The sequence below is a fragment of the Mauremys mutica genome, chromosome 1 (assembly GCF_020497125.1).
Source record: "Mauremys mutica isolate MM-2020 ecotype Southern chromosome 1, ASM2049712v1, whole genome shotgun sequence".
In the NCBI taxonomy this organism is placed as follows: domain Eukaryota; kingdom Metazoa; phylum Chordata; order Testudines; family Geoemydidae; genus Mauremys; species Mauremys mutica.
The window spans coordinates 104,162,789-104,284,684 of NC_059072.1; the positions used below are offsets into that span (position 1 = coordinate 104,162,789).

Below are 121,896 nucleotides of genomic sequence, written 5' to 3' on the forward strand. Positions count from 1 at the left end.
GGATGTTCTAGGCAGCTTACAGTTCTTAATACACAGGCTGAGTTCCCTTCTCAGTCTGGGACCAGTCGCCCCAGTTCAAAGTCTTTGTCTTCCAAACAATCTTCCAGGTGTCGGGATGGGGGAGGAGAAAGGCCAAATGATGATGTAACTGACCCTCATTTATACTTTCTCTCCAGGTGCTAGAAAGATCCATGCCGTGATGTGGAGGTTAGGTAGCCCATTGTGTACATGCTCTTTCTGAGGAGACTCTGGGATAGTGGATTCTTCTTGATGGATCATCAATGCCTGTCTAGCCAAACTAGATGTAAATCTGTCTTGTCAGTCGCTCCTTTGTTGCCACTGGAAGGTTAGCTGTGGGCATTTCCCACTTACCACATATGTCAGTAACAAATATGTATCAATACCTCATAACTTCACATACAATGACAGTACCGATAATCCAACAGGATAGTAACGTTCAACAGAGCAAGACTTTTTAAATGATACCTCACAAGGCATGCATTGTACAAAACATATCATATCACTGTGGTGAACATGGAGGCTCCAGAGTGCTATTTTGATATACAGAGTGTCATAGGGGGTGCCTGGGAAGGTGGGATCCGGGGCTGCTGCCCCCAACCCAGCAGGAGGAGACAAGCACTGAGTACCCAGAGGCAACAACTCAGCAACACTGAGCATCCCCAGTGTACACCCTCCCCTCAGCTCATGCTGCTTCGGGGACAGAGACTTGGCCAGCTCTGGCAAGGGTGCGGGGTCTGGGGGGGATCTGGGAGTTATGACTCTTGGGTTCTTGCCCCAGCTCTGGGAGGGGAGTAGGATGTAGGGATTTGTGGGAATGTATTGCTAACTTGGTGGATGGGAGTGTGGGAAGCTAAGGCATGTAGGCTTCAAGGACGGGCTAATTAGGCTGTGAGCTGTGTAGTGAGATGCTGGCCTTGGCTGGTTCTCACTGCTAGTAGGCCGTAAACAGGATAATAAATCAGAAGGTTGTACAGGATGACAATTATCCAATGAAGTTATAGCTGTGCCTATGTGTATTTTATTAACCAATTAGCAATTGCTTGATTGCTTGCCTTAATTGTATAAAAGATGTATGCTGGAGAGAAATAAACGACTTTGCTACCAATCACATTGATTGTTGGGCTCTGTCCATGCCCGCACGAGACGCACTGAGATGCAACAAATGGTGACCCCAACGTGATTCGAATCGAATGATGATAGTGTTGGTGACCTGAGGCCAGAGGAGAGCGGCTATAAGTCGCGGCGGAGAGCGGCTATAAGTCGCGGCGGGGAGTGCTGGAGAAGCCCCCAGGCATCCGAAAGGAGAGGCGCACTTGAGCCCAGAGGAGAGCGGCTAACATGGGAACCGCTGCATCAGCGGAAGAAAAGATAATACAGAAGCTTTATTTGCACATTATGAACCAACAGGGGGAAAGAATCTCCCCTGCTGCACTACCTCATTTATTAAGGAAAGAGGGGGAGCTAGGGAGGCTCCTCCTGACCGCCCTTCGGGCACAGGACGAGGAGGTGCTCCGCTGGAAGCGAGCCCTGGACGGGAAGACGTTGGAGTGCACGGCGCAGGCAGAGGCTCGTGCTGTGGCCCCAGAGGTTGTTCGGATCTACAAGCAAGTAAGTTGTTTTGGCAGGAGCCTGGAGAAGGCGTCCTACGCTGGCTGGTCTGAGCCTGGGACAGTGCCGGAAAAACCGTTATGCTTCTCCGGTATGAGCAGCAACAGCTGGGTGTTTTGACACAGGATTCATAGATTAAAAGAAGCCAAGCAGGGAAGGAAAAAGAACAGAATGAGTTAACCGAAGAAATCTTTCTGGCTCCAGTCAAGGACACGCCGCACAGCTAAGACTTGGTGGACAGCCAAGGAATAGGGGGGCTTGACTGGGCCCAAAAAGCTAATGAGAGCTGAAAAATCCTACCAGGCACTAACGGAATGTGTTAGCTGTTTCTTCTCACAGGTATGGAAGAGCTGCCCAAAGATCCTAGCAGCCCTGCCACTTTTTGGAACCAGAAGACTGACTGCTTGGACCCATGATTTTTACTGCAAAAAGACCCCTTCACATCAGGAGAATTCTGCTACTGATGATTGGCCTATTTTTTTTTAGCTCCATTGTGCTTTTAAACAGCAGGAAAAAAGGACAAGGTGACGTGCTGGTTAACCTCTCCCTTGTCCGCTGCAGCCCCCATTGGGTTATCGGATTTTTTTTTTTTTTAAAGAAGCAAAACCATTACAGGATGATGTCCTGGTAATTTTCCCCGTAGAAGCTGAACCACGACGGTGGTGGAAAAGAAGAAAAAACACTCACATTACTGATATTGCCAAAGTCCAGAAATTTCTGACTAAAAGGACATTGAGAACTGACCCTGGTGAAGAAGTAAAGAATTGTACACTGGCAGGAAGAAATTTGGGACTCCTGCTGAGAAATGTGATATTAATTGGATTTTGGGATTTATTCTACAGGCTGCGCCCTGTGTTTTGGAAAAAAATTTTTTTTGTATGTATTGCCCTCCCTAATTTGGATTGTAAATGATATTGCTTGTTGTTTTTAAAGTTTGAGAAAACTCAGCCAAAAGTTTGTTGAGTATTCTCAAAGGGGGGAGGAGTTGGTGTTACTAGGCATAAATCTAGGTAACTCGGGAGAATGGCTTTGGGCCTGTGTGACCCAAAGTACCTTTATGTAAAGTGCTTTTGTTAGCCTTACCTGATTTTTGTAATTTCTTGTGTTATGTGCTGATTATTGGCAGTTGCAAGGCTGTTTGATACTAGATGTAGCCAATATTAAATGAGATAGGCGGAAAGTAGATGTTGTAATTAAAGTTATATGCATGAGAATGTAGCCCCCACGGTGGGAAAGTACAGATCATTGTTCATAGAAGAATATCAGAAGGGTGGGGGCTAGTTAAGAAGTACACCCTCCTAGCTAAATTGGTAGTGAAATAAGTTTGTACCCATGGAAGGAACAGTTTAGCAAGAGGAAAAAAGGATCGGGCCCAGGCGGGCAGGCAACAGACAAAGAAATTGGAAAGCAGGTTGGAAACTTTTGAGGGTGTAGTGGAAAGAAAAGGTAATTAAGCACAAGCTTGGGAATTTCAAATATTCAGGAGGATATTTGGAATGGTGATTTAAGTTGAGAAAGGTAGTTGTTGGAGAACAAGCGAGTAATTTAAGGCACAGTAAAAAGTTAACTTTGTAGTTGCTGGAGGAAACAGCAGTTGAATTTTGTAAAGATGTTAAAGAGAAAAGTTTTTTGGTGTTTTTGAAATGTTTGTAAATGAATTTAGGCAAAGAAATTAGTTTGCAATTATTTGGCTATAAACAATTTTGTTGCATTAGCTGAAGAATGTATATAGTGCTATGTAATTGAAATTGTATTAGGCTTAAGGGCATATAAGTGGTGATGCTTTCCTTCAGTGTTTAAAAGCAGAAGTTAAAAGTAAGAAACTTTAAGCTGTGAATAGCTTTGAATTCAGAAGCAAGCCAGGATGCAACTGTATTAATGTAAATGATTTAACTGATGAAGTAATTCCCGTTTTGCCTGAAATTAATAAGGGTATTTGTATATTTTACGTAATGATTGATTGCCCAGTAGGGGTAGATTTGTTTTTGTTTTTTAGATATTAAAGAAAATTGATGCTAGCTGCATAGCATTTAATGTACCATGCATTTACTAATAGAGTACACTTTATGTTTTGTGTTCTATGTTTTGTCTTGTGGTGTTTGTTTTGTGGCCAGAATTGTTGTTGTATTATTTTTAATGAAGATTTAAAATGTGGTTACATGGTGTGTTTTCTCTATTCCCCCCCACCACCGCAGTGTCAGTTTGATCACCTGACATATGAGGGATAAATTGGTAACAGAAATTTGTCACAGTTTGGTGAGCAATAGAGAATGGGGGAACCCTGCAGAATTTACACCATCTATCTGTTTTACCCTTGTTATTTTATGTTTGTTTTGTTTGGTGCTGTTGGTGTTATATGTTAAGAATTGCATGGTTATAGGTGAGCCCTATAGAATAAGGAAATACTGTTTGGTTTTGTTCTGTTTTGTTTAACCGGTTACTGTTGTTTTTTTGCTCTGTTCATTTGGGCGTTAGGTGTGTGGGCGGAACTGAACTTCTCGTTCGTAATTCCTCGGAGTGGAAGCCATGTGTGCGATGAAGCTCTGAGGTTGTCCTGAGATTTTGCTGTCCCGCCCCCTGTGACGGACAATGTACTAGAAGTGGAAAAATTTGGCTTAAATTGCAGTTTTCTCTGCTTTCTGTGTAATTTTTCTTTTTTGTTTAAGCGCCAGCAGACGAATGGGAATGCTGGTGCTTGTATTGCTAGATTAGCTTAAGGTTATGCTGCTGCTGTTGTACCGGAGCGCTTGAGAAAATGAGGGGAGGAATGTAGGAGGCTAGGGAACCACGGAAGATATTGTTACGGTTTATTTAGGCAGCTGGTGTTTTTATTTGCCTTTTAGTTTTGGCTTGTAATAGATTGTAGTAATGTGATGCTATGAGCTGGGAATGTATTGCTAATGCCTTCCCTTTTTTTTTTTTTGATTTTGAGAAAAGGGGGGAGATGTGGGAATGTATTGCTAACTTGGCGGATGGGAGTGTGGGAAGCTAAGGCATGTAGGCTTCAAGGACGGGCTAATTAGGCTGTGAGCTGTGTAGTGAGATGCTGGCCTTGGCTGGTTCTCACTGCTAGTAGGCCGTAAACAGGATAATAAATCAGAAGGTTGTACAGGATGACAATTATCCAATGAAGTTATAGCTGTGCCTATGTGTATTTTATTAACCAATTAGCAATTGCTTGATTGCTTGCCTTAATTGTATAAAAGATGTATGCTGGAGAGAAATAAACGACTTTGCTACCAATCACATTGATTGTTGGGCTCTGTCCATGCCCGCACGAGACGCACTGAGATGCAACAGGGATTAGCGTGGGGGGGAGGTGATATTTTGAGATCACAGCACAAGGTGCATTTGCAAGGTTACGTTACTACACACACAGCACTCACAGCAGGGTGTCAAAAACACATTGGCTGGCACAACACAACACACATTTCTGTGGGTCATTTTAAAAACCATCTTTGAAAGCCTTTCTGAGCTGTATAGCTTCCCATTGAGCTCTTATTATAGCCTTGGTATCTGGCTGCTCAAAATCAGTAGCCAGCCGATCCCCCTTCACAACGGCGGAAACTTCTCTCCCTTTGCTCCACAGATATTATGATGCACACAGCAGGCAGCCATAACCATGGGGATATTTTTTTCACTAAGGTCTAACCTAGTGAATAAACTGCACCAGTGCCCTTTGAGATGGCCAAAGGCACATTCAACAGTCATTCTGCCCTGTTCAGCCTATTGTTGAAGTGCCCCCTGTTGCTGTCCAGGTGTCCAGCTTCATGAGCCCCGGGAGTAAAGGGTAGCCTGGGTCTCCCAGGCTGACTATGGGCATTTCAACATCTCCAATGGTGATTTTGTGGTCTGGAAACAAAGTCCCTGCCTGCAGCTTTCTGCACAGGAATGTGTTTTTAATGATGCACGTGTCATGCACCTTCCTGCATTGGTGTCGGTAAAACATCCCTGGTGATACACCAGTGCTTGCAACACCTTAGAAAAGTAGCCCTTTCTGTTTGTGTTCTCTGTGGCAAGGTGGGCTGGGACCAAGATAGGGATGTGCATGTCATCTACGACCCCACCGCAGTTAGGGAACGCCATTGCAGCAAAACCATCCAATAGCTCCTGCACATTGCCCAGAGTCACAGTCCTTCTTAGCCCTAATGTCCCTGCATGAGATCACAGCAACGCCCATGGTGAATTTCCCAACTCCAAATTGATTCCCGACTGATCAGTAGTAGTCAGGCATTTCAAGCTGCCACACAGCAATTGCCACTCACTTCTCCAATGTCAACACAGCTCTTATTCCAGTCTCGCTGCGCTGCAGGGCTAGGGAGCTCTGCACAAAGTTCTAGGAAAGTGGCCTTGTGCATACAAATGTTTTGCAGCCACTGTTCATCATCCCATACCTGCATAATGCTGTGATCCCACCAGTCACTGCTTGTTTCTCGGGACTAGAACCGGTGCTCCACCATGTTCAGCTGCTCCACGACTGCCAGCAGCAACTGGGTTTTTTTTTCTTTCCATGGCTTCCAGCAGGGCTATATAAAAGGAATTGCCATATTCTTCCTGGCAGCTACTCTGGTAGCTGTGGCACTATTGCAGGATCAGGCGCATGGTGTTCACAACACTCACCACAATAGTGCAAAGCTGTGCCAAATCCATGCTTCTCTACAGGTGGCGGACATGTGGGTGATGTTAGGCTTTTGAAAACAGGCATGAAATATTATGGGCTGTAGCTGAAATAAGGGGAGGGAGAAAACTGCATCATGGGTTATTCACACCATGTTCCCAGTCATCCCTGCAAGAATGTTTTGCCCCCATGGGGCATTGCAAACCCTTCTCATAACACCTTGCACTTAGATGGTGATGAGTTGCACTGTGGGATAGCTACCCACAGTGCACTGCTCTCTGGGTCAATGCAAACACTGCTACTGAGGAAGCACTCCACCAGCACAAGTCACATAGTCACAACTGACTCAGGGCCAGTGCAAGGATGTTTCACGCCCTAGGCGAAACTTCCACCTTGCATCCTCCCCAATCCCTGAGCCCCTGCCCTGAGGCACACCCTGTCCGCAGCAGCTCCCCCCCATCTGCCCTGAGGGTCCCGCCCTGCGGCAGCTCCCCACCCCTCACCTTCCACCCTGAGGCACCCCCCATCGCCCCAGCTCACCCCTGCTTCGCCTCCACCCTGAGCACGCCGTGGCTGCTTCACTTCTCCTGCCTCCCAGGCTTGTGGTGCCAATCAGCTTAGGCACCGCAAGCCTGGGAGGCAGGAGAAGTGAAGCAGCCACGGCGTGCTCGGGGAGAAGGCGGGGCAGGGGTGAGCTGGGGCGGGGAGTTCCCCTGCGCGACCCCCCCCTTACTTGCTGCAGGCGGCCCTCCCCGTGCCCCCCTGCCCCAGCTCCCTCCGCCTAAATGCCGGCGGCGACTGGAGAGGCCGAAGATCCGGCCGCCACAGTCACTACCGAAGAAAATGGCGCCCCCCAAATCCTAGCACCCTAGGCGACCGCCTAGGTCGCCTAAATGGTTGCACCGGCTCTGAACTGACTTACTGTGGTGGCTGCATGTCAACTTAAGTCGATTGAATTGTGTAGCGTAGACATGCCCCATGTCATTTAGGCCCTGAGGTTGTGCTCTGTAGGAGTAGTGTGGTTCCATGCAGGACATCCTCCACCCCAGCTCCAACTCCAATCAAGCAGGGTGGTGGGTAATGGGCTCGGTTAGTGCAGTGGTTAGGGTGCTGTCCTGAGACTTGAGAAACCCAGGTATATAGAGTCTACTATAGAGACGTCCTGTATGACCTTACATAAGTTACTTGGTCTCTGTCTGTGCCTCAGTTCCCCATCTGTAAAACAGGGACAATACTATTTCACTACCTCACAGGGACATTGTGAGGATAAACACGTTAAAGATTGGAAGGGGGCCATATAAATGTCATAGTGCTCACAGCTTCCACATTTGCATACGCCTAATAGCCTGGAATTCCCACCTCTAACAGGGGTGGAACAGTACTATAATTCTAATACATAGACTGCACCAAAGGGACTGTACTTGCAACCCCTTATTCAGGTGGTCAAGTTAATCTCCCCTAGCCCTTGCTCGGTGCCCATCCAAAGACCATTAACTTAGGCTTTCTGTAAAGGGATGAATCTCACTGTATAGCATAGAGGGACTCGTGATAGTTGGACATTAATTTTGTCCGTTTGGAATGGCTATTTTGACTGTTCTTTATTGGTCAGGTTTTGAAAACAATTTTGAGTAATTTTATCTTCTTTCCTTTTAATGTCCAGGGGTTGTTTAATGACAGAATGGAGCCATATAAATGAAGGCAATTTAAAATCACTTGCTTTTACACAAAATAACTCATTTTAAAATCAGATTGAGGCTTTGTAAAACTATTTAAAATTTGTGCTATTGCCATTTTAGATTCAATTTATAATGAATTAAATTATAAAAGCTTTTTTAAAAGTATGCTGCTGATGGTAAAGGAACACTGAATTTTACAAAAACACTATAAGGCAAAAGACAGTGAAAATTAAGGTCCAGATCCAGCAAACAAGCAGGTACATCACTTTACTCACAGGAATAGTTCCACTGACTATTTAGACTTTCAATAAAGTTGATGAATATTTTATATACATGGGCCAAAACTTTCAAAAGGAGCAGCCTAATCTTAAAATCCTAAGCCCATATGTAGGCACCTAAGGGAGGGATTTTCAAAAGCAGCTAAGTGATTGAGAAGCACAAGAGCCCATTGACTTCAAATTGCAAATGCTGATGGAGCAGTAGAGCCTGATCAACCATTTCAGCTTTCTTGACTCATGGAAGTTCAATCTACTGGAGGGTGATATTGGTTGCAAATATATCATGGGCTCTTTATCAGTTTTGTGGCTGATCATATGTTGTTTTCACAGTAAAGATACTGATGAGACCTTGCACTTGTCTTTCACAATACAGAAGAGCTTTCTAAGCATGAGACTTCATAGTAGATTAAAAAAAAATCTATATAAAAGCTGAAATTCTACTAACAATTAGGAATCGAATTGAAGGACTGTAAATTCAGCAAACTAGGGAAATGTGGTCTAGATTAAATTATTATGAAGTGGGTGCACAACTGGTTGAAAGACTGTACTCAGAGTACTTATCAGTGGTTCATAGTCAAACTGGGAAGAAATATCTAATAGTATCGCAAGGGTCAGTCCTCTGAATAGCAAGGAATATAATTTTTAGAACCAGTTTATCAGAGTCCCCATAGTGAAGGTTCTGGATTCAACATCTGAGACTCCATAGGAGCACTCATAGGAGGTAGAGGAGTCAATCTTATGACAAAGAGGAGGAAGCCCCTTTAGATTCCCTTTTTGACGCTTTTCCCAACCATTTATAAGCCTTAATATTCCTAAGAGGGGAGCCTGAGGAGGACAGGGACAACTTGGCAGGGGACTTTTGGTGGGTAATGGTGGGTTTATCGCCTGGGCTTTGGGATAGAAAAGGGCAGGAGGGAGGGGTCAATGAATGTGGAGCAATAGCAACTGGATCCCTCCTGGTAAAATCCCTGGGAGGGGAGAGCAAGCTAAAATGGGTTGCGTTGGGTTGGGTTGATCTTTTATTGTAACTGAAAGTAATTGTGCCTGAAAAATCTGCCCCTTTTATTACAAGAAATAATGGAAGCTCTTGGTAAGGAATCGGGGTACAGATTAAAGTGCTGTAAATCAGAGATACTATACCTTGTTTCCAAAAGATATTTGAATCATGACAAATGCCCACTGAAAAAACAGTAGATAACTTAATTAGCTAGTTAGGCATTAATGTATCAGGGGAACTGTTTAAATTAAATATTGATCAAATAATAACAATTATTTACAATTACTTAGACAGACATTACCATCATTGACATTTATTGGTAAAATTCAAGTATTTAAAGCGAATGTCCTCCTGCCCAGGGTCCTGTATCCTTTTTCTATGAATCCTTTTATACACCCAAAAATGTCTTCAAGAAATTTTTAAAAGTTATCTGAAGATGCCTATGGTCAAATTAGAAACCAAGAATCCAAATGGAATGGCTGGAATGTCCCACTGGGATGGGAGGCCTAGTGCTACCAGATTTTAAGATATATTATAAAGTGGCACAAATCAGCCTGCTAGTGGAATGGATCTCTGCTGGAAAGAATCCATCGTGGATATAGACAGAAAGAAACTGATAAACCCAATCTCATTTAATTGCGTGCTAGATCCAGAATCTAAAATTCTGGCACCCATAAAACATAACCTTTTACCTAAAAATGCACTTACTAACTAGGCATATTGGAGGCACTTGACTGAAGAAATATTGGAGATCACCATAATTATCAAAAATAAGAAATAGTGTTTTCATACCCATGCTGAATAAGAAATTATTTAGATGTTGGGGCAATTATCACTGTGATAAGTGGAAGAATTTCTTGAGATGGACAACCCTTAAAAGAAATAGATGAAAGTGATACACCTCTACCCCACTATAACGTGACCCGATATAACACAGGTTCGCATATTGCGCGGTAGCAGCGGCGCTCCAGCGGCGCTTTAAAGGGTCCGGGGCTCTGGCTGTTGCGGGGAGCCCTGGGCCCTTGAAATCACCGCTGGACCCCTGCCACCCCTACCCCGGGGTTGCTGCAGCAGGGCTCCACCGGTGATTTAAAGGGCCTGGGGCTCCCTGGAGCAGCTGGAGCCCAGAGCTCTTCAAATCACCCCTGGAGCCCTGCTGCCCCGACCCCAAAATAACGGGGTTTCAGCTATAACGCGGTAGGGATTTTTGGCTCCCCATGACCGCATTATAGCAGGGTAGAGGTGTATATGAAAAAATGCACAATACAAGTTGATACAGATTACTTACTTTATTGAAAATCACTTTCAGAGAAGAAGCAGGGTGACCATATTTTTCCAAAGAGAAAATGGGTCACCCCAAGGGCTGGCTCAAGGCCCCCCTCCCTCCCCAGGCAGGGACAGCCCAAGCCTGCCCTTCCTCCTACCCGCATGGGCTGGTCCGAGGCCCCTCTTTCTCCCCCACACGTGGGGCTGGCCTAAGGTCTGCCTCCCCCATGCCATGTATGGGGCTGGCCCAAGGCCCACTACTGCCTGCCTGCGCAGGGCCAGCCTGAGCCACTCTCCCGAGTCCTCCGTCCAATGCGGGACTGGCATTGCCGCTTCCCCCCTGCACTTTCCTCTGCACCCTACACTTTTTAGGCAAAACTGTCCATTTGTCCAGTTTGCCAAAAAAGTCAGGACGCCTGGGACAGGGCTTAGAAAAGGGAGTGTCCCAGCCAAAACGGGATGTAGGGTCACCCTAAGCAGAAGGGAACCAACAAAGCATTAGAAAATTTCATACAATGGTTGATGGCCTCTTGAGGTCCCTTCCAGCTCTATCCTTTCTATGATTCTGTGATGAAATAATGAATTTAGCACACAATCTTTCAATGAAGTAAAAACTAAAGCAATGCAAACCATAATCTCATTACTAAATATAAGTTATATGGTGAATTTACATCTCCCACAAGGGAATGTGCAAGGAAATCCAGTTTTATGTTATTTTTAATTGATTTGAAATGAAATGTTTCAGGTGAATTCAAGAAAATGAAACATTCCAGTTCAGATTTGACACCCCCCCCAAAAAAAGAAAATATATCATTTTGATTTCCCCAACAGAAAAAGAGTGGTGGGTTTTTTTTTTTGGTTGGTCTGTTCTTTGTCTAAACTGACATTTTCCCATGGCCGATTTTGATTTTGCATTTTCTGATGGAGAATTCCAGACCAGCTCTATCTTAGAATTTGTGGAGCTAAAGAGTATTAAAAAAATCTGAAATTCAATAACAAAAGAAAACCACAACCAAAAATAAATATAAATGCCACAGTTTAGGAACACAAAATTGCTGTTCATTACAGAATCACACAATCTGACTCTTCTATATATTGTATTATATATTCTGGATAAATCCAATGTTTCTTAAAGATGACAAAAATAGAGACATCAGATACATTATTCACATACTTGTCACAAATCTATTTGGATTGTTAGCTTTGGCAGAAGGATGAAGATAGCTGGAGTCTCCAGAAGCAATGTCTCCCACCAGAACTCTAGCTACCAGCATGAGCTCGAATTTGGAGTCAGCCTGACAATAGCGACTGGAATAACTGACATCTCTGGCAAAATAAATTCCTAGGAATAACAAAACCCTACAAAACAATTAAGAATTAAACCACTCTTATTTTAGATGCTAGTGCAACATTAAGGTTAAGAAACCAACCTCTCAGAGGTTAGGGAACTTCCATTAGAGAAAAAGCAACAAAGAGTCTTTATAGATTAACAGATGTACCGGAATTCACCCACGAAAGCTCACACTCCAATACATCTGTTAGTCTATAAGGTGCCACAGGACTCCTTGTTGTTTTTTACAGATCCAGACTAACACGGCTACCCCTCTGATACTTGACTCCATTAGATAAGGTTGCCCTGACAATACTTCAGCTAATTTGCACATCATAAATTTTATGGTATATCTTATCAATAATACAATAAGCTTGTTAAGGAAAATAAAAAAAGCAAATAATTATTTCCAATGTGGCCAAGTTAGCATTGTCAGAGGTACCTTAACAAGGGTAGAATGACTAGGATACCTGGCAAATGGCCCATAATTTTGCTCGGTCCAAGGGCAAGCAATTATTATTTTAAGATATTGTAGCTCAAGAAACAGCAAAGAACATTATAAGCTATTAGTAAGTTAGAAAGCGTAGGTGATAGCATGCATACTGTCAGACTGACTTCTCCCTTCTTGTCTCCCCCTTCCTGTTCTATGAGCCCTGTTCTTTAATCATCTTGAGGGCTGGTCCTGGTGCTTCTTGGGAGCAGTGTTGGGGTGGGTGGCTTGTGTGTAGGCAAGAAGTGCTAGTGAGTGATCCTGCCGAACTTGCTACTTTGACCTAATTGGTAGGACCACTATTGAGAAAAGTTTACTCGTACAGAAACGTAAGTACAGGTTTGCAAAGTGTTTCCTAGCCCTGACATGACACACAACATTGAACCTATCAGCATGAGTGTCCTCATTTTTATTTTTTACATGTTTTATTACTAGCTGTTAATTACATAAGATTCCAATAATTTAATAAAAATCTTAATTTGTGCCTCAGTTGCAATTCACCCTTCCAGAACAGTGTGAGATGCTGCTGCTGTCATCAAAAGCAGTTCCTACTTCCACATTCAAGAACTACCACCACAGTCCTATTGGGTTTTAAATGTCCAATATATTCTGCGCTAACTTCATTAGGCAGTTGTAGCTTCTTTTGACCATGAAAACTAGAAAAGTTTACAAAGTCATAATAGGAGAGGTGAATTGAGGTACCTGAACAGAGGAGAAGAGAACTGTGGGTCAAGGGGTGCATGATGGAGCTTTCTAGAGAAAGTGGGACATTTCAGTTTCTGGCTGATTTTCATGGAAACTGCTGATTTGACAGGAAAATGGCTGTTCCTTCATTAGCTCTCTGAAAACTATATTAAAAAGAGGGAATGTCAGTGAGATTTTTTTTTCTGGCTATATTGTAGATTAGAGTGAGAAGATCTTTACAACAGCAAAGAACAAAATTATCAGACACAGATACACATGATATGCTGGAGAAGAATCAGCACAACTTTTGTGAAGTAAAATCATGCCTCACTAATCTATCAGAATTCTTTGAGGGTATCAACATACATGTTTGCAAGGGGGGCGGGGGAGGTGCTGTCCTTCAGAAACCCTCCTCAGAAAGCTGAAGGAAAATATTGTTGGGTGAAGCAGTTTTAAGGAGAAAACCCTTGAGGCCAAACAAACAACTGGAGACATTTAGTTTAAGAAAATCTTTCAGAACCTCGTGAAAGCTCTGCTACAAAGGGAGCCCTGCAGGAGTGCAAGTAGAGTGGTACGCTCCAGTACCGCAGTACCGGCAAGAGATTTTTGGCAGGTACGAGGTACTGGAAAGACTTGTAGAGGCTAGCCCTCCCCTCCCCCTCCCCAGATGGGGAGGTTGTAGCTGCACTCTGCTTGTTAAAGGAGTAGAACACAGCTAGGGAGAGCATTAATTCTTTATATGGGTTTGACAGCACAATACATACGCTAACAAACTTAAACAAAGACTTTGTTTAAATTTGTTAGCATATGTATTGTGCTGTTAAGTTGGTCAGGAGTCCTCAAGAGGGGAGGGGTTGGGTGGACGGAAGGTGTTTAAACAGTGGTTTTGATTTCTGCTCCAGACTCTGGACTATGAACACCCAAGGGACTGAGGACTTTAAGGTAGTCTGAAGCCTTCATATTTCCTTGATCCTTTGCAGATGGACTTATGAGTTGGATATGGTAAAAAGACCATTCTAGCCTCATTGACTGCTGATTTCTTCCTTGCAATGGACAAAGATCAGATGTCTGCTGACTTTCTCACACGAGTCAGCAGCCTTTGATACCTGTGGCATAAGCAACATAGCCCTTGCCTGAGTGGTTTTGTTCTTTACTCTCCAAATGTCAAAGCCTGTTCCCATTTAACTCAATAGCAAAACTTCTTTTGATTTCAATGGGAACAGAATTTGGCAACAAGAAATCAGAGAATGCGATGTTGATCAATTGCTTATCTGTGCAGAGACAGTTCTCACGCACATTCTGCCAGGCTGATTTTGATTGCCCATCCTGTATGTCATGCTGAGGAAAATAATAAAAAAATTTGGGCTGCAGTTTTATCAAGATGCACCTGGCACACACAAGTTCTATGCCTCTTTTCTATTAAACCCAAATGGCACAGCATCTTTGCTTTCCTAGTGCCTGGCGGACAGCAATACTTAGGCCTTGTCTACACTGCCACTTTACAGCACTGAAACTTTCTTGCTCAGGGGTGTGAAAAAAAAAACACCCCCCCACCCCACCCCGAGCGATGCAAGTTTCAGAGCTGTATAGTGGAAGTGTAGACAGTGCACCAGCACTGGAAGCTGCACTCCCAACACTGGTAGCTACTCCCCTCGGGGGAGGGGGGCGGTTTAACAGCCATGTTAAAGCGCTACCACGGCATCGGGAGACATAAGGGAGGCACTGATAGTGTGTTAAGGGAAAGCGGGGTGATTGTCCTTCCTATCCTTTCATTTCAGAAGTTTTCAGTTTGGGGTGCTGCTGGATCCTCAATGACACCTGGAAGTACAGGTGGCACCAGGGGCCCAAAGCATCATTTTACAACTGCATCTGTTTAACAGATGCAGTTATAAAATTTTAGACAAGTAAGGGGAGTGTCGGACGGGATGGGGAGAGCGTGGGGGGCCGGGCTGGGTGGGGAGGAATCACATGGAAGGTCATGTGAGGTCACATCCCCCCCCTCCTCCTTGTGTCCCTCCCATGAGTGCAATACCAGCAAGAAATGATTTCTATGTGCACCACTGGAGCCCCACCATGGGTGCACACTTGGAGGCAGAGAGTTCTGGGCGGAGTTCTGCGTGAGGGTCAGGGCAAAGGTCAGGCTCCAAGCAAAGATCTAGTCTGCTTCCAGTCACCAAGGAGATGGGGAACACCCCACTGTGGAGGCTGCCTGACGTGGAGGGGACTGAGAGTGAGGTAAAGTGCAACTAGCCTATTCCATACCCCCCCAGTGCACCCCTCCCCCCTCAAATCCTAAGATCTGTGTGAATCTCTCTTTTTCTGTCTGGTACAAGACTGCTATACACAAGACATTTTCATGTTCAAACTGTGTTAGGAAAAGTCACATGCGGAAATTATGGTATTTTTTCATTTATGGCCTCTAGTCTCACTTCTAGTTCCAGTGAGCCAGGACAAACCATCTTAACCACACAATTCAATTATGAAAAAGTTCTATACGTCTTCAAACTGCAGAGTTCGATAAACCATTTAAACTGTTTCTCTCACACACACGATTACATGAACCCACGTGAAACCAAACAGGCAAGGGGTTGCAAAGCTTTAGTAAAATCCCTCACAGATCAATAGACCTGATAAAGGGAGCCAGAGCTACACATTCATAAAATAGGAAATGTAATCTTTATACATCACAGTTTATATTTAGCACTCAGGAGACATTCATCATTTGTAAAAAGCAACAAAGAGTCCTGTGGCACTGTATAGACTAACAGATGTATTGGAGCATGAGCTTTCGTGGGTGAATACCCACTTTGTCAGATGCAGGTGACATCATTCATCATTTGGTGACTCACATTAACAATTATCAACACATATGGAGGGAACATATGGAGCCTCCAGCATTTATTTTGACCACGCACATAAAAATAAAAATTAAAATAAAATAAAATTATATTTCCAACCACTGAAAAATTTGCCAAAGGGATGGGTTCTGAATCCTCTGTAATCTGTAGATCTTAGAGTCTCATTGTCTTCCAAAAAAAGTCTCTGTTTTTTGCATATTCACTGAGTGTATCACTGATCTGCACGAATTAAAAATTATAAAACACAACAGAAATCATATGTGTCAAAAAATTTGTTTGAATTAATAGAACACCCAACCTCATCATATCAGACAGAGTGCCACTCTGCAAAGGTAGGATCTGAATTCAAAGTTTCCCCAAGTTTGTGGGGGAGATGGAGTCAGATAAGAGATTATGGTTTGGAGATGAACCAAATGTGAAGTTTGGATCTGGGAAAGTTTGGATCCTTAGTCAGGTGTTTTCAGATCCAGGAGTTTGTTTTAAACCCATCACTACATAGGCCAAGTACAATAGTTGCGATAGTTTTGTTAAGAAGCTACTTACCAGTAACTATGGTTCTTTGACAGTTGCCTCTTTACATTGACATTCATGGGTGTTGCCCCAGTACTTCATAGATTTCAAGCCCAGAAGGGACCATTATGATCATCTAGTCTGACCTCCTGTATAACACAGTCTGTAGAACAATTCCAAAATAATTTCTAGCGCAGCTCTTTTAGAAAAATATATCCAGTCTTGATTTTAAAATGGTCAGTGATGGAGACTTCACCACAACCCTTGGTAAATTCCAGCCATTGGATCATGTTACACCGTTTCTCTGCTAGATTGAAGAGCACATTATTAAATATTTGTTCCTAAGGTAGATATTTATAGACTATCACTCCTTAGCCTTCTCTTTGTTAAAATAAATATATTGAGCTCCTTGAGTCTAGTTCTATAAAGCATGTTTTCTAATCCTTAAATCATTTTCACGGCTTTTCTCTGAACTCCCTCCAATTTTTCAACATCTTTCTTGAATTGTGGGCACCAGAACTGGACACAGTATTCCAGCAGCTGTCACACCAGTGCCAAATACAGAGGTGAAATAACCTCTCCATTCCTACTCGAGATTCCCCTGTTTATGCATCCCAAAATTTCATTAGATCTTTTGGCCACAGCGTCACATTGGGAGCTCACGTTCAGCTGATTATCCACCACCCCCAAATCTTTTTCAGAGTCATTGCTTCCCAGGAGTGAGTCCCCCATCCTGTAAGTATAGTCTACATTCTTTGTTCCTATACATATATGTTTACATTTAGCCATGTAAAAATGCATGTTTGTTTGCTCCCAGTTTACCAAATTGCTCTGAATCAGTGACCTGTCCTTTTCATTATTTACCGCTCCCCTAATTTTTATGTTGTCATCTGCAAACTATCAGTGACGATTTTATGTTTCCTTCCAGGTCATTGATAAAAATGTTAAATAGCACAGGGCCAAGAGCCAATTCCTGCAGGACTTCACTGGAAACACACCCCCTTGATGATGATTCTCCATTTACAAGTACTTTTTGAGACCAGTTAGCCAGTTTTTAATCAATTTAATGTGTGCCACATTATTCTTATATTGGTCTAGATTTTTAATCAAATGTTATGTGGTACCAAGTCAAAAGCCTTACAGAAGTCTAAGTATGTTACATCAAACACATTACCTTTATCAGCCAAACTTGTAATCCCATCTAAAAAAGATATCCAGTTAGTTTGACAGGATCTATTTCCCATAAATTCATGTTGATTTGTATTAATTACTTTATCCTCCTCTAATTCTTTATTCATGGAGTGGCTAACATGGGACTCAATTATCTTGCATGGGATCGATGTCAGGCTGATCAGCCTAAGATTACCTGGGTCATCCCATTTACCCATTTTAAAAATTGGCACAACATTAGCTTTCTTCCAGTCTTCTGGAACTTCCCCAGTACTCCAAGACGTATTGAAAATCAACATTCACGGTCCAGCAAGCTCGTCACCCAGCTCTTTTAAAGCTCTTGGATGCTGATTTAAAACTGTCTAATTTAGTAGTTTCTGGTTAACATACAGAAACAGAAGTATTTGTTGAACACTTTTGCCACTTCTACATTATTATTGATAATTCTACCATTTCCTCCTAGCCAAGGAGAGTGGGGCATGTTAGCCATAGTGCACGTTCACCATGTTCAGAAAAGTACTGGCCTCCCTGAATGAAAAATTGTGTGAGATTAAAACATAGAATTTCCATAAGCTACAAAGAAAAACAAATATGAAAGGACACGGGAGAAGGCAAAATATTTTTTGAATGCAGCAAACAGAACTGGGGCTCTACATAGTGGGGGTGTCATAGAAAAATCACCTAGAAATATCCCTAACAAGTTTTTTTGGCCTTACTAATGAAACCCTGAGGGAAGACTAAGAACATAGCATATGGGTACATTTTGGAGGACTGAATGAATACCCGTGTGACATCTAAAGTGCTCTGTCTCCAAAAACAGACAGCTGCAGAGGGAGCTGCCTGGCTCAAAGTGTTGTAAGATCATTTCTTTCCCATATTCAATCCATTGGCTGGTGTCATCCAACCAACATCAGTATACACTATTGTCATGATCGAATACATGTGCTGAGTGACAGATACCAAAGTGGTGCAGAAGTACAGGTAATCTTCTGGTGGCTTCCTAAACACGAGTATTAAGAACAAAAAATTCAGAGTTAATATTCAGAACTAGAGCTAGATCTATCTCTGCTTTAAACTTTAAGAGACTGGTCAGTTGCCTGGGGATTAATTTCTAAGATTTTTAGAGAAACCACTGTTTGGTGGGTAAGGGCATGGCCGCTGCTGAAGGATCAGGATCGTCTGTGCCACTGGGAGGCAGCACCAGATCAGAGTTTCTGCACTGAGTGAATCCAACTTCCCTCTTCCTCCTGTGCAAGAAACCAAATCCCCACTGTAAACTATCACACTAATGCATGACCAACTTGAGTATGCAGCAGCCAAACACGCTCATGCTATTAGGCAAATGTGTTCCTGCCTTGCCCATCCCAAGTTATGACTCCAAGCAATTAATATTCTTTCCCTTTTTCTTACTACTTTAGTACATTGCAATCTCTTGTTTAACACTCTCAAGAGAGATGCTTTCTAGTTATAGTATACATTTATAATTGGCTTTGTATTTAGAGGATATTATTTTATTATCTACTACTGTGTCTAATAAAATTCCAAGAATGATTTTCAAGACTGGTCCCTAGTATCCAATGAACAACAAGGAGAGAAACCTTTCAATGTTATAGACCTTAAAATATTCTAATCTAAATTACAGGATAAAAATTGAAGTGCAAAAATATTCCAGTCTGATTAATTCTGTGAACAAAAAGACTTATAGAATGATTAAATATTTTTTTTAGTTTCATGAGTTGACAAAATTCACTATTTCAATTCTTTTTTCCTTATTGTTTCTACTGTATCTGTGTCTGCATGTTCCACTCCTCAGAAGAGTTAATCTAGGCAGACCATAACACATACATTTTACTAACTCAGATGAATTCCCGTGACCAAATGTTAATTAGCCTTGACATTTGATTTTTGGCTCTCAGGCTAACCTCCAGATCTTCTCCCTTCCAGGCACCAGACTGGAACATTTCCTATGAGCTTCCATTCTTTTAGCAGAGCCAGCAGCTGTTATCTCCCAGGACAGCTACTAACCCCATGGAGTCATTAGTTACACACTCCATGCATTTCTCATACTAAAATAAAATATCGATATATAATTCCTACATTTCACAGGAGCCTTCCACTGGAGTTGAAAGTGATTTTACCTATTTGACAGTCTCCTCTCCCTCTTCTGGATTTTTAGATTCCCCATCTTCAGATACCTCCTCTTCAAGCCAATAAAAAGCTGTTTTCAGTAATTATAGTATCAGCTTCAATTTCAGTGCCATTTAAGTTTTGCCAAAGTATCTAGTCAATGTGCTGCTTCATTATCTCCCCCTGAACCACTAGCATTTGGGTCACTGGGCCTGATGTTAGCCTGAGAATACATTTCTCATGTCCCTTTTTCACAGAGAGCAACTGACTTTAAATTCAAAGGGTTAATTTATAAAAGGCTCAGTAGTGCTCCAAGCAGTACCCTCCCTTCATGATCAGATCACTCAATGAGAGTCTGTTCTGATGAGACCTTCCACAGAGCTGGAGCTTCTATGGACACTAACAAAAGGGAACTCTCTCTTTTTGCTTTGTGCAGAATCCCCTAAATCCAATGCCATTATATGCTTCATAAATGAAAGTGTTATTTTTCTAATGCTTCCAGACTATGTACTCAAACTAATGCCATTTAAGAAATAAAAGACTATAGACATTCCCTAGAGAGGAAAAAAGGCAAAAGGATAGCCTACTTGGGAAAGTGAGGCTGGATTATACTTTAAGAAGAGAGTTTTAGACATATGAGAAAAATCTAGAGTAGACCACTTAGTGCAGAGCAAGGAGATGAAGGGCTGTGTTCTCCTCCATGGCTCAGCCCAGCAATGTTTGCTCTGCTAAAGGCCTCATGACACGGTGTAACATGGCAGGTATCCTGACCTAAGATCCCTCCCAAACAGCTTTGGACACCTTGTGGTTTGTTCTCACCTCTGTGAGTATTATTTGTTACCATCACCATCTGGTGCACTGCAGCAAGTCTATTTGCAGTTTTTTCTAATCCTCAGCCCTTTCTCCAGGGAGAGGGTGAGCTCTCACCACCCTAAGACCTTTCTTCCTCTAGGCTGTACTAACCTTCCCCACTATGTACTTCCTTCCTGTGCTTTTAACTAGCATCCCTAGCTGGGAAGAGGGTGTGGGGGGAATAATTAGCTCACCAAACCCCAGTCCACTTAAGCAATTAAGTACTTTCTTCCTCCACCAGGCCTTTCCTGGTAGAACTAATTAATGCTTAAGTGAGCAGAGTGGCTCTTGGCACTCTGTCACACCTGGGGAAATTTAGATAAACCTGAGTTCTAATGTTTGTTACGGAGCATCTGAAATATGTAGTTACACACCAATTACAGCCTCCCAGTCCCTGAGCCTGCAAACGCATCCATACATGCTTAGCTTTACTACCATGAGTAGCCCCATTGAGATCATTACTCTAGATTGTAAAGTTAACCACGTGCATGTGTGTTTGTAGGATCAGGGCCTAAGGATCCATTCTTGTAATTTATACACCCCTGCATCTTACCTGAGTAGCTCCACTGAATGCAATAGGGCTGAGCAATTATGCACACATGTGAGCAATTATGCACAGGTGTAACTTTACTTGCAGGGTTGGGCTCTAAGGTCCCAGTACTACAACTGTATTCACACAAGCAGACTCCTGTGCCCACATTGATCCGTTTTCAGGACCAGGAACTAGTGAAATTGGCAAACGCTGGAATAAGAGTTGTCTAGGATCAGATTTAATGTGTGAGTGTACTGGGTTTGGAGCAGTGATGTTTGCAGGTTTATTTTTGGACACTGATATTTTGGCTATTACATAAAGTGAGGTGCAGAGACTTTTTAAAAAATTAATCATACATTTTATCAATTAAAAAAATCAGTTTTCCTAAGTTCTCCTTTCCCTCCTGGTTACACGGAAAGTGCCAACTCCTGTTCATAGCTGCCAAGTGGGGATAGGTCTGTGTGTTATATTTTGTACACATTAGTTAATAAGCTATTTGCATCTGAACATAAAATTCAGCTTATGGGCAATAGATGCTACTCCTAACAGCAGCAGAACATGGAACTTCACAAAATTTGGTTGCTAAGAGTCTGGTTACATGGACAACTTTAATTCTGGCATTTCCTAAAGTTGAAGTAATCTAAATAATATTGCATTTAATTTAACTTATCATTGGACTTCCCTATTTAAAAAAAAAAACCCTCTGCATTATTAACTATAACTTTTTTTTTTCTTAAAGAGCATCAGAAGTACATAGTTTAGGGAACCATCCTGCATTGTCAAGGAGATAGAATAGGTCTTTTTCCATCTCTAGCCTCAGATGGAGACCAAAAGAAGGCTTCTGTTATGAAAAGATTAAAAATAGAGTTCAGAAAGGGAATAGTCCTTCAGCCTTCGCAAGGGCATAACTGTACTATTATGAATCCAAACGCTGGAAAAAAGTAGGCATGTGATTCAGACATTAATAAGAAGGATATTAAAGAGGTATACTTGCATCAAGCCAGTGTCAGTGTTAATTATGGGTTTTTACACCCTTCCTCACCATTTATGTCTTATACCTTCTGTAACCCCCCAAGGAGATTACCAAGATTCCTGGGGCTCTGTCTGCTGACAGTTCGGGGGTGAGGCACGCTGTCCCTGGCAGGGCCTGCTCCAGCTGTTTTGTCGCCCCAAGCGGCGAAGTAAAAAAAACAACCCGTCACCAAATTGCCGCAGAAGACTGAAGCGGAGTGATTGAGCTGCTACCGAAGAGGATGAAAGGGACTGAAGGGTCCGCTGCCGAATTGCCGCCACGGAGCCAAACATGCTGCCTCACTAACGGAGAGCGTGCTGCCCCTTACTTATTGGCCGCTCCAGGCACCTGCTTCCTTTGCTGGTGCCTGGAGCTGGCCCTGGTCCCTGGTAGGGAGGGGGAGCCGAGGCAAACTCGGAGTCTGCCCAGCAAACAATAGAGAGTGAGATGCCCCTCCCAGGGAGTTCAGGAAAGGGGAGAAGCCATTTTTGAGTCAGTCTGGAGCCAGCCAAGGCAAGGGCTGGACTGGCTGTGTGGGGAGCTAGTAAAAGTCCCAGGCCTGCATGCAGGGTTTCCCCTGAGAACTGGCCTCTAGGGACCTGAAAGCAAGATCCCTCAGCTGGGCTTTTTCCTCTCCACTGATGATTCCCAGTTTGTAGAGTTGCTGGGAAACTCCCCCAGCCAGGCTGAGTTTGCCCCATCAGCTCCCTAGGTGAGACCAGTCACCACATGGTCAGCTCTGCTCTGGCTGCTAGTTCTGGGCTGCTGCCTGCTGTGTGTGTGTCTGGGTACTGGGCTAGGAGACGACAGTTTGGATTTTAGTACAGTAGCGTAATCTGCACCTTGAGCCCTGCACCCCTTTGTGGTGAGGGGAAATCCTGGGACCGAAGCAGCCTGATTCCTGCCTGAAAAGGATCCCTGCCAGCAGAGATCAGCCCTCTGCAGTGACCAATGAGTCCAGCGTCATCTCTGAACCTGAGGATCATTCACGGAGTTTGTGAGTGCACCATCTGTTAGTCAGTCAGTTAGGGAATTTGTTTTGGGGACCCCCTACTCCCTGAACTGTGTCCTCAAGCCAGGGAGTAAGGGTTTGGGGATTTTATAACCTGCTGCATATTAAACTTGTGGAGGGATTTACCACCTTCTCCTACTTGTGAGTCCTTCGGGCTGTACTGAACCCAGTCAGCCACGCAGCTAAACCATCACAGAGAAGAATTTTGTGGTCATAGGTCATCAAGGGCCCCAACAAAGTACATGTATCAACGGGACACTAATCTTACATTTGCTACATCAAGTCACATGACTGGGGAAAGTCACAGGTATTAGCAGTGTGGGCACCAGTGACCCTAACAATAGTATCAGAGGGGTAGCCGTGTTAGTCTGGATCTGTAAAAAGCAACAATGAGTCCTGTGGCACCTTAAAGACTAACAGGTGTATTGGAGCATAAACTTTTGTGGGTGAATACCCACTTCGTCAGACGCATGTAATGGAAATTTCCAGAGGCAGGTATAAATATGCAGGCAAGAATCAGTCTAGAGATAACGAAGTTAGTTCAATCAGGGAGGGTGAGGCCCTCTTCTAGCAGTTGAGGTGTGAACACCAAGGGAGGAGAAACTGCTTTTGTAGTTGGCTAGCCATTCACAGTCTTTGTTTAATCCTGAGCTGATGGTGTCAAATTTGCAAATGAACTGAAGCTCAGCAGTTTCTCTTTGAAGTCTGGTCCTGAAGTTTTTTTGCTGTAAGATGGCTACCTTTACATCTGCTATTGTGTGGCCAGGAAGGTTGAAGTGTTCTCCTACAGGTTTTTGTATATTGCCATTCCTAATATCTGACTTGTGTCCATTTATCCTTTTATGTAGGGACTGTCCCGTATGGCCGATGTACATAGCTGAGGGCCATTGCTGGCACATGATGGCGTATATAACATTGGTGGATGTAGATCCCTGATGATGCGTTGGAGAGGTTTAAGCTGAGAACTGTAGGTGATGGCCAGTGGAGTTCTGTTGGTTTCTTTCTTGGGCTTGTCTTGTTGCAGGAGGCTTCTGGGTACACGTCTGGCTCTGTTGATTTGTTTCCTTATTTTCCTCATGCGGGTATCGTAGTTTAGAGAATGCTTGGTGAAGATCTTGTAGGTGTTGGTCTCTGTCTGAGGTTGAAGCAAATGTGGTTGTACCTCAGTGCTTAGCTGTAGACGATGAATCGTGTGGTGTGTCCGGGGTGGAAGCTGGAGGCATGAAGGTAGGCATAGCGGTCGGTGGGTTTTCAGTATAGGGTGGTGTTAACGTGACCATCACTTATTTGTACTGTGGTGTCTAGGAAGTGGACCTCCTGTGTAGATTGGTCCAGGCTGAGGTTGGTGGGGAGGAAGCTGTTGAAATCGTGGTGGAATTCTTCCAGAGTCTCCTTCCCATTCTTCCAGATGATGAAGATGCCGTCAACGTAGCGTAGGTAGAGAAGGGGCATGAGTGGACGAGAGCTGAGGAAGCGTTGTTCCAGGTCAGCCATAAAAATGTTGGCATAGTGTGGGGCCATGCGGGTACCCATGGTGGTGCCACTGGTCTGGAGGTACCGGTATATATTGTCACCAAATTTGAAATAATTGTGCGTGAGGATAAAGTCACAGAGCTCAGCAACAAATTATGCTGTGTCATCATCAGGGATACTGTTCCTGACAGCTTGTATTCCATCTGTGTGTGGGATGTTTGTGTAGAGAGCCTCCACATCCATGGTGGCTAGGATGGTGTTCTCTGGAAGATCACCAATGCATTGTAGTTTTCGCAGGAAATCAGTGGTGTCACAGAGATAGCTGGGAGTGCTGGTGGCATAGGGTCTGAGTAGATTGTCCACATATCCGGATAGTCCTTCAGTGAGAGTACCAATTCCAGAGATGATGGGGCATCCAGGTTTTCCAGGTTTGTGGATCTTGGGTAGTAGATAGAATAACCCCAGTTGGGGCTCTAAGGGTGTGTTAATTTGTTCCTGTGTTAGTGTAGGGAGTGTCCTGAGTAGATGGTGCAGTTTCTTAGTGTATTCCTCAGTGGGATCTGTTTTACCCTGTTATGTTATATTTGTCTCCTGTTTAATATAATTATTGTGTTGAATATATTGTATGTGTTTGTGTTATATCTTGGAAGTCTCCAACTATCTGGCAAGTAAGTGGGGATTATCCTGTGGTTAAAATTTTCCTCCCAAGCTGCCCTGGTGACTCTGCCAGAAAGGAGCGAGGGGGGTGGAGGCAAAACCAAATAAATTGATAGGAAAAAATAAAGAAGACCTGCTGAGTGGGTGGCGGGATCCAGAAGAACCCAGACCTGTCCATCAAAACCTGTAAGCAAATTGGCATTAAAGAAGATAACCGAGTGGAGAAGGGACGCTACATGTTCCACATGAGGTTTTTTTCACAATTGAAAAAGGTGCTCCTTTACTCCAGTTTTACACATTTCTGTGGCGGTAAATACTATATTGCTGATGCTAGTATGACAATGATTTATAAATTTGTTCAAACTTTCTAAGTTACAGTACTTAAGAATACTGTAAAGGACACTTCATATACAGTGGATTCTGCTTAATAGCAACCTGTCTGTTGACAACTTTTTGTTTAACAGCACTTGGCTGGGAACCAATCCTGTCCCATTGACTTTAATGTTAGTGGGGTTTAGATATTGCTAATGGCATGCCACCTATTAACATTTTTTTTTGTAAGAGAGGCTCCAGCAGCACTGCAGCAGGCAGTAACAAACCCCTAACCTATGTCTGAGTTATTGAAGTCCTCAAATCGTGGTTTAAAGACCTCAAGGTACAGAGAATCCTCCAGCAAGTGACCCGTGCCCCACACTGCAGAGGAAGGTGAAAACCCCCCAGGGCCTGTGCCAATCTGCCTTGGAGGAAAATTCCTTTCCAACCCCAAATATGGTGATCAGCTAAACCCTGAGTATGTGGGCAAGACTCACCAGCCAGCACCCAGGAAAGAATTCTCTGTAGTAACTCAGATCCCACCCCATTTAACATCCCATCGAGTATATTTACTGTTAATAGTCAAAGATCCATTAATTGCCAAAATTAGGCTTTCCCAACATACCCTCCCCTCCATAAACTTATCAAGCTTAGTCTTGGAGCCAGATATGTCTTTTGCCCCCACTGCTCCCCTTGGAAGGCTGTTCCAGAACTTCACTCCTCTGATGGTTAGAAACCATCTAATTTCAAGTCTAAACTTCCTGATGGCCAGTTTAGATCCATTTGTTCTTGTGTCCACATTGGTACTGAGCTTAAATAATTCCTCTTCCTCCCTGGTATTTATTCCTCTGATATATTTAGAGAGAACAATCATATCTCCCCTCAGCCTTCTTTTGGTTAGGCTAAACAAGCCAAGCTCTTTGAGTCTCCTTTCATAAGACAGGTTTTCCATTCCTTGGATCATCCTACTAGCCCTTCTCTGCACTTGTTCCAGTTTGAATTCATCCTTCTTAAACATGGGAGACTAGAACTGCACACAGTATTCCAAATGAGGTCTCACCAGTGCCTTGTAGAACGGTACTAACACCTCCTTGTCTCGACTGGAAATACCTCGCCTGATGCATCCCAAGAGCGCATTAAGCTTTTTTAACGGCCATATTACATTGGCGGCTCATAGTCATCCTGTGCTCAACCAATACTCCGAGGTCCTTCTCCTCCTCTGTTACTTCCAACTGATGCATCCCCAATTTATAACCAAAATTCTTGTTATTAATCTCTAAATGCATGACCTGGCACTTTTCACTATCACTCCAGTTTACAAGGTCATCCAGATCTTCCTGTATGATATCCCGGTCCTTCTCTGTATTGGCAATACGTCCCAGCTTTGTGTCATCTGCAAACTTTATTAGCACATTCCCACTTTTTGTGCCCAGGTCAGTAATAAAAAGATTAAATAAGACAGGTCCCAAAACCGATCCCTGAGGAACTCCACTAGTAACCTCCCTCCAGACTGACAGTTCACCTTTCAGTATGATCCGTTGTAATCTCCCCTTTAACCAGTTCCTTATCCACCTTTCAATTTTCAAATTGGAAAAGATGGGGATCAATATAACTAATAATTCCCCATGTGGAACCGTATCAAATGCCTTACTGAAATCAAGGTAAATTGGATCCACTGCATTTCCTTTGTCTAAAAGATCTGTTACCTTCTCAAAATTAATCTTTCAGTAAGAGAATATTGAAACAGTATCAAATCAGGAGTCCCATGAGACCTTAGTCTATATACTTCTGTAAAGGAAAATTTAGATTTGATCATTTTAGAGTTATTCATGCAAATTGTAGTGTGTGTTTAGCTACCCTTTGACAAATAACTCTTTGCTAGACAGCTGAACTTCTCCCTATACAAGAGAGGATTGTGCAGTCTGTGGACACATTTCTCTATACGATACCTTCTCTGGAGATTAAGAGTGAAGATTTCAAGGAAACGACAATTCTGCTTCTATCCTTCAGACATGATCACCCCAAATATGACAATTCCAACGTTGTCTTTTGCAAGTCCCTCAGTCCAAGGAGATACTGACCAACTTTTAATGATTGTTTCTGGCTATCATAGTGTAATATAAAGCCACTCCGGTATTATGATCCTTGTTCCAGAGTACAGAATGTGCCTTAAACATTTGCTCAGGGGATGCTGCAAGTTCTATACTTTGTGTTTTTTCTTATGGGTAAATCCAGGCCTAGCCCCTGGAGTAAGGAGAGCAGAGACAACCCGTTGTGGGAAATAGCTGATGAAGGATTTCATCTGAAAGCAGAGATACTGGACTGTGGCATGCAGTGCTACATGTACGCCAGTAGATGCCAGCTGGAGTTGGGTGCTAATAGGTGCTAGTCTCGAGGGGGCAGGGAACAGCAATACTTCTCCAAAGTGCAGGATGTGAAAATGGGGCCTGACTAAACTGAGGCCTCTGCACCTCTTCCAGCACTCCTATGCATTATGGGAAACAGGCTCCCTTCTTCTCCAGACCCCAGCTCCTGTCCCTTTAGTGCAGGAGTAACCCTTAGAGTTCTGTATTTTTAATATATAGACAGTTAATATACCAAAGTGCCAATAATCCATAATGGGACTAGCTACTTCTGTTTTGTTGCATTTCAAAAACTGTTTCATAACACACAGAGACAGTAGTTCCAATAAATATATTTTAAAATAGGAAATATGTAAAATCATTTGACTGTCTCAGTGTAGGAAAGTGATATTGCTGTCCATTACAAGATCACACAGCTGTACCCTTCTGCATATTCTATTATATATTCTGGGTAAATCTGGTGCTTCTCAAAGATGACAAAAATGGAGGGATTCACTGGGCTGTCCACACAGCTGTCATAAAAGTTGTTCGAATTGTTAGGTCTGGGTGGAGGGCGAAGGTAGTCATTGCTTCCTTGAACAAAGTCTCCAACTAGCACTCGAGCTACGATCATGGTCTTGGAACTGGAGCCAGTCTGACAATATTGATGGGAATAACAAGCATCTCTGGCAAAGTAGCTTCCTAAGAACAAGAAAAAGCCAAGATAAGAATTATTTCTGTAGACTTTATTTTATGCTTGTATCTATTACTGCCATAACAGTTGATGCTCTAGCTTATAGCATTTCAACAAGTGCCCTTAACACTGTATGTACCTCCAGGTAACTATAGATATCTCCTAAATCATACTCATACATTATGTTTATTATGAATAAGGTCAATATCTAATCATGCTTTTTAAGACACCCTCGATCACCCATAGTCAGTAAGTTAGTTAACTAACTAGTGCAACTATTTTGGCTTTTTAATGCGTGTTTTACTTCAAGAACTGCATCCTGCGCCTAGTCAAGTCAGCACTGGGGCTTGTCTACACATTGAAGTTGAACCACTTTAACTATACTAGTATAGTTAAACCAGCCCCAGCCCCTAGCATGGTTGCACTTAGAGGTACAACAGTACCTTATTCCAATATAGCTTATTTCTGTACTAGAAGAGGAACAAACTGTACCAGTATAAGATACTAGTAAACTGTGTCAATCAGGGATGTGACTTTTTCCCCCTCAAATACCAGTAGAACTCCTAGTATGGATGCATGTAAATAGGTATAATACTATCTTATATAACTGTGTCCACACTAAGGGCTGGGCTGGTATTTTGGAAATGAAGTCACACCCCTGACTGACATAGTTATGCCACTAAATCTGTGTAGACCAGACCTTAGCTGGTCAGGAAGTAGTTCTCTCCCCTCTGGGAAAACCTTTTGCTTTTCAGATTAAAAACAAACAAACAAAAAGCAAAACTTTGGCACGGCCCATACTTAAAAATGTGTGCTGGCACATCTGTGTTGGTCAGAGGTGTGAAAAAAAAACAAAACAACCAACCCCCATCTCGTAACATAGCTATGCTGACAAAATCATCAGTGTAGATGCAACTGTGCTGACAGAAGAGTGTTTCTGTTGGCATCGCTAACCTTGCACAGGGAGGTGGTGTTCCAGCAGAAAAACTGTCCGTGGATGGTGTGTCTACACTAAAGGTGCACAGCTACATTGGCAGAGTCAACATAGGCTCTATTAGCATAGACATAGCCTCAGAGAAAAGAAGTCGCTTTCTGCAAAAAGTTCTCATTTTGTCAAAACCCCAATTTTCCATAGAGAAAAAGCAAAAATTTTTGACCAGCCCCAGTCAATATCCAAGTTCCTATTGACTACAATAGGAGAAGGAGGCAGCCTTTTCAACAGCCTCTAAAGCAATGTTTCTCAACTGTTTTGATACCAAGGACTGGCTTGCTGCCTTCCTAAACTGTATCAGGGAGATCTCAGGGATTGGCGCCGGTCCACAGACCATTCATTGAGAAACACTGCTCTAAAGCACATGGTTGCCTCAAGAGTGTTTGTCAAACTTCTATTTCTTTGGATTTAAGAAAAAGAGCTTCTGCAAGAGAGTTCTCAATCCATTTTTTTTTTTACAAGCTAGCAGATAGTAGTCGGCTACAAATTCTGCAGTTAATGTTCCAACAATGGAATCTTGAGACATCATGAACCATGAAGACAAAGCTAGAGTTTTTAAGTGATGCACAATAAAAACCTAGTAATAATGTTAAACTTAAATGATGGATTCAAATCAGAAGTTTCCAACAGATAAGGTTGCTCTGAAATTATACAGAACCAGACAAGCCCTTCTGTGGTTAACTATTCACTGAACCCCTACCTGAAAAAGAGGATCCTTTCAATATTTCTAAATACCAACACAAAAAACTAGTCAAACAGACCAAAAGTGTTGCTAGAAAGCAAGCACACATTCTACATGCCCTTTGATATGCCTGACTATCTTCCATTAATATTAGAACACAATCCCGTTAAAATCAGTGAGAGTTTTCAAACTGAGCAAAATAGCACAATTGAGTTCAGAAGGATAGAACAGATCTTTTAAATTTGAAACCATGTTGCTCTGCACTCAGAGTAATAATTTACACCTGTAAAAAGTAGATGTAAAATGCCAGTTCAGTAGCCTTTGCGCTCACTCTGCATTGGTGTAAGTGGCCGCTAAAGATGCAAGGCAACAGAGAATCAGGCCCAGTCTGTAGGAAGTTGACTTCTGCAATATTAATTTGAGTCCGTTTCATTACATTCCAGGAATAGAGAGAGAGAGTTCATGGTATATGTACACACACTACCTCTATACCTTTTCCATAGCATGTTCCATGGGTCCCACAGATTCTCCAGTCAAAGTTCTGCCCGCAGATGGCATGCAGATGGGATGTACTTGTTCCATGGAATAAGAGCCTCTCATCCACATCTCTTCCTCTGTTTGTCTTCCACATCTGCTCCTTTTGCCTAGTGATAGAAATGTGTCAGCGGAAAGCAAAAAACCCCAAAACATTTATGCTAGGGCAAAACGAGGTTTTCAATCTTCCTCTCTGCTTCAACCATATTCCAGTTAAACCTTAAACTTAGAAAGTGGAACAAAAGAAACACTGAAGGGTAAGTGGGTTTACCTTGGTTTTCCTCTTCCCACGTTATCCAATAGATCCCTTATGCTACGTGTTATGGCTCTACCTACCAGAAAGCAAGGAGGCCACCAGTCAAGACAATATAAGGCAAGGAGGCTGCCAGTTCCACTTCAGTCTAGAAACTTCTAAAGCAAGAACAGAAGTATGAGAACACATTGAGTACAAGGAAGAAACGCCACCACAGAAGAACGAACCTCAAGAGGATATAGGAGAGACCACGACACAGAAGTGCTGGTAAGAGCTCTTGTTGTAAGTCTCCTCATCCTTTGCCCTAGCTTCCTTATACTAAAGATATGTAGCAATAAGCTAAGAAGGGAGAGTTTCTTTAAAACCAGCGTGTGTGAGTACATGCATGCGCTCACACATAAGCATACCATTACAGTGCAATTAAGATCCCCCATGTCAGGTATTTTGAGGAAGGGTTTAAGCCCACTTGAGGCATTCCAGTCCTCTAAATCGATCTCCTATTTTGAACTAAGAAGTACAGCAATAAAGTAAAAAGGCCTGCAGGACTTCCTGACAAATGAAACAACCCATGGCACAACAGGAGTCAGAGCAACTTCTTAATACCAGATTTCTAGCTTTTTAAGTTTCCTAACGGAGGAGGGAAGGAATGCCACCACTGGTACCCTGACTGAACTAGTTACAGTGCCATTTGAAACCAGAATAGCAAATTCAGGTCAGAACTCTCTTTCTGAACCCAAGACTTCATCTCACACACATTAGAGGAACGGTAACAGGGAACCCTCTCAGCTGAATACAGCTTCTGTTCAGCTATGGCATATAGCACGGCACCCATAGATCAACCTTTCTCAGCTCTGCTACTAATGCCAATCCTCCTGGTATCCATTCAGTTCAGCTTCAGGGATACAGGATTCAATTAATAAAGAATTAGAGGAGGATAATATAACTAATGCAAACCAACACAGGTTTATGGAAAATAAATCCTGTCAAACTAGATAGATTTTTTTTTGAATGAAATTACAAAAGTTTGCTGATTAAAAAGTAAAGCATTGTGTAATAAATTTTTGTAAGGCATATTGCACAACATTTTGATTAAAAAACTAGAATGATACAAAACTAACATGGGAGATACTACATGGATTAAAAGCTGACTAACTGGGAGGTCTCAAAATGTAATTGTAAAACAGGGAATCATCAAGTAGGTGTATTTCTAGTGGGATCTCTCAAGGAAACTGATCACAGCCCTTTGCTAGTTAACATTTTTATCAGTGATCTGGAAGAAAACAACATTATTTCTGATAAAGTTTGCAAATTAAGTTTGGGGGAGTGCTAAATGATGAAGATGACTGATACAGAGCACTGATACAGAGCAATCTGGATAACAGGGTGAGCTGGGCGCAAGCAAACAATGTGCATTTTAATTCAGCTAAATGTAAATGAATACATCTAGGAACAAAGAATGTAGGCCATACTTACAGAATGGGGACTCCATCCTGGGAAGCAGTGACTATGAAAAAGATTTGGGAGTCATGATGGACAATCAGCTAAACAGGAGTTCAAAGCTCAATGACATGGCCAAAAAAGTTAATGCAATCTTTGGCTGAATAAACCAGGGAATCGCCAATAGAGTAGAGAAGTTATGTTGCCTCTATCTGGCGTTGGAGTGACCACTGCTGGAAGACTGTATCCACTTCTGGTGTCCAGAATTCAAAAAGGATGTGGATTAATTGGAGGGGGTTCAGAGAAGAGCCACAAGAATGATTAAAAGATTAGAAAACATGCCCTTATAATGATAGGTTCAAGGAGCTCAGTCTACTTAATTTCCCACGAGAAGCTTAATGGGTGACTTGACTTTACTACAATCTATGAGTACCAACATGGGGGAGGGAGGAAAATTGATAATCAGCTCTTCAATCTAGTGGAGAAAGGTATTACAGGATCCAACGGCTGGAAGTCAAAGCTAGACAAATTCAGACTGGAGACGGGGTGTAAATTTAACGAGAAAAGTGTTTAGCCTTTGGAACACTTTAGCAAGTGTTGTGGTGGATTTTCCATCGCTGGTCATATTTAGATCAAGATTGGATTTTTTTTTAAAAACAAGATATGCTCTAGTTCAAATGGGAATTATTTTGGGGGGGTCCTATCACCTGAAGTTCTACAGAATGTCAGACTAGAGGATCACAGTGGTCCCTCCTGGCTAAAAAGTCCCTTTAGCTTGGTGTGGCGCATATTAAAGGAACAGTTGTATCACACATGCACAGCTTCACACTAGTAAAGATCCTTCCTTTTTGTTAGTTACACTATGGTAGCTCCGAAAATGCACTAGTCAACATGCATACACATGCAGGAAGACAGTTCCAGTCCCGAAGAAGTTCTAATACCCCACTCTATGGGTAAGTCTACACTGCAGCACTATGTTGGTGCAGCTGCACCGATGCAACTCTGCTGCTGAAGAGTGTCTGGTGGAGAAGCGCTATGCCGATGGGAAAAGCATAAGCTATGTTGGCAGGAGAGTGTCTCCCGCTGACATAGCGCCAGGGTGGACAGCATGAAACTTCTGTTGCTTGGTGGAGGAGGGAGGTCCACACCTAATATACATTGCTCAGGGATCGACTTAAGCAGTAGTCGAGACCTGCCCTATATCTTCTTTGAGTGGCAATCAAATGAGTGAGGAAAGTATAACGGTCTCACTTTAGTTATCTTCAAACTTTTCATATGGCACATCAAGGATTGCTGGGATTTTTTCCACATGACTTGCTAGCTAGAAACACAATAGCCTCTCTTTTTGTAGTTCTTCTCATTCTCCATCCAGCTATTTGAAATCCTAACTTTCCTGCTTTCGTCTAGCTTTTTCCACCTGAGGTGGTCGCTTCTGGAATTCTAACAAGTACTGATGAACGGGTACAATGCCATCTTAACTAAGTTCTCAGGTCCAATGAGCCAAGAAACTTGTCCCTGGAATGATAGTATAACATGCAATATTTCAGGAAGATGGGTTCATTCTGGTGCGGGAGATGAGAGAATTAAAGAGAAAAAAAAATCAAGGTTATAGGGGAAGCAAGCAAGCTACAGCCACTCCATCACACAAACACACTCACTTCTTACAGGGATAGGGACAATAGACTAAAGGGCAAAGTGTGGCCTTGCTCCCATAGAGGAACACTGTTGCACACATGCTTTTGCAGTTGTGCTTTCTACACCCTCAATCGCCCTTCCCCAAGAGCTGCAGGTTACCAGCTTCTGTTCTCCAAATCTTCATTTTTTTCCTAATATAACTGTCACATCTGCTTTAATGTTCATGTGTAGGTTAATAAGCAGATCAAGAGCCTCTGAAGCACTAGTGCAAACCTCGACTGCATCAAATCTTCCTTGAAAGCTCTGCAATTTCAGATTAGTGCTTTCTACAAAGATTTTCACATTATCCAACTCTGCTGTCATTAGGTTTTGCTGCTGGTAGATTTTGTGTGAGATCTCTCTCTCTCTCGGCACTGACCACAAGGAAATTTCAAGATCAAATTAGGTTTCTTTGGGAAAGGCACATGGAGGGAGTCATAGTGTTTTCTATTAACCCCACTTCTAGTTCCACTGGGTCAGTGCAAACCTATCTAGCCACAAGATTCAACCATAAAGTAACAGGCTCATAGGAGCATGATCCTTTTTATATCCTGCAAAGCCACGTAAACTGTATTCTTACAAGAAGATCTACAGACACATTTTAAATCGAGCTAGGAATGGTTTGCAAAGTTTCAGTAGAAAACCTCACCAACCCATAGCCTTAATAAAAGGGACCCAGAACTGCACATTCAAGAGAAATCAGCATACATGCTGGAACTAGAGGTGCTACTTCACCCCCATGGCTTGACATGGTTTCCATCATATCCAGGGTTTACAGTTTGGTTCAATGGCTCTCAGCACCGCCGCTATACAAATTGTTCCAGCACCCCTGGAAAAAACAGTCTTGAGCTACTTCAGTTATGGTATTTAGGGAGGATAGTTTCTTCTTGGTTAGAGTTAGTGAGACTCATCAGGACAAAATGAGGAAGAGAACAAACTCTAGAATTATCAGGATTACTCTGCTGCACCTAGTTAGATTCATAGACTTTAAGGTCAAAAGGGACCACCATGATTATCTAGTTTGACCATCTGCACATCGCAGGCCACAAAATCTTACCCACTCCTGAAATAGACCCCTAACCTCTGGCTGAGTTACTGAAGTCGTCAAATCCTGGTTTAAAGACTTCCAGTTACAAAGAATTCACCATTTACACTAGTTTAAAACCTGCAAGTGACCCATGTCCCATGCTGCAGAGAAAGGTTAAAACCCCCCAAGGTCTCTGCCAATCTGACCTGGGAGAAACTTCCTTCCCAACCCAAAATATGGCAAATCACTTGGACCCTGAGCATGTGGGCAAGAACCACCAGGCAGATACCTGGGAGAGAATTATCTGTAGTAACTCAGAGCCCTCCCCATCTAGTGTCCTCTCTCCAGCAGTTGGGGATTTTTGCTACTGGCAGTCACCAATGGGCCACATGCCATCATTGGCAGTCCCTTCATACCAGCCCCCCCATAAACTTATTGAGCTCAGTCTAGAAGACTGAGGTTTTTTAATTAAATAAAATGGATACAAACCACTGGAAAACTTGCCAAAGTGATGGGTTCTGAATCCTCTGCAATCTGCAGATTCTATAATTTTTCATTGTCTTCTCAAATAGGTCCTTGACTTCCTTGTATTCACTAGTAGTATCACTCAGCTCCACCAACTAAAAACAATAAGCATAATAGAAATCAAGATGTTAAACGTGTTTTCAATGAGCTCTCCCCAGGCCTTTCACAAAAGGAAGCACCCAACCACACTGCATTAGAGATGGAACTACCCTGCAACTACACTCACAATTCAAGCTGAGTGAATAGTTCATTTTTTTCCAGTTTGGCCCCCGAACTGGGGGGGGGGGGAGTTTGATTTGAACCAAAGAAATCAATTTTTTTTTATTTCATCAAATTGAGACCATTTTTTTCCCTCAAGTTTTGAATCAAAATGTTTGAGTCGAAGAAAATTCATTTTGAGTCAAGTTTTTCATTTAGTTCTAGTCATTTTTGAGTACATTTCACCCACGTGTGCAAGTGTGTATTTTAAAATGGTCAAATTTCAAAAAAGCAAGCAAGCTGTACTATACTCCAAACTTTCCCAGGGCCCACCCTTACTTATTAGAGGTCTTTTCACACTTGAAAAGTAAGTTTGCTACAGTAAAGTTAGTATTTTAAAATAGCGTTGTAACCATAGTGGCAGACATTTTAATGAGGAAAGCAATGTAAGTGTCTCCACAATATTTTTTTACATGACTTGATAATCTTCAGAATTCTTCTCACTATGAATTCTTCAGTGTGTTCATTTTTTAAAGGAAAGTACTGCTGGGTATTAAAAAAAAAATCTGCATTGAGCTATGGAGCGTCATGCTCTAAGTCATTAGTTGGAGTCCAGATCAAGTCAGTAGTGACCAAAAAGTCATTATGATCTGATGGCTGTTCAGTCATGCGCTCCTGTGGAATGAGTTGGTGGTCTTAATTCGCTTCCCAGTGACATGTCTATGTCAAACATGCCAACTGTATATTTCCAGCTTGCACATGTCACTGGAAACACCACATGAACCTCATCTCTTGAGTTTGAGGGTTGAATTTTAAGTAGTCTACCTTCCACAAGAACTAGTATAGGGAAGATCTCTTCCTGAGTAGAGCTAACCGGTCAAAGAGTACCTTGTACCCTATTTCAGGCAGTGCCGATTGGTCCCAGTTTGGAGGAAACAGATGAAATGGATAAGTAGTTTCCAATTGGCTGTTTGCAAACAAAAGAAATGAACAGCAGTGAGCATATGGCACTTCCACATGGATTATCCTGCCCTGGAGCTTCAATCAGCTCTAAACGCTGTCTTGAAGACACAAGCCACATTAACTATTTTATCTTGGTAATACTAGTTGCTAATTCATGCATATTACAGTGACCAGCTATAATAGGAACAAGAGGTAACTTGTTGCCGGAGAGAATAAAGGGTACTGTAAGAGTCAGGCAGCACAATTAAGAGGAGGTAGAATGGGTAAGAAAGCTGTTGAAATTTAATCTTAAGGACACTTCACATAATGCTTCCAGAGCAAGTTCCAATAGCTGCTTGAACCCCTGGGAAATTAGGATGTTACCCCTTTCTCTTCGCCTGGGCTATGCACACACAAAGTAGCGTGCCAGATTGGATTAGTGGTCTGTCTAGCCCACTATCCTGTACCAGACCCTTCAGAAGGAGGCACAAGAAACTGAAGTGGACAGTTATAGCATAACGAGTCCATAAGGAAAGTTTATTCTAACCTCCATCAGATACTTGTGAAACTCTCCTGATTCAGGGTGTTGAATAGTCCTTCCAAAATACAATTATTTTATGTTAGATAATATGACTGTGGCTATTCTTATCCATATAAATCCTTTTTTAAAATCCTGCTGAACTCGTGGCTGCAAAGATATCCTGTGGCAATGAGTTCCAGAAGCTAGTTGTTTTGTGTAAAGAGAAGAGAGGCACTGTAACACTTGTTCTCCCTGCTGGGGTCCGAAATTTTGTTGAACCAATCATGCTTTAAATTCCCTATCGCTAATTTTATTGAGCCATATGCTGGAACTTCCTCAAATTAACTGAAGTTCCTTAAATCCGGGTGTATGATTCCCTGTCTGCCCATCACAGCATCCCTGGGCCTCCAGGGACAGCATTCTCCAGCTCCATCCTAGCCCTCCGGAGTGGCATTCCCCAGCTCCTATTTTTTGTCTGAAGGAAATAATTGTATTCCTGTGGTCCCATACATTAAAGAACAAATAGATGCCTGCTCAAGCAACAGAGAGATAGGGTTACCAATAGTAGCAAAGAGTACACAACTGCTCTAGCTATCTGCAAGCCATCAGTCGCCACAGAGTGTCATCAAAGCCTACATCCTGGAGGTGTTGGGGAGCCTACGCTCACCATCACATCCACAACACAGCCTAGCATTAACCCAAACTAGCGTATGCCAGAGGCTTCCCTATGAACTGACACTCTGTGAAGGGCCCTGTTTGGCAATAAAATGAAAAAGTAAGTAGTGAACACACTCGCCAGTACCTTCTCTCACTCTTGTCTCCCCCGCCGAAGAACACAAACTTTGGCCACCTACAGACTTTTCTCCGAGTTTGATAGTGCAAGTTTATCTGGACCATATCTTGAAAGAAAAAAAAAATTAACATGGCAGGAGTTAAAGAACCTTCACTATCCGGTAACTCTGTTTGTTTAAATAAAGATATAGTACGGCTATGTATTGCTCCTACCCTGGCCTTCAGTGCATCACAGGTTGGGGTCACTCTTTCACCTGTTCTACTCCTACTTGAAGCCCTTTTTGTTATTCTGACCCATTTCCAGTTCTTCAATCTCACTGTCATTAGGACTTTATGGGGGAAATCTGACTAGATGTAGTGCTATATCACCATCATCAGTTTTCCTGCAGTTCCTCTTACCATCTAGGTTTCTGTTTATGGAATTATACGGACTAAAAGAGGAAGACGCATTAGGTCATTCTTCCTGGCAGTACGGGATTGTTCCTTTATGCCTTCCCTCACCATAATCAGTCTGCAAGAATATCCATAGGTCTTTGCATCTTCACCATGTTTTAAGGTTCAGTTCTCCTCTTTTACTTTCCCCTTTGTTCTTGCATGAGAGTGGCTGTCCCAGAGTTCATAGAGAGTTCACTCACTAGTCTATTTATCAGCAGAGAGCATCTGGAAGGACTTTGTACGAAGGAAGCTATGTTTAAGTCAATCCCATGTTGTAATGTGTTAAACTTTAAACAAGCAGGTACCTTACCTTGAAAGTTTATCTCATACTGCCAAGAACCAACTTGAAACAATACAGTGCCTTTTTGGTCCGCTAGAAATGCCGCCTCCAGATCCTCAGAAGTTACCGTGGCAGCACAATCATTTGCATGCTATAGAATGAGAGCATGCGAAAATTACACTCATTACAAATGGACCTTTGGCTTCAATGGCATTGTATGCATGCAACAGAGCAGTGGTTAGCCTATAATCTATTCATTTATTCTATTAAGTCAATGATAGTGTTAAATTAGGTCAGTTTGGCATGCTTCCTCCTACCACTGAGCAGAGCTAAATACTCTTCTTCCAATGACTATTAGTCTGGTTGAGTTAGTGCACAAGAGATAGAAAGGATTTACTCAAGAGGAACCAACTAGGACTCACTCAAAGACACATCAGCTGAAGATCTGTTACAGATTTTGATTGAAATGGTGCTTACAAATGCCAACGTTATTCCTGAGAAACGGCATTAAACTCTCCCTTTCTTTGGTCCTGCACAGAGTTCCAATAGAATCAACTATAAGTCCACTGTGACAGATTAGTGGATATAGCACAGCTATAGATCCACCACGTTCAGAGGAGATTGAAAGCACTCTACAGAAAAAAGGGCAGTTGGGCTACTAGGATTTCCATAGAGCTACAGTGCAAAGCAAAGGTAAAAGGATACGAGAAGGCAGGATCTTTTCTGAATGCAGTAACTGGAAACAGGGCTGTGTAACAGAAAATACTAGAGCAGATCAAAAGATAAGTTTCCAGAGGGAAGAAACCTTTCACAAAAATGGTTTGTTTGTTTTCCTTAATTTCCTTAATTTTTTGCAGAAGTTTTCGACTTTTCAGCAAGATATCAAAACCCAAAATATTTGCTGTGCCTCCTGGGAGTTGTAGTTTGGGTGCCTTATACTCCCATTTTGTTCTATGGATTAGGCTGTCTGGTCAGACTACATCATTGGTGATGCCCTATTCTCTCCTCTTTTGGTGGGCAGGAAGGAGCGCATCATAGGAGATGTAGTACATCCAGAAAGCCCAGCCCACAGTGAGAATGGGAACACTCAAATGATAACTCCCAAGGTGCCATTTTGAATCGAAGAGCAGTATTTTGGTTTTTGTGCTTTCGGCTGTCTGTGAAATATCAACATTTTTCCTTGGAAACCCAATACCTTTCATGGTACAATTTGTTTAGCTGAAAAACAGTTTTTGACCAAAATTATATGACCAGCCCTAGACAAAATACACCAATTTTTAGAGCTATTCCTCAGAAGCTTCTATGGAGTATTAACGAAATATTGAGGAACAACTAAAACAGAGGCACACCTGATAATACAGTAATACACCTGTGCACACAGAAAGCACTGAGAGAACATCTGTGTGACATCTAGAATGGCTCGGAGCTGGCTGGCTTAGAGTGTTGGGTGTCAGTCGAACACAAGCTCACCTGTTTCCCATATTCAATCCACTGCCCAGATCCATCCAACCAGTACCAGATGTATTCCATTCTGACAATAGATTGCAAATGCATGACAGATGGTGCAGAGAGATGTCAAAGTGGAGTAAAGTGCAGATTGGCTTCAGATAACTTCCTGAACTCTAATATTGAGAGAGAAATCCCAACTTAACACAAGCCTTAACAGAACAGTTCAGATGGTATCTTATCTTCTTTAAGCATTAGAACACCTGCCATTTCTGAGGTAAGAGCAAGGCTCATTGTATGCTTGGCAAGAGCTCTTTCAACAACAATGGCAGAATCTGCATGGTGCTTGAAAAAAAAAAAAGGCTCTATTTAGACTGTGATGGATCTCTGCGGGAATCAGGTTGCAGACCTTTTCTGGGGTGCCCTGCATGAGTATACCGGTCAGTATATCCATGCAATGTAATGAGTATACTTATCCTCAGGAGTCCTCCTAAGGAAAAACTGGCTTAAGTCAAAGTACATCCCACAATAGTGGCTTGAGGAGTCAGGTCCAGTGATTTGTCCTCTCTCTCTCTCTCTCTCAAAGTGCCCACTAAGCCAGTTAAGAGTACAGGATTCCACAGAACAAAGGAAGTGTCGTCTATGCATTTATAGGTCCAAAATGTATTTTGGGAGAAAGCCGTTTTGGCAGGGGGGGCGGGGGTAGGGATGCTACAGGGAGGCAGGGTTAGGGTTAATCCATTCCATAAAGACCAGCTCTGCAGTCTGGATTTGAATCAGACTTCCATAAAGTTCAGGCATGTTTGACTCCAGGGATTTTGTTTGGGCCCATATCTCGAGGCTAGTAGTAGAAGGCCAATGATGAGCAATATGGCTATCCATCAGCCAAATATTAATAATCCTACTATTTGGAGAATTTGGGGGGTTTTGTTGTGTTGTTTTTTTTAAACTTGACCATCTCAATTTTTAAACTTGACAATATCCTCTCTGTAATTTAGTGCTTTTCTATCCCATGTACAACTTTTCCTTATAACTAGTTGCACACGCATTCAAGAAGTGCCCATCTGCTTAGAATGCAAGTTTACAAGAGGCCGTGGCTGAGATTTTTCAAAGCTGCCTAACAAATCTGCATCCCCAATTCCAGGAGGATTTGGGCTTCCATATCTCTTCGTAGGCTTTGGAAATTCCACCAAACCTGCTTCTAGATCTGAAAAGAGAAACTTTTAAGACCCAAGTACCTGATTAACAAGAAACTCAATCACTCAATTTAAAAAACAAATTAAAACAAAGCCCCTGGTCTAAGTTTATCCGAGTACAGAGATTAGAAGCACAAAGGTCCAGTCTGAGTAATTCCAGGAACTAAAAGGCCTGTGGAATGATCAGAGTTCTCATCTTTTGATTGCCTTGACAAAATCCTTTATTCAGATTCTTTCCCCTGCACTGTTATTCCTCCTTAATCTATAGTACTATGTGCAAGGTCCATTCCTATAAAGACGAACCTTGTTTGTTCTCATTCAAATCCCACCGCAGCAGATTTGCTAGGCTCATATTAGCACCAGTTTATTTTTCAAAGCCTTCCAGGGTGGCACTTGTGCATGCCTGTTATTTGCACTTTCCAAAGTTGTGCCTGTCACTAAAGTTTCTGAAATCTTTAATTTACTATAAGATCATGTCAAAATTGACAGTTTTAAATGTTTTTTTAAAGCTTATAAAAAAACCTTATTTGAGGGGGCACTTCAATGGATAGACATCCCTCACCTTGTAGCAGAGCCTACAAGCAGCCAAATAAAGGGGTCATCTTAAATCAGAAAGCCAAGTTCTCCCTTAAATATAGTAGGTTTTTGTGCTATCATATATTGTGCGCATCAAAAGCAATCTTACAGTACATTTCTTACTGACAGTAGATTTCAGATAGAGGAGTGAGAGGCAAGCAATTAAAGAAAATACAGTTTCTTAACAGACACATCATTATGTTACTCACTGTAAGCAGGTATTCTTCCCAAACTACATTTAAAACAAAATCTACATGCTGTCTAAACACACTCACTCCCCCTCTCCCTGGATGGGCTTTACTAACAAAGCCCAGAACTTGGGTGTTCGTAGGGTTCTTACCTAAGCATTATTCTGCCATAATCCTCTACAGGCAGGGAGCCCCTCCCACCACCCTTATACACAGGTGGTGTAGTTAGTCACCTGCCTCTGAGTCAGAAGAACCCACTTAACCCCTTCTCAGCAGAATTAAGACCTGCAGCCTAGGAAAGATGTTTCAGAAAAACACTGTCATTGTGTTACACACAATCTAACTACACCTCTGCATGCTGTTGCCTTTTCTCAAGTATTTCCCTTTCTGAGGTGCTAGGCTATCCTTTATATTTAAAGTAGTACTCCTTAGAAAACTGAAGCCAATAACATTTCCTTGCAGTTATTGTCACACACAGTAACACTCTGGTGTTAGAAGGAAGTGCAGATGGGACAGATGGCTTTGGCAGGTATGCTGATTCCAGTCTCCATGCATAAGTTGGATTCCTGTATCTCCTACAATGTGCTCAAACTATAAAACGAGGCTCGGACCCTGCTTGCTGTTTGTGGACTGCTTGCTGCCCCGCAAGGAGAGTGAGAGCAGACCAGGGCTTTGTAGCATCTTCTGATTCTTTTAACACTTTCTTTGTTACTGTTACTTGCCCCACCAATTATGTGGCATGTCGTCTTAACCATTTAATGGCCATGGTTATAGTTTGCAATATTTTACATTTCAAGGTTACAGTTACTTCCCTAGCCTTACAAATTTCATTCCATGTTTCTTCCCCGCTATATTTTTTAACTTCATATGGACCTCTTTTGCTAGCAACCCAGCGGGTCCACGAATTATCAAACTCTGTGGGGATTTGAAGGGAGGGGATAAAGGGGTTCCTTAGTTTGTGGTTTTCTGTCATGTTAGATCGTGATTCCTACAGCAGACAGCTCGTTTACTCACCAGATCAGCAGTTGAGGTCACCAGTGTGGTCAGACGTCACCAGTGTGGTGCTCTGCTCTGTTCAATGTTGATAACAGTCAGCTGCATGCATGCATTCCCTCTGTGTGCTGCCCTAGCTCTGCACAGATATTGGTCACTGCAGACCCCGAGAGAACCCCCAATGACCACAGACTCTGATAAGGTACGAAGGTACCCAGCCAGGTTTATTATCAAACGAAGCACAGTAATAGTTTCCCACAGACTCTTCTGGATATACTACGAATATGTGCCCACTGGCAATGGACACAGCTCAGTCAGTGGCGGGACTCTCCATTGCCCCCTAGGCCAGACAAAGACAACGCCTCAGGGGTACACTTTTATACACAGGTACAAACAAGTTACACATCACTCCCGATGTACTGAGGTACAACCCCTCTATGTATTAGAGTGCAGCCTCTCACCTTGTACAAGACAAATTAGGGGACTGGGCCAAAAGAAACCTGATGAGGTTCAACAAGGACAATTGCAGAGTCCTGCACTTAGGATGGAAGAATCCCATGCACTGTTACAGACTAGGGACCTAATGGCTAGGCAGCAGTTCTGCAGAAAAGGACCTAGGGGTTACAGTGGACGAGAAGCTGGATATGCGTCGACAGTGTACCCCTGTTGGCAAGAAGGCTAACAGCATTTTGGGCTGTATAAGTAGGGGCATTGACAGCAGATCGAGGGACATGATCATTCCCCTCTATTCAACATTGGTGAGGCCTCATCTGGAGTACTGTGTCCAATTTTGGGCCCCATGCTACAAGAAGGATGTGGAAAAATTGGAAAGAGTCCAGCGAAGGGCAACAAAAATGATTAGAGGGCTGGAGCACATGACTTATGAGGAGAGGTTGAGGGAACTGGGATTGTTTAGTCTGCAAAAGAGAAGATTGAGGGGGGATTTGATAGCTGCTTTCAACTACCTGAAAGGGGGTTCCAAAGAAGGTGGCTTTAGACTGTTCTCAGTGGTACCAGATGACAGAACAAGGAGTAATGGTCTCAAGTTGCAGTGGGGAAGGTTTAGGTTGGATATTAGGAAAAACTTTTTCACTAGCAGGGTGGTGAAGCACTGGAATGGGTTACCTAGGGAGGTGGTAGAATCTCCATCCATAGAGGTTTTTAAGGTCAGGCTTGACAAAGCCCTGGCTGGGATGATTTAGTTGGGGATTGGTCCTGCTTTGAGCAAGGGTTGGACTAGATGACCTCCTGAGGTCCCTTCCAACCCTGATATTCTATGATTCCTCTGCACCATGGGGCACGGGGCACTTGCTGGAGGATTCTCTGCAGCTTGAGGTCTTCAAACCACAGGTTAGGGGTTTGTTATTGAAGTGGATGGGTGAGATTCTGTGGCCTGCATTGTGCAGGAGGTCAGACTAGATGATCATAATGGTCCCTTCTGACCTTAAAGTCTATGAGTCTATGTTGGTTCAAACAAAACAACTCTATCATATTACCCTCCTGCCCGTCTTTAGGATGGGCCAGCCTTTTCCTTGTTATCTATCTGGAATGTGCTCATGCTGGAGTGTTCTGGTACCATCCTGGCATGTGTTTACATCACTTGTGCCCAGTACCTTTAGGTATGTGTGTTTTTGCAGCATCAGCCCTCTTCATGCCAGATTCTGTGAGCAGGGCCTGCCTCTTGCTCACAGCTTAACTTTGCTTTATGTTAGCAAAGTCTTGACCATTACTTTAGTTCAGGCCTTAAGTTTCATACCAGGCCTCTGATACAAGGACTTATGTTCCAGGACCTTATCTTACAACAACCGGATTCATAAAATATTTTTTAGAATTTGTTCTGTTGGCTTGCTTTTAGTCTCTTTTTCTTCCTGTTGTCATAATCTGTATCTAAAAGGTGTCATGTAGGGTATCAGATACAAACAGGTAACACCCCGGTCCAAACAATCATTGTATGATGTATGTATGTTTGTGTCCAAGGAGTTACGGGCTAGAAGTAGGTGCTTAAAATGTGTTTGGCAAGAAATGTATAAGCCCAGTCTGCCCTAGGCAAAGGAATGCATATTTCCTTGTCTGATCTGCCTGGTCATCAGGCACAGACCATGAAGGCACATCTACATGCAAGATGAACAAAGCCATCAGGACAGCAAGTGGAGAAAGATGACCACAATCTCCACAGGGTGTGGAAACTGCCCTGTCTCCACCCTCCAACCCACAAGGCTTCTTGCCTCTTGAAGCACAGTCAGTGAAATATAGGAAGAAATAAGGAGAGAGGAAAAAAGCCATTCAGGGATCCTTTTACCTGAAGATTCAAAGAAAATGAGCACTTTGGACTCCATACAGGATCCTGGCCAGAAAGGCTGCTCAGCGATTGCTGGAAAAGAGAGTCACTGAGAAACACAACTTTTCAGAACAACAGACTCCAGCAGAGGTGAAAGTAAGCCAGTACGGGCCGGTATGGTGTACAGGTAAAAAGTGGCCGCCGGTACCGGCCCGTACAGCTGACTTTAAAGTGCTGCCGTGGCAAAGGACCCTGCTTAAGTGCTGCCACTTCAACATCATTAAAGAATCCTGTGGCACCTTATAGACTAACAGACGTTTTGCAGCATGAGCTTTCGTGGGTGAATACCCACTTCTTCGGATGCAAAAGTGGAAATTTCCAGGGGCAGGTGTGTATATATAAGCAAGCAAGAAGCAAGCTAGAGATAACGAGGTTAGATCAATCAGGGAGGATGAGGTCCTGTTCCAGCAGCTGAGGTGTGAAAACCAAGGGAGGAGAAACTGGTTCTGTAATTGGCAAGCCATTCACAGTCTTTGTTTAGTCCTGAGCTGATGGTGTTAAATTTGCAGATGAACTGGAGCTCAGCAGTTTCTCTTTGAAGTCTGGTCCTAAAGTTTTTTTGCTGTAGGATGGCCACCTTAAAATCTGCTATTGTGTGGCCAGGGAGGTTGAAGTGTTCTCCTACAGGTTTTTGTATATTGCCATTCCTAATGTCTGATTTGTGTCCATTTATCCTTTTCCTTAGAGACTGTCCAGTTTGGCCGATGTACATAGCAGAGGGGCATTGCTGGCATATGATGGCATATATATGCCATCATATCTACACCAGCAACACCATCACAGGACCTAACCAGATCAGCCACACCATCACCGGTTCATTCACCTGCACGTCCACCGATGTAATATATGCCATCATATGCCAGCAATGCCCCTCTGCTATGTACATCGGCCAAACTGGACAGTCTCTGGGGACAGCTGTTCTGGGGGCAGCTGAACCTTTAAATTGTGTCCCCACACTATCAGCAGGTCTGGGTCATCTGAGAACAAGTGAACCTTATTATTTCTCTGAATTGTCAAGAAGATGCACACAATACTGGGAAAATTCAGCACGGGGAGTGTGTTGCAGTCACGTTCTGGTTGTAACCAAGGCTGGTGGCAGCCAGAATGGGGCTGTAAGACAGGCTGCTGGGGTCAGAGCTGCTGAACCAGCGCTGTCTAGCACACAGACACATAGGGTGTGATCTGCTTGCCTGAAGGCTGGTGGTGAGCAGCCCAGGTTGGAAGCTAAAACAGCAAGGCATTGTGAGGCACCCAAGGTTACAGAGCAGGCAGTGATCACAGTAATCTTCATGCCAGATTCTGTGAGCAGGGCCTGCCTCTTGCTCACAGCTTAACTTTGCTTTATGTTAGCAAAGTCTTGACCATTACTTTAGTTCAGGCCTTAAGTTTCATACCAGGCCTCTGATACAAGGACTTATGTTCCAGGACCTTATCTTACAACAACTGGATTCATAAAATATTTTTTAGAATTTGTTCTGTTGGCTTTCTTTTAGTCTCTTTTTCTTCCTGTTGTCATAATCTGTATCTAAAAAGTGTCATGTAGGGTATCAGATACAAACAGGTAACACCCCGGTCCAAACAATCATTATATGATGTATGTATGTTTATGTCCAAGGAGTTACGGGCTAGAAGTAGGTGCTTAAAATGTGTTTGGCAAGAAATGTATAAGCCCAGTCTGCCCTAGGCAAAGGAATGCATATTTCCTTGTTTGACCTGCCTGGTCATCAGGCACAGACCATGAAGGCACATCTACATGCAAGATGAACAAAGCCATCAGGACAGCAAGTGGAGAAAGATGACCACAATCTCCACAGGGTGTGGAAACTGCCCTGTCTCCACCCTCCAACCCACAAGGCTTCTTGCCTCTTGAAGCACAGTCAGTGAAATATAGGAAGTGGTCTAGATTTCACACACTCCCCAACCACCACCACCTACCCCAAACTGAACTCTGTGACAGTATTTCAGTTCCCACACTCATTCCATTGTTGGTTTCTCTGCTAAAACTGGCAAAAAGGAGACCAACTCTCATGGAAATGTTTGTGATCTGGGCACTGTATGCTAAAATCTGCATTGAAACCACCAATTGATTTTATAGGCTGTAGAAAGGCCATCAGATGGTATTGATTTGGTGATAGTACAGGCCTGGGTTGTGTTCACGGCAGCAACTTAGTAAAGGAGAAAGAATCGGCAGATTGTCATTGAGTTGTCTTCTACCACTAGGGTGACCAGACAGCAGATGTGAAAAATCAGGACAAGGGGTAGGGGGTAATAGGACCCTATATAAGAAAAAGACTCAAAAATTGGGACTGTTCCTATAAAATCGGGACATCTGGTCACCCTATCTACCACCACCAAATTTTATGATAAATGCTGACCCCTATGAGTTGCCTGGGCACATATAGCTCATTCTAGGAGAATAGTATCAGAGGGGTAGCCGTGTTAGTCTGGTTCTGTAAAAGCAGCAAAGAATCCTGTGGCACCTTATAGACTAACAGACGTTTTGCAGCATGAGCTTTCGTGGGTGAATTCTAGGAGAATGTCTCCCCCTCTCGTGACTGAGCTATATAAAAGGTCAATGAGTCTTCTTCAGCTTGAGGACTTCAGGTTAGTAGAGATCCATGCTTTTAGTGGTAAAAGTCCCAAGTACAAACCCCACCAACAGTTCAGTTATACATACCCACTCAGATACAAATAGGTTTTTCGCAATTAAGTTTGACTGAATTGACCGAAATAAAATTTGTTGTAACTAAGCTGTTCAGACCAAACCAGTAACCACTGAGGTTTATTCAACCCTAGTCTGACTTTCTGGGAATGCTAGTTTGTGTTATGAATGCATCTTGTGGGCACAGTCTGAAAAAGCCAATATAAGGATCAAGTAAACTAGTTTTACAAGGCATGTCAGTGTACAGACTTTTCTAGTTCATCTCCATCTAACCTTTTCCAGTAACTCATGACCTTTCCCATAGCACTGCTCAATCACTTCCTTGATTTCCCAAACTCTAGCTTTTTATTTAATCCATGAGCTATGAAGTGTCAGATGCTGCAATGTTATTGTAGGTGAGTTGGTCCCAGGATATGAGAGAGACATGGTGGATGAGGTAATATCTTTTATTGGACCAACTTCTGTTGGTGAGAGAGAGAAGCTTTCGAGCCACACAGAGCTCTTCTTCAGGTGACAGGTCTGGGAAATGTACTCAGAGTGCCACAGCTAAATACAAGATAGAACAGATTGTTTAGCATAAGTAGTTAACACACGTTTCAAGGGACAATTCAAGGTGAAGTGGCCAGTTAACACCCCTCCAGTCATAGAGAGGAAAAGTGGGGGAAGAAGCAACTGGGAATTGGAGGAGATTGTTGTAATAAGCTATAAATCCAGTGTCCTTATTAAAACCGTGATTTTTAGTGTCTAGCAAAGTTATGAATTTAAGCTCCCGGGCTCATGTTTTGAAAGTGTTGTGCAGGCTGCCTTTGTGGCTGAGGACGGATTGGTCAGACAGAGTGGTCACATTTAGTGCCCTGGATGAGGTACATCACACGTGTAGGACCAATAGATCTTGAAAGGTGCGTTGTGGGGGTGTTGATCATTGTAGCAGTGGAGATATGTTTGTAGATTTTGCATCAGTTGTTCGGGCAGGGTCTGGTGCTGCTTTGAGTTGGTGTGTCCTGGTCTGTGGGGAAACCTGTGAGGAAGAGCTCTGTGTAAGCTTGAAAGCTTCTCTCTCACCAACAGAATTTGGTCCAATAAAAGATAGAAACACAAAGCTGGTGAGGTAATAAGATGCTGAAGCCTCATTTTCAAAAAGTGAAGCTACTGGCAAAAGATTCTCCTGAACTGAGACCAAGAGCAACCGTTAGGTGCCAGGTCTCAATTCTAGCAATTCTGACTCGATGGAAAATTTCTTTCATTCCTTGCCAGGAACAGCCCAACTCACTCTCTAAAACAAGCAAGTGACCACAAATTGAAATCACTGAGCTCATCCAATACTGGTGTTTATTTTCTGTTGAACATTAAGTGATTTGATGCTTTTAATCAAAACAGAAGCCTCCATCCTGCCATAAGATCGATGGTGGTAGACCTTTGCACCCATGGATTTCTAGTGTCAAAAGTGCACAGAGACTGCAACTGTTTTAAAGTTTCCAGTGTATAAAACAGCTACTTGAACTATTTTCTTTTGTAATGCAGCAGGTAAGGACTGATAACCTGCTTCATATGTTGTAGGAGAATTTCTGGAGCACTATCAGACTGTTAGCCATTGAATTGAAATGGGGTTTTCCTTTATTTAGCAACTAATTTATCATCGGTAAATGATGTTCCGTAAGAAGAAACTTGACCTAAACACACAAGATGTGCCTATTTCACACACTCGTTCATTTTTCCCTATAATGGAGAAAAGGTTTTATTTCATCCACTTACGGATTCCTCTGTATGGGGGAGGTGGAGCTGCTCTGTAGTAGTTTAGGAGTGTTGACCTGGTTATTGGGATAGTTACTGTATGAATGTTGGTTTAGTTTAATAGCAGGCTGTTGGAAAAACAGGCAGGAAGCAGAGCAATGGCTCAAAAGCCACCATCTGCCAACACTTACAGGACAATACAAGAGTCATTCACTCTGAAGTTCTACCTCTGCCCCCATCCTGAGCTCAGCAGACCTTCTTCGTCAAGGAGGAGTCCAAATCTGTGAACACAGGAGAAGACCTGACTGGTTTTAAAAGGAGACTCCCTCCATGGAGAGAGAGTTAATGGGAACCAGATTCAGACTGACACCCAAATGTCAGAGGTTAAGGGTGACTGGGAAAGTGAGGCCTGCGTAGGGTCCCTACCAAAGGATGGCAGGACTCTAAGTAAAATAGACATGCAGATAGACCTTTTGTTGTTTTAAAATCCTCTCTGATGTCATGCTGTCTTCATACTGTAATACTTTGCTTTAAGAAAGCTGCCTGGTCACAAGCTCCTGAAGGGAAGACCCACAGGTACTGACCTCAGTCCGACCCCAGTCAATACGCAGGGTGCTGTAGCCCAGGGTATATTCTAAGAATGGTAGAATCACACAATTCCACTCCAGGAGAGAGAAAGGTGTGAGGCCTGATACCGAAGGGATGCACTCAGAGACCGGATGGGTCAGAGGTGCAGCTAACCCTGCAACTGAGGGTACGTCTACACTACGGGATTATTCCAATTTTACATAAACCGGTTTAGTAAAACAGATTGTATAAAATCGAGTGCACGCGGCCACACTAAGCACATTAATTCGGTGGTGTGCGTCCACAGTCCGAGGCTAGCATCGATTTCTGGACCGTTGCACTGTGGGTAGCTATTCCGTAGCTATCCCATAGTTCCCGCAGTCTCCCCTGCCCCTTGGAATTCTGGGTTGAGATCCCAGTGCCTGATGGGGCAAAAATCATTGTCGCGGGTGGTTCTGGGTAAATGTCGTCAGTCACTCCTTCCTCTGGGAAAGCAATGGCAGACAACCATTTCGCGCCCTTTTTCCCTGGATTGCCCTGGCAGACGCCATTAGCATGGCAACCATGGAGCCTGTTTTGCCTTTTGTCACTGTCACCGTATGTGTACTAGATGCTGCTGACAGAGGCGATTCAGCAGCGCTACACAGCAGCATTCATTTGCTTTTGCATGATAGCAGAGATGGTTATCAGCCGTTCTGTACCATCTACCATACCATTGTAAATTGGCAATGAGATGACGGTTACCAGTCCTTCTGTGCTGTACCATCTGCTGCTGTCATAGGTGCCCCTGGCTGAGATCGGCCGGGGGCGCAAAAGACAAAAATGGGAATGACTCCCCGAGTCAATCCCTCCTTTATGGTATCTAAAAATAGAATCAGTCCTGCCTAGAATATGGGGCAAGTGTACAAGAGAACCAGTGTATCAGAGAACCAGAGAGCACAGCCGCTCCGTGTCAGATCCCGCAGAAATGATGAGCTGCATGCCATTCACAGGGGGTGCCCCTGCAACAACCCCACCTGTTGCTTCCCTCCTCCCCCAGCCTTCCTGGGCTACCATTGCAGTGTCCCCCCATTTGTGTGATGAAGTAATAAAGAATGCAGGAATAAGAAACAGTGACTTGTTAGTGAGATAAAATGAGGGGAAGGCAGCCTCCAGCTGCTATGATAGTCCAGATAGGACATTAAGCAGTGTGGGGGAGAGGAGCCCAGCATCCCGCTGCTATGATAGTCCAGGCAGTACAGAATCTGTTCTTTACACATGAAGGGTGGGGGCTGATGGAGCTCAGCCCCCTGTTGCTATGATGAAGACGGTTACCAGCCGTTCTGTACCATCTACTGGGAATGACCGGGAGGCCAGCCAGGAGCACTCATGGGCTGATGATGAGGACGTATACCAGTCCTTCTGTACTATACCATCTGCCACAAGGCTGATGATGACGATGGATATCAGTCATATTGTACCATCAGCCACCAAGGAGGGGGGGGGGCGAGGATGCTACAGTTCACTGCCACAGCATCGCGTCTACCAGCAGCATTCAGTACAGATAGGGTGACATTTAAAAGAGTCAAGAGACGATTTTTTTCTCTTTTCCTTCTGAGGGTGGGGGAGGGGGGTAAATTGACGAGCTATGCCCTGAACCACCGCGGACAATGTGTTTGACCCTACAGGCATTGGGAGCTCAGCCAAGAATGCAAATGCTTTTTGGAGACTGCAGGAACTGTGGGATAGCTTGAATCCTCAGTCCCCCCTCCCTCCCTTCATGAGCGTCCATTTGATTCTTTGGCTTTCTGTTACGCTTGTCACGCAGGAGTGTGCTGAGTCCCTGCTATGGCCTCTGTCTGGAGATTTTTTTAAAATGCTTTGGAATTTCGTCTTCTGTAATGGAGCTCTGATAGAACAGATTTGTCTGCCCATACAGCGATCATATCCGTACGGTCCATGCTGGAGCTCTTTTTGGATTTGCGACTGCATCGCCACCCGTGCAGATCAGAGCTCCACGCTGGGCAAGCAGGAAATGATATTCAAAAGTTCGCGGGGCTTTTCCTGTCTACCTGGCCAGTGCATCCGAGTTCTGATTGCTGTCCAGACCGGTCAGTGGTGCATTGTGGGATACCGCCCGGAGGCCAATACCGTCGATTTGCGGCCACACTAACCCTAATCCAATATGGTAATACCGATATTAGCGCTACTCCTCTCGTTGGGGAGGAGTACAGAAACTGGTTTAAAGAGCCCTTTATATCAATATAAAGGGCCTCTTAGTGTGGACAGGTGTGGCGTTAAATTGGTTTAATGCTCCTAAAACCGGTTTAAATGCATAGTGTAGACCAGGCCTGAGACAGTCTGTTCTAAGCCTGGTCTACACTAGGCGTTTAAATCGGTTTTACGCTCCTAAAACCGATTTAATGCCACAACCGTCCACACTAGGAGGCACCTTATATCGATTTTAATGGCTCTTTAAATCGGTTTATGTACTCCTCCCCGACGAGAGGAGTAGCGCTAATATCGGGATTAACATATCGGAATAGGGTTAGTGTGGCCGCAAATCGACGGTATTGGCCTCCGGGAGCTATCCCACAGTGCACCAGTGACCGCTCTGGACAGCATTCTGAACTCGGATGCACTGGCCAGGTAGACAGGAAAAGCCCCGCGAAGTTTTGAAATTCATTTCCTGCTTCCCCAGCGTGGAGAGCTCATCAGCACAGGTGACCACGCACAGCTCATCAGCACAGGTAACAATGCAGTCTCCTGAGAATCGAAAAAGAGCCCCAGCATGGACTGCACGGGAGGTACTGGATCTAATCGCTATATGGGGAGAGGATTCCGTGCTAACAGAACTGCGTTCCAAAAGATGAAATGAAAAAGTATTTGAAAGAATTTCTAAGGCTATGACGGAGAAAGGCCACAGCAGGGACTCAGTGCAGTGCAGAGTGAAAGTTAAGGAGCTCAGGCAAGCCTACCAGAAAACCAAAGAAGCAAACGGAAGGTCTGGGGCAGGTCGAAAAACATGCCGCTTCTATGCTGAGCTGCATGCAATTTTAGGGGGCTGCGCCACAAGTACCCCACCCCTGATCGTGGATTCCGAGGTGGGGGTTGTAATCTCTGCCATGGCTGAGGATTATGCAGATGGGGAAGATGAAGATGAAGAAGAGGAGGAAGACCTAGCAGAGAGCACACAGCACTCCGTGAGCCCCTGCAGCCAGGAGCTTTTTATCACCCTGACGGAATTACCCTCCTCCCAGCCCTCACAAGCAACTATCCCAGACAATGACGCCATGGAAGGGAGCTCTGGTGAGTGTACCTTTGCAAATAGCAAACATTGTTTTTTAAGCAAGCCTTTTTTAATGATTGATTTGCCCTGAGGACTTGGGATGCATTCGCAGACAGTATAGTTACTTAGAAAAGTTTGTTAACATGTCCGGGGATTGAGAGGAAATCCTCCAGGGACATCTCGATGAAGCGCTCCTGTAGGTACTCCAGAAGCCTTTGCAGAAGGTTTCTGGGCAAGGCACCCTTGTTCCGCCCACCATGGTAGGACACTTTACCATGCCATGCATGTAGCAAGTAATCAGGTATCATTGCGTGGCAAAGCATAGCAGCGTATGGTCCCGGTGACTGCTGGCATTCAAGAAGCATCCGCTCTTATCTTGTTGTGTTATCCTCAGCAAAGTGATATCGTTCAGGATAACCTGTTTAAAAATCAGGAATTTAAGTAAGGGGGGGTGGCCATTTTTCTACTGGGTTCGTGGACTGCAGCAGCTTAAAAAAAAACCTTTCCTGCACGTAGCGAAGCGGGGGGAGGGGAGGAGTGAAATGCCGATGATCTTTTTTGTGTTTGGTCACCGGCGATCTTCCCCAAGCTACCAGCCACGCAGTGGGTGGGGGGGTGGGAAGGGTGTTGATTAGCAGGGAGCTAGCGTGGTATTAGCCATGCGTTGGGGGGGAGGGGTAAATCACTACAGAAGCCGAAAGACAGTGGCTTACCATGGCCGCATGCAAGCTGAATTCTGATGCCTGGACCTGTGTCTGTGAGATCTGTAACTCCAGAGCTGCAAGCACTCACTATTAAGATGAAAAATGCGACCTTGTAGGGAAATCACATGTGCTAGGTGAATAGTGCTGTTCACTGTGAAAGAGTATAACCATTGTTCTGTAAAATGTATCTTTCTAAATATTTATCTCCCTCATGCAGCTGCAAATTTTTCAACCATCCCTCCTCCATCCCAAAGGCTAGCACAGATAAGGCGGAGGAAAAAGAAGACGCGAGATGAGATGTTCTCGGATATTATGGAAGTTACACGCAATGAAAGAGCTCATCTGAATGAGTGGAAGGACGTGGTATCAAATTACAGGAAAGAGGCCAGTGAACGTGAGGACAGGAGGGATGAACGTGAGGACAGGAGGGACAACCGAGATGAGAGGTGGCGGCAGGAAGACCGGCAGGAAAATCAGCGGTGGCGGCAGGAAGATCAGCGGTGGCGGGATGCAACTCTGGGGCTGCTGCGTGATAAAACTGACATGCTCCGGCGTCTGGTGGAGCTTCAGGAACGGCAGCAGGATCACAGAGTGCCGCTGCAGCCCCTGTATAACCACCTTCAACCCTCACCATGTTCCACATCCTCCTCACCCAGACGTGTAAGAACGCGTGGGGGGAGGCTCCGTGCACCTGCCCACTCCACCCCCGTGGACAGCCCAACCAGAAGGCTGTCGTTACTGTGAATTTTTTTTAATGGCCTTCTCCATCCCTCCTATCCTCCTCCCAAACCACACCCTTACTTCTCTCCCTCTTTTTATAATGAATTAATAAAGAATTCATGCTTTTTAAATGAGAGTGACTTTATTTGCATAAGTAAGCTGTACTCGAAGGGGGAGGGGGAGTTGATTACAGGGACTGAGTCAATCAAGGGGGTTGGGTGTTCATCAACAAACACAGCAGTCACACTGTACCCTGGCCATTGATGAAGTTCGTTTTCAAAGCTTCTCTGATGCGCACCGCTTCCTGGTGTGCTCTTCTAATCTCCCTGGTGTCTGGCTGCGCGTAATCAGCGGCCAGGTGATTTGCCTCAGCCTCCCACCCCGCCATAAAGGTCTCCCCCTTACTCTCACAGAGATTGTGGAGAATACAGCAAGCAGTAATAACATAGGGGACATTGGTTTGGCTGAGGTCTGAGCGAGTCAGTAATGTCCGCCAGCGCGCCTTTAAACGGCCAAATGCACATTCCACCACCATTCTGCACTTGCTCAGCCTGTAATTGAACAGATCCTGACCACTGTCCAGGCTGCCTGTGTATGGCTTCATGAGCCATGGCATCAAGGGGTAGGCTGGGTCCCCCAGGATAACGACAGGCATTTCAACACCCCCAACTGTTATTTTCTGGTCTGGGAAGTAATTCCCTTGCTGCAGCCGTTTAAACAGAGTAGTGCTTCTGAAGACGCGAGCGTCATGAACCCTCCCTGGCCATCCCATGTGGATGTTTGTGAAACGTCCCTTGTGATCTACCAGTGCTTGCAGCACCATTGAAAAGTACCCCTTCCGGTTTACGTACTGGGTGCCCTGGCGCTGCGGTGCCAAGATAGGGATATGGGTTCCATCTATCGCCCCCCCACAGTTAGGGAATCCCAGTGCAGCAAAACCATCCACTATGGCCTGCACGTTTCCCAGAGTCACAACCTTTCGTAGCAGCAGCTTAGTGATTGCTTTGGCTACTTGCATCACAGCAGCCCCCACAGTAGATTTTCCAACTCCAAATTGATTCCCGACTGACCGGTAGCTGTCTGGCGTTGCAAGCTTCCACAGGGCTATCGCCACTCGCTTCTCTACTGTGAGGGCTGCTCTCATCTTGGTATTATGGCGTTTCAGGGCAGGGGCAAGCAAGTCACAAAGTTCCATGAAAGTGCCCTTCCGCATGCGAAAGTTTCGCAGCCACTGGGAATCGTCCCACACCTGCAACACAATGCGGTCCCACCAGTCAGTGCTTGTTTCCCGGGCCCAAAATCGGCGTTCAATGGATAGAATCTGCCCCATTACCATCAGGATCTCCAAAGCGCAGGGGCCTGCGGTTTGAGAGAATTCTGTGTCTACGTCCTCATCGCCGTCATCGCCGCGCTGCCCTATCCGCCTCCTCCTCGCCTCGGTTTGAAGGTCATGGTTCACCATAGACTGCACGAGAGTGCGCGAGGTGTTTAAAACATTCACGATTGCGGTATTGAGCTGAGCAGGGTCCATGCTTGCTGTGCTATGGCGTCTGCACAGTTCACCAAGCAAAAAAGGCGCGAAACGGTTGTCTGCTGCTCAGGGAGGGAGGGGTGAGGCTGTACCCAGAACCACCCGCGACAATGATTTTTGCCCCATCAAAAATCGGGGGAGGCTGCGGGAACTATGGGATAGCTACGGGATAGCTACCCACAGTGCAACGCTCCAGAAATCGACGCTAGCCTCGGACCATGGACGCACACCACCGATTTAATGTGTTTAGTGTGGCCGCGCGCACTCGATTTTATACAATCTGTTTTGCAAAAACGGTTTATGTAAATTCGGAATAATCCCGTAGTGTAGACGTACCCCTAGTTCCACTTTAGCGTGAAAACAGACAGACCTCAACAAAGGGAATGACTCTCAATCACATCTGAAAACTTTATTTTAAAAAGTCTTGATAGTACATTGAATAGGGTTTTGACTGATATTACAATTCTGTAAATGCTACTTTGGTTTTGATCTAAATATTTAGAGGCTTAACATGAAGTACTTAAAATCTTCACGTTCTGGCCTTCCCCTCTTCAGAGGGCTAAGATGGACAATTCCTGATATACTGATTCTCATCTTTTAAAATTTGAGTCACACTTTTAAAAGTTGTTGTAAATAACTGATTACTGTGGCATCTGGACAGAATTTTGCAACATCAATATTACACTGTAAACCAAAAATATTAACTTAAGAGAAACTTCGTTCAAATGAGCATTTAGGTCCTGATTCAGCAAAGCATCTGAGCATGTGCTTACAATTAAAGCACATGCTTAAGTGCTTGGCTGAATCAAGACCTTAATATCTTTGCATTCTTACTGCCTTGAAGGATATGTTTATTAAAATCCCTGCTCTCAACTCACCAACAACTTCTGGTTGAGATTCCTTTAAGATGCAGTTATACCCTGAAATGACTATATAAAAATTGCATCTTCTTATTCAGACCTGCTCCCTATGTGAATTCAGGGTCATGGGTTCTGGCTTTAGTGACAAAAAGATTCTAGTATTTACTCCTCTTAGGTGCATTGGCTGTGAAGAACTCTGAGAAAGTGAGGTGTGTTCTAGTTTAACTCATGCATCGTCTACAGGAATTGATAACTAAACCTTTGCAGAGCCAAATTCTACTATACTACTTAATTATACTTGTACAACCCCACTTCTGTGGGGCTGCACAGATATGAGGTCGGAATTTAGCCTGGAGAATCTTTACTACTAATTATGCTTAAGAAGGAGAAAAAAAGTCGACTTTCAGATTTTGGGCAGGGCTGGTACACCAAAAAATGAATAGGTTTTGTTCTTGTAAACCAAGCAAATTTGACTGGGAAATCACTGAGACACAACAAGGCATTTTTTAGTCATTTTTCAAAGTAGAACTGAACTCTAAGTCCCAAAGATCATTTTGTCCAATGGAAGGAGAATGGGAGTTCACTTACCACTCTGCTTCTCTTAAGTAGTTCTCTTATTGATTTTCCCGCTCTCCAATTTTACCTTAAAAGCATTTGACCATCCTCAGCACATCATTTCAGATTTCCATAACCTTCCATCTAAAAGCTGAATTTGTTTTCCATAGCTGTCAATTTAAATGATATTTGGATTGTGAAACAGGCACTCTTCTTCACCTTGTCTTTCCTCAAGGCCTAGGAAGTTAAAAATCATGTGCGTCACTGAGAGATGAACCAACCTACAAAATTTGAATCTTGATTTTGAACACCTCCAAAAGTCAGCTGGTCAGATGTGAAGTTTGGGTTTAGAAAGATAGAAGCGGATGCAAAATCCAGATCATCAAAGCTTGGAGGTGTTTGGATCTAAGTTATTTGTTCTGGACATCTCTAGTTGCACCGCACTCACTGCAAAATTAAGAGTGCCTCCTGGTCTCTTAGCAGGCCAAAAGGATCAGAAATGGGACTAGTGGCTTTCATTGGACAAGCCAGTTTGTGTCTTCTCCAATAAGATGTGGTCTTCAATAAGTCCTGATTTCCTGTCTGACTACTTCCAGCAGTACCTGAAGTTTTAATGTAAGATAATCTGTCACAAGAAAAAAAAGGAGAGAGGAATGCTTAATTTGTTTTTTGAACTATGTTAAAACTGGTATTTGGGTCGAGTATTTTGTGTGGAGAAACAATTTATTTCAACACAATTGAAACTGTCTAATACAGCCCATTCTTTGCAAAAGGTATCTCTGCTACCCTTCCTTCTGTGTCGTCTTAGACATTCACAATGGTTGTTGACAGAATAGAACTCAGGGGCAATTTACTAATGCACCAAGTCTAAAGAAGTAAGGGTGCAGGATAAAACACAGATATGATCAATGCTTTATCTGAGAGACAAACATTGTATTAAAGTATCAGAGAGGTAGCCATGTTAGTCTGGATCTGTAAAAGCAGCAAAGAGTCCTGTGGCACCTTATAGACTAACAGAAGTTTTGGAGCATGAGCTTTCGTGGGTGAATTGCATCCGACGCAGTGGGTATTCACCCACGAAAGCTCATGCTCCAAAACTTCTGTTAGTCTATAAGGTACCACAGGACTCTTTGCTGCTTTTATTGTATTAAAGGTGGCAGAGCTACCCCTGAAACTTTGTGTTTGATACCACACGGGGAAATCCTCTCAAAATATATCTTACTTGTATTCCAGATCCATTGTCCATACATACTTCTAAGATTTTTCTAAAGACAGGATAAAAATCTTGGTGTTCCATGACCAACATGTATATTTTGCCTGTTTACAAGTATATACTGGGAACTAAAGAAAACAAACACAGTGTTTCCCTTCTCTTCCTATCAATACTTTCCCCAGGCTTTCAGTAGAAATCAGCATGTACAGCATCATTGGGGTCTACTAAATTCGCGGGTGTGAAAATCACAGCACGGACCGTGAAATCTCGTCTCCCCTATGAAATCTAGTCTCTGCCCACCCAGCTGTGAAGGCAGAGCAGAGAGCTGCGGCTGCTGTCCTGGTGCCCAACTCTGAAGGCAGCGCCACCCGCCAGCCACAGCAGAGAAGTGAGGGTGGCAATACCATGACCCCCTAATAGGCTTGCGATCCCCTTTTGGGTCCAGGCCTCTAGTCTGAGAAACACTGCAGAGAAATCACACCATTTTCATGGGTTGGTCATGGCATAAATAGCAAATTTCATGGGTGTGCAACACATCCAAGAAATTTGCTATTTATGCCATGGCCAACCCATGAAAATGGTGTGATTTCTCTGTGATTTAAGTAGACCCCTTATCACAATACATTTTTATTAGAGACGGGGCCAAATTGCAACCCGAGAACCAACTCCCTGAAATTTGGTAACATTCAGATCTGGAGCCAATCACTACAGCTTGGGTCATCCTCTTAATTTTAATTTCTATAGTTCTTTGTATTAAACCCAGACTTAGTATACACAGCCTCTCATAGGTGGTGATTTATGAATCCTGAGTAGAATCTAATACTACATTATGTTTAAGGTTATCCCTTTTATCAAATTTATACTCACAGAATGTGGTACGGCAACAGTCAGGTATTGGCCTGCTGATCACCAAGAAGTAGACTGGAAAACCACTCAAAACCATGGCACAGCCAATGCTGACATACACCGGGTCTGAGTAGAAAGACATTCCCACTGCGAAGAGGCAGATGACGGTGAAGGAGACAGGAATGAAGAGGGGAACCTGAGGAAAAGAGCACAGACCTTTCTAATCATATCTGACCATTGTAATTTGTCTTAATTTGTCCAAACACATTATGTGTTAGCTTGTACCCAAATATTTATCAATAGCTATACTCCTGTGTCCGGAAGACAAGAAACCTAGCCAGTCCAATCTTTCTGTACAGTCTGCCTCCAATGAGTGGGATGCATGATCTCTTTGATATGGTCAAATTTGCCATCTACTACATTACAGTAACACCACCAGCGCATACTCTCACCTCTCTTGATGAGGCATAGTCACTAATGTCTGCTTCTATCTCAGGAGTCGCCATATATAAAATTTAACACCTTATGCAGCCAGGAATTTAGCAGGAGGCAGAAATCAACCATGCCCCAAGCTGCTTTCTGAGTTTATTACGGACTGGTCTTAGCTCTCATCTGTTGATACTGCTGGTGGAAAATCATGAGCATGTGCTACCATGAGTAGCGTGTGCCCTTTCAAATAAATGATTTTCAATGTGCTTATGTAGTGGTGTAATTCATTTTGAGCAGTCTCTAGTTTGCCTCAGGGAAGGCCAAATAAGCTTGAGAGACTGCTTCATGCTAGCAGCACCATACTTCAGTGTACAGTTTAGAGTAGCTACCACTGTAACTTAGCTCTCTGGGAAGCCAAATGACCCCGGGCTGTTTAAAGTTCAGGATAAATTAGCAGACCCTAATAGAACTGCAAAGTGATTTTTTTTGGACTGTGGATCCAGTCTCACCCAGTTTCCATACAATCTAATTGAAAAAATGTGATCCTAATCTCTGGAGAAATCTGACAGTTCACCTAAAATAAAAATCTCCCTTCAAGCTCTTTTAGACTCTAGTCTTTTGTAATCAAAGGTGATCTGCTGTTCATGCCATGACTGCTATAAACTAACAAACAACCCACAGGCTAGTTTGGTTCTCTTTCCTAGTCTGTGTTCCTCAGGGTCAGCACACTTTAGCACACATAGCAGTTAGTTAACTAAGTAATGAAAAAAAGCCAAGTAATCACCTAGGAAGAAATTAAACAACTGGTTGGGAGTTAGTAAAAAAAACTAACTAGCCTCCTGCATCTTCCATATGTTCTGAACCCCTTGTAATGGAGACTATGGTAGCCAAACCAACTCGGGATTCAAATTGCAGTTCAAGGATCTCATTCCCGTGCAACTACCAATAGTACTGCTCCTCTGATCAGGGGGGTGCAAGGGATGAAGCTTCTTGCTTTTGTTAGTTTTCTATTATTTTTAAGCATAAAATATTACAGAAAAAATCAGCAATCATAATAACGATACAAATAAATGGAACAATATCAACCATAAGGATTTTCCTCTATGGCCACTAGAGAGCAGCATCTGTACGTATCACACTTAAACTGGTCTTTCCTCTTTCAGAAAGGCAGTTCCCTCAGGCAGAAGAATAAAGCCCGTCTAAACGGTTATCTCTTCTATTCAATTTGTCTCTTTTCAAACTCTCAGAAGTGGTTTAAAGCCTAAATTTAGACCCAATAGAATGAGGTAAAAAGCTTGGGAGGGGGGAAATCAGTACGTTGCTGATTTCTTTGTTAAATGCTCAAGCTTTATCAAATGATTCTAGTTCAAGAAAATATATTTTAAAAGGTGGTTCTGGGTGAATTTGTGGGTGCAGCCAGCATGCTGGGAAAGTTGAGGGTGTCTTTTAACATGTTCCTTTAGCAAGGACTTGGAGTGGGGTGGCAGGATGGGATGGAAAGAAAATTCTGGTTGGGGGTGCAGGCTCCGGGGTGGGGCCGGAAATGAGGAGTTCAGGGTGCAGGAGGGGGTTCTCAACTGGTGGGTGGGGTGGGGGGTGAAGGCTCCGGCTGGGGATGAGGAGTTTGGGGGGGTAGGAGAGGGCTCCAGGCTGGGACCGAGGGGTTCGGAGGTCGGGGGGGGGGATCAGGACTGGGGCAGGGTTTGGGGGCATGGGGGTGTGCAGGCTCTGGCTGGGGGTGCAGGTTCTGGGGTGGGGCTGAGGGGTTTGGAGTACAGGAGGGTACTCCATGCTGGGATTAAGGGGTTTGGAGGGCAGGAGGGGGTTCAGGGCTGGGGCAGGGGGTTGGGGTGCAGGGGAGGCTCAAGGGTGCAGGCACTGGGTGGCGCTTATCTCGAGCGGCTCCTGGAAGCAGTGACATATCCCATCTCCGGCTCCTATGCAAAGGCATGGCCAGGCAGTTCTGCACACTGCCCCGTCCGCAGGCGCTGCCCCTGCAGCTCCCATTGGCTGCAGTTCCCGGCCAATGTGAGCTTTGGGGCCAGAGCTTGGGGCGGGGGCAGTGTGCAGAGCAGAGTTCCCTGGCTGCCCCTACACATAGGAGCTGGAGGAGGGCCATGTCGCTGCTTCCAGGAGCCACGTGGAGCGGCTCCTGACCCCACTCGCAAGTGGAGCGCCAGAGCAGGGCAAGCCCCAGACCCTGCTTCCCAGCAGGAGTTCAAGGGCTGGATTAAAATGGCTGGTGGGCCAGATTCACGCCGTGGGCCAGTTTGCCCATCCTGATCTAGATAAAAGCCCATCCATGCACTTAGAGCTCAGGAGACTGTCCATCCATGACACTCAGCCTGGGGCTGGGGGTAGACCTGACAAGAATGGCCTGGGGCAGAGAAGAGGAGCATTATGGGAGCCAGGAAAACTGCAGAATCCAGAATCCACTTTGATTCCCCATTGCAAACATGATGCAGCAGGGAAAATGGGAGGCAAGTTGAAACCTATTTTCCCTTCCTGCTCCTAGGGTGGGTCCCTAATACAGCTAGAAATAGGAAATGCTCCCACATACAGGACTATGGGCTCAGGATGCAGCTTTCCAGCCCAAACTTTGTTGCTCTCATCTGCCAGAGTATGTCTCTCCTGACCCCAAAGAGATGGACGATGCACCTGAGTTGAATGGGCTAGATCAAAATTACGCCTTCTATAAGCTGCTGTTGGTTGATTGCTGTGCATTTCTTACTCCTCTAAAGCCTGTATTGGTGGTGGCTGTACTTGAGCAAACTTACAGCACAATATTTGGAGGTGGGATGGACGAGCTGTTGGAGGACCTCTCTGGGGAGAGGAAACTAGGGGCTGGGATAGAGGGGTCTTGCGGGGAGAAGATCTGGGAACAAACTAAGCTCAGGAGGAAGCTTTAGCTGAGGCTTGTGCTTTGTTGCGGCAAACCCCACTACCCTTCTTGTGTGCGTATCAGAGAGCGGGGTGGGGGCTGTCTAGTCTTATCAGGCCTCCTGACTCCCAATCTGACCCCCTACCCACTGGACTATACTACCTTCTTAATTAAACCTGGCTGTTCACACCTGGGTAGAACACTGCTTTACTGAAGGCAGACAAAAGGTCCCATATACCGGGTTACCTCTCCTAAATCTAAATGGAACTGAGGCAATGTGCTGCATGTTCTAGCTCTCAGTGAACGACGCAGAGAGAAGCCAGTTATAACAACGATGGGCCTGGCTTTGAAACCGGTTATGTGTTACCTTGAATGGCCTGGGCAGCTCCGGGTGACGGTAACGATGGATGATGAGCCCCAGTGTGGCTAATCCTACGAAGAGCCATCGGGAAAAGCTGAAGAAATTCAGGAGATGGTAGATGTCTCCAACGCACACCATGGCGGTAACCAGTGGCAACTGGGGGTTGTAAAAATGAAACACATTCATTAAATCCTCATCCCAGCCTTTAGCAATTTAAACATGGCTGGGTCAGAAACTCGCGTTTACAGTCAGCTGCAGTAAGATAAAGCTGGCACGCTCTGGTTAGGGACCGATTTTAATGCTGAGCTGAGACCACTATATTCTCTTTATATGAGGTTTCAGGTGGGAATGCATGGTAGGTAAAAGGCTGCGTTTTTAAATACAGGAGTTTTCACTGCTTCAATCAAAGAAGACACTGCTGGTGTTAGAAGGTACCTAACCATGGCCAGGCAAAATTGGTGAAACATTTTGCACAAAAATTCATTCCATCTGATTTCACTCCATCCCCGAAATGTCAGTGTTTGTAACATTTGAAGGACTCGATTATCGGCAAAGAAAGCAGACAAAGCCTGGAAGAGACATTTTTGTGGGATAATTCTGAGAAATTGTTGTAGAAGGTGGAGGCAGCAACAACCCTCTTAGTTTAAGCCACACGTTAAGTGGATTTTAAACTCAGGACAAGAAGCCAGGAGGTCTTGAGTTCAAATCCCACCTCCGTCACTAAGCAACTTTGATAATACTTTGCAATATGCAGTCAATGTAAACTCGTTTGCAGGTGTGAATGAATATCCACAGAAACCTTTCTGCAGTATTCTCTCCCTTTTACTCTTTAGAGACCTGAGAGTAACTTGATTCCATTTAAAATCTCACACACCTGTACAGACTCTGCATAGTGACACGTAAAATAAGAAGCCAATCAGAACTGCAGGACAGTAGAAATTCCCATTGTAAAATCAGATCTCCTCACCATTAACATGACGGCTGGAAGGGGAGTGTGCCTTCGGATGTGGATCATGGAGAAGAGAGGAGGCCATTGACCCTCCCTTGAAGCCACAAATAGGGTCCTGAGAGAAGACATGGAGCAGTACAAGAACCTGAGTTTGAGTCTCCTGCATCTGCACTAGAGAACTGAATCACTGGTAGTTGAATGGGTGACATAAAGCCAGCATAAGTACCAACAATACAGGCTGTGCACACTAACCATGCTCATTAGGGTGCAGTTTTGCCCCAAGTCCACACTTGTACTTGACTACATCCTTGTAGCTGCACCATCCTCTGCTAATCTATCCCACAGTTCCTGGCACAGCTTCCTGAAACAGTCGTTTGTGGGAGATTTTGAAAAAACAAAGTCAAACACCCTTTATTCTCTGGGAAATTCCCATAAGTCCCCAAGAAGTGGCCCCGTTTCCAAGTTCATTTCTCATGTCAGAGGCCAGGATGTTCTGGCACTGCCTTGGAGAACCAGCAATTCCCAGGATTGCCTGTGTGTCAACTAGCTGATGAGTGATATCTACTTGTGGGTTGTCAACAGATTTGGTGCCAGTGTTCTCCTCCTATTTATACTACAAATCAGTTAGCAAGATTTAAAAGAATCTGACCTTGAAAATGTAAAGATCCCCCCATTCATGGTTCCAAAGCAGGACAGGGCAACCAGGATGGGAATCACGGAGACAAGTCTTTGGAAAGCTTTTTGTGCAAAACTCTGGAGGAAAGACACGCTTCAGTTCAGAAACAACCTGGTAATCCCTGAATGTCATCAGAATTAATGGAAAGAGCTGGATGGCCTTCCACTGAAAGGCTTAAAACAGAACTCCACTTACTCCCAAGTCTGTATTACCTATTCCTCTTCCCCCACTGCCATCTTGATCTCTATTTCTTATTCCAGCTCCTCAGGCAAAGCTAAGAGATGTTATTGCTTGCTGATACTCTTGAAAAGTGACAAAGCTGAAGGCCTTTCCGCTATAAAATCCATTATTATTGTCCACATCCCAGAAGCCTCCCCATCCCCACCCACTTAATGTAAATTGATCCCTCTGAAGAAAACTAATAATGGGCTTACAACTCACCACAGCCACAGCCTGGGAAGCCAGCACATCCTCTGCTGTCAAGACTGTATAATAGGAAACGTTGGTGAGCATGTACCCCACAATTACAGTGACCACAGACACTATCACAGCCAGTGGGTTATTTCTACAAAAGCAGGAGAGAGACAAAGTGCTAATGAACAAAGCTATTGGGTTTTTTTTTAACTCACAGATCAGTACTACCATGCCAGGCACTTAGAGAACTAGCACTCATTTTTCTTTCCATTTAAAAGGCAGCTTATTTTGAAATAATGCTGTCTCCAGTGGCTGATCTTAAAGGGCCCTCTCCTATTCTTACCGTTCAGGTCGGACCAGTTCTTCTCGCACAAAGCTAGTTTGAAACCTGCAGAGCGAAAGAAGAAAGGTTATGGCTGAGTTTAAATGATGGCTCAGGAGAAGCACCGTAGATTTAGGAGTAGATGCTGCCATTCGTTAAAGGACCCTGACTGCACATACCAGCCTGAATACGCAAACATCCCGGCATAAAAAGCCAAGGGCAGCTTGTCCAAAGCCAGCGATTGACTACTGAAAGCATCCTGGAAATTTTCAGTGTGGCCTAAAAAAAAAAAAAAAAAAAGAGAAATGCAGGGTTAGAGAGCACAGGAGACAGAGACTTCCCCTCTAGTGTTGCAAAAAAACATTTGCAGAAGAGGTTCCATTTCTCTCTGTCTCTCATACAACCCCAAGAGTTTGTGGTTGCAGGATCTTCAATTATTTATAATGAATTTCAGATTTGTTTTGTTACTTTAATTCACAGAGCTCTGTTGACTTGTTAGTGCACAATACAAGCTCTGCTGTCGAAGAGATTTTTGAAAGGGGAGTTTTGGTGATTGGTTCCCTCTCTCACACAGTCCGCTCTGGAGAAAGCAGATCATAGAGCTGAGGAGGCCAAACATGGTCTGAGAGAGTCTGTACTGGTAGAAAACCTCTTTCTAGACCTGAAATGAATTCCCTGACCCCCAAACTCTGGATGTGTGCTCTTCTTCGAGGTTTCGCAGCCAGCTAACGCTGCTCAAACTGTGCTATCCGACTCCTCAGCACAAGCACCGACCCCAGCCTCATGATGGGAACCACCAAACAAAGAGCTCCAGGAGGTAGCACAAAGAGTGGAGTTAGTGGTCCTTCGGAGCAACTTCATGAAAGCACACTGCCCTGCCTACACTGCCCTGCTCTCTCTCCACTGGCTGCTGGAGAGGGAAGAAAAATTGAAGAGATGGTTGAGATGGACAAAAACAAAGGTGGTTTGGATGGGGATCCCATTTTATTAGGTGATTGAGAAAACAAAGCTTGTGGAATCGAAAGAAAGCTGAGGTTGAAGAAAACTAAGCAGCAAGTTAAAATGGTATTAAAGAGCCTAGAAAGAAGGGACAGTGTTCTTTAAAACATTTAAGAAATGGTAACTACAATAGAAGGACAAAAAGAAAGGCAAAAAGGAAAGGAAGAGAGAAGATAGGACAAAATTCTCTGCTGGGATCAATGGAAAGGTGAGGGGGTACAATGGAGAAAGCTGCCTACGTTTGGGGGAGGTTATGTATCTTCTAACATGTTTGCTGATTAATAAATACATAATAAAACGATTTATTGCAGGGGTGGCCAACCTGTGGCTCCGGAGCCACATGCGGCTCTTCAGAAGTTAATATGCAGCTCCTTGTATAGGCACCGACTCTGGGGTTGAAGCTACAGTTGCCAACTTTCCAATGCTAACTGCTCAACCCCTGCCTCTGCCACAGGCCCTGCTCTCACTTCACTCCTTCCCCCAAGGCCCTGCCCGTCCCTCCCCCTTCCCCAAGCCTGCTGTGCCCTTGCTCTTCTCCTCACCCCCGAGAGCCTCCTGCATCCTGCATGAGGCACAGGGAGGGAGGGGATGCGCTGATCAGCGGGGCAGCTGGCAGGCAGGGCGGGGGAGCTGATATGGGCTGCTGACATAATACTGTGGCTCTTTGAAAATGTACATTGGCAAATTCTGGCTCCTTCTCAGGCACAGGTTGGCCACCCCTGATTTATTGTTTGTGATGATTTACAATCCCTGTATAGTTACATTAATTACAACCTGTAATTCTGAGGTCTCTGACCACACTTCTCAGACATCACTAGCATGACTCCTTCTACCACGGGGGTGGTGCCAGGCATCCAGAGTGTCATTTGAGGACATGCTGAGCAATAAATTGCTGAGGATTTTCTGGTTCAGGTCAGAAGCACAGCCAGCCTGATGGGCTTTTTGCATGTCCCATGAAGCTGGTTCCAGATGACAACCAGAAATATGACCGTTCACCCCAATCCCCTTATTCTCTCAGTGGAAGATATAAAATGAGGACACAAGATTTATTATCCCAACTTTGAACACTGTTGAGGACTGGTCTACAGAGAGGTAAACGGCTGTTCCGGCTCAGAGCCCCAGACATCTCGCAGAAATGATGAGCTGCATGCCATTCTAGGGGGTGCCCCTGCAACAACCCCACCTGTTGCTTCCCTCCTCCCACACCCTTCCTGGGCTACCATGGCAGTTATCCCCCCATTTGTGTGATGAAGTAATAAAGAATGCATGAATAAGAAACAACACTGACTTTATTGCCTCTGCAAGCAGAGATCAAAGTGGGGAGGGGAGGGCAGCCTCCAGCTGCCATGATATTCCAGGCAGGAGTGAATCTCCATTAGACAAAACTTAAAGAAGAGAATGACCTGGAGTCATTCCCATTTTTGCCCAGGCGCCCCCGGCCGACCTCACCAAGGCCAGCCAGGAGCACTCACGGGATGACAATGACGGATATCAGTTATACTGCACCGTCTGCCGTCCGCAAGGCAAGGGAAGGGAAGGGGATGCTGCTCTGTAGCGCTGCGGCACCGCGACTTCCAGCAGCATCCAGTAGACATATGGTGACATTGAAAAAAGGCGAGAAAGGATTTTTTTCCCTTTGCTTTCACGGAGGGGGTGGCAGGGGATGACAATATATACCCTGAACCACCCATGACAATGTTTTAGACCCTTCAGGCTTTGAGAGCTCAGCCAAGAATTCAAATGGTTTTTGGAGAGTGCGGGAACTGTGGGATAGCTACAGTCATCAGTCGCCCCTCCCTCCGTGAGCGTCCATTTGATTCTTTGGCTTTCTGAGACCCTTGTCTCAGCTCCTTAAGTTTCACGCAGCACTGTGTTGAGTCCCTGTTGTGGCCTCTGTCCATCATAGCCTTGGAGATTTTTTCAAATGTTTTGGCATTTCATCTATTGGAAGGGAGTTCTGATAGAACAGTATCAGAGGGGAAGCCGTGTTAGTCTGGATTTGTAAAAGCAGCAAAGAATCCTGTGGCACCTTATAGACTAACAGACGTTTTGCAGCATGAGCTTTCGTGGGTGAATACCCACTTCATCGAATGCAAGTACAGATTCATCTGATAGAACAGATTCATCTCCCCATACAGCGATCAGATTCAGTATCTCCCGTACGGTCCATGCTGGAGCTCTTTTTTGATTCTGGGACTGCATGGTCACCTGTGCTGATCAGCTCTCCACGCTGGGCAAATAGGAAATGAAATTCAAAAGTTCGCGGAGGGTTTTCCTGTCTACATGGCCAGTGCATCTGAGTTCAGATTGCTGTCCAGAGCAGACACAATGGTGCACTGTGGGATAGCTCCTGGAGGCTAATACTGTCGAATTGCGGCCACACAAACCCTAATTCGAAATGGCAATACCGATTTGAGTGCTACTCCCCTCGTCGTGGAGTATTACAGATATCAATATTAAGAGCCCTTTATACATAAATAAAGGGTTTCGTTGTGTGGACAGGTGCAGGGGTAATTCGGTTTAACGCTGCTAAATTCGAGATAAACTCATAGTATAGACCAGGCCTAAGCCAGTAGAATTATACCAGTGAAAAGATAAAACCTTCCCATGTGGACAAGCCCTTAATGAATGCCCTCCCACAGATCACAGCTGAGCAGACCCACCTTGGGCCAGAAGCATCATCCCTGGCACAATGATGAGCGTGAGAGCCAGGAGTTTGATGACAGATAGGACGTTCTGAAGCCTGGCAGTCCAGCTGACACTCCAAGAGTTCAGGATGAGGACTATGTCTGGAGGAGAAGGCAAAGAACACCATATATAGCTGGGGCTCAGAATAAATCAGACAAATTTTACTCTCATGCTTTTCCCATTGTCTCAGCCTATTGCCCTGAGTACACTGAATAGAGACAGCAACACTCCCTGCCCTTGGTGCTGGGAAGAATTCTGAGAGACCAGAATGTTCAGAGTGACAGATATTTTAAGACCATATAAATGACCCAGAGCATGACATTTCAAGGGGAAAATGAGGTTACAACACAATCTAGTTCACTTCCCTCACACTTCCTGTTGTGTAATCTGTGCCTGGCTGATGAAATAATCCATGAGTGCAATTTCATTTTCGCTTCTCTGCCTCAGAGCGCTTCTTGAATTTGAACCTACTGGGACTGGAAAAGCATGGAAGCTTTCACCTGTCAACTGCACTAGTTGGCATTCCCGAGTCTGAGCCATATGCTGCTACGTTTTGATGGAGCTTGCAGCACCATATACAGAATCTCTGCTCCCAGCATCACTGTGCATAACCCAGACATCTCCAATTCCTTTCTTCCAAAATGTCATCAGCCTGACGCAGCATCTAGCCAATACTAGACCATAAGTAAAAACAGACCTTGAAACTTGCTGGCTACAACTCTGGTTTCATTTCCCAGCCAATCTGATAGCAGTGCATGGCCAGTGATGGTTTCTACTCTCCACCCAGCTTCGCAATCCACAGACCCATTTACATCAGCTTTGTCACTTCATTTCCCCCCACACACACTTTTTTCCAGAGATGGGCCCAACCCAGAACCCCAGACCCTGAACTTTGGGTGACTCAGCATTTACTATGCAATCCAAGTTTCACAGTTTTATCTGTAATGGGACCAGCCCAAACCCTGGATGTAAACACCTGTGAATTTGGGGAGTAGGGATTCAAAATCTGAATTAAAATTTTGTGGCTTAGACCTATATCTGCTTTATACTTACAGTACCCCAAGAGAGCAACGAGCTTCACAGCAGGAAGTGGGGCTGCACAGGGGGCAAAAAATGGTTCCAATATGTAGTTTCCAAATGCCAGAGAAATCACTGCACTGTTGGCTGGCCTAGCAGGAGGGACGGATTCATGGAGTTAGAAACTGACTTTCTGGTGTTAAGCTATTTTATATGCAAACGGCTACATTAAAAGAATGTTAACATTTGAAAATTTAAACTGGACCATAAAATCAGGAAATTTAGACTTAAATCAAGCTGGAAGGGCATATCGATTGCGGTGGGATCAGTTCTGGGTCCAGTTCTGTTCAATATCTTCATCAATGATTTAGATAATGGTATAGTGCAGGGTTGGGTAAACTACAGCCTGGGAGCGACATCTGGCCCTCCAGACATTTTAATCCAGTCCTCGAGTTCCCACCAGGAAGCGGAGTCCAGGGCTTGTCTTGCTCCGGCGCTCCAGCCGGGGAGCAGGGTCAAGGTCTTGCCCCACTCTGCATGGCTCCCAGAAGCAGCATCATGTCCCCCGACCAGTTCCTACGTGTAGACAGGGCCGGATCTAACTTTTTTGCCACCCCAAGCAAAAAAAAGAGTGCCGCCCTGCCGTAACACACACACACACACCCCCGCGATCGCCGTACCGCTGAAACCCCCCCAGCACCGTGTCGCACCGCGGAAACCCCCAACCCCCGAGCACCGCGCCGCCTGAAGCCCTTGCCCTCCTGAGCGCTGCGCCACCTGAAGCCCCCGCCCCGCCAAGCGCCGCGCCGCCCGAAGCCCCCGCCCCCCCTGAGCACCATGCCGCCCGAAGCCCCCGCCCCACCCCGAGTGCCGCCGAAACACTCCCTGCTTCGAGCGCCGCCCAGCCGAAACAAACAAAAAACCCCGAGTGCCGCCCTGCCCCAAGGTACCGCCCCAAGCATGTGCTTGGTCGGCTGGTACCTGGAGCTGGCCCTGCGTGTAGGGGCAGCCATGGGGTTCCGCATGCTGCTCCCGCCCCAGGTGCTGCCCCCGCAGCTCCCACTGGCCAGGAACTGCAGCCAATGGGAGCTGCAGGGGCAGCTCCTGAGGACAGGGCAGCGTGCAGAGCTGCCTGGCTGCACCTCCACACAGGAGCTGGAGGGGGAACATGCCACTGTTTCTGGAAGCTGCTTGAGGTAAGCACTGCCCAGAGCCTGCCCCCTCAACCCCCTCCTATGCCCCAACCCCCTGCCCCAGCCCTGATCCCCCTCCCACCTTCCAAACTTCTCGGTTCCAGCCCAGAGCACCCTCCTGCACCCCCAACCCCTCATCCCCCGCCCCAACCCAGAGCCCCGCCCCCAGCTGGCACCCTCATGCCCTCCCGCACACCAGCCCCCAATTTCATGAGCATTCATGGCCCGCCATACAATTTCCATACCCAGATGCGGCCCTTGGGCCAAAAAGTTTGCCTACCCCTGACAGAGAGAGTATGTATATAAAGTTTGCAGACAATACCAAGCTGGGAGGGGTTGCAAGAGCTTTGGAGGACTGGATTAAAATTCAAAATGATCTGGACAAACTGGAGAAATGGTCTGAAGTGAATAGGATGAAATTCAATAAAGACAAATGCAAAGTACTCCACTTAGGAAGGAACAATCAGTTGCACACACACAGAATGGGAAATGACTGCCTCAGAAGGAGTACTGTAGAAAGGGATCTGGGGGTCAGAGTGTATCACAGGGGTCAGTAACCTATGGCACGCATGCCAAAGGCAGCATGCGAGATGATTTTGGGTGGCACTCACAGTGCCCAGGTCCCAGCCACCGGTCCTGGGGCTTCTGCTGTCATCCTGGGGTCCCGGACGCCAGCCACCCATGGGCCCGTCCACAAGTCCCACTCAGCCTGCTGCCAGCCCCGGGTCCCGGCCACTGGTCCCGGGGGCTCTGCTGCTGGCCTGGGGTTCTACCTCCAGCTCGGAGCTCTGCTCCTGGCCTCAGCCCAGGGCTCTGCAGCTGCCCCCAGATCAAATTGGCCGCCCGACAGTCAAATTTCACTGTATCATCCATCAAGAAAACCTGTGTGCTAAAATTTCTAATTCAGAGCTTAATAATGTGATGAATACAGTGGTGCAAATTGTGAATGTCCTTCTTGCTCAATCTGCTTTGACTCACAGATAGTTTCAAGCACTGCTAGAAGAGATGGACAGTTCTTATAATGACATTCCACTTCACAGCAACATTTGGTGGCTAAGTCGTGGCAAGGTTTTGTGCGCTTTGTAAACTGTTTTGATGCAATCAAGGCCTTTGTGTTGGAAAAAGGACAAAACTACCCCGAACTGGATGATGACAAATGGCTGTGTAAGCTCATGTTTCTAACTGACACTCAACCCTGTGGCACCTCCTGCCGGTCTCTCAGGGAATTGGCTCAATTTCCAGCCTCCGGAGCGCCCTCTGCAGTTTGGTGATCTGCTGTGTCTTGGCTCCCCATGTCCCTCCCAGGACCCGGTGCCTTGTTAGCTGGCCTGGCAGTAACCCCTTTCTCTCAGGACCTCCCCTCCCTGGGGAACCCCCACCCGCTATCCCCACCTCACCTCAGTATCAGGCTACGGCCAGTCATCGTCAAGCCCCCACACCCTGGGGCAGACTGCAGTATCAGCCTACTCATCACTGGCAAGGAGGGTTTGGACCTGCTGCCTTTGCCTCCCCTAGGCTGCCCTCTGCAACCCCCTGTACCTGCTGGCCTTGTGCTAGGCCACAGCCTGGGGCTTTCCAGGCGGGAGGTCCCCAGCTCCTCTGCCTTTTCCCAGCCCTGCTTCACTCAGGTACCCAGTCTCTAGCTCCCTGCAGTCAGGCCCTTCTCCCTCTACAGGCAGAGGGAGACAGTTGTCTACCCCTGGCTTCTCTGCCTTTATAGGGCCAGCTGAATCTGTTTGGGGCATGGCCCCAGCTGCAGCCACTTCCCCGAATCAGCCCAGCCTTTTAGAGCTGCTTTCTCCAGCCACAGCCCCATCCCAGGGCTGGTTTAAGCCCTTTAGGGCAGGAGCAGGATAACCACCCTGCTACAACCACTCGTGACAAGGGAGAGGCGGTTGGCCAATGGAGACTCCTGCGACTGTGGGGCTTGTTTCCGATCCTTAGTCTGTTCACGTCTCCGGGAGGAGTTCCTCTGGGCGGCGTCCGCTGGCTCCCTTGACGCCTTCGAGGAGCAGTGGGCGCTGTCCGGGGTTCTCTGCTCGGTGTCCCCGTCAGGCTCCCTTCTTATGACCCTTTGACTGCACTCCTGTCCCTGTTCTTTTATTAGTTGTCCCCCGCAATTAGTGGGTTTCTGAGGCTCTGTGGCACCTCCCCTTAGGCTGGGGGGGGGGGTTCCGTTAGCATGGGGTGGGCTTTGCCCGCCCCATTTCCTGGAAACCCAATAGATACAACCACTCACCTAAACTAACTCAACCTCCGTCTCCAGAGTGCAGGGCAAACGGTTCTGGATCTTTATGACGCCTGGAAGGCATTTGTTGTAAAACTAGCAGTTTTTCTTGGGATATTCAAACTTCGACTTTCCGCTACTTCCAGCGCATAAAAGAGCTATCAACATGTTGCACTGTCAATGTCGATGAGATTGGAATGTTCATGCAAGAACTGGAATCAAAATTTTCTCACATATTCCAAGATTTCCAGTGATTTGGCCCAATGCTTTCTTTTCTAATTAAACCTGAAAAGTTCAATGAAAGCGACTTAGGTTTTTCTGTATTTCAGTGGATGGGTGTTGAAGATTTTGAAATGCAGCTCATTCAGTTAAAAAGCTCAGAACTGTGGGCATCAAAGTTTGGAGGTCTGCAGAGTGCAGTTAAAGCTACCGTGAGAGATCATGGGGCCTCTGTTCTGACCTGCTGGACGTCCCTGCCAGTGAAATTTAACTGTTTGAAGAAAATTGCGTTTGCAATGCTTTCAGCATTTGGATCCACATACCCGTGTGAACAGGTATTTTCACACATGAAATCTGTCCTCTGTCCCTCTCAGAGCTGGTTAACTGATCATTCAGAAGCCTGTGTGTAGCTTAAAGTATCCAAATACGTGCCAGACATTGGAAAACTCATCAGCAAGGAAAAGCAAGGGCAACAATCACACTAAACTGATAAGATCTTCATTTTAATTTAATTTTAAATGACGCTTCTTAAACATTTTAAAAACCTTATTTACTTTACATACAACAATAGCTTAGCTATATATTATAGAGAGAGACCGTCTAAAAATGTTAAAATGTATTACTGGCATGTGAAACCTTAAATTAGAGTGAATAAATGAAGACGTGGCACACCACTTCTGAAAGGTTGCTGACCCCTTCTGTATCACAAGCTAAATATGAGTGAACCATAGGCGCTGACTTCCTCTCTACCTGGAGGTGCTAGACACCCCCCTTCCACTCATAGGCGCCCACTTCTACTGGCGCCGGTGGGTAATCGACCTAGGGTGACCAGATGTCCCAACTTTATAGGGACAGTCCTGATTTTAGGGTCTTTTTCTTATATAGGCTCCTATTACTCCCCACCCCCATCCTGATTTTTCATACTTGCTGTCTGGTCACCCTAGCTCAACCCCCGTCTGCCTCTGGCCCCACCCTGACTCTACCCCTGCCCTCTATAACACCGATAGAGAGATATGCACAGCTGTTTGCTCCCCCAGGTATTAATACTTGCTCTGGGTTAATTAATAAGCCAAAAGTGATTTTATTAAATACAAAGAGTAGGATTTAAGTGGTTCCAAGTAATAACAGACAGAAAAAAGTAAATACCAAGCGAAATAAAACAAAAACACACAAGTCAAAGCCTAATACATTAAGAAACTGATTACAGATGAAATCTTACCCTCGGAGATGTTTCAATAAGCTTCTTTCACAGACTAGACTCCTTTCTAGTCTGTGCACAATCCTTTCCCCTGGTACAGTCCTTGTTCCAGCTCTGGTGGTAGCTAGGGGATTTCTCATGACTGCAGCCCCCTTTCCAGCCCTTATATAGCTTTGGCACAAAGCAGGACTCTTTTGTCTCTTTGGGTCCCCACCCCTCCTAAATGGGAAAGCCCCAGGTTTAAGATGAATTCCAGTACCAGGTGACATGGCCACATGTCCTGTGGGACCCCAGCCTCCATTCTTCCCAGGCTGACTCACAGGAAGGCATACAAGTAAACAGAGCCATCTACAGTCAATTGTCCTAGCTGATGGGAGCCATCAAGATTCTAAACCCACACTTTGCATAACTACAATAGGACCTAAGAGTTATATTTTATATTCCTAGTTTCAGATGCAAGAATGATACATTCATACAAATAGGATGAACACACTCAGTAGGTTATAAGCTTTGTAATAATACCGTACAAGAGACCTTTTGCATGAAGCATATTCTAGTTACATTATATTCACACTCATTAGCATATTTTCATAACAGCATATGGAGTGCAACGTCACAGGGGACAGTATTAAAGTTCAGTTTTTGCTCTCTCATGTGTCATGTTTACCTTACCGTCCATGTGGGATTTTTTCCTAGTCATAAATAAAATATGAGTGAAAGTGATTTGTTTTACACTTTCCAGAATTATTATTTATTCCGAGGACTGGACCAATCCAGAGAATTTTCAGCACAAGAGAAACAAGAGAAAGCTCAAAGTGACTGAAAATAGAAGGCTTAAAATAAAACTAGCCTCTAACTTCAATTATAACATTGTTATCACAGTGCTATAATGAGGGTACCAAATATCCTGGAGAAGAGAGTTTTTTGGACATGCTGGTCTAATGTGCACATGTGGCTATTTACCTCTTCTGCCTTCTTTTTATTTTAGAAGACTTTCGAGGTAATGTGTATGGTTTCTCACTTTATGCATTTTTTAAAATAATACAAACTGGTTATCCATTTGCATGGCTTTCCCAGGTCTCACTAACACCTCATTTCAGGTAGCAGAAAAAAATCTTACCTGATAGCAAAGTACTCGGCCCACAGATACAAGAAACTTGGCAAAGGCCCCAGTGTCTCCAGTATATAGATATAATGTCCTCCAGACTTTGAGATTCTTGTTCCAAGTTCTGCATAGCACAAGGCACCTGGAACAGATGAAGTAAAAATGTATTTAGTAAATTGTCCCATGCAATTACCACTGCACATAGAATTTATTGAGAATTAAAGGAATCTGTTTAAAATGAGCTAAGAACACAGAATCTAAGAGCTGCCATACTGGGTGAGACCATGGTCCATCTTACCCAGTATCCTGTCTCTCACAATTGCCCATACCAGAGCTTCAAGGGGAGAGTACAAAACAGACAATTTTGGAATGATCCACTTCTGTCTTCCAGTTCCAGCTTCTGATAGTCAGAGGTTTAGGGTCGCCCAAGCATGGGGTTGCATCCCTTATCTTTTGGCTAATAAGCATTGATGGACCTATCCTCCATGAACTTATCTAGTTCTTTTTTGAACCCAGTTATACATTTAGCATTCACAACATCCCATGGCAATGAGTTCCACAGGTTAGTTGTCAGGGACAGCTCCAGGCACCAGCGGAGTAAGCACGTGCCTGGGGCAGCACATGCTAAGGGGCAGCATTCCGTCCATTCTTGGGGCAGCCCAGTCTGAGCAGGTTTTTTTATTTTCCTTTTTTTTTTTTGCTTGGGGCAGCAAAAATGGTAGAGCTTTGTTTGTATTAAACCCGCTGCCCATTAACTTAACCGGGTGACCCCTAGGTTTAGTATTGTATGAAAGGGTAAATAACACTTCTGTATTCACTTTCTCCCATCAGTCATGATTTTATAAACCTCTATCATATCTCCCTTTCATTGCCTCTTTTCTAAGCTGAACAGCTCTAATCTTTTTAGCCTCTCCTCATACAAAAGCTATCCCGAACCCTTGATCATCTTTGTTACCCATCGCTGAACCTTTTCAGATCTACTATATAATTTATTGAGATGGGGTGACCAGATCTGCGCTATGGATTTATATAGTGGCATTATGATATTTTCTGTCTTATTTTCTATTCTTTTCCTAATAGTTCCTAACACACTGTTAACCTTTTGACTGCTGGTGCGCATTGGGTGGAGGTTCTCAGAGAACTATCCATAATAGAGGAAATAAAGGCTTTTAGGAGAAGGCTTTCCGGAAATGAAGGGTAGGAGAGACGTCCCGGGGGCCAAATTTAGGCTGCTAGGGAAGAGGCTGAGATCCAGGACCTGTATGGTGGCATTCTCAGAAGTGCTTCGAGTTCCACATGCAGGGCCAAGTAGGCAGGCAGAGCTTCAGAGTCTCAATGCGTGGATGAGATGATGGTGTAGAGAGGAGGGGTTTAGCTTTATTAGGAACTGGGGAAACTTTTGGGATGGGGGAGCCTATACAGGAGGAATGGGCTCCACCTAAACCAAAGTGGGTCCATACTGCTGGCACTTAACGTTAAAAAGGTTGCAGGGCAGTTTTTAAACTAAGAGATGGGGGAAAGCTGATTGCTGCAGAGGAGCACGTGGATCGAACAGAGACTTCTCTTAGAGGAGAGTCTATTGATAGAGATTCTCTAGGTTTTAGTCAGGGGGAGAGGATGGAAGAGGATAAAGTAGGGGCCAGATCAGACAAGAAACATTCACATAAAAAAGAATCTGACACATCAGAAAAGGGCAGCCAAATAAACAGTGACAAGTTTTTAAAGTGCTTGTACACAAATGCTAGAAGTCTAAATAATAAGATGGGTGAACTAGAGTGCCTCACGTTAAAGGAGGATATAGATATAATAGGCATCACAGAAACCTGGTAGAGTGAGGACAATCAAAGAGACAAAATCATTCCGGGGTACAAAATATATCGGAAGGACAGAACAGGTCATGCGGGGGGAGTGGCACTATATGTGAAAGAAAGTGTAGAACCAAATGAACTAAAAATCTTAAGTGAATCCAAATGTTCCATAGAATCTCTATGGATAGTAATTTCATGCTCTAATAAGACTATAACATTAGGGATTTATTATCGACCACCTGACCAGGACAGTGATAGTGACAATGAAATGCTAAGGGAGATTAGAGAGCCTATCAAAATTAAGAACTCAATAATAGTGGGGGATTTCAATTATCCCCATATTGACTGGAAACATGGCACCTCAGGACGAAATGCAGAGACAAAATTTCTTTAAATGACTGCCTCTTGCAGCAGCTGGTATGAGAACTCACAAGGGGAGAGGCAATTCTCAATTTAGTCTTGAGTGGAGCGCAGGATCTGGCGCAAGAGGTAAATATAAAACAGGACTGCTTCAAAATAGTGACCATAATATAACAACTTTTAACATTCCAGTGGTGGGAAGAACACCTCAACAGCCCAACACTGTGGCATTTAATTTCAGAAAGGGGAACTATGCAAAAACGAGGGGGTTAGTTAAACAGAAATTAAAAGGTTCTGTGACAAGAGTGAAATCCCTGCAAGCTGCATGAACCCTTTTCAAAGACACTATAATAGAGGCCCAACTTAAATGTATACCCCAAATTAAAAAACACAGTAAAAGAACTAAAAAAGAGCCACCATGGTTTAACAACCATGTAAAAGAAGCAGCAAGAGATAAAAAGGCATCTTTTAAAAAGTGGAAGTCATATCCTAGTGAGGTAAATAGAAAGGAGCATAAACACTGCCAAATTAAGTGTAAAAAAGTAACAAGAAAAGCCAAAAAGGAGTTTGGAGAACAGCTAGCCAAAAACTCAAAAGATAATAACAAAATGTTTTTTTAAGTACATCAGAAGTAGGAAACCTGCTAAACAACCGGGGGGGGGGGGGGGGGGGGGGGCAGAAGAGGCCTGGACAATCGAGATACAAAAGGAGCACTTAAAGACGATAAAGTAATTGCAGAGAAACTAAATTAATTCTTTGCTTCAGTCTTCACGGCTGAGGATGTTAGGGAGATTCCCAAACCTGAGCCAGCTTTTGTAGGTGACAAATCTGAGTAATTGTCACAGATTGAGGTGTCACTAGAGAGGTTTTGGAATTAATTGATAACAGTGACAAGTCACTGGGACCAGATGGCATTCACCCAAGAGTTTTGGAAGAACTCAAATGTGAAATTGCAGAACTACTAACTATGGTTTGTAACCTGTCCTTTAAATCAGCTTCTGTACCCAATGACTGGAAGATAGTTAATGTAATGCCAATATTTAAAAAGGGCTCTAGAGGTGATCCTGGCAATTACAGACTGGTAAGTCTAACGTCAGTACCGGGCAAATTAGTTGAAACAATAGTAAAGAATAAAATTATCAGACACATAGAATATAAATTGTTGGGCAAAAGTCAACATGGTTTCTGTAAAGGGAAATTGTGTCTTACTAATCTATTAGAGTTCTTTGAAGGGGTCAACAAACATGTGGACAAGGGGATCCGGTGGACATAGTGTACTTAGATTTCCAGAAAGCCTTTGACAAGGTCCATCACCAAAGGCTCTTTCTTAAGTAAATTATGTTGTCATGGGATAAGAGGGAAGATCCTTTCATATATTGAGAACTGGTTAAAAGACAGGGAACAAAGGGTAGGAATAAATGGTAAATTTTCAGAATGGAGAGGGGTAACTAGTGGTGTTCCCCAAGGGTCAGTCTTAGGACCAATCCTATTCAACTTATTCATAAATGTTCTGGAGAAAGGGGTAAAAAGTGAGGTTGCAAAGTTTCAGATGATACTAAACTGCTCAAGATAGTTAAGACCAAAGCAGACTGTGATGAACTTCAAAAAGATCTCACAAAACTAAGTGATTGGGCAACAAAATGGCAAATGAAATTTAATGTGGATAAATGTAACGTAATGCATATTGGGAAAAATAACCTCAACTATACATACAATATGATGAGGGCTAATTTAACTACAACGAGTCAGAAAAAAGATCTTGGAGTAATTGTGGATAGTTCTCTGAAGACATCCACGCAGTGTGCAGCAGCAGTCAAAAAAGCAAACAGGATGTTGGGAATAATTAAAAAGGGGATAGAGAATAAGACAGATAATATCTTATTGCCCTTATATAAATCCAAGGTACACTCACATCTTGAATACTGCGTACAGATGTGGTCTCCTCGTCTCAAAAAAGATATACTGGCAGGCATTAGAAAAAGTTCAGAGAAGGGTAACTGAAATCATTAGGGGTTTGGAACAGGTCCCATATGAGGAGAGATTAAAAAGGCTAGGACTTTTCAACTTGAAACAGAGGAGACTAAGGGATATATGATAGAGGTTTATAAAATCAAAAGTGATGTGAAGAAAGTGAGTAAGGAAAGGTTATTTACTTGTTCCCATAATATAAGAACTAGGGGTCACCAAATGAAATTAACAGGCAGCAGGTTTAAAACAAATAAAAGGAAGTTCTTCTTCACACAGTGCACAGTCAACTTATGGAACTCCTTGCCTGAGGAGGTTGTGAAGGCTAGGAGTATAACAGAGTTTAAAAGAGAACTGGATAAATTCATGAAGGTTAAGTCCATTAATGGCTATTAGCCAAGATGGGTAAGAAATGGTATCCCTAGCCTCTGTTTGTCAGAGGGTGGTGATGGATGGCAGGAGAGAGATCACTTGATCATTACCTCTTAGGTTCACTCCCTCTGGGGCACCTGGCATTGGTCACTGTCAGAAGACAGGATACTGGGCTGGATGGACCTTTGGTCTGACCCAGTAAAGCCGTTCTTATGTTCTTGTTATGTTCTTAGTGCAAATCCATTTATTTGCAATAATGCTGTTTCCAGGGGAGATCTATTTTCATCTGGTAAGACCTGCTTGTCAGTTTAATGGCATAACTTCTCCGCTGACCTGATGTGGAAAAGTCCATAGAAGGAAATTTGTCTTTGCCTTAGAGCTTTACTTTAAAAGGCTTCATTTCCCCCATTTACCTAGCTCTAAGCCTCAAACACACACACCTCCTCCCTCAAATATAGGTGAACCAAGGACATGGAAACATCTCTCTGATCAGATCCATGAAGCAGCTACATAAGAAGAAGAAAAACTTGGTACAGAAGAATATTGAGAATTTCTAATCAAGTGGTTCAAATACAGGAGGGGAAATAAAGAGTATCTATGTAAAGATAGATTTTAAAACTGGCCACTTCTGTCCCAGCTGTAAACCCCTCAGAACCTACCTACATGCAATGGAAGGAATATAGGCCCTGATTCACCAAAGCACTCAAACACATGTTTAATTTGAAGCACGTGTGGTCCCATTGATTTCAAGCATATGCTTAAGAGTTTTGCTGAATTGGGGCCATACATATCAATCTTGCATTTCAAGGGAAAACATAAAAAGGGGGTAAGCATTATTTAAGGCACTATATCAAAGATTAATAATGTGACATTAATAAAAGGAAGTCTTCAAGCTGGACATTAGGGGAAAATAGTTGAAGAATGAAGTCAGTTAGAAAATTTAATAACTTGACAAGGGAAGCCATTTGAGTGCCACCAAGACAGGTTTTCAAGAATACACAAGATACACTATGTGTTTAGTGGAGAAAATAATCCTTCACAAGTACAGATGGTTTGGCTAGTTGACCAATAAACACTTTATCATTTATTATCCTGCTCAGTTAAAAAGAAACCCACATTTGTGATGTTATGGTTTGAGATTTTACATATGCAAAAGAATGACATTTTAAAGTTGATGTTTGCACATTATACATATATAGTAAGGTATAAGTGTGACAACATCTCCCGTAATACAAAATATTACATACGAGAAACACTAGAAGGAAGAGTGACAATTGTTGTGGGATCTATGATTGAATTTCCTGATTCTTGTGGCTTTTTAAAACTCTCAACCACAGAACTATAACAAAGCAGTTTTTTGCGCACACAAAGCAGGAAAATTAACTGTTAAGGAGGAAAAAAAATTTAAAGTCACATTCTGAAATAAACACACGTCTCCTAGGTCCCCAGAACTCTGTGGTTCTCCATCTAGTGCCCCTAGCTAAAGGCCTAACCTCCCCCAGCCCCCATGCATCTAGAAATTCCACAGACAAGAGAACTACTCTCATGTCTGTGCCCACATGTGGCACCACATTCATAGATCTTAAGTCTTGGGTTTTCCCTCAAGTTCCTCAGATAAACCAGTTAAACAATGGATCCTTGGAACCCTCTGGACATGGGAGCTTATTACGGCTTCAATTCTATGGCATTAGGAGATAGGAGTTTTGGTCCATTGTGTTCCCAGCTTATTTTTCTTGGAGAAGTAAAGTTAGGCCTTTGTTGTAGATATATATCATTTGCTAGTTTCCCCATCTATCAAGAATTTAACAAGAAAGGTAAAAAAAACTCACCACCCACCAAATAGAGAGAGAATCCCGCAGGCAAACCAAACGATTAAGGAGACACCCACGTTGCCGGAGTGTTTCAACACCCCTTTTGGAGAGATAAAGATACCACTGCCCACCATGCTGCCAACGAGGAGTGAAAAAGCCCTCAGCAAAGTGATCTTTTTCCTTAGAAAAACAGCATCCTCTTCTTTCTTGGCTTTTCCCATGGCCTCTACAATTTCAGAGCAAGGGTGGGCATTCAGAAGTTAAGATTTCCTTATGGGTCCTTCCCAATCCCACAGTCAACAGATCTTACCTGTGATAGGGGAAAAGAAAGTCAGGGATTTGTGGGGCTTCTTTGGGGAATGACTGTTAAAGCCATTTTACCAATAACCCATCAAAATCTGCTGGATCTACTCTCCTCACCCATTGGATATCACTGGGCAAAGAAACCCCAGGTGCATAAAACATGCTATGCAACCATGCAATCTCTTATGTCAGAACACCTCTGGGTATCAGGTTTGCTAATTAACTTTTGTGCCTCCTGCTGCAGTAGAGCACAAGACACTGTAGGCTGTATATAAACAGTCCTTTAGGCCAAGATTTTCAAAAGTGATGAGTGATTTGGGGTGCCACTATAGTTCGGTATCCAACCTGAGTCGCCCTCAAGGGACCCAAATTTTCATAAATGGCTGAGCACCCACACTCTGAAAATCAGGCCCCTTTAAGATGTTTCAAGTTGGGCACCTATAAATTTAGGCCGAGCCAAATCACTAGTCACTTTTGAAATTTTTGGCCTTAAAAATGTTTTTTCTTTGGCAACAGCAGAGCAAAGGGTTTAGTTTAATAGACATTTTGTATAAACATGTCCAGGGCATCTGGTCTTGAGCCAAAATTGGCTGCTCAGCCTTTAAAACAGTGGTGGGCCACCTGCGGCCCATCAGGGTAATCTGCTGGCGGTTCGCAAGACAGTTTGTTTATATTTGCCCAGCCACCCGCAGCTCTCAGTGGCCATGGTTCACCATTCCTGGCCAATGGGAGCTGTGGGAAGCAGCAGCCAGCAAGTCTCTGCAGTCCGCACGGCTTCCCACAGCTCCCATTGGCCGGGAACAGTGAACCACAGCCACTGGGAGCCGCAGGTGGCCATGCAAATATAAACAAACTGTCTGGCAGCCTGCCAGCAGATTACCCTGATGGATCATGTGCAGCCCGTGGGCTGTAGGTTGCCCACCATTGCTTAAAAAAGTCAAAATAAGCTCTTTTGGTCCTTGATGTGCCAGATTCTCTGCTATCGCTCATCAGGGCAGGGAGTAACTTCATGAGTCTTCTAAGGCTCAGACAGGTTGCTGGAACTGATGAGTCTATGGGTTGAGGGGTGGACAGTAACAACCACCAAGGCTCCTGAGCTGTGAATTGCAACATACAACTGATGTTACAAGTGGACGGTCGTACTCGGTATCTAACTAATTTATGTGAAACAGCTATAGTCTGGTACATGTCATATCTCTGAAAGTAGAACTACAAAGCATGTGGGGCCGATATTCAAATGTAGGATTGGTTAAAGATTTATAGACTCAATCTAAACTAAGGAGTTCTTTTGAATAACAGAATAATAAACAAATATTATTGCTAAAACGTAAAAAGTGCACTTATCTGGTTGGTTGATTTTGAACAAAGCAGAGACGTTTACAATCTGTCCCAGACGGTCATCCCTTGCTGGAGTCTCAGTGCAGTTTGATGTACAGTAACCAGTAGCTTCTTTTAGTTGGCTGTGAAATTTCATAGTAAAAATAAAAGAAACAGGATGTAAAACCAAATATATAGACCAAGTTAAGGATTTGAAGTAACTCTTGAACTCTACATGTTTAGCCACATGGTCTGAGACACCAGTGCCAGCCAGGAATATCTGGAAACATAATGGACAAACACCACAGATTTCAGGAATGTAAAATCAACTGGGATTTGTTCTACAGGCTATTGTGGGGAGGGGGTGAGAGGGGAAGAATAGGGTGATCAGACAGCAAGTGTGAAAAATCAGGATGGGGGAGGGGTAATAGGAGCCTATATAAGAAAAAGACCCAAAAATCAGACTGTCCCTATAAAATCGGGACATCTGGTCACCCTAGGGGAGAAACAGAGAGCTATTGCATACCACTTCAAACAGACACCTAGCAATGAGCAGAACAAATTGTTCCAGCTCTGCTTTCTAGTTGAATTTCTGTGCCTGACGCATTAAAATACAGCTATGTTAATCCTTGTGGCAATGCTTAATATGCACTTTAGTATTTAAAAAAATGTACAAAGCTGCTTTTTGTTAACCTTTTTAGTTTACTACTGGCTCAAATGCGTCTCACGCCCACATACAGTACCTTTGCATCTACCAACAGCATTACTTAAAATTACAGCACCTCAGGTTGCACTTCAAACCAGTGTTTCAAGCAATTTTTACCAACATTTCAAAACAGAATAAAGCACTACTCATCTTACCTAGCAGGACCCGAAGCCTGGCATGGGGTGGAGATGGAGAAAAAGCCAACCGAGAGTAAGGGGAAAACTTTGTATTACCATAGTGCCCCTAGAGGCCCAAACAGAGATAGGAACCCCATTGTACTAGACTCTCCAGCCCCACACATACACACACAGTAAGAGACCATTCCTGTCCTGAAGGGCTTACAATCTAACCAGGCAAGACAGATCCAGGGAATATTCTTATCTCCATTTTATTGCTGGGGACCTGAGGCAAAGACCAACTAGCCTAACACCACACAGGAAACGTGTAGCACAGCTGAAACTGAACCTAGATCTCCTAAGTCCCAGTCCAGTGTCTTAACTGCCAGACTGTCTTTCCTCTCTACCACAAACGGTATAAATATGTATCCAATTATGTCCACAACCCTAATTTATAGTTTCGGAGGACTATTCCTAACTACTTCCACCTATATTTTCTTTGTACAGACCTCAGTTAAAATGACATCATCAAGAACTTTTTAACTACATTCCCTTTCTTTTCATACAATAAAAGATGTAGTCACTGAGCTGTGCTAACCAGACCTGCTTCTTCCTTTTTTCTGCCACAAATCAGCGCTCTGTTTCAATGCCCATTAGAAGATGCTGGGTCCAACTAAAAACCAACTGTGAATATAAGCTTCTTCATTCATGTATTAAAATAATGTGGATAAATTGGACTGGTGGCGTTGTGGTCTACGTACCTGACTGGACAATCTATTTAGGAAAACTGAGAGTCATTTGTTTATGAAACTGTAATTAACACAAGAAACCAGGCTAAAGAAGAGAAGTCTGAATAGACTTACTTTTGGCTTTCTTTATCTACGTCAGACTCACTATCTTACTGTCCTAGATTGAAAAAAACCTGGAGGAATAATAGCTGGTAAAATCAGACATGAATTTGCAGTGCCAGATGCTGGAAATAAAGCCAATGTGATCCCGAGGTTCAATATGAGAGCAAAGTGAATAATTCTTAATGAATGCTTTATTTAAGGAATTTTCACCTCTTTCTGTTTATGAATTGTCCATGCTCAGATTGGAATTGTCTCAAATTTCTTTAATTAAAATTACTTGCCAAGTAATTATGGGAAATTATTCTTGGGTTGGGTTACCTCTATCCCCTTGACCTTGGTCCTTAAGCATTTCCTGGTCCATCATACCACAGCCTGGCACATCACATCTTCTGCAAGAAGACATCTTAGGGCAGGTCTACACTAAGGGCGGGGGTCGAACTAGGGTACGCAAGTTCAGCTACGTGAATAGCGTAGCTGAACTCGAAGTACCCTAGTTCGAACTACTTACCCGTCCAGACGCCGCGGGATCGAAGTCCGCGGCTCCAAGGTCGACTCCGCCACCGCCATTTGCAGTGGTGGAGTAGCGGAGTCGACCGGAGTGCGCGGGGAGTTCGAACTATCGTGTCTAGATTAGACGCGATAGTTCGAACTCCGAGAAGTCGAACTCACCGCGTCGACCCGGCAGGTAAGTGTAGACTAGTCCTTAGTCTATGACCTTTTAATGAAGAACCCAGGATGGAGTAGGCTCCACTCACCCACCCCCCTTGGTGAGAGACTGAAGTAAACTAAGTTTGTCCTTAAAACCGCATTTTCGTATAGTTGCCTCTTACCAGAATTTCTATTCTTCATCAAATATAACATTTTTGATTAAGCCCAATCTGTCAAATAGGTCATTGCAAGTATTCACTATTTTAATTCTAGCTGTATTGATTAGATTTCACTGGCCATATAGATCACATGGTATTGTTTCTGATCCTCCGTTGGCTGAGTGTAACGGTGAGTTTTAAATTCATGGCAGAGAGAACTTACTTTGGTAATCTAATAATTCATGTCCCATTAATATTCTGCAATATTTACTTAATATTGATTCTTTTCACAAATGTGCCAGCCCCTAAATTCTTTCATTATATTAGCAAAAAGGCAACACAAAAGAAGAGCGTGTCAGATGAAAACAGAATACTTCCCCCTTCTATACCACCTGCTGCTAAAGAATCTCAAAGCGTTTTACAAATATTAAGCCGTACAACTTCCCTGTGAAGTAGTTAAATATTTTCTTCATTTTTAGAGTGGGGGAAACTGAGACTGAAGAGGTTAAATGGCTTGTCACACTGGGATGAGTGGGGAGTAGAACCCAGGAGTCCTGGCACCCAGTCCCAGATACACAGCCAACTTGAAGGCAAGCCAGCTAATATTGATAAGAGCTTCAAGAGATTAGCGTTCCGGTTTGACAATATTTATTATGGGATGCTACCATGAACCTGCTACACTTTCCCCTGTGACTTGTCCTCCTTCCACTCTCAGGAACAGGCCACATGCAGGGACTGAGACTATTTGTCCAGTTTTTAAATTGTTTTCTCAGCTGCAAAGGACAAAATAAAAAAAACCAATCTAAACATTCCCAGCAGCAAGATCCCACAGAGGGGTCTGATCCTCCTTCAAAGCAGAGCAAACCCTTCCTGAAATTCTCGGTCCCTTCAACACGTTAGTGCAAAACGAGACCTCAATTACAGCACTCCCAAGTACAATTAGAAGATTGTTTGCTTAAAACTTTGACCTAGCGCTGAGCAATGCTAAGGCCCATCAGGGCTAAATCCTGATAGAGAAACTCCTTCCGCAACTAGCAGCAAAGAATCCTGTGGCATCTTATAGACTAACAGACGTTAGTCTATAAGGTGCCACAGGATTCTTTGCTGCTTTTACAGAACCAGACTAACACGGCTACCTCTCTGATACTTCCGCAACTAGTTCTTTGGTTCAGATCTGACCCAGAGTGGCAGTGATAACAGGTGTTAATGCCTGATGGCTGATTGGTGGCTTACGAGAAGTGCCTTGGTGGTTTCAGTCCAATTCCCAGGGGCCATGCGCCCACCTCACAAACTCATGCATTACCATTAGCACCCCCCAGAGGCCAAGGGCTGAATGGGCATGGAGGCTGAACTACCTTCCCCCCACCTCCAGAAGCAGTTTTCCCCAAGTTGAGGCACAGTGGCAGGGCAGCACAGGGAAGCTTGCACTGCCGACGATCACGCTGTACCTGTTGTTTAGATAAAGGACTCCAGCCTTTAGATCTCGCTGACACTTTTTACCAGCAACTTAATTCCTAAAGTAAATAAAAGATTTCCAGCAATGTCGGTCTTGTGAGACCCAACAACATTACTCCAGTGGGGCTCTAAAGCGGCCACACATCCTGCCACCTGTACACTTAAAGACAGAACTCCCTGCCACTGTCAACTATCTTACCCGGCTACTTAGTGCACTCCCCAGGGCCCATTTTTTCCAGGAGAAACTTTTTCTTTGTATGAGAGAAATCATTCCCCACCTCTACTGCACTATCCTGTTATTGGAAGATGGGTCACCTCTAATGAAAATCATCTGTCTACTCTCACTCTGTTTTAGCTCTGTGTTGCTTCGTTCTTTCATTTATCCACTCAGAGCCCAGAGTTGCTGGTACTGGAATGCTATGTTCTGGGTCCCCTCAGATTTACAGTAAGTGTACCCTGAATCTAACTCAACTGCTGTTGATCTACAAAAAGAGGCAATGCATGTGTGTGTCCCCCCCCCCCCCGATTTCTGCCTTCCATTTAGCACAGAGGTTTTCAGTCCCACCATTTTAAAACCGTCAACTCATGCCAGGAGCCAGAGGATCGGAAGTTGGTGGGAGCTGCCCAGCTCACTGCAGCCCCTGGCTCTCCGTGCTTTGGGAGCTGGGGCACCGGCTGCCTGCCTGGCAGCCCTCCCTGCCCCGCTCCCCGAGCCAAGATTTCTCTGCATGGCCAGACGCTCCCCAGGCAGGACAGGTGGCACAGTTCCAAGCTGCACCCCTGACACACTCTTGCCTCTCCCCTAAAGGAGCCCGGCTCCAGCTGGTGACACCACCAGGACCTGGTCCATGCCTGCAGAGCCTGACTGCCATGAGATGCTTTCTGAGATGTTCTCTTGCCGCTGCCCAGGTGGTCTAGGTGGCTCTGCTGCTGCTCCTCAACCCAGAGGTGACGCGTGGGGTGATCACGTGCCCCCACCATCAAGAGTTAAGCATCGACTCTGGATCTATCTTCCTGAGCTGAGGTTTCTCCAAGACCCTCTAGGTTCTAACTCAGAGCCTGGCTGTTTTCCCCGTGCCTATAGATAATTCCTTTTGACTCTAACCTCTTAGCCACTCACCTTTAGTCGCTGACCCGGCTTCAGTGCAAACACCTAATTCATAATTACTCTACCGCATATACGTACTACTTCACTCAGTACTGTACCTCAGTACTGAGATGGATTCTCAGATATTTATATTTTTATTTCAGCCCAAACTCCTCCTCAGCCCCGATCTCTCGAGTGCCTCTGCACTGCTGGCCTCACAGATCAGATGTTATTGATTTATTACAACACAAGCTAAACACAACTATAACCAAGCTAGCACAGTTTCTTTTTAACCCATTGAGGCTTTTTTTTCTTTTGTTCAACACTTCCCAAGCTGTTGGTATTTACTAGACACAACTTCATCCACTATTTTGCAGAGCTCTGCTGGGGAGCTTCCCTGTCACAACCCACTCAGGTCCTTTGCCCAGGCTAAAGTGACAGTAGCAGGATTAAGACGTTCCTCAGACAAATTAGCTAGCAATTGCTGATACCGTAGATTGAACAATGCACAGAAGACCCAAAGCACTAGCATCAGCTAATTAGTCTCTTGTAAGGTAGAGAGGTGAATATCATGATCTCTGTTTAACAAATGGAGAAACCGAGGTAAGGAGAGGAAAAGTTTCTTGCCCACAGTCACACAGCAGCCAGAGGCAAAACTGGGATTAGAACCTAGGAGTTTCTGGGTCCTAGTTCCAGTGAACCAGGTCAGTAGTTCTCAAACCTTTTTCGGCTCAGGACCCATTTGTAAACAGTGTCCTGTCATGACCCAGTCAATTGCTTGAGTACCAATAATATCTGTCTTATTAATTACACATTAACGCAATAAGTACTAAGTGCACCGTATCAGAGCAGTGACTCCCCATAGCATCTGTCCCCCAGGGTGGTCTGGGCTCTGAGGTAGCAGCACTGCTCAGATTTGGCCCCAACTGGGCCAAATTTGTGTGAGCGGAATTGCAACCTGATGCACGACCAGGGGGCTGCTGGGCCAAAGCTGAGCAGCGCTGCAACCGCAGGCACCAGATCGCAACGCCCAGAGCGGGAAGCCGAGCCCAGCCTGCTCCATGGGTCTACTGCTGCAGGACAAGCATGAGGCTGGCTCTGCAACACTCCTCGCTTCCCTCCGGCTTCCCATGAGACCCTTGGTCACATTCTGGTGACCCAATTTTGGTTGCAACCCACAGGTTGAGAATCCCTGAGCTAGACCATGTGGCCTCATAGAATGAGAAATGAGGGGAAACCCACAGAGCTGGAGGGGGAGGGTTGAGGTGGGGACGCCACAGGAAATGTAAAAGGCCTTTCTAGTTGAACTTTGAAGAGCACCAGAAGTAGTAGGGAGCTTCAGGTTGGGCTCAGTGGCGGATTAATGATTTTGCTGCCCCTAGGCCCTGAAATAATTGCCATCCCCGGCCCCATAGGAACTTGTTTTCGTTTTTTTACAAATTTGTTTGAACTAAAATGAATCTAAATATCATTAAAGTAATTGAACATTTACAAGTTTTATTATAAATAAAATTACAAGTACAGCGGACCCTCGCTTGAACGCATGTCTGTATAGCGTGATTTCACTTATAGCACGGGACCGCACATGGATCCAAAACTGAGAGCCGCTTAATTTCTTCCTTCCAGTCATATTATTAACGTTTAGGATTCTCGCGAGTATGTTTACTAAATGGCGTTGCCTTGTCATTGGTGGTTTCAACACATGCTATGATTGGTAGAATCGCGGTGTCACTGATGCCACGATTACAAAAATCCTGCTATTATAAATTTGCCACCCCTGCAAATTTGCCACCCTAGGCCTAGGCCTTGTCAGCCTAGGCGATAATACGCTGCTGGTTGGGCCGGAGCTGCATTGGCAGCAGGAAGGGCTTGGGTCTGGACTGAGGTGCCAAGGAGGAGGAAGGGGCTAAATTTCAGGAGCATAGAGGGATCTGGTTCAGGATTAAGGGGTATTGGCAAAAGTGGTTTGGAACTAAAGTCAAGGTATGCAGTCAGAGCTGTGGGTGAAGAAGGGAAGCCTCCACTGTTGGAAAAGCATTTTATAGAATACTTAAGCAGAGGCTGGAGGCTATTTTAAAAGGGACAACTATTTAAGGACCAAAAAAAAAAAAAGTTTGATTTAAAATTAAATATGAAGTGAAAACATGTTCATGATTGTGTTTGAAAGCATCAGATCAGGGGTTTTTTTTCCAGTGGAAAGACTCCCACTCAGTGCTGTAAAGCCACGCACAATGATTTTACATTAGTGCACGAGAGACGGGAAGCGAAATGAACTCTGAAGAGAAAGTGAACCTTACCCACCTTTTGTGGTCCAAGCTAAGTGAAGTTCAGAGGATAAAGAAATAGCGTAAGTGGTGTGAAAAAGTAGAACCATTGTCTATTTGTTCTTGTAATTAATGATTCAGGGTGTTCCCTGGCAAGGAGTTATTCAGAGATGATTTTAGCTTCACAGCAACCCTTTAATCTGTTGCTTTTCATTTTCTCCTGTTGGAACCATTCCCTGCGCTGCCCTGTCCTCCATTTTCAGCTATTTCACCAATGACTTACGGTGTGATCCCTTCCCCTCCTGCTCCAGCCTCACCACCTGTGAGGGATCAGCTTCATCCCTGGATTGGCCACCCTTATGTTATAATAATGACAGTAAATACTAAAGGGAAACACATCCTGAAGAGTTTGTGAAGGACTATAAACTCCCTGCTTACGGGCATAAGCCAACCTCTAACTGCTGGGGATTCAGAGGCCTCTTTCCCTGGGAACAGTTTATCCCATCACTGTCTGCTGCAGGGTTTTTTGTGTCTTCCTCCAAAGCAGCTGGTGCTGGCCATGGTCAGAGACTGTCACCATGGGACTGAGTATGCTACCGTGCTACTTTCCAGCACCTGCAGGAATGGGAGATGAGAACCAAATCAAACCCAGCTCAGCCACATACCTGTACAGATTCCTAGTCCACCTCTAATTTTCACCTCCATCAGTACCTCTAAATGGGATGCTTATACTCAAGGGGTCAGGGCATTAATAAAGCCTGACTTATACCTACACTGAATGAAGCTAAATCAATACAAACATAGGCACAGACTTTTACTGGCGCCGGTGGGTGCTCAACCCCTGCTCTGCCCCCTGCCCCGCCCCCTCTCACTCCCATTCCAACCCCTTCCGCAAAGTCCCCGCCCCCAACTCCACCCTCTCCCACCCCCATTCCAACCCCTTCCCCAAGTCTCCGCTCCGGCCTCGCCTCCTCCCCTGAGCACGCTCCTCCCCCCTCCCTCCAGAGCTTGCTACAGCTATTTGGTGGTGGCAAGCGCTGGGAGGTAGGCAGAGGAGCGGGGACCCAGTGCGCTCAGGGGAGGAGGTGCGGGAGGAAGTGAGGCAAGGGCAGGGGGAGCTTGGCTGCCAGTGGGTGCTGGGCACCCACTAATTTTTTCCCATGGGTGCTCCAGCCCCGAAGCACCCACAGAGTCAGCACCTATGAACACAAAGAAACCTTTGTTCAGTTTAAAGTGACAACGAAAAGGGTTGCACTGATTTAACTAAACTGATTTAGAAATCCAGTTAGTTAAATCAATGCAAGTAATAGGAGCTGGTTGCCAAAAGTGCCTGAACACCCACAACTCCAGTTAAAGTCAGTGGGAGGTGCTGCAATTTCACTCCTCCCATTCCTGGTGACTTGAGCATTGCACATACACTACATGAACCTATGCATTTGTACAGCAAGTCAGAATGTTACAAACCCCTTAAGCTTCCCTTTGTGATTTTGGGCCTGATCCAAATTCCACTGAAGTCAGTGAAATGGCTCCTACTGACTTCGGGGCACTTTGGATCAAGCCATATAGAACTGGCTGCAGAGAGGTGCTTGAGGGGTACCTACCACCACTTGGGTGGGACATTACCTGTGGAGATTAGGCCTCTACTCTCACTGCTCTCCCTTGCTCCATTTCTCTTGGCTGTTTAGGCCTGCGTTCCATATCCTGCCTTAGACCCTCTTCTCTTTATTTTGCCCCTGGACTTTGAGCCTCTTTGTTGTCTTTGCTTGTAATAATTGCATCATTCATGGCAGGTAAATTTAGAACAAATAGCAGTAAATGCAAACTGTGCTTCACACAGTCTGCGGGCAGCTGAGGGGATTCACTGCTGCCAGAGGTTCTGGACCCTAATTGGCTTTACTAGAGAACTAAATCACTCAGGGACCAGTAACTGCATTTGTAGGTATGCATACAAAGGGACTCAAATCTCATGTTTCAGGGGCTAATTTGATCGCTTGGTGAGGTGGGGGTCCAGAAGGAATTTTTCCTTTGCATATAGCATTGCACAATAAGCTTGGTCAGCCTTGCAAAATTCTACTTGTGTAGGGCAAGTAAAAACATAATTTTTCACCATAGCAATGGATGGTGGAGCAGATTCAGTGCCTGGGCTGGTTACTTTTATAGGGATCTTTATCTACTCTGATGTAACTGCACCAGAGAAAGTCATGACACCCACTGGTGCACTTCAGCCTCGTTTGAAACTGGAATAAGCTGCACCAGACCAGTGCACTAGTGCCTTGGATTTGCATCAGTGCCACTAAACTGGTGGGTAAAACCTCAGTATAGACAAGACACCTTGTGATAGCTGTAGGCAGGGTAACTGTCCTCTGAAGTATCAGGCACTGGCCACCGTTGGAGATAGATTTGCTGGGCCAGGATTCTGATCCACCATGAGATGCCTTATGTTACTATAACATTTTGCACCAAATAGAGCTTTAGTTCTGAGCCTGCTTGTGGTTTCTTCTGGATTTTAAATTAGCACTATAAAGCCAACAGGGAAATGTACGGGTGTGATTCTGATCTGAATTACACTAATGTAAAACAGGAGCAAGTCCTCTGAAGTCAGGATAAGCCGGATCAGAACTGTGCCCCTTGGGTACATCTAAACTGCACACTAAGCCAAAGTTCTGACTCAGGTTTGAGCCCAAAGCCACTCCTCACCACCCACAAATCAGTCTGATTCAGGTCAGACCCCAGGTCCTAGGATCTTGTTAGGGGGTAGGTCAAAGCCATGTAATTTTGCAGTGTGAACGCAGATCAAGCTGCAGACCTGAGTCAGACGGTCTGCAGCATGGAGTGTGGATGCATGAGCACAGCTGAGAGACCCGGCTCCAGCAATTGTGAATCTAGGTTTACAATGCGGTTTAGCTGCTCAAGCACTGGCTTGGGACCACCAAGTCCACAAGCTGGAGTCCCACTGAGCTGGATTTACAGTGTAAAATTCAGAATGTGACATGTCATCTCCCCCTTCTGCCTGGGCTACAAAGCACCTTTCACCTTCTCACTTTGCTGTTTTTGTTTGTATGTTTCATGCTTGTTATGCCTAGAGGATTCCAGCCAAGGCCATTCTCTGGCAGCCTGAAAGCCTAGAGGGAGGGGAGCCTGTATAGGGCTGGGGAAAAAATCTGCGGCGGATGTGTCAATCCTAGAAGTTGGGTGTTAGACACAAAGCTCTCGGGGAGACCTGTGCTTGCAGGGCTCAAACAGAGAAGACAGACAGAGATTGATTTTGCAGAAAGTCAAATGCGAAGGAAGAGAGGGGACAGGAGGCAGTGTTCCTGAGAAAGAAGATCACCCTGGTGCGGGCCATCGCACTGACTATCGGCACAGTCATTGGCAGTGGCATTTTTATCGCTCCAAAAGGGGTGTTGCAAAACTCCGGCAATGTGGGGCTCTCCTTGGTTGTCTGGCTGGCTTGCGGGGTCCTCTCTCTGTTCGGTGAGTTGCTTTTTCTAAATCTCCTGCGTGAGCCAGCAACCACGTTACAACATTGCGAACATCTGTGCGTGTTCTAGAGCCGTGCAGATTTTCACATGAAAACACAGGGGAACTATCAGCAGTACATTGTAAAGGGACTGCAAAGCAAATAGAAAATAACCCGGAGTAACGTGGGCTAGACCAGGGGTGGCCAAACTTACTGACCCTCTGAGCCGCATACAACAATTTTCAGATGTTCGGGAGTCAGGATGTGCTGCCAACGCTTGGGGCGTCAGCCCCGCTGGAGGTGCTTGCCGGGGCCCCGCTACTGCTGAAGTTCCAAGCCCTGAGATCCCCCTCCCCGCTGGGCACAAGCCAGAAGCAATGTGCTGGGGGGGCTGCTGAGTGTAAGAGGGGGAAACTCAAGCTGCTGGGGAGCCGCACTTTAACTATAAAAGGAGCTGCAGTTTGACCACCCCTGGGGTAGGCCCTTGGCAGATGTAAATCCGTATAATCGAAGCTCCATGCACCAGTGGAGCCGGTCCTGTAAATCCAAACCCTATTCAAAACCTTTGGCTCCATAGCACAAAGCCTGCCAAGGCAAGGTGGCCTCACTGGGTTTCTGAGCTGTGGGAAAAGCCAACTTTCAGAGCCCACAAAGCATGCTGCCATGGCAACCCCACGTGGCTGGGAGTCTAAGGGCTTATCTCAGCTTTTTCTCTTTTCGTTTTTTTGTTTGTTTTAAAGGATGTTTCTAGCCCGTTTCCTTGCGAGGGCCTGCAGGAAAATGTAAAGCAATTGGTGGGATTAAAAAGCTGTAAGGCTGGAGCTCAGGCCCTGAGACCCCATGAGGGGAAGAGTCTCTGGAGCCCAAGGGCTCCAGACTGAGCCCAAATCTCTACACTGCAATTTTATAGTTCTGCAGCCCAAGCCCCATGAGCCTGAGTCACCAGCCCCAGACCAGGTGCAGCCATGCCCCAGGTCTTTTATTGCCTTTTTATCTACCTTAAGGGTATGTCTACGCAGCGAGCCTCACAACCTGGGCTGACAGACTTGGGCTCATGCTATGGCGCTAAAAATAGCCGTGGAGACATTGCAGCTCGTGGTTCCCAGCTCAGGTAGCCAGACACACGAGTTCTGCTCGTGTGCTAAAAATAGCTCAGGCTAGTCACCTGAGTACGTAGGCAGAGGCTCCGGGAAGGTTTCTTACCCAGATGGCTAGCCCGAGCCGCAACCCTTTCTACTGCTGGCTACACTGCTATTTTTAGCATGCGAGCTCAAGCAGAGCGAGCATGTGTCTGTCCATTCAAGGTAGGAAGCACGCTCCCACTTGCAGGATAGACGTATCCTAAGTCAAAGACTCAGCCTGATTCTTCACTTCCTTACACCTTTTGGAGCCAGATGCACCAGTGGAAAGGAGGTGCAAAATGATGTCAGTCTGATTTTGTACCATCTTACCCTCACTTTCCACCGAGGTGAATGATTCATAGATTTTAAACCCAGAAGGGACCATTGGGATCACCTACTCTGACCTCCTGTATAGCACAGGTTGTCAGTATTCCCTGAATTCCGTTCTGTTTGAATTAGTCTCTTTTAGAAAAATCTCCAGTCTTGATTGGCCAGTCATGGAGAATCCACCCCAATACTGGGTAAAATGTTCCACTGGTTAATTACCCTCACTGTTACAAATGTGTTCCTTTTTTCAGGCTGAATGTGTCTAGCTCCAACTTCCAGCCATTAGATCATGTTAGAACTTTGCCTGCCAGACTGAAGAGCCCATTAGCAAATATTTGTTCCCTGTGTATGTATTTATAGACTGTGATGCTTAATCATCTCTTGCTGAAGCTAAATAGCCTGAGCTCCTTGAGTCTACCATTGTAAGTACATCTACACTGCACCTGGAAGTGAGCCTCCAAGCCCCGGTTCACAGACTTCTGCTAGCAGGGCTCATGCTAATATGCTAAAAATAGCTGTGTAGTGGCTGCAGCTCAGGCTCTGAAGCCTGGGGGGGAGGGAGGAATGAGAGTCCTGTTTTCCAATCCTTTACTCAACCTTGTGGCTCTTCTCTGAACCTTCACCAATTTCTCAACATCCATTTGGAGTTGTGGGCCCCAGAACTGAACACCGTATTCCAGCAGCATCACATTAGTCCAAATCCAGAGGTAATATAATGCCTACAGGGTCTAACATTCCCCTGTCTATGCATCCAAGGATCGCATTAACGCTATTGGCCACGGTATCTCACCGGGAGCTCACGTTCAGCTGATTAGCCACCAGCAGCCCCAACTCTTTTTCAGGATAGAGGCGCCAGTCCTTTAAGCATGACCTGCATTCTTTGTTCCTAGATTTATACATTTACCCCTATTAAAACACATATTGTTTGCTTGTGCCCAGATCTCTCAGTATCAGTAACCAGACTACACAGAGATGCCAGTCAGTGGAGAATCAGGCCCATAGGCTCCGGAGATGGGGTGGGGAGGGAAGGAAAGGAAGAGTGAGGGGAGGTAATAAGACTCCACAGGGAGTGGAGGGCAGCTAGCTCCAGGCTAGGAAGGAGGGTTTCAGGGATTCCTGCCTGCTCTCAGGCCCTGCTGGATCCAGCTCTTGCCTTCCCCCCTCCCCCAAGTGTACATGGGGGCAGATCCCCCATAATATTTTCATTGCAGAGGTGCTAGCTGTACCTGGCCCCCAGGTCTGCTGCCCCTACCCATAGATTCTAATCTGATACTTGATCAGAATGGGAATACGCACCCTTAACCTGGAAAGTGAGGCTGCACCCCTGAAGCCTGTTTTGAAATCCCCAGAGGGAACCCAGTGGAAAGGATTATGATGAGATCACAGACTTTTCACTAGTTTGAGCAGAGATCGCTATATATGCAGTTCCCATGGCTCCATGCTCTATCCCCCAACCCATGGCTCTCTCTGTCTTCCACAGTTGCTGACATGGGGTTGGTGGAGAGACCTATAGCCTATAGAGACGATGCTTGGTTATGTTATATAGAAACCTAAGTAGGCCCAATAACCTAGTTCCTAAAAATAGGCTTGACAATAGTCAAGTGAGGTTTGGTAAAATCTGAGTGAAGTGAAGTGAGACAATTCAGAGGCAAGTCAGAGATAAATTAGAGCCGGAGGTAAACATTGTTGGCCCTCACTGGATTTTACAAGTGTTTTAGATAAAATGTTAGGGAAAATGCTCTCTCTATATAATGACAGTTACTAGTATGGCAGCATTTACACAGCTGTTAATTAAAGATGAGTTCAATATTAAATACCCTCTTCTACTCCCTCATTGGCTATTTTAAATTATGGCAGTGGAAATATAGATATGGTAAAAGGCAGGCTTGATGCTAATTAATGTGGGTGTTTTTAGTGATTATAAAAAAGGTAGCACCCTATTTTTAAATTATGTGCACCCAACTACCAGCAAGGAACCATTAAAGAAAAGGTTATAGGCTAGCCATTCTTACCATCCGGGGAGGGTCCAGATGCATCGTCTCATCTTAGAGCATTAGTATCAATGCAGTGTATAGTCACATTGTGATGCCTGTGTGCTTTAACTAATTATTTTAAATAAAGTATAATTGTCTCACTCATTGTGTCATTCACAGTCCTCCACTAAATTAAATCATGTGTAACCACACTAGAGGCTTGAACCTTAAAGAACTCAGTAGTTTTAAGGACAAGGCATAAAACCAAACGAATTGGGGACACAGAAATCAAGTTCCAGCTATAACTGAAGGTGTGCAGGGAGAGGGGCAAAGCTCTCGCACTTGTGTAGTACAGAGAACGCTAATGGGGGCAAGGTGGTAGAATAGCTTAGAGGTTTGTAGTTTTTTAAAATAAATAGAAACATATATATATTTTTAAAAATCATAGCTGTAAAGCGAAGCCTTCAGTTAAGTGGCAATTTTGAAGCTGACTGAAAGCTCATTGAAGTCAGAGTCTTTTCATGTTAGAACAGGCCCCCGATTTAGACAAAAATTCTCTCCACCGAATAGAGCAAGCCAGGAAAACAAAAAACCCCACCACTTTTATCTGGGACCAAAGGAGGATTTGAACACATGCTTCCAGATACAAAATACTTATTTATTAGCTCACTGGGATGCCCAGTCCCTTGGGGAACTGAAGTCCCAGGTTAAGATAGTGTGTCTGGTAGCATATTCTTTAGTAACAGTGCTGAAATGGCAGGCCACAGCCAGGGGACAAACTAAGCATTAGTTATTTGTACTCAGTCTGCAGCTGTCCTCTGCAGGACTCCGAAGACAGCATAGGCGTTCTAGGGCCGATGCAGAATTTTTCAGCACATTTAATGAACCCCACCACTGGCTCAGGGTCCTGCTGCTGTACAATGCCAAGCCCACGTTAGGTGCTGTATAATAAATACTCAGCACTAATAATCTTAGCACTAAGTATCACCATAGCACAAACTTGCCGCATTCCAGCCTTTTGCCTGCCTTCACATAACACCACGGCCTGGACGTGGCTCAAGCCCGCTTGACAGTGCAGACAAACAATCCAGTGAAAAATGTGAATCCATAAAACAAGCCAGAGGAAATGTGCCCTATTTGAAAAGAAAAAGGGGTCTTTCTATAGTGAATGCTAAGGACTTGAGAGAATAAAGGTGTGTTGTAAGACTTCGTATTTCAGCATCCTCAATGTTCCTACCTTTGTTTGCTCTTGTCCTTCCCAGGGGATAAACATTTAGATTATTAGTATAATGAAAAGTTCACTAATATCTCATATGTAATCAGTGGCAGGTGGTGTGTAGAGGGCATTGGGGCATCAAAGCAGATAAACACACACACACACACGTGTGTGTGTGTGTCACTCAAAACGAATCACAGACACAGTAAATCTATAGGAACCTGCTATATATTTCCTTTGTTCACAATTCGTATTTTGCAGCAGGTTGTTGTTCTCCACCGGTCCTGTGGCACATGTTCAATCTGCACAGTCAAGGTCGGACAGGAGCAGCAGAAGTTTCCTGTAGGGCCTGGAGCATTAGATTCACTGCGTAAGCCACAGGCAGTAGCGACAGTAAAAAGTTCTAAAGGCTTTAACTGCCCCGTATAGACCCTGCTGGTGAAAGAGGCACCATTTAGAGCACACTGCCAGGGTCTACACGAGGCAGGTAAAGTGCAACACTTTAGAGTGCTCCACAGCTTACACCCCTCCAATCACCAGGATGGACTCCAGGGAACAGGTAGGTCCAAGGGCACATCACAAGGGGAAGCCAGACGCCCCCCTTTCCCATACCCCAGACCTAGTGGGAGCAGAGAGAGGGAAAAGTCTCACTCATTTCTGGCCTTTCTGGTGGGAGGGGAGTGGGAGAGGTCACAACCAGTACCTCTCCTCCTTCCCCTCCCAACCTCCCACTTCCCCAGCAGTGCCAGGCCAGGGTGGGTGGCACGCAGTAGCAGGTCAGCACAGAGGGCGTGAATACTGCAGTCAGGACCAAGCAGGGGAGTGCTGGGGCCAGAGCCACCAGGAGCACAGGCCAGGACCACCCAGGCAGTGCAGCCCCCTGCAGGGAGCGGGATCTGGGCACAGGACAGGCTCTGTAGGGAGACAACCCCTGAGCCCTCCCAGCTCTCTTGCTGCCTCTATCTTCTTCACAACTCCCCCAGCTACAACCCTGCTCCTCCCAGCTGTGCAGGTAAAGTGCCCCACTTGCCCCAAAATTCACCAGCCACCACAGTACATAATCAGGCTGTTGTATATTATGTCACCTCTTTACAGTCATTAAATCACAGTGCTCCATCGCAGCGACTGTTATCTCAGAGGAAGGGTGGTCTCGTGGACTAGGATGCAGTAGATCCGGGTTCAGTTCCAAACCATTGACTTCCTGTGTGACCTTGGCAAGTCACAATCTCTCTCTGCCTCAGTTTGCCAACTCTGAGGGGAGATTGTAATACTCCATTCTTCTTCACCTTTTCCTGTCAGTCAGGGTCGGTAGCTCTTGTTCTTTGTCTCCAGTCATTCCTGTCAAGTGCTCCTTCCATGCCGACACCAGCCTTCTGGAGGAGGACATGAAGCTTCACGAACCACCATTTCCTGGGTCTTCATCATGGTCCTTGTCCTGTGACTAGAAGACCTTGTACTCTATGACCAACACCTTGGCCATGACAGCTCTTCAGGAGCTCCCATCTTGTTTATATAGACCAAGCTCTTCAGGGTGGGGACTATCACTGTGTGTTTGTATGTTTAGGGTCTGGAGGCACTATTGTAATATAAATAAATAATTCCCCCTCCTTATTTTGTGTCTAGATGCTCTGTCTTATGCAGACCTGGGAACAAGCATCACAAAATCTGGGGGCCATTACATCTACCTTCTAGAAACCCTTGGGCCTTTGCCAGCCTTCTTAAGATTGTGGGCTGAATTTGTTATGATCCGGTAAGAACAGTTCTGCTTTTCCATAGGTGCGTAAGGACAGGAGTGATATGTCATTGCTGATTTGTATTTATAGTCTCCTCTCTTTAAAACTCTAATTGGGGCAGATTCCAGCTGTGCGGCTAAAGGAGCCAGCTGGTGAATGCAAAACAGTAGCAAACACATGGACTTTCAACTGGCTAGAGGGAGGCTAGAGGGAAAGAAGGGGGGAAGTGGGACCCTAAGACAGGGAAATGGAGGGGGGAAAGGAGGAAGAGGGGGAAAATGAATGGGTAAAAGGTAAAAAAAAAAAAGAGTGAGATGAATAAAAAAATTAAAAACAAGGAACAGCTTGCAGCAAACGTGGTAATGAGATAGATGGACATTTTCCTGCAATCTGCCAACACAGCTGGGTTTTCTGGAAAAAAGTTCCATGCTCCTTAGAAATCTGTTTGATATGTGACCTCCTCCTCTCTCCCCCCCCCCCCCCGCCCCCCGCAACTCCAATAGCTGCTGGCTAAACAGAAATGTCTGCCACAGCACATCTGGGCTTGGCCATGAGGTCTGCCCCCATGGAGAATGAGATCACAGCTTACGCAACTGAACCCCTGCAGAACTGGGACAAGGTAACCAACCCCCCTACTAAATGGGTACAATAAATATTTAAAAAACAAAAACAAAAAAAAACCACATTGTTTAGCTTGTTAACCTTGCCTGTGTTTATGGCCATAAAAAAATGAGAGGTCACAGGCTGAATGGAAATGGAGTCTGAAATATCCTTTCATCCATCTGTCTAGATTCTACAAAGCCACCATCAGCAAAGCAGCCCCAGTTCTGGGTGATACCTCCAGGTTTGGAGGGAGGGAGGGAGGAAGGGAGGGAGAAGAGCACTGGTAGGGGGTGGGGTGTGCAGCCACTGCCTCACGCAGCACAACACATTTTATTTCATGGCACTGCATGTCACCACACTGTGTGTGCTCTCTAGCTCTTTCTGTGGTTGGGGGCTGAGGAGAAGGCCTCAGATTCTCACCTCAAGGTTACCAGTTCAAATCCCCTCCTAGGGAAGCAGCAACTGAAAAACAGTCCCACTCTAATGGCTCTTCAGCGACCTCATGGTGATGTGTTAGTAGCATCAACTCATTTCCTACACAAAATAAAGATGGTCCAGTGGGTAGGGCACTAGCCTTCAGCTCAGGAGACCTGGGTTTCATACCCTGCTCCATCACAGATTTTCTGTGTCTCAGTCCCTCTCTGCCAAATGGAGATACTTATACTTCCCTATCTCCCGGGGGTGATAGGAGGACAGATATATTACAGGTTGGGAGGCACCTGGATACTAAGATAATAGGGGACATAAGTACAATAAATAAATAGATTACAAGAACTGCTGCCCACACAATCGGCTCCCCAGTCTCAGCAGAAATGCTGGATGGCCCATGAAGACAATTCTCTTCCTCCACCTTGTGGTGGGCCCTTCAGGTACATTGGTGGGGCAGCGTGGGAAGCTTACACAGCTCCAGAACAAGCAAGCATAAAGGACTTCCGTTTCCAGAGCTGCCAGCTGGCAACTTGCAGCAGTACTAAGTTCTCTGAAAAATGGGGCCGGAGAGAAATTCAACCCAGGTCCCTAACCCGTCTCAGCTGGAGAGCAAAGAGGGCATCCTTAAGGCACATCTACACTTTGAGCTGGGAATTACACCTCCCCGCTTGGGTAGCCATACTTGCGCTAGCTCTGATCCAGCTGGCATATTAAAAAATCATGTCCTCACAGCAGTGAGAGCGGCTAGCTGTCCCGAGTACCTACATCGCATCTCAGACAGGACTGAAATCAGGGTGGCTAGCCCCTTGCACTGCTATTTTTAGTGGGCTAGCTCAGAGCGAGCATGGATAAATCTCAGCGAGCCGGGAACCACACCCCCAGCTCAGAGTACAGGAATACATACCCTTACTGTTGCAGGGACAAAGACATTGATTGTCCCTAACCTCCCACAGCGAGAAAAACCCTATTCCCTCCAATCTCAGAGGGGGAAAGAGAACAGACAAAGCTGAAGAAGTACCTGTGCCCTGGGAAGAGAGTCTCCAGGTCTTCACCCTTCACCAGCGTTAAAAGAAATCTGTGGATGTTTTTCCTCTCTGTGAGGGGGCACGTCCACACCCTATTAAGGAGGAAGCTAATGAGCTTGGTGATCCCTAACTAGACACACCTGAAATGCTTGCTCTGCTTGAAGGGAAGAAGCATAAAAAGGGAAGGCCTGCCACACAAGAGGTGTTTACAGGAGAAGACTGCTGTGCTGCAGGCACCTGATTACAGGGATAGATCCGCAAAGGAAATAGGCACTGAGCCAGAAATCCCTGAGACTGCTTGGACCAGGTGTTACCAAAAAAAAAAAAGGGGGGGGGGGAGTCTAAGGAAGGACTCCAACCCTGATCAAGACAATAAAAAGCCTAAAGACAAACCAGAAACCGAGCACCTTTTCCCCCACCCTTCCTTTCTTTACCTTGTTCCTCCCTGCCATCAGAGAGTGGAATGGAACTCTCTGTTCTGGGAGACTCTTGTTCAGGCTAGCCCAAGCAGGGGAAGGACTCAGGGTTACTCTACACGAAAAGTCCTACATCGGTGCAGCGGCATCACTGCAGAGAGCTCTCCCATCTCCATAATAAATGCACCTCCGCAAGCAGCGGTAGCTAAGTCAGTGGGAGAAGCTCTCCCACCACATAGCGCTGTCCACACCAACGCTTAGGTGGGTGTAACTTAGGGTAAGTCTACAGTACAAAATTAGGTCAAATTTATAGAAGTTGGGTTTTTTTAAATCGTTTTATACAGTCAATTGTGTGCGTCCCCACACAAAATGCTCTAAGTGCATTGAGTCAGCCGACTGCGTCCACAGTACCAAGGCTAGCGTCGACTTCCAGAGTGTTGCACTGTAGTAGCTATTCCACGGTTCCTGCAGTCTCCGCTGCCCATTGGGATTCTGGGTTGAGTTCCCAATGCCTGATAGGGCAAAAACAGTGTCACAGGTCGTTCTGGGTACATGTCATCCGGCCCCCCTCTCCCTCCCTCCCTCCGTGCAAGCAACGGCAGACAATCGTTTCGTGCCTTTTTTCCTGGGTTACCTGAGCAGACGCCATACCATGGCAAACATGGAGCCCACTCGGCTGACCGTCACCGTATGTCTCCTGGGTGCTGGCAGACGTGGGACAGCATTGCTACACAGCAGCAGCTCATTGCCTTTTGGCAGCAGACGGTGCATTACGATTGGTTGCCATCGTCGTCATATTCCTGGGTGCTCTTTTAGCCGACCTCGGTGAGATTGGTCAGGGGCGCCTGGGCAGACGTGGGAGTGACTCAGCCAGGTCATTCCCCTCTTCTGTCGAGCACCCAGGAGATGATGATGGCTAGCAGTCCTACTGCACCGTCTTCTGGCGAGCAGCCAGGAGATGACGATGGCTTGCAGTCATACTGCACTGTCTGCTGCCAGCCTAAGATGTAAAAGATAGATGGATCAAAACAAGAAATTGACCCAATTTGTTTTGTGAAATCAATGGCCTGCTAAACCCAGGGTTTTGAGTTCAATCCTTGAGGGGGTCATTCTGTGTGATAGTTGTTTGTGTTTCTCCTTGATGCAAAGCCACCCCTTTTGTTGATTTTAATTCCCTGTAAGCCATGTCGTCAGTCACCCCACCCTCCGTCAGAGCAACGGCGGACAATTGTTTCGTGCAAAGCCAGGCAAGTAGGCGACAGCAGCGCGGTGACGAGAGGGACATGGTCATAGACTTCTCACAAAGTACAGGCCGGGCAATGTGCACATCATCTTGATGAGCTCTGCATAAGCTCTGCAAACACGCTGGCCAAACAAGAAATGAAATTCAAAAGTTTGCAGGCCTTTTCCTGTCTACCTGGCCAGTGCATCTGAGTTGAGAGCGCTATCCAGAGCGGTCACAATGGAGCACTCTGGGATAGCTCCCGGAGGCCAATACCGTCGAATTGCATCCACACTGTCCCAAATTTGACCCGGCAAGGCCGATTTCAGCGCTAATCCCCTCACGGAGGTGCAGTAAAGAAATTGATTTAAAGAGTCCTTTAAGTTGAAAAAAAGGTTATTCATTGTGTGGGGCTCAGTGTGGGGCATGGTCTCTCTCTCTCTTTTACTACAGCTTTTACCAAAAAAACACATTTAATTTTTTTTACTCATTTTTCTGGCTTTGACTGCCCTGCTGCAGACATAACTTTGGTCTTTATTTAAAACATTTTAAATTGTGTAAAGCATTGAGTTACCTTAAGGGTTAAATGCAAAATACCAAAGTTAAACAACACTAATTACCTGTGTTTGGCAAAAGTGTTTTTTGGTTTTGCAACTTTGAATGGAAAATTCAAAGGGATTTCAGTGGTATTATTTAAAACACCACCAATTTATTTTAATCCACAAAACAAAGACTGTACACAACAGGGGGGGGTTGTTGTTGTTGTATTTTTTTAGCAAATTTGACTAACTTGTTCATAGTCTAATGATTTTACTTAGATAACCTTTTTGCCTGGATTATTTACAGACTTTTCTTTTAAAAAAAAAAAAAGGCCCATTTTTCCTTCAGAGTGGCTGCAAAGAAACCAAGAATTCTCTTTTTTCTAAAACATTTTTACAAAGTTGTACTGCTTAATTCCCTCCAGAGTCTCCAGAGTTAACTTCTGACTTTCTTTTTTTTACTTCTGCCACTATGCACTCAGGGCTTGCAACCTGTTTTTTAATTATTTTTTTTAACTGTTGCCTGCCTGCTTGTCTGGGCCCGATTTTGTTTTTCTCGTTGAACCATTTATTTCCATGGGCACAGGCTTTGTTTCACTACCAATTTAGCAAGGAGGGTGGGCTCCTTAACTAGTCCCCACCCCTCCTGGTCCCTTTCCTCTTTATAATCACCCCCACGGGGTGCTCTTCTTGTAGTTGAGGGTGCCGAACATATGACCTTCTCCTCCCCCTTCACTCGCTGGACCTCTCCTCAGTCTTAATGAGGGCCACTATAGGGGTGCAAGGTTCCGCCCAAAATTGAGGATCTTCACAAAGGGAGAGATCAAAGCCCTTACAAGGGTCACCCAAATCATCCCCCATGAGGCTCACCGCCGGGACCGAACGCACGGCCAATTGACATTTTAACTGTTCCATTTTCTTTTCATGGCAAGCACACTGCCGTTGTAGCGTATGCTGGGCACGAATGGTCAAGTCTTTGACGAGTCCCTGAAGGATCGGTACCTGCTTAGCCAGTGCTTCCAAGCGGGTGCATTCCGCCTTTTTTGCTTGGAAGTCCTGTCTCAAGGCTTGCAACTTGTCCTGGGCATTGGCTTGGGTTGCTGCCTGGTTAGTAATCTGCGCTTTCAGTTGCTTAGTTCCCCCCCAGCTGTCGGGTACACACCTCTTCCCTTCTTCCCAACTCCCTTTTTTGTCCCAACAACACAAGATACCACATGGCTGCGGCAGTCCAAATTAATCCCGCAGCTGCCCCTAGGTTTTTACCCTTCTGCTTTTCATACTCAGTATATAGATCTAACAAATCCTGCCAAGAATGCCCTCTCCTCTGAAGCTCCGTCATAGAACCCCAGGGATTGTATCCCTCCTGGCGAGAGCCCTCTCCAGCCAGGAAAGGTTTTCACACACCCCCCCTTTGAAAGAGGCAGCAGGGTTCCGTCCCCCTTTGCTGCCTCCCCCATGGCTCGGGCATCAGGTCCACCTGCTTCCCGTGACGCCAGCTGACCGAGCAGCCGGACTACCCTGTCTGCACTCTCTAAAGCCCATACGTCCAGCATTGAACCCCTCGCTGATGCCATCACCCACGACTGCAGGACTCCCGAGTCTGCAGCTGTACCCTTCTATTTCCTGAACATGCTGACCCAATCCATTGGTACAACTTCACTTGAGATTTCACATTGCTCACCTCGGCACTGGGCTTACAGTGTTCACCCCCTTGGGCCGGAGGGAGAGATGCTAAGGTTACTGGCATTTAAAGAAACTAATGAAAAATGCCCACATAAATGATATGACATTTCAATAATCTGCACGCAGATTTTCACCTTTATGGCTTTCTGCTTCAGTGAGACAGTTTAAATATTCCCTTTAATGATTATTTAGGATTAGGATATTCAATTGGAGATGAAGGTATGAGCTTATAAAACATTATAGATATGTTGAGAACATTTCCATACAATATACAGTGTGGATCTACCTTCCCAGGGGACTCCCTAAGGGGAGGGGGCCATTGGGTTGTAACAACAGTTCCGGTGATGATCCAAGGGAAAAGCGTTCAAGGACTCTTGGACTCTGGCTGCAGTCAGATAGCATCCAAGTCTCCTTGATATGAGATGATGGCACCCGTAGAAGGCATCCGAAGTAGATGAGTGGGCCAAGGAAGGAAGGGTGGTAGAAGAGGAGATATAATGTGGATGGGGAGGGGGGGGGGGGGCGGGAAGTGTTTTCCCCGGTCTAACATGCTTTGAATTTCTATTTTGCTTTCCAGTCCTGCCAACATTGCCGTGGTGTCCTTGGCTTTCGGTCATTACTTAATTGAGCCTCTCTTCACCCCTTGCCACGCCCCTGCCCTGGCTGTGAAGCTGGTCACCATCACTGGCATCTGTGAGTAACCCTCAAAAACAATCAAAGCAAAAGTGGGGAAGGGGAAAAGAGCAGGATCGACTGGCTATTCCTGGTATGATTCTGCCCTACCTCATTTTCTGCCTGTGTCAGCAAGAATTGCCCTTTTCCATGTCTGTCAAACCCCATACAAAGCAATGGGATGCTCTATAAATATTTATCTGTGATGTCACCTCCCTATAGTAAATCAGGGCGTAGCCACGGGTGGGCCTGGGTGGGCTGTGGCCCACCCACTTAGCCTCCACGCCCACCTGAGCATCACTCAGGCACCTGAAATCCAGGATGGAGCCCGGGCGGGGCCGGAGCCCCCCAAATCCACAAGCTAAGAGGGGATGAGTCATCCCAGGTGTGGGGGGGGTGCCTTGGGGGGGCAGATCTGGGTGGGGCCAGCACTGGGGCCAGAGCAGAGCCAGGCCAGGCCCTTAGACACATGACTGGGCTGGGCATGAGCAGGGCACCAGAGACTGGGGCAGCAGCACGCGGTGCAGGATGCACAGACACAGCAGCACCAGCAGGACAGAGGAACTCAGCCACGCGGGTGGATGACACTAAGCCGGGGTCGGGAGGGGCGGGCAGAGCTTGAGAGCCTGCAACCACACCCTCAGAATAGTCAGTGTTTGCCTCCATTAGGCTAAGTAAGGGGGGATTTAATTTCCTTGGGCAGGAAGTGTCACTTCCTATGCATTTGTATAGAGCCTGGTACAACAGGGTCCTGATCCTGACCGGGGTCTCTGGGTGTTACATACAGACAAATAAATCCAAAGCTAGCGCAGTATTGGCCAAGAACACATTGTGTACATAAAGCACATAGGCTGGTACAGTATATTCAAAGGAGTGTAAGGCAGTTAGAGGCCCAAGTCCCTTTGTTTCAATGGAGATTGAACATCTCACTCACATTTGTGAGTTTGAAAATCTCCCCCATAAAGAACAAGAGTCAAACCCTGCCTGGGATGTAGTGTTCAGTTACAACAGGACCCCTGTCTGTCTCCTCATAAGCATCAGGCTTAGCACTCTGGGGTCATGTGAGATATTACACTACGAAGTTCCAAACACGTGCACTCACTCCCAGAAACTAGAAACTAAAAACACCTGTCAGGCCAACTAGCCCATCCCCTCATGTCTGCCAAGAGGATGAGGACCAGTTTACAGTGATCTAAGATATGGGATTTGTACAACTGCCCCAGTACTGGACTCCCCATGAACATAAAGCTCCCATTGTGGAAAACATCAATACCAGGCTCCCTGAAGAGGAACTTCCAAGATGCGGGGTCATAGTACAAAGTGACCTCACACTAGCCCTGCCCAGAAGTGAATTCAGTATATTCCAAGTAGGCTCTTCGGGGCCATAGAGAGAAACTATCACGTCCCTCCTTCTGGAGGGCATTGCCAGCATGCATGAAACTCCAACAATATTGAAAACCCGTGCAGCCGGTTCCCAGCTCTCCTCAGCCCTGAATATCAGGGTTTGGGATTATTTTAGATCTCATCTTAGTTATTTCCTCCTCAAGTTGCTAATGTCTTACTATCCTCACTGGTATTTTCAACATGTCACAGTTCAGTATCCTCTAAAAACATAATTAACATGCCACTGTGCTTACACTTTATTCCAGATCATTCATGAAGATGTTAAACAGGTCAGGTGCCAATCTTATTTCCTACTGAACCTCCACTAAACACCTCCCCACACATCCATACCTTGCCATTTACCATAGAACTGTAGGGTTAGAAGGGACTGCCAGGGTCATCTGGTCCAACCCCCTGCCAAGACTCTTTACTTAATGCCTTCGACTTAGATTTCAGTCTACATGAATAACACTGTTCTTCTGCTTCTTTTCCTTCCCTCCAAGCCTTAATCATTGCTGTGAACTGCTGGAGCGTCAGCTGGTCTGCAAATATACAGACCGTTCTCGCAGTCCTCAAGATGGTCACCATTGGCCTGATTATTGTCCCAGGGATGCTGGTGCTAGCTGAAGGAAAGACAAGTGCAGCCTGTGTGTGACACGAGACAGGAAGGGGATACTAGCAGGACACAGAGGTAGGGGAGTCCTAGGGAGAGGCACAGACAGATGAGAAGGGAGATAAAAAGTGGAGAACAGAGTCAGAAAGAGAGAGACCAGAAAAAGAAAGAGGGCTTGAGAATTTTAGCCAGGAGAAAAACCTTTACTGGGAGGGGGCGGCAGTGTCTAATACCCATTGCCAAGTGAGAAGGCGATGAAGGCTGCATGTCCTTGAATCAATTGCTAGTTCAGCAGATGATGCGGGTCTTGGAATGTTCCATGCCAGCTCAATGCAGGTTTGAACTTGTCTTGCTTTCTGAGAAATATGAAATGGAGGCACATTCCAGTTGCAGCAGAGCTCCGACATTGATGGATTGCACATCATTTAAAAATAGTATTTCTGTGCAGACTGATGTTGGATCAGAGGCATCTTTAATCTAGCAGGCAAGATCCAACAGCTGGAAGCTGAAGCTAAATAAATTAAGACAGGAAGTAAGGTCTCTTTTTAGCAGTCAGGGTAATTAATCACTGGAACAGATTATCAAGGGATATGGTGGATTCTTCACCCTTGAAAATCAAATGGGATCTCTTTCTAAAAGATATGCTCTATCTCAACCCCAAGTTATTGGTGGGACTGCATTAGTTACTGGGTGAAAATCTGTGTGTTCTGTTATGCGAGAGGTCAGACTAGATCAACGATCAATTTTGTCCTTAAAAATCTTTGAAATTTGAGGAGTCATTTTAGACTGTCTCTGTAGAGTCTCTCTGAACTAGCACTGTGCTGTCAGAGCTATGGCAGTGGCTTTGCTGGTTGAATTCTTAGCTCCAGCTTCTCACAGACCATCAGATTTATTTGTTGTGCAACCCTTCTGCCCCTCTAAGTTGGCAGCAACAAGGGCCAGATTCAGTATCCAGGGGTTCCGTTTCAATAACACAATGCAAAACCGGCTCGAGCCCCCACCCAGTGACCTGGGACAATTACCTACCACCCCCCGGGCGCCTCTAGGAGGCAATACTTCCCCACTCGCAAGCACAGAGTCCGAGTGTAGCAAAATCCTTTTAATAAAGGAGGGAACCAATGCGGCATCACGTTGGAGAGACACCACAAACAGGACTATACACAAACCATAAGCAAAAACCCACCTCCAAGTACATTTGGCAATGTCCTTTCCCCCTTAGGGTCTTAAGTCCAATCACCCCAAAGTCCAACAACCCAAAAGTCTGTCTCTGGTCAGTGCCACCCCAGAGTTCAAAAGTTTATCTGCAGTTTTACCCCCCCCCCCCCCCCAGCCTGGGTGGAAATGGGGGGGGCGCACACAGGGTGTTAAGGGGCACCTTACGTGGGCTAGGGCCAACTGCCCTGCTTCTCCGTGGAGTTCTGCTGCAGCCTTCACCACGACTGGCTCCACTCCACCAGCTGTGCTGTTCCTCCAGCAGACCCGTGAACCACATCAGCCGTCCCAACAAACCGCTCCACACTGCTCACTGTTCTATGGGCTGCTCCAACATGCTGCAGACTGCTCCGCTCTGCCAGCCGCTTAGCGATCGATCTTCAGGCTCCCCCACTCAGTGATCTCAGCTCAGTAAGCTTAGCTCTTTTAGTGATTTCAGCTCTTAGTGGTTTCAGCTTGTAGTAGGGGAGCCCCAGTGCCACATTGGCCCAACGTGAATTCAGGTCAGCAGCCTCTAGATGGACTCCTAAAGGATTCAAAATTAGCTCTGCTCTTTAACAGTGGAGAGAGGAGGATGTGCAATTGGTGTTCCAGGCCCTCAAAAGGGGCCCATACCATCAGGTACATACACCAGTCCCCAACCTCTCTCCCTTTCACTGGGTTTTGGAACCCATGTCCCTTGTCTAGCAAGTACTATTTAATGTAGGTTGAGTCATTTCTGTCAAAGCAGTCTCATAGTTCCTCATTCACATAATTAGGGTGACAGCACTTTTTTTCCTTCCTGCCCCAATAACAAAGAAATTGGGGATCCCACAGCTATGAAAATAGCATAACACACAGCAGCCTGGGATGGTTAAGTGGAGTGGGTTTACCAATGCAAATGCACATTCTTGAAATTCCTTTGCCCACTCCTCATAATTTACCACTGGATGTCAGGGTAGAGCTCATCCTGACTGCTTACAGTTGTATTTCCATCTCCTCTCAGGTCACTATGAGAATTTCCAGAATGCTTTTGACACTAGCTCGCTGGCTCTGGACAAGCTGTCTCTGGCTTTTTACTCTGGAATGTTTGCATATGGAGGATGGTAGGCTTCCATATCTGTACTGGACCACATCTACTCCAGTCGCTGATGAAAGCCGGATAAGTCCCAAAGAGTTCAAATCGCTGCAGTATGGAACTTGTGTGGAGCCTGTCTCATCGCAGTTACAGATTCAAATGCACCCTGGATCAGCAATGGCCAAGTCATCGTAGTGGCTGTTTATCTGTCCCCTAGAGACGGGACTGAGACCATTTTACTTAGGCAAAACATCATTCGAGTGCCAAATGAAGTAATGTTGGGGACCTCCAAAGAGCACCTCTGCTCTATCTTGCATATTACAAAGGAAGCTCATGTCCAGAAAGTAAAGACAATGATTTTGCAGGGTGAAACTCAAAGCATCTAAATCCTTAATATTGGGTGGGCAGGGGATGGAGGGAACTCCGATCCCAAGAGATTCTTCCCTCACTACCACCCTTAAGAGGAAGCATTTGACTTTCTTTGTAGAAAGTCTCTCTATAGTTATGTAGTAAGACACATGGTCTAAGAAAGGATGCCCCTTTATTCAGGAAGCAAATGCCCAGATGCAGCTCAGGAACAGTGACAGATGCATAACCTGTTCCATCTCACTCTTCATTTTCCATGTTGGGCTTTGGAGTCTCAGGTCCAGACAGACACTTTTCTCTTCTAATTGCAGGTTCTATGTCAACTTTGTAACTGAGGAAATCGTAAACCCTGAAAGGTGAGTACCATGGCCAGCTGCTTGAATTCATATCTGGTAGATAAACAAGCCACTGAAGAGGATGTTGATTCCCATGCCCCAAAGCTGGAGCAGCGTAATAATACAAGCTGTTAAAGGGCACGAACTCACTTCAGCACAACAACATGCCAGTTCATTGAAGTCTGAATATTTTTCATATTGAGATTTGACTTGGGTGCAATTCATTTATGCACATACCAGCTGTTGTCATATTGGAGCAGACTACAGGCCTATCAAGGCCTGTTGCCTAGCTTGCGCGGTGGTAGTGAGCCTGATGGTTCAGTGGAGGAGGCTGTGTTGGAGGGGCGGAATTTCTTCTTGACCCCATGAAAGAAAAACGTACGTTTTTAACCAGTGGGGTCAGTCCCAGGATAACCACATTAGCTGAGAATTGGGCTTAGTTAGTGTTCTCAACGCCTGTTATGCTGTGCCGTACAGCATAGCCTGACTCAACCCTCTTTGAAGCAAAGTTACAATGAGCACCAGTTGTTGTAGCCATGGGGTCCCAGGATATTAGAGAGACAGAGTGGGTGAGGTAATCTCATTTATTGGACCTCTTTGTAAGGTCGAAAGCTTCTCCCTCTCACCAACAGAAGTTGATCCAATAAAAGATATTACCTCACCCACCTTGTCTCTCTAATGAGCACGAAGGCAGGAATTTCATCCCATTGCCAGTGGATCTGTAGGGATGAAAAAAGTGACTCTCAGAAGAGGAGAAGAGATATTTAGAATGAAGAGCCTCTTTGGTTTTTCCCTTTACAGTGAGATTTATTCTCATTGTAAATAGGGTTTTTAAAAAGGGACCTAAAACGAGCTCCAATTCCCATAGCACTTCTCCCTCAGCGACTGGGTGCCTAAAATTAGATGCTTTAGCCTACCAGGTTTGGATCTTCATAGGATGTCTTGCTGATGCACAAGAGGACAAAGGGGACCTACCCACATTTAGCACCTCCTGATTAGGAAGTATTATTTTAGGCACAGCTCTCTTCTGCCCAAGACAAGTATGGGTATTTTTGAAAAAGGTCTGAAATGAGAGCCACAAGAAAAAATGCCACCACCAAGGAATTTAACAATTGTTTGCTATAACCTCATTCTCACGATTCTGCATTTACATAATCCACAACCTACAATCATAATCAGGAGATGCAATGCAGGTTCTAGAGCTGGGCAGGATACTTTTTTCCCATCCTGGTAAAAAAGTTTCAAAATTGCAGATTTTCTTGTTCTGAATCGGGATGAAATGTTGAAATCTCAAATTTTCATGAACTAACAACTGGGAAAACAATTTCACTTTTGGTCAATCAAAAATATTTCATTTTGAAATGAAAAATAACCATTTTGAAATGTTCTGTTTTGTCTTTATTTCTCTATACTTAGCTTAGGTTTCTAAACAAAAAGTCATTTCAAACCAAAACCAGATTTTTCCATTTTGGAAGCGTCAAAATGGGATGGTTTGACAATTTCAAAATTTGTCCAAACCAAACCTTTCCCACAAAAGTTCTGGTTTAATATCTGCATTTTTCAGTGAAAAAATGTGATGTTGCAAATTCCCAACCAGATCTACTATATTCACATGGGATAGAGGTAAACCTGATGGACAGTTGAGAGGTGCAATAAAAAGGTTATTTTTATTCTATTGTAGGAATATCCCACTGAGCGTGATAGTGGCCTTGCTCATTGTTACTCTAGGGTACCTTCGCACTAATGTCTCCTACTACGCAGTCCTGACAGCGGAGGAAGTGCTGGCCTCTGAGGCTGTAGCTGTGGTGAGTATGGTCCTTCGTTTTTATTGGATATTTTCAGCGTAACACAGATAGTTCACATCTGGGACCAGAGGGGCTACTGGAGAGAGGCCAGAGATTCATTAAAGGAAGGAACAGATTGCAGATTCTTATGCCGGGGCAAATGTCTGTTTAAACATATGGCAAGAAGGAAGAAGTATAAAGGAGATGGTCTAGGAACAGTGTAGCTCTCACAAGGAGTCTCTGTCCTCTTTAGCAAGAAGAAATATACTTACAGCCACTGGATTGCAGGAGTTTGCCCCCAGTTTTTCATAGAGGTTATATGATCCATTATCCCTTCCACTTTTTGTCCCCCAGACTTGCAGGCTATAACTTTATATAAAGTTCTTTATACTAATAACTTTGCTCCTGCCTCCCAGCAATTCTTCTGAAATGACTCACCTGTTGGATTGCTTATAAGGTTCTCTTGCCTCTCAGTAATAATGGAGATGGGATTACCTTGAGGTGGTGATAAAACCTGGCTTTTCCACCAGCACAATTATAGAAACAGACATGTGAGAGAAAGGTAACTAACCCTCAATTTTTTTCCCCCAGAGCTTTGTAGATAGAGCATTTAAGAGAATTTCCTCAGCAATTCCCGTCCTAGTTGCTCTGTCCTGCTTTGGTTCTCTGAATGGAGGAATCTTTGCAGCTGCAAGGTAAAAGCCTGTCCTTTCTAAAGCCAAACATCTCTTCCACACTAAAACCAGCTAATCTTCAGTTCAAACACACTTTCTGCAGCCCTTGATCTGCTAAAAAACATTCACGTCAATCAATGGACTGAAGACACCCTATCACTAGTGAAAGCTATACTAATGCTATAACAAGTATCATGCCATCAGAGCACTTCACACTTAAGGTTGCCATCTATGTTGTATTCCTCTTGTGGCTTTCGTTTTACTGGTGTGGTTTGATCTCTCATTGTGTAACGTGAAGCTTAAGGGGAAATTCAAGAGCCAGGGAGCTGCAGAAACACACATGCTGTATCATGAGCTCCCCCTGCTGGTGACGAGTAATATTGTATCTTTGTTTCTTCAGCTGGTCAAAATTTTTCCAAAAAAAGGCGCATAATCAGAAATATTTTCATTAAAAAAAAACCCAAAACATAACTGAAAATTTTGTATAAAATGAAAGTTTTTCACAAAATATGCTTACCTTCTTTTCATCCAGTTCTGCTTCTTTCTAACAGGATGTTGTTTGCAGCTTCCAGGGAAGGACAGTGGCCTCCACTCTTCTCCATGATCCATAGGCGAAGAAACACCCCCCTCCCAGCCCTTTTATTAATGGTGAGCAGAGCTTTCTGGATGCTGAATGAGACTTGGGGTTTTTTTTTAACTCTCATTCTTAGAGAATGAACTCATCTGCCCTCCCCACCCCTGCACTAAGCCCATTTCATTACCAGACTATGATAATATAAAAAATTCAAATGTGTCATTTACTATGGGGTAGCACCTAAAGCTCCACTGTACAAATGTATCATAAGTGATGGCTCCTGTCCCAAGCAGCTGATGGTCTATGGGTGTGTCTACACTGCACGCGTTTTTTGGGGAGCTTTTTTGTGGTGGTGTGTAGACCCGCGTCGCCTCTGCCCCAGCACAGGTATAAAGGGCAGTGTAGCTGGTGAGGCACAGCGTAGGTGAGTAGAGAACAGACACACCTGAAGGGTGTGGTGGGTATGTGTGTGAGGACCTACTTTACAGGCTCTCTACTCACTGTCTACACTGCTATTTTTAGGGCTGTAGTGTCCCACTGCCTCCCTGCAGCTGGAGCCTCCCCCCCCCACAGAGAAAGACACTGGCTGTGGGAAGTTAGCAAGGAAAGGCTGTTCCAGCTCCCTGTTGTTGGAGCCTATACCTGCAGCAGGGAAAGGTCATGTCAGAGGGGTTTCCTCATTGCCTCCCCCCACCAGAGCCTTTCCCTGACACATGAAGCTACACACCTCAGTGTGGCTGCAGCCCACTTTTAACTATGGCACATAGCTACATGTACCCAGCGTGCCGTGGGCAGCCCTGTGCAGAGCTGACGTAGCCTAAAAGACAAGACTACACAGGTGAATGAGACAGGGGAAGGGTCGAGAGTAGCAATACCAATGTTTTTGCACAAACTAGCTGCGAGTGTCATTCTTAACCAGTCACTAGCAGAGATCACAACTCCCACCTGCCTAGCCCTTAACAGATGGCATTGTCTGGTCTGCCCCCACAGACTGGAATTCTTAACTGGACTTTCCATTGTCCACATAAACCCCCTGCCATTATAACTGGCACCGTTCAGTGCTCTCACTGCCCAAGAACACAATGGGTATGCTGGCTGACCACTGTACCTTCTTCAGAGCAGGGTTCGAGACACTTTGGTGGGACAGCATATGGGACGCTTGCACTGTTACTTCCCATGTTGTAGCCGTTCATTGCCTAGACAGAAGACGTCAGTTGACAGCGCTATCAAACCTACCACTCTGTAGGAGTGATAAATTCACATTAGCACATTTTTAGAGAGGAAAAAACTCCTATTTGGAATCCGGTTGTGCAGTAACTAATCTATAGGACAAGTGATCTGATTTCCGAGCCCTGGACGTCACTTCCTTCCCCCCTTTGTTGGTCACAGGAAGTTGTTGTGTCTTGTTTCATATTAAATTGTAAGCTCTTCAGGACAGGGGCTGTGTTACCTGTTTGTTTCCACACAGCATCTAGCACAGTGCAGCCCTGGTGTCTTCAGGTGCTACCACGATAGGATAAAGCCCTTCAAAGAGCCTTGTGGCACCAAGTAACCTGAGACTAATAAAATGCTTCCTGGAGGGGTCCAAATTCTAGCTTTGGTGGGCTTTGCATCAAAGGAAAGGGTTGGCGTTTCATCTATGTCACATGAGAGAGAAATTTTTCAAAGGGCAATTTGACACCCAACTCCCATTGACAGTCAGTGGGAATTGGAAACCTAACTCCCATTTGTTCCTTTAAAATCTCCTCCCAAGCTAAGTTTTTGTTTTAAAAAACCTTCTCAACTCAGGGTTTCTTATAGTGCCCCATGAACACAAGATCTAAGAGTTTCCCAAGCAAACTAAATTTGCACAGTAAGGACTTAAGTCTCCTGCTCTTTTCACTTATAGGAGGCTCTGTGATTTAGTTAATACCATATTTGCACATGTTGAGAAAAGGCACCAGCACCACTGAGGAGACGGAAAGAACATAAGACAATAGCACTTTATAGCTGTTGTAAGACCTACACAAGTAACACGGGGTGGAAAGGAAAAGCATCTTCCCTAGGTGTTACTGCAGTGCTTAATGCTGCATTTTTGTCTGTGTCCTAGTTGCCTCTGATCTTCTTGATGGTGTTGATTGGCGATCTCTATGGTCTATTGAACTTCTATAGCTTTTCACGCTGGCTCTTCATAGGACTGGTGACCCTGGGGCTCATGATACATCGTTATCGGCATCCTGAGATATCGAGGCCCTTCAAGGTACAAGGAGATGAGGATTTTGAAAAAGGAGTTTAGATGTGAAAGGATAGAGACAGGCAAAAGCGGCTGCATGAGATCAAATGGTCCTCCAGTATTCTGTACTTGTTTCACCTGGAGACAAGGAACCCAAATGGCAAACTATTGTAATTATAGTGAGTTAGATAAGGCCACTAATTCGTTTCTGCTTATAGAATAGCAACAATTGCAGCCTCCTGGCTATTAGCATAGCTTGCAGGAGTTCGGTACTGATATAGTTAATGGCAGTAGTAAGACATGAAAAACATAGCTGATTTTGCTTAAGTTTTGTATCTGAGCAGGCAAATGCTCCTACTGACACACAAGAAGTGACAGCTGCAATGTAGAAAATGATCATGTGATGCTTTCCCCCCCAAGCACAGCAACACTGCAAAATGCAACCAGCTGAATGAAAACTGTATGCATGTCAAATGTTCAGCACAGCTCTCTCAGCTGCAACAACTGATTAAAGTCAATGGAAATCATGCAGGTAAAACTGCAGAAATCTGAAACTTAGCCCAGTTATGTTAAGCTTTGTTGCAACAAAAAACAAAGCTCAGTACAAAAACAATCCAGTCAAGTGAATCCCAAACCAGAATAATGCTCTCTGTCCTCTGAAGTTCAGATATTTTCAGGACTACTATAGCTTAGAAAGTGAAACACTACCATGCAGTTTCAGTGCTCTGTACAAATGTCTTGTTTGTTGCTGCTCGATATGATGACAGCAATCTATTCGGTACATGACTGCAAGCTCTGCCAGCTGACTGCTTAGAAAGACCTTCCATTTCCTAGATTTCCTCTCTTTTCTAGGTGCCTCTATTCATCCCACTGGTTTTCACAATAATATGTTTCTTCATCGTGGGAATGTCCCTTTATTCAGACCCTGTGAACACAGGCATTGGCTGTGCCATAACTCTGACTGGTCTGCCTGTCTACTATCTGGTGGTCCAGAAATCAAGAATACCAGCCAGCTGCAGTGCAATGTTCAGTAAGTACTGGCAGTAACTTTAGCTCTAGTGGGGGGAGGGATAGCTCAGTGGTTTGAGCATTGGCCTGCTAAACCCAGGGGTTGTGAGTTCAATCCTTGAGGGGGCCACTTAGGGATCTGGGGCAAAAATCAGTACTTGGTCCTGCTAATGAAGACAGGGGGCTGGACTCGACGACCTTTCAAGGGCCCTTCCAGTTCTAGGAGATAGGTATATCTCCAATTATTATATTATATTATCTAATACTGAATGTCTTTCTAAAAAATAGGCTCTTGTTCAAACCTGTGTAATGCAGGAATCTCACTGCTAAGGTTCTATGGCCTGTATTAATGCAAGATGATCACCATAGTTCCTTCTGACCTTAAAAAGGAAGAGATTCATAGACTCAGACTTTAAGGCCAGAAGGGACCATCGTGATCCTCTAGTCTGACGACCTGCACATCGCAAGCCACAAAGCCTCACCCATCCACTGCTGTTACAGGCCTTAACCTCTGCCTGTTACTTGATTTAAAGACTTCAAGTTACCGAGAATCCACCATTTACTCTAGTTCAAACCAGCAAGTGACCCCTGCCCCACGTTGTACTTGTGAAGCAGGGATATTTTAAGGCAAAAAAGTGTGAGTCTTGCATATTCCCATGCAAAATTATGCATGCACTAGCAGTGACTCACCACAAACATCCAATTCTAGGATTAAGAAGCGTCATGACCCTTCCAACCACAGTCGATAGCAGTAGGCTAGACAGCACTGCAATTATAATCTCCTCACCCTTTATCCACTAGCCATATTCTGTCCGATTCAGGTTCTTACAATTTATCATGATGCATCTGAGAATCTCTTGTCCTGGCCCACCGTCAGGCCAATTTGGGAAATAAGGAAGAGTTCTCCAGAAAAAGCACACACAAGACCTTTCTTATGCAACAGGTTACAAGTCATATGTATTATTCTAGTACAGCAGCACCTTGACGCCATAAATCAGGGTCCCATTGTACTAGGCACTCCCTGGTAAGTAGAGGTCAAACAAAACTGCACTGGAAGCCACATAGGAATACTTTAAGGTTGCTATTTAAGACAGAGGGTTGCACAGGGGAGTTGGTCCTTGGTGCAGTTTTCACTAATTCTGTATAAGAGGTGTGGCAGAAGGAAGGCTGGGGGAGTCTTTGGACAGAGATTGCCCTAGCTCAGCAGTTTTCATTTATGGAATAAACTTCCCCCTACCCCACCCCCAAACTGGCTTCCTTTTCAGACAGTGTTTTCTCCTCTCACCTCTCCATTGCATTGTGTTTAGATTCCATGACGGTGAAGCTACAGGTCCTGATGGAAGTCATCCCACAGGAAATCCAGACCTACTGAAGGTCTCTTGCATCAGGACCCAGACTTCAGACTTAACACAAAAAGGCCCATTCTTGGGAGCAGCTGGTAAAGAATCCAAACAATAGGATCCACAAGACCTTCAATAAGATCAGACCATAAGTGGGGACCCAAGGCTATTTTAATGTTAACATTACCGTGGTCACCTTCATGAACCCTTACCTAATGCTGGTTTGTTCAGATGCTCACATATAAAAATACTTCTTTTTAAAGTCAGATTACTTCAGTGATGTTACAATCCAGTACTCCCAACACCAGTAATTCACTACTGTGGGGGTGAATCTGAAGTCAAACTAAATGGTGGTGTTTTCCGATAAATGGAGCAAAGGACAAAGCTACCTTCAATGCATATCATTATAGGAAGTAATAACAGGGAAAGGGAATAAGAAAATATGATCATTTATAGAGAAGAAATCGTTTTCCAAAACCCTTAAAGTATGCCTGAGCAACTTTCACGTGGAAGCTGCCCAGCATAGACTAAGCAGAGAGTAGCTATGGAGTCTTTCAGTGTATGGAGGGACACATCAGTCTTCTCCTCAAACTATTTGGTTCAACCCAGCCACAATGTGGGAGATCACTCTCCTATCAATAAACTTCTGAACTTCACAACCAAGCAAAAGAGGATTGGGAATGGTGTTCATGATAAAATTATTGTGCAGGAGGTCACTACTAGCCCTAGCCCTTAGGCGTTAAGTTTATTCTCAAACAGTAAAAGGGTTATTTAAAGGTGATGCTGGAAAATGATAGTGGCAGCAGAACTGTTGTAT

At 44.8% G+C, this 121,896-nt stretch overlaps 2 protein-coding genes, 1 long non-coding RNA gene and 1 pseudogene across 7 annotated transcripts; 2 read left to right on the forward strand and 2 right to left on the reverse strand.

The window, feature by feature from the left end:
- Positions 1-28,162: 28,162 nt before the first annotated feature.
- Positions 28,163-43,094, reverse strand: LOC123350443 (protein mono-ADP-ribosyltransferase PARP12-like). Of its 3 annotated transcripts, none has more exons than XM_044989074.1 (8): positions 42,368-43,094; positions 40,280-40,431; positions 38,840-38,960; positions 38,105-38,201; positions 36,729-36,807; positions 35,607-35,737; positions 30,685-30,836; positions 28,163-28,527 (listed from the first exon to the last, which is right to left on the reverse strand). In XM_044989074.1, the coding sequence occupies exons 2-8, from the start codon at positions 40,361-40,363 to the stop codon at positions 28,247-28,249; spliced, it is 945 nt and encodes a 314-aa protein (XP_044845009.1). In that variant the 5' UTR covers positions 40,364-40,431; positions 42,368-43,094; the 3' UTR covers positions 28,163-28,246. The 3 variants fall into 3 exon arrangements, with proteins under 3 accessions (XP_044845009.1, XP_044844990.1, XP_044844999.1); XM_044989055.1 differs by lacking the exon at positions 42,368-43,094 and adding an exon at positions 42,237-42,345; XM_044989064.1 differs by lacking the exon at positions 42,368-43,094 and having other exon boundaries at positions 40,280-42,175.
- Positions 43,095-49,219: 6,125 nt separating this feature from the next.
- Positions 49,220-60,898, forward strand: LOC123350461. The gene is made up of 2 exons (XR_006573763.1): positions 49,220-49,732; positions 60,227-60,898. It is a non-coding gene; the product is annotated as an uncharacterized LOC123350461 (long non-coding RNA).
- Positions 57,124-89,981, reverse strand: LOC123350429 (cystine/glutamate transporter-like). 3 transcript variants are annotated; one of them, XM_044989045.1, is made up of 14 exons: positions 89,872-89,981; positions 84,845-84,960; positions 83,223-83,509; positions 76,897-77,023; positions 70,976-71,091; positions 69,898-70,023; positions 66,415-66,514; positions 66,257-66,301; positions 65,941-65,984; positions 65,473-65,576; positions 64,842-64,938; positions 63,881-64,030; positions 60,225-60,399; positions 57,124-58,769 (listed from the first exon to the last, which is right to left on the reverse strand). In XM_044989045.1, exons 3-13 carry the CDS (start codon positions 83,416-83,418, stop codon positions 60,245-60,247), a joined length of 1,260 nt encoding a protein of 419 aa, XP_044844980.1. In that variant the 5' UTR covers positions 83,419-83,509; positions 84,845-84,960; positions 89,872-89,981; the 3' UTR covers positions 57,124-58,769; positions 60,225-60,244. The 3 variants fall into 3 exon arrangements, with proteins under 3 accessions (XP_044844980.1, XP_044844963.1, XP_044844971.1); XM_044989028.1 differs by having other exon boundaries at positions 65,941-66,064; XM_044989036.1 differs by lacking the exons at positions 84,845-84,960; positions 89,872-89,981 and having other exon boundaries at positions 65,941-66,064; positions 83,223-84,153.
- LOC123344319 lies at positions 87,448-121,678 on the forward strand (annotated as a pseudogene).
- The last annotated feature ends 218 nt before the right edge of the window (positions 121,679-121,896 follow it).

What these genes read in the sequence shown, in the direction of transcription:
- LOC123350429 (XM_044989028.1), bottom strand. Translation starts at nt 83,418, where the DNA reads ATGGGAAAAGCCAAGAAAGAAGAGGATGCTGTTTTTCTAAGGAAAAAG. An exon ending in GCCGAGTACTTTGCTATCAG is followed by an intron (nt 71,092 to 76,896) that starts GTAAGATTTTTT and finishes CCCTCCTGCTAG; the next exon opens with GCCAGCCAACAGTGCAGTGA. An exon ending in AGCTGCCCAGGCCATTCAAG is followed by an intron (nt 60,400 to 63,880) that starts GTAACACATAAC and finishes TCTTTTCCTCAG; the next exon opens with GTTCCCCTCTTCATTCCTGT.
- LOC123350443 (XM_044989074.1), bottom strand. Translation starts at nt 40,363, where the DNA reads ATGCATTTGCAATCTATTGTCAGAATGGAATACATCTGGTACTGGTTG. An exon ending in GGATTGAATATGGGAAACAG is followed by an intron (nt 38,961 to 40,279) that starts GTGAGCTTGTGT and finishes CTCATTCTATAG; the next exon opens with CATGCAAATGATTGTGCTGC. An exon ending in TGGAACATGCTATGGAAAAG is followed by an intron (nt 28,528 to 30,684) that starts GTATAGAGGTAG and finishes TCTTGTTCTTAG; the next exon opens with GAAGCTACTTTGCCAGAGAT.